Source organism: Coenobita brevimanus, chromosome 57 (assembly GCF_032717465.1).
Source record: "Coenobita brevimanus isolate Jiangsu-jjx chromosome 57, ASM3271746v2, whole genome shotgun sequence".
In the NCBI taxonomy this organism is placed as follows: Eukaryota; Metazoa; Arthropoda; class Malacostraca; order Decapoda; family Coenobitidae; genus Coenobita; species Coenobita brevimanus.
The window spans coordinates 17,279,775-17,417,274 of NC_137010.1; the positions used below are offsets into that span (position 1 = coordinate 17,279,775).

General features: G+C 41.7%; 1 protein-coding gene across 1 annotated transcript; it reads left to right on the top strand.

The window, feature by feature from the left end:
* The first annotated feature begins 21,189 nt into the window (after nt 1-21,189).
* LOC145402294 (spermatogenesis-associated protein 20) lies at nt 21,190-73,713 on the top strand. Its single transcript, XM_080274428.1, has 13 exons — nt 21,190-21,287; nt 21,967-22,186; nt 24,604-24,750; nt 28,238-28,359; nt 28,761-28,896; nt 35,138-35,220; nt 35,792-35,960; nt 42,725-42,934; nt 52,475-52,667; nt 57,905-58,064; nt 63,338-63,546; nt 72,496-72,695; nt 73,438-73,713. The coding sequence occupies exons 1-13, from the start codon at nt 21,193-21,195 to the stop codon at nt 73,711-73,713; spliced, it is 2,220 nt and encodes a 739-aa protein (XP_080130554.1). The 5' UTR covers nt 21,190-21,192.
* The last annotated feature ends 63,787 nt before the right edge of the window (nt 73,714-137,500 follow it).

Here is a 137,500-nt window from a genome sequence, read left to right on the forward strand (position 1 = left end):
TAAACCGGGCAGTCGACCCTCATGGTTGTACTGATGCCACCAGTATATGGCGCCCCTGTCTAGATAGTTTTTCTTTCATACCCCTTCAGTAATATAGAGTATTTTTAAGATGAGTAAAATCGCTCGATGGTAGCTTGAGTGAAGTGAAAACTACACGGTATTTAAAGGTTTTGAGAGAGTTACCTGGTAATGAAGGGACTGGAAATTACCTCCATTAATTCTTCACTACTAGAGAACTTCTAGAAACCTGCATAAATGGAGTGACAAGATTTAAATAAAACAGACAGATCTCATTCCTCTGGAAACATTTATTATTATCCCAGACATTGGATGAATGACGATGTTTGTTATGGCGTCAGCACTACAGTGGATACCATACTATATTTTGTTTAGCTTCTTTTTTCTTCCTTCCATCCATTCTTCCACTTTTCAGTTTGGTGCCATTCCTTTATTTCTTCACCAGATCACTTCAGACTTGGTGCAATTGTTCCTTAGGTAGATACCTGGGCATCTTCATCATTTTTTTTTTACCTGGGTATTTTAAGCATTTCATGGAGTCAAAGGTCAAACTATACAAATACACATAGTTAGTAAAATGTGGCAACACAAAGCAGTAAAGTTTATCACTTACGACGAGAATGAGTAAGAAAAATCACCTCTGGGTGCATTTTTTTTTTTTTTTTCAAGGACTATCATGCATTTCCTTGGAAATGCTGGCAGTCCATAATTTATTTTTGTATTGCTTATGGTTATGTGTATAGGAACTTCTACATGTTTAACTCTTTACCTCAGTTTCGATGACTCTCTCTTTAATGCCGTCTATCGAGTAATCGCTGTCTACCTGTCTACCGAACTATCTACCTAACTGTCATTACCTATCTGTCTGTTGATCCTTCTTTGGAATAATCTTGTAAGTTATGGATACAAAGTGGGTGATGTTAAACAGATACACATAACATACGAGAGAATGTAAGGGGTAACATGGCAAATAAATAGCTAAAGATTTTCTGCGAAGTATCCGATGACAACCACAACACAAACATATAAATAGTATGTACACCGGGACAATTTAACCCCTTGAATCAGATGAAATATTTATTGGTTTAATGGACAGTTACAGTATATTCGTGTTAGGGTAGTTTTTTATTTTTGACGAAAAGTCAGGGAAAGCTACATCTAACTCCCTAATTCGAAGAGTTTCTCCTAAGCTTACTAAAACCGTCTGGAGGTAGCAAGACCTAAGTTAAAAATGCGTCATTGCATTGAAAATGATAATTTTATTTCCAAATATTTTCGAACACTTGAAGGAAGCCTGAATGGAGGCTTGATTCATTTTCAATGGACACTCTGATAATTTCTCCTGCTTTTGTAAGATAATGGATTAGGATGAGAGCTCTGATTCTGCTTTTGTAAAACAATGGATTAGGATGATTACTGTCCTGTTAATGAATCCAACCATCCCCATTTACGACAATTGCAGTACGATTATGATGATGATGATGACAGCATTATCGTATTGTTTTAAACATATTATGCAGTCAAACAGACGTTTCGTATTCAGATGTCTATACACTCCCGTCAACAGTGAACAAGTAAGAAGATACGACGATATATCAAAAAGCTAAATCTTGCCCAGCTGAGGTACTGAAGTCTGCATGCAACGCCCTACCTTGGGAGGTGCAGCACTGGGAACTCTCATTTACTCTATATTAATGGATTCAGTTAACGGCAACCTTTCTTTTGTTTAAGAGATATTTCCAGGTACCTTTCCATAAACCATTTCCCAGTTCAGGAAGCACTCAGTTGGAACACGGAATTGTAAAATGGCTGTCCTAAGTCTGAGACTCGGGGCCCCGAGGGTTTCTGGCCAACAAGAGGCCCCCTTGGCCAAGAGACTTACTAATCAAGGCTGTGTGAAGTGTGGTTTAGCAGTCATCTCAGCAACCAGACTCAGAATATGCCATAGCTCTCAGCAAAGCAGTAGAAGCAATAGACAAACTAAAGGACCTTGCTTGTGCAGCATTTATGACCAGTAACGTCCCACTGACATGGAACTTCAACAGAATTAAGCACAGGTACATCTACCTATACAGTTTGTACTAGAAAACAGCATTGATATCATCTGTCTCCAGGAAACCAAACACGCAAAGAAGACACGCCACACCTGTATGGCTACCAGGAATTCACTGTCGATAGCTTCGAGAGATTATGTATCAGGCACACCTACACCAGACAAGAACATATCAACCAAGTTAAACACCATCTTCTTTCTCGGCGATGATGGTCAAACAACTGTGTATACATTGGTGTGTGTGTGTGTGTGTGTGTGTGTGTGTGTGTGTGTGTGTGTGTGTGTGTAGCTGGATATAGATCAGCTACACCTACAGACAGAAGACTCACTCACATTAATCGCCGGGGAAGTCAATGCAGTACATGCAAAGTTAGGCAGCAACACCTCCAGGCAAGCCAACCCTAATGGAGTCACCCTATAGTCGCACCTCACAAGCGCACATACCGCACTCAAACTACTCAGTCCACCACAACCAACTCACATACTTGGAAACTTGCTAGATTACATCTTTGCTATCCTTATCTCATGCTAGTAGTTCGGTCACTCTTTTAGGAGCTGCCCAGCATGGGCTAATTGGCCTACTGCAGTTATCCTTTCTTCATAATTATGTTCTTATGTACCATCAATGACCAAGGACTGAATTATAGCAGTGACGCTGTGGACACCTTCACCTCGGACCATTTAGGATTCCTTACAGAGATACACATACAACATTCAGGAGATTAATCGGACCAAGAAAATACATCACCATACCTGCCAAACAGAGAGGTAGGCTACCATAAGGAACAATCTGTAACGCCGGTATGAGAGCTACACACCTACATCAACCGACGAGTTCAACGAGGACCTAGTAAACCATCTGGAGTCAGTAATTGACACCAGTAAGAAAGGAGGACAGAAGTCAGCTGAACGCCATAAAGAGATAGTACAATAGTGACGAGGCATTCCAAAGGATCAAAAGACAGTATAAAAAAGGTAAAGAAGAAATTGGAAAATAATTCGAGTCCAAAAAACCTTACGATTTTTAAGAGAATGGAAAAACAGGCACAGCAAGTCACGCTTAAGGCAGAAGATATGTACTGGACCAACTTCCTTCAGACCACCAGCCATCAGACATCACAGCAAGAGACAGCGGGGAAGATCAGTATCATCCAAGGAAAGTAAAAGAAAAAGACATCACACAATAATCCTACAGCAAAGGCAGAGGAATTCACAGAGAACTGGTGGTCCATATCCAGTGGAAATAACCTACCGCTCAAAGTTAAAAATGCAGTTCAGACTAGAATACAAAGAAGCCCAGCAATGTAGGTGACGCACTACGCAAGGCACATGAAATGGATTTCAAGCTTATCGGCGAAGAGGAATTCAAGACGAGAGGGTTAACAGCATCCGGGATGGACGGAATCACCTATAAGCAGTAGCACCCGTCTAGTTGCAAACTCTCATCACTTGTCTGTCCAGCTGTCTAATGCAAGAGTTAACCGTTTTTCCCAGTCTTTCATATATGCAACAGGTTAACTCTGGAAATGTCTTCCTCTTTATTTCCCTCTGCCTGTTATCTCCAATCTTTAAACGCAGTGTGTCCAGGCATCTCAAAATTAACGGATCTTGAATTTGGCTCTCCGTTATTATGTTTTTATTTTATCTTGGAAGGAACAGTGTTGCGGGTTTCTGTCCTTTGGTTCCTTTTTCCTTACATAAAATAAAGCTAAGTTCCTTGGTACGGTCAGTGGAAATCTCACACTCCTTCCGTACATGATATGTCTCCCTCCCCAAAGCCTGCAAGAAGGCTATCCTAATGCCCATACCGACACCAGCAAAGCCAGCAGAGGACACACCAATATCTTAAACATCCTGGCCAGCATTCTAGTTGGTGAAGAAAGCTCCCTAACAATTTTTCCTATGCGAAGTATTTTTGGATATAGTTCTCTAATAACCTTTGGAACGTCATTTATAGTGCATGATGATACTGGAAGGATTTGTGTAACTGAGACTAGGAGAGCAAAGTGTCATAAGCGAAATAAATCGTTTAGGAAATGGTGTTAGGGAGCTTTCTTAACCGATGAAGATGTGGGTCCTGTCTCAAAGTTCTTTGAAAGGATCGTTCTCAACAGACTCCTGCATTTGTTTGTGTACGTGCACGTACTTGTAGTGTGTGTGTGTGTGTGTGTGTGTGTGTGTGTGTGTGTGTGCCAAAACATCCTCTCTCTATATATATCATCACCATCATCAGCTGTTTGAGTATCCACTGTAGGACCTGCCTGTCCCGACCTAAGTGGGGACGATACAGCCAATGTATCTCTATCAAGTGGCTTAGGCTGTCTGGTAGAGATTGTATGTAGGGGCTTTGGATGTGCGTGTAGTCTGTGAACCAAGTGTAGTCGGTCCGCACAAGCCGACCGGGTGCAAGCATACTTTATAGTAAGCGACACTGGTTCATCCACAACACCCCTTGTGTCCGCCAAAGTAGTACGTGGTCGGGTGAACACTCCAAAAGTTTATTACCCAGGTAGGGCGCGAACCCTGGTTCACTCGAGTGCGAAAACGCACACTATACCACCATACCACAGAGGCTCCTGTGTGTGTTCTTACCTTACCTAATTGTTCTTACCTAATTGTATCTTTACAGGAATGAGTCAAGCTCGTATTGTCCCGTGTCTTAGACCATATTTATCGTACATATCCTTAAATTTGTGAATTGTTTTGGCACACACTATTTCATTCGGTAGTGCATTCCATTGATCAATTGCTCTGTTTGGGAAACTGAATTTCCTTACGTCTTTATCACCTCTCTTCTTATGCAGTTTTTTGCAGTGTCCTCTTGCTGATGCTTCTCCATATGTTAAGTAATCGTTTATGTCTATTTTCTCCTTTCCTGATATGCACTTATATAGCATTATCATGTCACCTCTTTTCCTTCTCTCCTGTAGTGTTGGTAGATTCAGTTTATTTAGTCTTTCTTCATAGCTTAGGTCCCTTAAGCTTGGTATCCATCTTGTAGCGGCCCTTTGAACTTTTTCAATCTTGTCTATATGCTTTTTGAGATGAGGACTCCAGACTACTGATGCATATTCCAGGGTTGGTCTAATGAATGATGTTATTATCCTTTTTAGCATGTCTTCATTTATGTATGTGAATGCTATTCTCATATTTGCAAGCAGTGTATACATGTTCCGTACCTTCTCGCTGATGTGGTCAGCCGGAGATAGTCTGTTATTGATAATCACACCTAGGTCTTTCTCTCTTTCTGATGTGTATAGGGTTTTATTTCCTAACTTATAATCCCAATCAGGTCTTTTTCCACTTTTACCAAACTTGATTACATGACACTTGTCCACATTGAATTCCATTTGCCATGTACTACTCCATTCATGAAGTTTATTTAATTCTTCTTGTAGCTCCCTACAAGAGTCTGTGCTAGTAATTCTCCTTTGTATTTTTGCATCATCTGCAAACATATTCAGATAGCTCTCATTTCCAGTGTTACTGTTTATATCATTTATGTACACTAGAAACATGATTGGTGCCAGCACCGAACCCTGTGGTACTCCACTAGTCACTTCTTTCCATGATGAGTAGTTTCCTCTTAGTACTGTGTGTGTGTGTGTGTGTGTGTGTGTGTGTGTGTGTGTGTGTGTGTGTGTGTGTGTGTGTGTGAGGGGTTTGCATTAAGGGCTTTTGCCCTATGGAGCTGTTGTCCGACACGACAGAGAGAGAGAGAGAGAGAGAGAGAGAGAGAGAGAGAGATTGTGAGGCAAGTCTTTCGAGCCCCTCCAGGAAAAATTTTGAGTGCCACTATTGCGTGTGGTCTTCCGGGATATTTACTCTATAGCGTGCAGTTAGGATATGATAGGATAGGTTAGGTTAGGCTAGGTTCTGCCTTTCTCATCCTATCCTATCTTACCCTAACCTAACTAACTTATACTAACAACCTATCCCACCCTATCCTATCCTAACCTGACCTAACCTATCCTATAGGCCTACTAACGATCTATCTTATCCTAAACTAACCTAACCTAACCTAACCTATCCTATCCTGTAGGCCCACTAACTTAACCAATCTTAACCTAGCCTAATCGTAGGCTAGACCGCACGCTGTACATGTTCCTGTAGACAGACATTTTGAATTTCTCCTCTACCACCATCACCATCACCACTATTTGTGCCGGGTGCCCTCTTTACCTGTTCTAAGCACAGCTTTAGTAACATAAACTCTCTAAATAGTACAAAGAACATCATCTACTTAAATGCCGGAGCCCAGACACCATGAAAGAGATCAGTGGTCGCACTGTTGCTCTATAGCCCAGAGACACCCCCCGCAAATCCTCAATATTTTATATTGGAAAAAAATTACAGATAATTACTAAAACATCTGTAAATAGGTTGAAATGCCTGTCAATACACTTATCTGCACTTTAAAACAATATTTATGCAAAACTAAGTATGTCAAGGAGAGTTGGCGAAACACTTCCGCAAACTTTAGCTCATTTTCATTCATGAAATACCAGCCGTGGTGACCGAGGACACCTCGACACCCCCAGGAGGAGACTAAGGAGGGGTACATGGCACGCCCGCAACATCCGTACAATATGGACATAAAGTCCCACTGGGCCGTGCGACCCTATTCCTTGGAGTGCACCCGGCACAACCATCCAAGTCCGAGTGCACTCCTTTCGGCTGGGCCAGCCCTCGCCAGGATCGGGGTGGAGATGAAAACCTAGCTCCAAGCAGCACACCAGTGATGGCCTGTAACCATGCAAACCCAGAGACAGCCTGTAGCCGCTCTAATAAGGCGACAACCTATAGCCACGCCCTTGTGACGGCCTGTAGCTGCACCCAAAAGCGACGGCCTGTAGCCGCACCCAAAAGGAGACGACTTGTAGCCACTCCAAGTGCTGCTGAACCCCCCCTGCAGAACCCATGACGGCCTGCAGCCGCATGTGGGGAGAGAATGGTACGCCCCCTCTCCTTCTGCGGTTGCCTCGAAGGACACAACACTGGTGACGGTCTGTAGCTGCACCAGTAGAAAGGAGACGGCCTGTAGCCACTCCTCACCTACACATCGTCCTTCATACGGGACTCCAGCGACGGCCTGTAGCCACGCCTGTAGACAAGTGACGACCTGTAGCCGTGCTTCGTCTGAGGTCCTGTCAGGAAGTCGGGCCCCGGTGACAGCCGGTAGCCACACCGACAGGAAAGGGACACCCTGTAGCCGCCCTCTGCCTCTTGCCCAAGGGACCTCAGCAATGGCCTGTAGCCACACCAGGGAGGGATGCTACAAAAGTCCCTTGCCCCCTGTGACTTCACAACATGAGGGTGACCTGCACTCAGCCCTGCCCATCGGTGGTGATGTAGGTCGCACTTCCACCCACCAGGATCGAGGCAACCTCCAGGAGGAGAACTTCCAACTTGAGGACTGGTGGAGAGGCCCTGTGTTGTCCCCAGGGTTGTATTCCATACAGTCAGTGCCAGGGGAGGACCCACGCCTGACGGACTCCTGCCGGGAGCAACACTGCAGCCCTACCCTGATGGCAGAGCAGCAGGAAGGAGACCGCAGCCGATGGACCCTTGACGGCACCTCCAGGACACCGGGACGAGACCTCTCCCCTCCCCGACGAAGGCAACGCCCTTCCCCCATCGGGTGCCTGCAGGAGCGCTTACAGAGACTGTTTGGCCCCAGCCCTGAGGGCCAGACCCCAGTTCCTAGCCCCGATAGTAAGAAGCCCTTCACCACGCCCAATCATAGTCCACGACGAGAGGCAACGCCCCTGCGAGTTGTCCCGTGGCCACGAGACAAACAGACTCCTGAAGGAACTCCACCAATGCCAGGCTGACACCTGTGAGTCCCCAGGCTCCCCCTTCCCCCTTGTCCACCAACCAGTGATTGTGATACATAGTCCCCACAGAGCGGATGAGAGACGAGACTCAGAGACTGTGCGTATCCACTCCATGCGGGTGAGAGGTCAAGTCCAGTGCCAGAATAAGAACTCTTGTGTCAGTGCATAACCACTTCGTGTATAAGTAAGAGGAAAAGTTCAGTGCCAGAATATGGACTCTTCTGGCAGTGCATATCCACCTTGTGCAAAGCGAGAGGTAAAACTCGGTGTCAGACTAAGAATTCTTGTGACAGTGTACATCCATCCTATACTAGTGGGGGACCATGTCAGTGCCAGAATAAGGACTCTCGATCTACTCTGTGTCCATTAAAATCATACCCCACCATCTCACTGTGAAACAAGACGCAAATATAAGGACTGTGAAACTGTGTATCACCCATTTACCCAGATTGAGCATAGTGTCTATCCTGTATCCTGTGCGATACACACAACTCATTTCCCAGCCTGTGTATTGACTTTGTATAGAGTATCGTGTGAATTGTCTGCCCGTTCTGTAGCTAAGAATTTAATATACGTGTAAGGTTGTTGCCCTGTGTTTTTTGTGCCCTGTGCCTCTTATAGTATATCCTAGCTCCGGTCTAATAAAGAACCCGACTGCAATACAGGCGTTTCTAGGACGGGAAGCCGGCCTAAAAACACCTAGCATAACAGTTCTGATTGTTAAAAATTGATACTTAACACATTTTTTGATAGTCAGTTGTCTCTGTACTTAAATGCGCCGATTCGGTAACTCATCTCACAGAATATGCAGTACTGGGAATACAGGGACAAAAGTTTCATGCTGCTAAGGTCTCATGCAATGGTGTCTTGAAGCAAGTGAGCAACTGCCCCCCCTCACAAGGCGGGGAGAAGAGAGCAATTTGGCTGACATCAAAATAATAATGAAAGATGCCTTAATACGTTTTCGTATTGATATTACTCTGTCAATTATAATAGCAAAAACATTTTAAAGCGTGTTCCGCAAAAAAAGAAAAAAAAGCTACTAGTATTTTTTTCAGGATATGAAATCACATGTCCATACCACGTCTCAGAAAAGCACAGATTGTGGTCCCTCAAATGGTATCACGAAAATGTGGTTGTTGTATAAAATAATAATAATACTCGGTAATAATAATAATATACCTTTTAGAATGTGTCAGTATGGTATACAATGAAAGGTGTAATGTGGATTAAGCTGTATCGTTCTCCACATAAATCCCTTTCTTATGCAGCGTATTCTGAGTCCCGATTTCTCGGGCACAGGTACGGTGCAACCTTGGGTTCTTTGTTCTCGACCGGGTCAGTCACAGACAAGGAAGGAAAGTCCAAACACCACTGGTCCAAAGGCACACTTATAATTATTAACGATAGTTATATAATTACACTAACACAATGTATGAGCAAAACTGTGGAATATACAATAACCAAATAATCTCTGAAGGCTAGCTCTTGCAATAAATCCTTCCACCTAGTTCAGCAAGCTTGACTTTTACACAGTATTCTACCTTTCCTGATATAAAGTAATTTCCACACAGTGTCACAGGTATGGTTCACACGATACACCAGATGCACTAGGTCTCGAGTATATGACAAAGACAGTCAAGTATATCTCAATATACCCAAACGCGTGACATAGACGGTAGTGTATACTCAAATCCTTATATATGCGATCGCGTGACATAAACGGTTTCCTATATGCATCCGCGTGACATGGACGATACCCTAGCTATCCTTATGCTGCGTGCGCTTTAAAGAGGACGAGAGAATATAGCACTTCCGCGCGTGAGCGGCTCAAAGGGGGGTGAGAGGGGGGGGGCGGTAATATCGGATTTCCGACAGGACAGGTGACTAGCGGTATGGCACCTGGGGTTTGGGGCGGCAGGGCAACACAAGGGGGGTAAAGGGGCACTGATGTTATCGGTCCGGAAGTAACACTGAGAGGGAAGTCACATCACAAACCCGTGGCCTGGCGCCACGCACTCCGCACATAAGGTTATGGACACAAGAGTTCACAATTGCACACGGGGGGGGGGGGGAACACTGGGGAAACATAGGGGGGGTGCACTGAAGTGGGAAGGGGAAAAGGGCTGGTCCACTGGGGTGGGGCTCACAAACACTAAGGGGGAGGGAACGCAACCTTAGAGTCTCTTACTCACGGTACTGGTGGAGAGGAGGGCACCGGTCACGGAGGTACTACGCCGGGAGCTTTAGGTGGCGGCCGGGTGTCGGGGGTGGGCTGTCCGGAGTGTAGTACAGAGGTAAGTCATCTGTGGGATAGCCACGAGTCCTGGAGGAGTTGGTGGGTGGCGTGGTGGGCGGCTTCCTTGCCATAGAGACCCGGCAGGAGGTGGGGCTCTCTGGGCTAGGGCTGAAGTGAGGCCAAGAGGCGCACCACTTGGCGCTGGCCCTTAGTTGTTGTCGGCATCCTGGTGGCGGACCTGGGGTGGCCCGGGCCTAGGGCCGGCTGCAGGGAGGGCGGCGCCCTGGCTGCAACCACTGTCACATCTGCCAGGGGCGGCCATCAGGGAAGAATTGCTGCCACCTGCGCCAGGGAAGGTCCGGCAGCTGCAGCAGGTGTCGGGGGAGGTCCGGCGGCTGCAGCAGGTGTCAGGGGAGGCCCACTGGCTCCTGGGGCTGCGGTCTTGTCTGCAGGAGGAGGCCGTCAGGGCTGGACTGTGGCTTCTCGCCCCGGCGGAGTCTGGCAGCACCTGGGGAGGACGGGGCTGCAGGGATAAAACACCTGGCCTCAGGGACGTCTTGCCCTGTCTGGACTCTGGCGGGGCACCTGCAGGGGATCAGATCCCACCCTCTCGGAGAGAAAGGCGGGGAGAGGGGAGCCTCACTCTGCCACAGGAGAGTGGGCGGAGCAAGAGGCGCTATACCCTCTGTAGGAGCTTGGGGACTCTTGGAGGGAGGGCGGCTGAGGGCTGGCTCTTCTACTTGGCGGGCTCGAGAGGCCCTGCCGAAACTCCGGTCTGGGATGCGTGTGGGAGGTCCGGGGGACGCTCCCTCCGCAAGGCAGCCCCGTTGGGCACTGCCTGTGCTCCTACTGAGGACAGGGGTGGAGGAGTCTGAGGAGACTCCTTCTGGCACCACAGACCCTAGATGCTGAAAGAGGGCACCCGGCCGGCTCTCCCGGCAATAGCCACAGCACTGACGGAGACTGCACTCCTGCCGCAGGGTCTGGGACACCTGTCCTGGTGACGTCGAGAGGAAGAGGCCCGGTGGGCTTTCCCAGCCTAAGCCGCAGCTCTGGCAGAGTCTGTCCTCCTTCCGTCGGGGTTGGGGCAGCCCTGGGGGATGACCGGAGGTCAGTCCCAAGTGGTGCAGTACCTCCTGCGGAGTGTACCCTGGGGCCCGCCTCCCTCCTGGGGAGTACCAGCAAAGGTCGTCTGGTGGACGTGCTGACGTGCCGGATCCCAAAGGTGGATGGAAGAGGTTGGAGAATCGGTGGTCCATCCACCCACCGTATACCCAGTGGGTTCTACTATGCCGCTGCTCCCTTGGGGTATAACAAACCTCAAGGCTCCTCCTGAGTCCTCTGTTATATAGGAGGCCGATCCAGTGGACTCGGCGTCCGAGGGTTTGTTTGGAGTCTTGCCACTGCAAGTGCCAACCCTATTCTGGCGGGTATTCCCTCCGCTGAAGTGTAGCGTACTTTTCCTGTACACTGCCGGGTGGTCTTGCTGCGGGAAAGAGGGGCGTCGGGTCACGGGGGAGATATGTCACTCTTGCCTGGACGGCGTGTCAGGTAAAACAGCCTCCCTGTCATCTCGTGGGGTGGGTGTAACCCCCTCGTACTCTCCTCCTGGGGTTGTGGTGTCAAGTTCACCCCGCCGCACGAGTATTTCACCCTTATGCTAGTAATTATCGATAAATCAAAGATCCACTACCTTCTTTTGTTGTATGAGTACTGTGTACCCCTTTACGACAATAAATACTATCAAATTAATATTTGTATACACAGGCTGGCTGGAGCATAGAATTAATGTTCGTCGTTACGCATAATTCGTCATTCACTGTTGGTACTTACGCTGATATTCTCTCTCAGCTTCCGTTAAATATTATCTAGGTATTTGGGAAAAATAACTTGGTGTCTTTCAATTTGATATGGTAAAAGTTTATAATGAATATAAGTAAAAATGATGTAATAATGACGAAAGTATTATTATACGATTCATCTAAACCTTCAAAATTAGAAAGGGAAGTAAACAAGGTGCGGCTGAAATAATACCGTAATATTCGGTACCTTTAGCATATTCGTCATTCTCATTTTGTTTCCATAATGTTACGATTAGGCCGGTGCTGTATTATTTGTTGTGTAGGACAAATCTTGTATCTCTTAATACTTAATACAAAATACTAAATTGTTGCTATAACTTGACATCTGTGTAAGGTAGTATCGGATTGGCTCATATGTCGAACTGTTCATAGTCCAGGCTGGTATACTATGTAAGTAAAGGTCATGTAAGGTCATTTCACATATTTTTACTCACTTCTAGCCTCTGTCATGGCTTAGGCTTTGCACTGCATGTCTCCTTCATGCTGTATTATCCTCTGAAATTATTAGAACGAAGTCAATGCTCGGAAGAACAGCTGGCATGAAGTTGAAAGTGAATGCGACCTAATTACCCCTTTCATTATGCAGGCTTCATATATCTAACATTTCATAGTAGTTGAAGTACGACAAAGGGTCGACCATTGACGTTCCCATAATGGCTGACAGAATTAGCGAAACGGAACTTTAAAACGTCTTACATAATCATCGTGCATCGTACTGTCTTCAAGAGTAGCTAAACGTTACTGAAAAATGTAGAGTAGGGTAGCGGTGTCACTTTGTTTTGTTGTAAGATGATTGTAATATTTCATGTAGACTGCAGCCCAGTCTGCATGAAATACTTCTTCGACCCAAAGGTGGTGGTGGTAATCATCCATTCACTTAGTGCTGCCTGCTTTTTCCTTCATCTTTATCACTTTTTCCTGTATCTACACTCTCTTGCTATTTTTCTCATCTTTCCTGCCACTTTTGATTACTGGTACTTTTCTTTCCTTTTTAGGTGGCTTTACATTGAGTGACAAGTCAAAGGGTTTCCTGTAATTCAGGAAATCATTTACAGCACTAGGTGTTAACCATATAGCCTAGCCAACACATACATGTTCCCTATGTGTCAGCTAGTGGGTAGGTGGAGGGTTAGTGCTTCTCCTTGTAAAACAACTAGGACAACCAACCGTCCCTTATGGTGTCTGGCCATAGATAGATAGATAGACTGCAACCCAGTGATTGGCAGGGAAAGATTGTTAATATGTCAGTCCTTATGTATTAGTTAATATTTGGCAGAAACTACAATGTGATTTCAGCAATGAAGGTTTGCTTATCCAATGTTATTTGTCATTCGTTTGATTTTGATACGGTACCTTTTTCTGTCAGAACTCATTTGTTTTCCGGCTTTGACAGCCTTTATTCCAGGGGTGGTGGTGGTAGGAAAATAATTGATTTGCAGTATGAATCTATATAAAAATTGAATGAATAGCATTAAAAAAAATGTTAGAAAAGTACAGTTTCAGTGCTGAATTAATGAGTTTCTTGGCATGTATGGCAGGATGTTTAGTCATTCTTCTTCTTCTTCATCAGCTTTTACCCATCTTTATATGGGGTCGCTGTTCTTGATGAGCCTCTTCCACCTGCCTCTATTGCCTGCCATGTTGGTATCCAGACCCTTCTCTCTCATATCTGCCACTATGTAATCTTTCACCTTTTCTTGGGTTTTCCTCTCCTCCTCCTTCCCTGTACTTCCATATCAAGTGCTCTCCTCTCGTCACTTCGTCCATCGCTCCTCATGAGATGCCCGTACCATCTAGTCTTGCACCTTGTGTCTTCTTCAAATTCTCCACCACCTTCACTGTTCCTCTGATCCTTGCATTGCTGTTTCTGCCCTCCCTTGTCATGCCACACATCCATCGCAACATCCTCATTTCCGCTACTTCCATCCTCCTCTCGTTTACTTTCTTCACAGGTAGTGCCTCTGCCCCATACGTCATTGCTGGTCTTACCGTAGTTTTGTACACCTTCCCCATTAATTTCACTGGCATTCTCCTGTTGCACAATACTCCTGATACATCTCTCCAACTTCTCCATCCTACTTGGATTCTTCCGATTATTTCCTTATCTCCTTTACCGTCTGCTGATAGGGTGGATCCCAGGTATTTAAATGCATCCACCCTCTTCAGCTTCACACCATCCAGCCTAATACTTTCACGTCTATCATGCACTTGCTCTGTACACGTCATATATTCTGTCTTTGTTCTACTTATTTTCATTCCTCTACTCTCCAGTGCTAATCTCCACTCATCCAGTCTGCGCTATATCCCTTCTTTTGACTCACACACCAAAATCACATCATCGGCATACATATCCCACGGTGTCCCCATTCTTACATCCTTTGGCAACACGTCGAATACGATGTTGAAAAGGAAGGGTCTCAGCGCAGAGCCCTGATGCAGCCCAACCTCCACTCCAAAACTGTCCGTCATGCCAGCTCCACTCCTCACTCGCGTCTAAACATTCCTGTACATTTCCCTTACCAGTCTTACATATTTTTCCGGTACTTTTTTCTCTCTCAAACATCTCCACAACTCCTGTCGCGGTATTCTATCATAGGCCTTCTCTAGATCTATAAATACCATATGTAGGTCTTTCTGTTTTTCTTTATACTTTGCTACCCCTGGGGGTAGGGGGGCTTTCAAGAATACTCCCCCAGTATCCCTGCTTGTCGTAAAAGGCGACTAAAAGGGTTGGCGGAGGGTTAGTGCCCCTCCCCGGAAAACAACTAACTAAAAAAACAAACAAGAAGCCTCGGACAAGGACTGACCAAACGATGACGACCCAGGACCGGACAAAGGACTTGGTAATGGCAACTTGGAATGTAAGAGGAGCGAATGATGAGGTGAAAGAAAGAGAGATTGTCCAGGTGCTTGAGGGTGCGAAAGTGGATGTATGTGGAATAACTGAAACAAAATGGAGAGGAGAAAGTGTGAGAGAATGGGAGTATGGATGGGGTATATGTGCAGGAGTAGATGAGAATGAGAGGGCAAAGGAAGGAGTGTGTATAGTTGTGAGTAAAAGATGGAAGAGGAGCATAAGACAGTATGGATCAGTTGGGTCAAGGATTGTGTGGGTAAAGTTGAAAGTTGGAATACAAATGTGGGCGATTGTGTGTGTGTATGCGCCAACGCAAGATCGTGCTAGAAGAGTGAGAGAAGAGTTTTGGACAAATGTGGAAGTGTGCATGGAAAAGTTTGGAAGGAATGAGAGAGTGTTTTTGATTGGTGATATGAATGGTAAAGTTGGTAATGTGAAGGTGGATGGAATAGTTGGTGAGTGGGGTGTGCCTGCCGAGATAGATGAGAATGGGAGTGCGTTAGTGGACATTTGTGCTGGGAGGGGGTTGGTGATAGCCAATACCCTCTTCAGGCATAAAATGATCCACAGGTATACATGGCGAGTGATGAGAAGGGTGGGTGGTGAACTGAATGAAAGGAAGGCATTGATTGATTATGTGTGTGTGGATGAAAGGATGCGAAGATGTGTAAAGGATGCAAGAGTGTATAGAGGTTGGGGGAGTGGACTTTCTGACCACTACTTGGTGGTGGCCAGACTTAGGATGCAAGTGAGATGGAGGAATAGAAGAAGGGAAAGACGAGAGGAAGGAGTTGTTGCAAGGAGAGTGGAAAGGTTACAAGAGGATGAGAAAAAGGCAGAGTATAAGAGAGAAGTGGAGGAACGATTGGGCAAATATGAATTGGAGCAGATGGGAGACGTGGAAGGTGTGTGTAAGATATTTACAGAAGAAATATGTGCAGCATGTGATGTGGTGTGTGGAAGGAAGAGAAGGCGGAGGGGGGGCAAGGAACAGCGTGGTGGACTGAAGAGGTGAAACAGGCTGTGGCACAAAAGAAGAAAGCATACAATGAATGGGTGAGAAATAGGGGCGTGGAAGAAGTTGAGAGGCGGAAGAGGGAGTTATATGTGGAAAGGAAGAGAGAGGGTGAAAAGATTAGTAAGAGAGAGTAAGAAGAGAGTGGATGAGGAATTTGGAAGGAATTTGAGTGTAAAGTGGAGGGACTGTAAGAAAATGTTCTGGAGAGAAGTGAAAAGAGTAAGACAAGGTGGAAGTGAAGTTACCAGGGGAGTGAAAGATAAAAATGGTAGATTACTAGTGGAGAAGGGAGAAAAAGTGAACAGATGGAGAGAACACTTTAAGGAATTGTTGAACATAGAGGATGGAAGTAATGCGAGTATAAGTGGCTGGGGAATGGCTGGGAGAAGGAGGGAGGTGAGAAGACAGGAAGAAATCAGTTGGATAGAAGTTGTGGAAGCAATGAAGAAAGTTAAATCGGGGAAAGCCCCAGGAATTGATGGAGTGTGTGGTGAAATGCTGAAGCATGGGGGAGAGATAGTAGTAGAATGGATGTGGAAGATGTGCAGATTGGCCTGGGAGGAAGGTAGAGTCCCGGAGGATTGGAAGTCAGGTATAATTATTCCCTTGTACAAAGGAAAAGGGGAAAAAGAAGTGTGTGGTAATCATAGGGGCATTTGTCTTCTTAGTATAATAGGAAAAGTGTATGGTAGGATACTTATAGATAGAGTTAGAGAAAGAACAGAGAAATTAGTTGGAGAAGAACAGGGAGGCTTTAGGGAAGGGAAGAGGTTGTGTAGATCAGATATTCATTCTTAGATCTTTAGTGGAAAAGTTTCTAGAGAAGGGAAAGAAGTTGTATGCGGCTTTCATGGATTTGGAGAAAGCATATGACAGGGTGGATAGACAAGGATTGTGGAAAGTGTTAAGAATATATGGAGTAGATGGGAAGTTGTTGAATGCTGTGAAGAGTATGTATGATGGTGCTAAGACTGCAGTGCGTGTGGATGGTGAACTAAGTGAATTTTTCTCTTTGAAAGTTGGGTTGAAACAGGGATGTGTCATGTCTCCATGGTTGTTCAATCTGTACATGGATGGGGTAATAAAAGAGGTACAAGGTAGGGTAGTGGATGTTGGAGTGGCCCTGGTGAGAGAGGATAGTGTTTGGAAACTCCCTGTACTGTTGTTTGCAGATGATACTGTGTTGTTGAGTGAAGACGAAGGGGAGCTGCAAGGCTTGGTGGATGAGTTTGAGAGAGTGTGTAAGAAACGGAACCTAAAGGTGAATGTAGGGAAGAGTAAAGTGATGGTCTTTGAGAGAGGTGAAGTTAGTGAATGTACAGCGAGGTTAGATGGTGAGGAATTGGAAAATGTGAGTACGTTTAAGTATTTGGGTAGTGTGATGAGTAAGGATGGAGGTTTGAGGGTGAAGTGCTTGAAAGGGTACAGCAGGAAGAAAGGTTGCTGGTTCCTTGAAAGCAGTGATAAGAAACAGGGAAGTGAGCATGGAAGTGAAAAAGTTACTACATGACAGTATTGTGATACCAACTCTAACGTACGGAAGTGAAGCTTGGACATTGTTGGAAGGACACAAGTCAAGAGTGAGAGCAGTGGAAATGAGTTATTTAAGAGGAGCCTGTGGAGTCACGTGGAGAGACAGGCTGACGAATGAGGATATAAAGGAGCGTTGTGGTGTGGATGTGGATGTGATAGGAAGCGTTATGAGGAACACACTGAGGTGGTTTGGCCATGTGGAGAGGAGGGAGGGTGAAAGACTGACGAAGAGAGTGTATGTGAGTGAGGTGGAGGGGGGAAGAGGGAGGGGGAGGCCGAGGATGAGATGGAAGGATGGGGTGGAGAGGTATATGAGAGAGGGGGGTGTGAGTTGGGAGCAGGGCAGTGAAATGGCGGGGGACAGGGCGACTTGGAGGCGATTTGTTTGTGGCCACCCCAAACGGGATTGAGGCGTCTGGCAATAGATAGATAGAGACTTTGCTGCCATTTGTCTCAATATGAATATTGGGTTCGTTGTTCCTCTTCCCAGCATAAAACCAAACTGACCTCTGGCCACCTCCACCTCCAGCCTCAGTCTCTCATCCAGTATCCTTTCCCAAACCTTCATTGTGTGTGATAGCAGTTTAATTCCACGATAATTCCCACACTCTTGTACATCTCCTTTCTCCTTGAAGATGGGTACCAACACACTCTCCCTTCACTCATCTGGTATCTTTTCTTGCTCCTCTATCTTGCACATTAAATTCCACAACAAATCCTTTAACCTTCCTAAATATATACCACTCACCGTACCTTAACTTAGAATGGACAGTCGAACAAGAGACTATACACTGTGCAAGCCTAACTGGCAGGAGCTTTGCCCCTAACCTTAAGATCTCCCTAACATTTATATTTAGCCTCATACCTGAGAAATTGTAAATTATCCTCCATGTCCTTATAAAACTTCCTTGTTTTGATAGGGTTCCAGTAACATGTAACACAACAGCCATAACTGCACAGATTTTAAATCATCGTTGTATTCTACTGTGAGGGTTAGAGCTCTCTGACTCATAAATTCAAAAGCCAAGTGCTGACTGGTACCGTGGAGCTCTAAGGCAGGCTGTTAGAGGGACAGTATGTGGAGGTGAGGGACATTGGGAGGAGGTAAGCATATGTAAATTAGCACATTAAATAAGAACTGTATTATTCATTTGTGACAGTAATCTTATAGAAGAGAACTGTTTCCAGATGTTGTAATATGAATATGCAGCACTTCAAAATCCTTGAAATCCAATTGTGGCTTCTGCTAATTATTAACCCATTTATCATTCAGGCCTTTGAAGATATGAGCTCTATTATGTTATTAAAAAAAAAAAAAAAAAAAAGCATAACCAAGAACCAAGCACTAGTGAAATGTAATACAATATACCGGTAGTTTACTGCAGCAGAAGGTTACATTAGCTAACCAACTGAGTTCAAGCTTCCACTGAAAGAAAATATCTGTGTACAAATCTAAAAGGTTGTGTTAGAGGATGCAGAAATGTGAAATACAGTATGCATTAGCACATGTACTGTAGTGGTTGGTGGGGGCACCCATCATCCACTCACTCAATATAGTGATACACTATTTTAGGGTAACTCTACATTGAGAGACAAGCCAGATGCTTTCCTGTAAACCAGGTAATCATTTAATATGCTGGATGGTGACCTTATAACCATCCAACATGTGTTCCTTACATTTCACCTAGTGGGTTGGGAGAGGGTTAGTGCCCCTCTCCAGAAAACAACAAACTAAAAATACAAACAAAATGCCTCGGACCAGGACAGAGCAGGTAACGACCAAAGACCGGACGAAGGACGATACTGACTACAACATGAAATGTAAGGGGTGTGAATGATGATGAGGTGAAAGAGAGAGAGAGATTGTCCAGGTACTTGAGGGTGCATAAGTGGACATATTATGTGGATTGTCTGAGGCTAAATGGAGTGGTGAGAGAGTGGGAGTATGGATGGGGTGTATGCACAGGAGTAGGTGAGAATGAGAAGGCAAAAGAAGGGGGACAGGATGACGTGGAGGTGATTTGTTTGTGGCCACCCCGTATGGGATTCAGGCATCTGGCAATAGATAGATAAATAGAAACTGACTGGCCCTGGGATGACTTGAGTCTGAATAGACCTAATTGAGCCTGAATGACTCATAATTGACCTGAAATGATTTGGCTACATTGAAGAGAACCTGATTTGACCAGAAGTGGCATTTATGCACCTGAATAAATCCAATTAAATCTAAATGAATGTAGTTGACCTTGAATGGTCCTTGACTTTTGCAGTTTGACCTGATTGAGCCAGACTGAATATGAAGAGCACCAGTAGACCTCATTTGATCAGAATGGAGCTGAATTGATCTGAGGAAGCCATGTTGGATGTGAAGAGCCTGAATAAATGCACCAGTAATTGATTGTGCATGGCAGCAAACTGATCCTGGTTGATCGAAATTTGTCTAAGTAGACAGGAATTGACAGATGTGCCTGAATTACTGTGCTCTGAGTGGAATTAAACATGGCAGAAATTACCTAAAAGAAAGGATGTAACAGTATCTACAGTGGCCTGAATGGATCTGAATTGACATACAAGTGTGGATCATATTGGTTATTAAGTGCCTGAGGTGTTTTGTTCCTAATTAGTTAATGTATGAATATACTGTAATAGGCCATTTTGACTGTGCTCCTGATGGCAGTGGTGGCTGATGATTTTGTCAGCTATTGGTTATGCTGGCAAAATGTAATACAGTGTATGGTTCACAATGTGTGTTAAATCCAAGCTTTATTTTGATATTATTAATTTTGATACATAAATTCAGTGCATATTTTCAAAACTTATTTGTTATCTTTCCTTTTGTTACCAGCCGAGTGCCTGAAGCAGAATTTAGGGAACAGGAGAGTTATAGAATTTCAGATGTAAATTGATATTATGTAGTTATCGAGAATTCATATGAGCTGAACCTTTCCAGAGCACCTGATCAAGAAATTTCTCCAAGACTAAAAGGATATGTGAGCAAATAAGGAGGAGTTAGCAAATAGATACATTCAACTTAGGAAAAATGCATTGGTAAGACACTAGAATGGGAGCTGGTTGTTATACTGGCATTGTAATGAGATTCAGTATTTGCTTAATGGAGAGTTGCTGGTGTTGTGTCCTGAGACACAATACAGCACTGGATTACTGGGCTGCACATTAGAACAGATTGACCTGCTTGTGTGTAGTGACCTTTGTATTATTGTTATGGTATTTAATTAGTTCAGATCATCATATACAATATTAGAAATAATATTAGAAACCACTTTATAATAGGCCATGCAATACATCCTTATTTAGTGACAGCTTTGAGCATAGTATAGGCTAGGAAGCCCATTATTGAGGTTCAATAGCCAGTCTACATCACACCAACAGTCAGCTAGTTGCATATATAGTTCCTAACAGCCCTAAGTGTCACCACTTATTAAAGTAACATAAGCTGGGCACTTATACCCTCCCTCTCTGTTATGATATGTAAGGATAGCATGTCTGGGACAAGTGTGATTTTATTAGCAGGGTTGTTTTGATTATGCTGGTGATCCTTTTGAGAGAGATATGAAAACTTTGAATGCACCATACATGAATTTCTCAGACTGTTCTTTACAACAACTGGGATTTGAATCAATAATGCTAATCCCCAGCCCAGTTCAGTATCCAGTTACCTTCTTCCTCAACTGACTTCCTCAAACTTTTCCATAGGAACTTTTGCAGCCTGAGTCGATGGGTCAGTAGAGTCAGCCAGCAGCAGGTCCATCGTGCCATGGCCTCCGCACAGACCACAGAGACCCCAAGAAATAGGCTTGGAGCAGAGAAATCACCATATCTTCTACAACATGCATCTAATCCCGTCCATTGGTAGGTTGGGTGGAGGCAGGCTTAGTAAGGTTATTCACCAAAACTCTGTATCCAAATTGTTGTACTACTTTAGTCAGTCTGATTGAGCAGACCCACGGAGGTGTGTCACTGCTCCTGCAGGGCCATCCTGTGCAGTGAGCTAATGTTCCCATCTGGCTGACAGTGCCTCACCACAGCAAGATGCAGGAATTAGTGTGGAGGTTTGGTTCCTAGGCGGGCACCACATCCCACCCAGTTAACAGGGATACCCTAGTAAGCTCCACATCTCCCCATTATCTGGCTGTATGATAACCCCTGTGTTGTACAGTACATGGTGAATTACATGTTGTACATTGTGAATTACATGTTGTACCATGGGTGAATTATGTGGGTGATCATTTTTTTTTGCCCATAAGACTATCAGTAATCAGAGCTCCATAATGGTTGGGAATTAGATCTGTATTCACATATCACCTTTTGCTTAAAATTAACGCAGGAATCACGTCCTGAAATTTGTGCGTCAACTCTCGGGACACCCTGTAAATATATTGTCATTTTGAGCCTTAAATCATATTTTTGTATTATAAAGGCTCCAGAGTGCTTGCATGCTCCAGCCTTGATCCCATATAGCACGGCTTAAACTTGTAGAGCATGCACAAGCCAGCTGCTACAGTATATACTTGCTTCTTTTCCTCTGCAGGTATCCCTGGGGTGAAGAGGCATTTGAGGCAGCCCGACGTGAGAACAAGCTCATTTTCCTAAGTGTTGGGTACTCCACATGTCACTGGTGTCATGTGATGGAGCGTGAGAGCTTTGAGAACCTAGAGATTGCTAAAATCATGAACGCAAATTTTATTAACATAAAGGTGGATCGTGAAGAAAGGCCAGACGTTGATAAGGTCTACATGAGTTTTGTCACGGTGAGTTGTGAGATGTTCCATGGTGTTCAGTATATGGTATATATGGATGGGGTTATGAAAGGGGTCAGAACTTGAGTTATGGAGAGACGAATGAGGCTGGAAATAAATGGCAAACGGTAGAATATCTCAAAGAAGATGTAATCAGATGCTGCTGTGTTGGTTGCCAATAGTAAACAGGAGCTTGATAGATTGGTGCAGTTATTTGTTGATGACTGAGAATGTCAGACTTTGAAAGTAAATGTGGATAAGAGCAAGGTGATGGTTTTTGAGAATGAACATGATTCCCTTTGTAATGTGTTGATGAATGGAGAGAGACTTGAATTGGTGAGGAAGTTTAAGTACCTGGGTGCAGTGACAGAGAAGGCAGTAAGTGTGTAACAGGGGAAGTAATAAAGTACTGTAACAGGGAAAGAATGTAGCTGGGATTATGAAGGCCTTGATATGGAACAGAGGCATGCATAAAGGAGATTTAGTGTCTACATTAACATATGGGTATGAGTCCATGGTATGGCATGAAAATGAAGTCATAGGTAAGAGCAGTGGAAATGGCATTTTTAAGGAATGGTTGTGGAATACAAAGAGTGGATAGCATAAGGAATAGTGTGATTTGTGAGAGATGTGGAATAAGGAAGTATCTGGACACCAGGGTCGAAGAAAATGTGGTTAGATAGCCTAATGTGGGAATGTGAAGAGAATGGGAGTGAATAAGGTGGTGAAGAGTGTGAATCTGAGCAAGTTTGAAGGTGCAAGATGTGGTAGGCCAAGATGGTGGATAGATATGGTAAATGGTAAATGAGTGTGTGAGACAGAGAGATGTGGGGGAACTGACAGTGGATCGAGCTGCTTGGAAGAATTTTGTAAGGTGGAGTGTATGAGAAAGGTTTCGTACCCCTATTTTTCCAGGTGATGAGATACCATTAGGTTATGTGATGACTGTAAACATAGGTGTTTATGCATGTGAGGTGGAGTTGTATTTCTGGCCTGAATGGTGAGTGAAAGAGAATATGGTCCATTTAATTGGGCAGAATTTTTTTTTTTTTTTCTCTCTCTCTCTCTCTCGACCTTACCTCACTCCATCCTTAGGTGGGAAAAGTGGTTGGGAATACAATGATGATGATGGTGATGATTGTTCTTGTGATGATGATGATATTATTATTATTATTATTATTATTAAACCACCAATTTTTCCATGAGTTTGTGTTTGAAATTATTGTAGAATGTTTATAATAATCTTTTGCTTGGTAGATTCTCCTCCTCCTGATTTCTTCTATACATGCATTTGATCACCATCGCAATGTATGGTTAGTTTCAGAGTAGATGCAGTGAGCAGGTACGTTTACCTTGGGGAAGCATGTTTATTTTGGCTTATTTATTATACAAGCGCACCTTACTTGGCATATGAATATTTGCATATATGAAAACACAGAAAGTGAAACCTCTTGAGTTAGCACAATGCCCTTTGCTCACGTTTGAGGGGTTGGTTATAAACACTCATTTCTGATTTTAACCACGTAATAACAGTTGAATACTGGTACTCATGCTTATTTCCCAGGTGGTTACGGATGGAGTAAATGGACGCCTGAAACTTATGGTAACTGAAATATCCCCATACCAGACCTGCCCACAGTTAAAGTCCCTGTAGTCATGAGATAAATGGTATATTTATGAGCACCTGTAACTGAAAACAGGTGACAGTTTATCATGGCATAATAATGTTATTTATATTGATATATGAGCAGGACAGTTTATCATGGCATAATAATATTATTTATATTGATATATGAGCAGGTATAACTGAAAATAGATGGCAGTTTATCAGTGGCTTAATAAAACAGCCTTTTGTATTAAAAAAAAAAAAAAAAAAAAAGGATGTGTGGAATTCATTTATCCTGACCTGAGAAGCCTCTGTACCATATTTCTTAGACTAATGTGATATTTTGTCTGTACAGTGTTTTCAGCCATGCCTGAGTTTGTATGAAAACCTCAGCCTGAGCTTGTACTCACCCCAACCCCCAACCTTGCCCTCCCCTCCCCTGTAGGCATCCAGTGGCCGGGGAGGCTGGCCCATGAGTGTCTTCCTTACACCTGATTTGGTTCCTGTGGCAGGAGGGACATATTTCCCTCCAGAGGATCGCTTTGGCAGAATCGGCTTCCCTACCCTGCTTACCACACTAGCAGGAAAGGTAACCAGTTTACCTACTAACTTACAATACCCCACCCCACAGCACGGTCATTGTACCTGGATTCTAGATCAGGTGCTCACCCACTGGCAGGCTGTGTTTGGCAGTTTGGTTTGGCAGTAAAGTTTTCTATACTACTGTATTTGGCTAGAAGATCTGCTGGTTGGAGCATTCCTAACTACTCAGCAGCTCTGCCAGTCCGTGAGAACACCCGATCAGACATTTATCCGGTTACAGTCCATGAGTGGTAGTGGCGGGTGGCCCATGAGTGTCTGGTTGACCCCAGAGCTGAAGCCAGTGTATGGAGGGACCTACTTTCCACCCAACAACCGTTACTTCGGGCAGCCGGGCTTCCCTGACATACTTGTGGCGCTGGCATCTCAGGTTTGTTGGACCTGGTAGAAAGAGAGAGAGGCATTGTAATCTCTCATTGATTTTTTTCTTGTTAACTCCTTCAGTCAGATATCTCTCCAAGGCTAAATAACATTGTTGTGCATTGGCTGTAATTAAATATACATAGTTTCTGATTGAAGAGGTTAATGTTTTTGTAACTTTTTCATTGGCACATACTTAGTACAACTTGGTATACCAGTACGTAATCATTATAGATTTGTTCCATTTAAAAATTTGTCATAGAAAGTACACATTTCACAGGAAATATTGTAAAAGGTACACATTCCACAGTAGAGGTAAAGTACTGTACTGTACAGTATCGTACCTTTCAGTAGTGATTGGTGCTTGATGGTGGCTTGCTGGTGTTGGTGGCAAGGTCAGCCTGTGGTGGCCGCACATAATATTGTGCTTGGTGGAGTTATAGCTGGGTAGGGTTACAGCCTGAAGCCACTGTCGTATTGAGACAATTACTGTACAGGAGGAATTGCTAAGTAAAAAGAGAGAAATCTACCTTGTTTTTGTGGTCATTATATATTTGATAGGGAGTCCAGATAGGTGTTACAGTGAACAGTGAGAAAGTTGGGATAGGCAGAGTGACTGGTTAGTGTGGTACGGTAATGAAAATATACACTGGTTCAAAAACATGTATGTGAATGGCTGGTATAGATAGTGATGGGTAAAGTAAGGTGGGTTTGCATCCAGGGACCTTTCTTGGGTGCCTTGTTTATGATAGTGTTTGAGGTCTTGTTGTGGGATTTCGGGTTGGGTTGCTGTGAGAGGTGTGTGCAGATGATTTGGATTTGATTGTTGATAGCAAAAGTGCTACGGAGAAATACAGGAAGTAAAATGAAAGTATACAGTCAACCCTTAATTGTCCATCGTTGCAATATCCGGCCCAATGTAATATCCGGTGCTGGTGGCTCAGCACTATTAAAGCAATATCTGGTGAAATGATGCGATATCCTGTGTTGAAGCATACAACTGGTGGTTCTATGCATTATTAAATGTTGAGGTGTATCAACTGGCTTGTAAACAGTTGCCAACCAGCGCTGTATCACTGTACTGTATCACTTTTTTATTATATATTGTGCTTAATTTTCATCTTTTACTCACAGAAAAGATTTTAAGACAGAGGTTCGAGACGGATAGTAACACAGTATCCAGCCCGACGCCAGTGGGGCATACTATGCAATATCCAGTGCTTTGCTTTAACTGGCATAGGGGTTGGCTGACTTATGTTGGATAATTGAAAGTTTACTGTATAAAGAGGTTTGAGAGTGAATGTAGAGAAGATGAAAGTTATAGTTAGGTTGACAGAGGTTCATTGATGGTGAGTGGGCAGCGACTTTGCACCATATGCTGAAAGGGAGTTGGTAGTAACACCATCTTGTGTGATGTTTGTTAATGGCAGGCACATAAGAGATGTAGTGATGTGAAGAGAGATTGCAAGCTGTAGCCAATTAAGAGTATGCAGTACCCAAGGGGGATGCAATTCTTGTGTGTTGATGAGTTTTGCTTCTTAGTGGTTGGTGGGTAGTGATACAGAAGACTAGCTCATCTGCAATAGTCAGGAGTGGTTAGAAAAGTGTAGATAGCTGTTGCCTCTGTTGACAGTGAATATGCTCTTGCTGTGTATGAAGGGAATCTATTTGCTTAATTTATGCACATTGTTATACTGGATGGTTGGCAAACATGGGAAGTTATTGCTTAACCCTGTTCTGTCTTGCTGAACAGACCTCTTGACCACTGGTTAGCAACTGTTCTTACAAATACAGTACAGCACATATACCTTGTAGGGATCTAGTGCCCCCTTATGGTAGGCAGCACCTCACCAAGGTAGGGCCAAGGTCCTTCACCTCCCTGAGGTACAGGGAAATATGTGATTAAGCTGCAAGTTGGATGCTGCAGCTGAAGGAGTAGAAAGATGCAGCTAAGTGTAATGCTGCACCGAGGGACAGAACAGGTGTAAATTGAATTTTAAATGGCACTTTGGTACTGAGAGTGTTAGTAAGGTGATGCATGTAGGTAAGGTCGGGTAAGGTGGTTTAGACTTATGGTGAGAATGTGAGATTAACATTGTGAACTGTTGAACAGACCTGAACATGGCGGGGACAGTATTTTCAGGCTGATAAAAGAAAATATCAGGTTGGTAATGAGAAGGGACCCCAGATTTAAGGAACATGGGAGAGTGCAGCTATCAAGTAAAAAATGCCAGCCTTTTCAAGAATGGAACACTGGCTCTCAGAATGTATGTATAAAATGAATTGTTGTATTGGTTCAGTTCCTTTGTGTAAAGGGACTTCAAGTTAGATGTACGAATTAAATTATTGTAATGGTTCAGTACCTCCGTTTAAAGGGATGGCAACCAACTTGTGGTAGGAAACCTGTAAGAATGATCAGTTGATGCTTGAAGTTCATGAGGGCGCTAGACATACGTTTTACTTTAAGCAGTAAAAGCACCTTACCAAATCAGTTCTTTCTGATAGTCTGTTATATTTTTTAGATTACAGTATTTCTGGGTTGGTAAATACAGTAAACGTTTCTTATTAAATCTGGTGCCCTGTCATTTTTAGCTATTCTAGTGTGACAACTCTTGTTTATTTCGTTAACATAATGGCGGAAAGGACTGTTCTTCCCTAAGTGTTCAACTAAACCTGGCCTAACCGAGCTTATCTGTACCTAAATAATTTTAACCTAACCTAACCTCCAGTTGGGAAATTGGGAAACGATATCCACCTTTGAGCACATTGAGTTTCTTCCACTGCGCTGGAAACGATTTTAGGGGAAAGTGACGATAATAATGGGGAGGAAATTTTTCAGCAAGAAAAAGTAATTTGCCAAACTGAAAGTTGTCAGAAAATTACAGAAACAAGCTGGAGGATTATGAATTGAATTGGTAAGGTCATTCTGCTGCTTCAAGTGTAAAATGAAAGACACATGTATCCTCCCAAAGTCTGATGAATATAGCTTAGAAAAATTGAACCATTTGAAACATGCACTTGTAGAAACAGGGTTTTCATTGCATTTTGCCTGGTGTAAATTTTCTTCAGACTGAACTGGGAAGATAGTTGTGTCTTTCATTGTACATTTACCGGTAAATAAATCAATCTAACAGTACTTGCGTTTTGTTTCCACCAGATTAATCATGATTTCAGACTATTCAGGCACTTCTTCACATCATATAGTCTGGATAATTGGGCTGTCTCTGCATTTCCTCTCATATTAAGTATCGATTTTCGTATCATCGAGACATATTTTCGTACTGTGGAATTTGTCCTATATTAATCAATTTCGTACCATCGAAAATTCGTACTTCAGGTTTTCATATTTCGAGGACTCACTGTATATATATATATATATATATATATATATATATATATATATGTGTGTGTGTGTGTGTGTGTGTGTGTGTGTGTGTGTAAGTTATAGTTTGCTGATCACCCATAGTGTTCACAGGCTTCTTTCTTGATTCCCACAGTGGCAGGAAAATGAGAGTAAGTTCCGAGAGTCTGGAAGCAAGATTTTGGAAGTGTTGAACCGTACATCGAGACTCATCACACACGGGGACCCGGGTTTGCCCAGCGAGGAAGCTTTTGCCAGGTATGTCTTGTGTTGTGGTGATGCTGTAGTACGAGGTAGCTGCTGAATTTCCCAAATGTTATAGCCATCATCCAGATACCTGATGCAGTCTGTTTTTTATTTTAAAAGAAATGAGGAAAGTTCTAGAAATCATATTTTTTTTTCCAGTAAGTTGTTTTTCAGAAAATTAACTGTAGATGTGAATGGTTCTGCATTGAGTGACAAGTCAAATGGTTTCTTGTAATTCAGGAAACTCTTTTATATGCTGAATGAATGTGTAAACAGACAGGCATATAAATAAAATTACAGATACAGTAATAAGGGCAAACATAAATTGACACATAGATAAATAAACATAAACAGATAAATAGACAGACAGATCGATAAATAAGACTATTTTAGCAGTTTATATTTTTGTGCAGGTGTCTGGCACAGTTGTCGCAGTCATATGAGCCAGAATATGGAGGGTTCAGTGAGAGTCCCAAGTTCCCTCAGCCAGCTAACTTCTCCTTCCTCTTCACCTACCATGCCCTCTTCCCTGATTTGGATGATGCTAAGGTAGGTTTGTGTGTATTTACCTAGTTGTATTTACCTAGTTGTGATATACAGGAAATGAGCTATGCTCATGGGGTCGCATCTGTGTTTCTCAGTAAGTCAGATTTTGCTTTGAACTCGTTTAAGTTTTTAGATTGGACGATCTCTTTGTCCAGGCTATTCCGCAGGTCTGTGCGTCTATATGGAAAATTATATTTCTTGATATCCTTCAAGCACTTTGGCTTTTTCAGTTTCATTCCATGTCCTTTTGTTACTCTCCCATCCGTTACAAGCAGATACTTTCTGTCAATTGTATCTACCTCCATCATGGCGCTGAACACTGCAATCATGTTGCCCCACTCTCTCCTCTCTTCTAAGGAAGGCAGATCCAACATTTCCAGCATTTCTCTGCACGACTGATCGGCAAGGCTAGAGACCATCTTGGTTGTTGTTCTTTGTATTCTCTCGATCTTGTTTGTATCTTTCATTTTTTGTGGTAACCACACTACTGCCGCATATTCCAACCTGGGGCAGATCATGGCCACTATCAGTTTTTTCATTGTCTCCTCATCCATGTAATGAAATGCAACTCTTATGTTAGTCAAGAGATTAGACGTCTCTCTAACTCTCTTGTTAATGTGTTTTTCAGGTGACAGACTATCCTGGACCAGCACTCCCAAATCTTTCTCTTCTCTCACTTTTGTAATTGGTTCATTACCCATCAAATGATTCAATGATGGCCTCTTGGTACTCTTATCCATTTCCAATGTTTTAAATTTTTTTTGCATTGGCTTTCATTTTCCACATCTGGCTTCAATCACGAATCCTATCCAGGTCCTCCTGCAGCATTTTACAGTCTTCCTCAGCTTCTACTCTCCTCAAGATCTTTGCATTATCAGCAAACAGACTTGTTTAACTGTTCATTCCATCTACCTTATCATTTACGTAAATCAGGAATCTTACTGGCATTAACACCGAGCCCTGTGAGACTCCACTTGTTACTTCCCTTCATCTAGACATCTGTGCTTTATTACTGTCCTCATCTGTCTGTCTCTCAAGAAGTCTCTCATCCACTCCAGGAAGTTTCCCTTCAGTCCTCCTATGTACTCCAATTTCCACATTAGTAGCTTGTGGGATATCTTGTTAAAGGCTTTCTTCAGATCTAAATACAGTACACACAATCCACCCAACTGTCTCTCCTGTAGCATGTCAGTCACTCTTGAGTAAAAGCTCAACAAGTTGGAAGCACATGACCTTCCACTTTTGAATCCAAGCTGACCTTGAGCCAAAATGTTCATCTCCTCCAGATATTTTATCCATCTGTCTTTCAGGCTTTGCTTGCACAGTTTTGCAACCACGCTGGTCAGGGACACTGGTCTATAATTCAGGGGTTCTTCCTTGTTTCCACCTTTATAAATTGGTACCACATTGTCCCTCCACCTTTCCTGAGGCACTTTCCCCTCTTCCGGAGAACACACAATTAAACCGTGAATCTTAACCCCTCAAGACCGATGCCACACGATCATGCTTTTGTGTAATTTGACACGCCAGCCTATCCCACACGATCGATAAAGACACAAAAAACTGGGGGAGGGTAACTCTGCCCCTTTGGTGACGTATATAGGATCAGACCAATGAGAGCTAGAGTGTCTAGGGTGGTATGGCGTGATTGGTCCCCTAAGGTGGGGGAGAAAGAACCCACTCTCACCACTGTCACTTTACCTCCCTCAGCCCCATCCAATGAACCATACCCCAACATACCCCCTACGGCGGTGTGTGTGCATAGCAACCCTTCTCCCCTCTCCTTCCTCCCCCTCCCTCCTCCCCTATTCCTCCATCCTCCTCCCCCCTCCAGCCATACACGCTCCATCTCCACTTTTCGCCTGGCATGCAATGGGTGTATGCCACACAGACATTTCATGCCTAGGGAACACTTCACATTGACATTAGTTATGTATATATGATTATTTATAGTAAATAATGCATTTTCTGTACATTTTCTATTTACGCCCATGGGGGATTGGTAACTTTTTTGCGTCTTTGATGGGTAATTGTGCGATAACTATTTGGTCAGTCTGGCTGAAATATACATTTTCAGGTGTGTAAATTCAGTCTCTTGAAAGGTGGAAGAAAATTTTTTACCTTGGTGAAAGTTGAAAAATTGACCCTGTTTTGTGGCTGACGGGACAGACCTGCTAAGCGAATTGTACACTTTAGGGGTTAATCCACCAGTTGTTCTTTTCATTCCCTCAGTACCCAATTAGAGATTCCGTCCGGTCCTGGGGCTCTCCTTACATCATGAGTTTCCAGTATTTTATACACTTCTTGCACTTCCACTTTTATATCTTTTATCACTACATTTCTAGTCACTCCCTCCCCCTCCACAAAATCCCTATTTTTAGTGAGAACCATTTGGAAACATTTGTTCATTATTTCAGCTTGCATTGCTGCATCTTTATAGACCTCTCCTTCTACTTTCAGTTTTGTGATTCCTTCCTTTTGTTTCAATTTGCCATTAACATCTATAACCCAATTTGGGTTCTTCCCTACATTTGTCAGTTATACCTTTTTCAAAGTTCCTTTCTTCCTCTCTGCATATTCTTATATATTCATTTCTAGTTCTTCTATATTCTTCCTTTGTTCTATTATTACCTCTCTTTCTCCAGTTGTTCCATGCCATGTCTTGGAACATATTTTTCCACTCCCGAATTATACTGGTCTAGAAAGATATCCTACTTCCTCTGCATCTCTCTTGTTTCTCTGAATATTCTTCATTCTGCATTTTCTAAAAATTTCCCCAATCTTGTAAAGGTTGCTTTCCCAAAGTTGTACCTTCCCTGCTTATAAAGTTCATCTCTTGGCACCATGTTCCCTTTTATCATCTGGAACTCAGTGACCACATGCTCACATTTTCCTGTAGGACACAGATGTTCAAAGATTCCTTTACGTCAGGTTCTTTGGTTAGCAGTAAATCTAGTCTTGCCTATGTGTCATCACCTCTGAATCTCATCGCTTCCTTGACCCACTGGGTCATTACATTATTCATTGCTATATTTAATAATATAGTGCCCTACGAATCTTCACTGCCTTCTGAGTCCTCTTCCTCCCAGTTCACCTTTTTATAATTAAAATTACCCATCAGAATTATGTTATTGCTTTTCTCAGTCACTTTCTGTAGATAGCTAACCATGTCTGACAACATCTCCTGGTATTTATCATTGTTCCATGCCCTTATCTTATGGGGGAACATATACCACTGCCATGTCTCTCTTGCCATTCTCTCCAGTTTCTGATTTTCTATTTATCACTTCAGCCCTACCCTCTCCCAGTTCCACATTATCCACATTTATGTTGTTCTTCACTGCAATCATCACTCCTCCTCCCATTTTTCATTTTCAGTCTCTTCTCCACAGTGTGTATTTACCATCTCCCATATGGATATCAATATTCTCTCTTAACTTGGTCTCTGGAAAGCACATAATATCTGGTTCATATACCCTCAAGTAATCGTTGATTTCTAACCTTGCTGATATTAAACCATCAACATTAGTATATGCCACTTTCCAACCTTTTTTGTTGTTCTTTATACTTTCTTCTCTCCCTTTCTTTGTTGGTACCACTTCCTCAGTTTCTGATGTATAACTCTCCAATAGAACACTGACTTCTCTTCCTCCGTTTTCTGTTCGTTTTTTACTGTTGCTTCCTTTACCAGCTCCTTTATTTTAGCTCTTTCTTCCTCATTTGCATCTGTCCTTATCCAAACATTATTGAACCCCTCTTTGTCTGTTAAATTTCCATGTTCTGTTGATGATTTCATTTAGCATTGCCTGAGATTTAAATTTTAAGTGACCTCGCTCCTCCTTCCTCATACTTTCCCAGCCTAAACACTTCTCCACTCTCTTCTTGAGCTTTGTTGTTACCCTCCATAACTACTGATACTATCTCTTTAGCCTTACTCAGTTCTTCTCTCTTCCTTTCTGATCTTATTGTCATGTGTTTTTCTTTTACTCCTGAAATTATCACACATTTTTTCTTGTCTGCTACATCCCTGACTAAAGATTCTCTGCTTCTTAGTATCCTAACCACTTCCTTCACCTTTTCCTTGCATTGTTGTTCTATACTGTAATCTCTTTCAGATTTATATTTCCTTCCTCTTGAATTTTCTTCCACCTCTAGTATTGCTCCTTGATTTCCTTAATGTGTTTATTCTGCATCCCTGATTTTGATTCATGCTTATCTAGTTTACTTTTCATCCTGTCCCTTTCTTCTTCCAACCTCTTATTTTCTCTTGTGAGCTGTTTTATTTCATTTGAGGCAGACTTGTTATCACTTTTAATTCTGTAACTTGTCTTTCTTGTTCAGTACTGCATGTGCAGACTCTTTCCAACTTGCTCTGCATTACCTTAATCTCATTCTCCTGTTCTAAGGTCCGTTCCTGCAACTCTCTAATTATTGACCATACCTTTTTTAACTCTCGGACATTCCTCTCTCCCGTTTTCTCCACTCCTGCTACTCTTGCTTGGTTCAGTTAGGATTTCCTTTGCCCTTATCTTCATCAGAGAAACCCGCAAATTCACCGCCACCAGATGTAAACAATGAATTATCCCTTTCCACCATGATGCAACCCACGAAAACTTTATACTTCCACTGTGTCTTGTACTCTTTTATGACCGATCCTTCTGTTTTTTCACTGATATCAGACAGGACCATCACTCACCTATTCATTCACATTATCACAATATGCTCGTCTCCTTTTCACTGCTGATTTAGCAATTATTTCCCCATGATCCACAAAGAGCTCCATCTCTGCTGGTCACCTGTGTGTGTGTGTGTGTGTGTGTGTGTGTGTGTGTGTGCGTGCGTGCATGCGCACGTGGGCGCATGCAGGAGTGTGCTGTTAATGTGCGTGTATACCCCCTTGTTTTCATCATCTTGTTGTCATTTTCTTACTTTAGGCCTCATCCTTCCTTACACAGTACACCCCTTCACACAGCATTACCATCCATCCATCCATTGTCCAAGCCTATGTTGCCCCATAAGGAGCATAGGAACCTGGGGCTAGGCAAGTTGGTCCTGACATTTAAGATGAGATTGACCAGCCTTACTCATCCCTGAGTGGCATTACCTGAGGAATAAATCCCAACCACCCCTTGGATATAAACCTACACAGGCTCAATCTAATTGGAGCACCTTAATTACCCACTAAATCATCAGGTGTCATAATTTGGTTATGTGGTTACCACATCATTACTGTGCTAATGAAACTCCAGCAGTTGCTTCCTCCTTGCTAAGGGATCTTTGTATGCGGCATGTGTTAGTAGTGTAATGCTGTATGGTTGTGAGACCTGAGCAGTAAAGGAGGAGGATATTTGCAGGCTCAGACATAGAGAATAGACAGTGATTAGGTGGATGTGCAGTGCATCCCTGAGTGTGAGGCCTGGGGAGGCTAGGTTTATGATGGAAGAGTTTAGAGGTAGGATAGGACTAGAGTGCATTGGTGTTGTGATGAGGAGAGGTAGATTGAGATGGTTTGGGCATGTGGAGAGGATGGGGGATGATAATTGGGTGCAGAAAATGAGAACTGTTAATGTTAGGGTAGTGTAGCTAGAGGTAGACCGAAAAAGACCTAGAACAAGGCCATTAAGTGTAACGTCAGGGATAAGGGACTGAATAGGGAAGCTGCCAGAGATCGAGCAACATGGAGAGCCACCATTTGGTGGCCGAGGCCTTCGCAAGGAAGCATGTTGGAGCCTTCAAAGACAAAACAAAACAAAACACACAGGCATCCGCCTCTCTGCCCCTCCTGTGGAGAGTTGATCTGAGGTTTTCCACACATGAAACTACACAGTTCTAGGCTATCTTACCACCTGCTGCATGGTCAAGTTTTGCCAGAAAATCATATCATTTTGTACAGGATGGTTTGAACTATCTTTTCCCAGAGGATCTGGATTTCTGCCATTTTGAGGGTTATGCCCCAATGGTTCTAGAAGCCTCATTTTACAAGGCCATGACTTAATAATTAGTCTCTTTATGTTTGCTACTGTCATAGTGTATAGTTTTCCACCTACAGCATTGTTAGTCTCCCTTCCCCCATTCTCCCCACTTGTTCTTCGACTTACGTCATTCTCAGTTTTCCTTACCCCACTCACTCTTTTTATTCTTCCACTTACGTCAATCTCAGTCTTTGTCTTCCCATTTTTCATCTTGTGGTGAGTTTCCCAACCCTGGCATACCTTCTGACCATCTGTATTTCTCTTGCCAACAGAAAGGGTTGGACATGGCACTCCACACACTGGATCAGATGGACCGAGGTGGCATACACGATCATGTGGCTCAGGGCTTTGCAAGGTTTGTGTTTTCTTCTGATTTTGTGTGAGGTGAGGAAAGGATAGGGAGAGAGAATAATAAGGTGAAAAAGGAAAGAAAGCTTTGATTTTTTTCATGGTGTGATGGAATAATAGTGAGAGAAGGAGAGTAAGAGAGAAATGAGAGAACCAAAGGTAGATGAGTCAGTATGTATAAAGAACATACAGAAGAGAATTAATGTGAAGTAAGCAATGATCAACTAGTTGGGAAGACCCTCTTATTCTCCATGCACACTCTCTTCAACCCTGTTGTCAGCAAATTTTCTTTCTCTGCATCTGTCACCAATCACATTATATCATGTCTTTTCCACTTTATATACTCCACACACTTCCCATCCCACACCAAAGTCTCACCCTCATACTGTAATGTGGGCGCTACTCACCATCATTAAATATCTCTTGCGCCTCCCCACTCAGTCATCTGTTTAGTATCAAGGCCTTCATAGCACCATCCACCTTCCTTGCCTGTGCCACTCTGGTTTCGACTTCCTTTTTGTATCAGTTATCTTTTTTTCAATATACAGTTTTCCTCACAGTTTCATCTTTGTTTGCAGATATTCTACAGACAAGCAGTGGCACGTGCCTCACTTTGAGAAGATGTTGTATGACCAGGCTCAACTGACCCACTCCTACCTGGATGCCTTTGTGGCCACGGGACAAGCCAGGTATGCAGAGGTGGTCAGGGATATTCTCACCTACGTCACCAGGGATCTAAGCCACCCGGTCAGTGTTGCTGCCAGGCAGGTTGTTTGTGTAGTAGATGCTCAGTTTACCTTCCTCCTCCTCCTCCTTGTTTGTTTCAGTGAAGAGGGTTTGGTCCAGACATAGGAACTGGAACAGACAAAAGTATGAGAGGTTATCTACAAAGTTGCCAGTAATGTCAGCCACGTATCCATTAGCATACAAACTCTCCACTAGTTACACCATCATTTCCAAAACTGTTTCATTTCAGTAACCCTTTGTGAAAAACAGTGGTTTTTGTACCTCTCTCATCATTTTACAAGTGGATTTTACTGTATGAGTCTCTTTTGTTAGAAAATTGCTTCCACAGGTTATACCAGCAATTCCCAAGCTTATTCAGTCCAGTACCCCTTTGCAAAAAATAATGTTTTTTGTATCTTTCTCGTCATTTTTCAGATGGATTTTACTGTATGAGTCTCTCTTCTTGGAAAAGTGCATCAATTATATATTTACAGATCATTTTAACATTGTCTACAGCCAGTTTACTCATGGAGGAGGTGGCCACAAACATATTTTTTCCATGTTACTTTGATTTTTGCCATCAGGCTGCCCTTGTTTCAAGTCATGTCACCCACATTCATTTGCAGTACCTCTCCACCTCATCCTTTTACGGTGTCCTCAGTCATCCCCCCCTCCCCTTTGCTCTTTTTACCCCACTTATATACATTTTCCTAGTCAAGCTTTCATTTTGTGTTTCAGTCTCGTGACATTACCAAACTATGTCAAGGTACTTCTCTTAACACATTCCAGCACATCCACATCAGCATCTTCATGCTCATTCACTCACTCATTTGTCTGTCTGTCTTGCCATGTAAATTCATGTGCTCCACTTAAATAACTCACTTCCAGACTTTATGCATGAGCCATTACTGTCATGGTTTTACATAATTTTGATACAGAAATAGAATAATTGTTTTCTTTTTTAATAACACATACTGCATCAGCACCACGTCATGACCTGAGATATATTACTATTAAAAAAAAAAAAAAAAGTGTTATATTAACCTGACCAAATAATCATCCCTGTTGCAATTATTAGAGTAGAGAGGAGAATATTCTTGGATGGAACAGTCACACAGGGAGAATGAATATGAATGAATTGATGAAAAGGATGTGACGTGAATCAGTTTGAATGTGGAAGAAGGTTTTGTAGGCCAAGAAGATGGCTGGATATCATGGATGCATGTGTGAAAAGCCGAACGTGGAAGTTAAGAAAACAAAGAAAATGACATAGGATTGAAATATGTAGATGAAATACGGTATGTATGAAACAGCATGTGACAAGGGGGTTTGTATTTGGTGGAATGACTCTCCCATGGGTATTTGTGAAGTGCATCTACCTGGGTTGGAGACAAGATTTTGAGATCATAAATGACAAGTGAATAAATGTGAATTCTATTTCATTGAGCTGTTTGTTGATAGTTCTTGTACCTTTGTGCTTATATATATATATATATATATATATATATATATATATATATATATATATATATATATATAGATAGATAGATATAGGTATAGATAGCCTTTATAGGTAGATAGAGATAGATAGATAGATTTTGCCTTTTCCTGCCACCCACCCACCCTAATTTTTATTGAAAATTAGGACGATAGTGATGATGTTGCTGCTGATTTTGAAAGTTTAAGTAGTGAGTGAGTAGTTTTATGGTCCACTTTATTGGGTACTCTGTTAATAGCTCTCAGCACCTATTTGTGTTCTCCTCTTCACCTTTGAAACACTGGGAAAATAGAATTCAGTCAGTCGATACAGTAGTACAGTACCTTAAAATTCGTGAGGATTAGGATTCCAAAGGCCCTTTGAAGTCCTAAAACCACAGATACCCCTCATCAGTTATGAATTTATTCATCAGTTTGCTTATAATCTTATTAAAGCCACCAGTCAGTATATTGTATCTAACATTGTATAATGCTTAGCAGGTGAAAAGACACTGAAATAACCAAGACAGTGTTGTAGTTTTATTGTGTGATTTACATATAAGGAAAGAATTACAATAATCCCTCCACTATCCGACGAAATAGAGTCAAAGGCATGTCCAGAAAGTGGTCCCATCTGGATAGTGGGCCCCAGCTTCCTGGACTGGTACTTAAGGACCCTAACCCAGCCTAACTCTGAAAGCCACGTAAATAACTCCCTACCGGACATGCATAGCATCTATTTAAACCTATTTAAGACCCTGTTCACACCAATAATGGACATAAAGCATGAAATAAATGAAAAGGATCCAAAGAATAAGGAATTAGAAGTGATTATGGAAAACAGCAGTGTACAGGGTACTTACAGCACGTCTGTGGCTGCCTTCTCTAAGGCTTTGGCAGTGGTAAAAATACTTTTGAAGCACATACAGTAATCCAGTGTTGTGCTGCACGTACAGTAATTCTTTGCACTGTGAGTTATAATTGTTTAACACTGCACATTCTGCCCTTAATTGCACCATGCCAGTTTCAACCGCCAATTTCAACTGCCAGTTTGCACTCCACAGTTAATCCTTTTCACTCTAAATTCTAATTTCTTAACACTGCACAACACTGTAAATTCCTGTATGGTCTAGTGGCGAGGTATTGCAGTTTATTCACTGTTTATTCACAAAAACGAGCACGTGCGGCATCCATTGCGATAAGCATCCACTCGTGATGACAGTTAGGCAGTAACTGATGGTGAGGGAGGAGCAGGGTTGCCAGATCGAAACTTGGCCACATTACCAAACTCCTCAATTTTCATGACCAAACTTAACTTTTCATTACCAGATTCATAAAGCAAGCATTTGTTCTTCACTAATTACATATACAAGTGGAATATTAATCACTCTCCTCATAATTAACAGCATGTTGATTATTTTCACGCTATGTAGGCTAGCAGATTAATCAGAGGGAGCAGACAATCCACCATCTCCATCCTGTGTATCCTCATACATGTGAAAAATCCGTTTGATAATGCATTATTCTGATTCATTACCAAACGAATTTTTCATTACCAAATTGGTCCACATTTGGTAACGAAAAATACCAAATGGCAACCCTGACAGGGGAGGGGGGGAGGGGGGAGGAAGAAAAGGGTGAATGGGCCATGGTGTAAACAGCTTTTTGGTGCCGTGCAGCAATTTCAAATTATGGGTGGGAAAAAAAATTCAGATTTGGGGGGGATTTTTTTTCTTTTTTTGGCCATTTTTGGGTTCTGAAGGTCCAGGCCCACAATATCCAGTAAGTGGGGTGTCCAGAAAGTGGGTGTCCGGATAGTACAGGGATTACTGTATTCAATATAACATACACGTTATAGTAGCAGCGCGCATCTCTGAGGTTGTTATTATCGTGCCCTGGCACGCTACCCCTCAACAGTGCATCCGATTTTGTGTATAATATGAGATTCATGTGATTCGTGTATACAGTAATAGGTTCGCTTATAATAATATTAGTGTATGATATATTCGTGCATAATAATATGATTCGTGTATTACGTGATACGAAATCGGACGCACTTTTGAATGGTAAGTTGCCAGGGTATAATAATGACAACCTCAGAGTCGTGCGCCGTGACTATAGTGGTAGTAGTTGTTCCCTAGGCAGTCTGGCCGAACTGCCTCGACATGTTAGTGGTAGGTGGGGACACTTACAATCCACTCACTCGCTGTAGTGCTGTTCTCGGATGGCTGCCCATTCCTCCATTCCATCCTTCTTTCCTTCCATCCTCTTATGTCCTTCATTCCTCCTTTCTTTCCGCTTCCTTCTGTCTACAGGTGACTACACTGAGTGACAAGCCAAATGGTTTCTTGTACGCCAGAAAACCATTTACTACGCTGGGTGGTAACCATATAACCAAACTAAGGCACCTGGTGGTTTAGTGGATAATTAGGCACTCCAACCGGACTGAACCTCTGCCGGTTTCTGTTCAAGGGGTGATTGGGGTTTATTGCTCACGCAGTGCCACTCAGGGATGAGTGAGGCTAGTCACTGTCATCTGAAATGTCAGGACCAACTTGCCTAGTCTGGGGCTCCTACACTCCTCATGGGGCAACGCAGGCTTAGTTGATGGATGGGTGAATGGGTGAAGCACCTGTACCTATAGAAGGGTGGAGAAGTGATAATGTGGTGATGTATTGGACATTTATCATGGAAGCAAGCAGGGCCCTACTTCATGTAAACCAGGACAGCAGAACTATTTGCCTTACATTAATAAAAATGCATGTGGTAGGTTGGGGCACTCACCATCCACTCACGCGATGTAGTGCTGGTCTTGGGTGTCTGCCCTTTCCTCTCCTCCAGCCCTCTTTCCTTCCATCCTTTTCTGTCTTTCTATCCTTCATTCTTTCCTCGTCCTTTTGCCTACGGGTGACTTTACTCTCCCTTTTCTGTCTTTCTTTCCTTCATTCTTTCCTCTTCCTTCTGCCTGTGGGTGACTTTAACCTGAGTGACAAGCCAAATGGTGTCCTGTACACCAGGAAACCATTTACTATGCTGGGTGGTAACCATATAACCAAATTTTGGCGCCTGGTGGTTTAGTCATGTACAGCGCTCCAATCGGATTGAGCCGGTGGAGGTTTATATCCAAGGGTGGTTGGGGATTATTGCTCACGTAATGCCACTCAGGGATGAGTGAGGCTGGTCACTCTCATCTTAAATGTCAGGATTGACTTGCCTAGCCCCGGGTTTCTACACTCCTCATGGAGCAACGTAGGATTGGATAATGGATGGATGGATAATAAAAATCCATGTACAGGTAAATTATCATTCTGCATACAAAAGAAATAAATTAGAAGACAATAGGTACCCCTACATGCATAATGAAGAGTTAAAGGCTTTATTTTTGTTTGTCAGCTGATCGGATATGCGGTTAGTTACCACTGACAGTCCATCCTGGTAAGCTATTCATGAAGCATTAACACTTGAAGCAGGTTGGAGTGTTGATAGTTGCATTTATATTTATTTATGCATCTACAGTTTTCTATGTGAATATCTACATTGAACTTTATTTTCATTTCATTCATTCATCATCTAATCCTGTATTGCCCCTCTAATCCTGTATTGCCCCATGAGGAGTGTAGGAGCCCAGAGCTGGGCAAATTGGTCCTGACATTTTAAGTTGAGAATGACCAGCCTCTCTCATCCCTGAGTGGCATTATGTGAGCAATAAACCCCAACCATCCCTTGGATATAAACCTGTACCGGCTCAATCTGATTGGAGTGCCTTAATTGCCCACTAAACTACTACACACCATAATTTGGATATATGGTTACCACCTAGCTTAAATGGTTTCCTAGTGTACAGGAAACCATTTGGCTTGTCACTCAGTGTTGAGTCACCCATAGGCAGTAGGAAAAGGCAAGAATGAAGGACAGAAGAGGAAGGATGGAAAGAAGGAAGGAAGAGAGGAAAGGGCAGGCACCCGAGAGCAGCACTACATCGAGTGAGTGGATGGTGAGCACCCCCACCAATCACTGTTTATGTAGTTTAATGGAACTTCTACGAGGCATCTGCCATGATATAATGGAACAAGTGATACCCCGAGACATTGTAAATCATTTAACCTCTAGACACCGGAATTATTTTGCCGCGGCCACCCTCTCCCTACGGTCATGTATCCCAAAATAGCCTTTTTTCAAACCTTCATATACGGAAAATCATAATAGTTAAGGAAATAGATTAAAGACCATATTACTCAGTAACTCTTCTTCTTGCAAATAAAAGCATCCCCAGGTCTGCAGATGCTTGCGTCGATGAGTATAGACTTCAAGAAGATGAGTAGCTTTTGGCGCTTGAAGCAGGATGTCCCCATGCTTGTGTGTGCGGCCCCAACTTTAGCATTGCTCTCAGCGTCATGACTTTTTCACTGCTAGATAAACTAGACACAGTGTTGTCCAAGGCACACCCTATAGCACAATGACCGAGCCATTTGTAGTATCCTTGGGCAGAGGCTTGGCAGGGGTGGATGAGGCAGTAGGTCCACATGAGGTGGGAATGGAATCGGATGAGGAGGTTTCAGAAAACATCATTCAGCACCTGGCTAAGTCACAGAGAAGAGTGAGGTATGCTTGCATCAGGTGGCAGACATCTCTCCATACCCTTTGGCAATAAGATCAAATGGCAGGCCATTCAAACTGTGGTGAGATTGCATTTGTGGTTCCCACCAGCACCCAATGGTCTCCGTCCACCCCTTTAGCATCAGTCCATACTGACACTCGGCGCATAGGGGTTAAGTGACATTATATTCAAGCCCTAACTCTGTTACTGTATCTCTCTTTACATAACCATGTTTTTGTGATGCGAAGTTAGGAAAAAAAGAGGTAACTGATATTCTGTGATGGGAGTTGCTAGTGGAAAGTGTGTGCAGTTGAAGTAAACTGTAAGGATGTTGCCGTGATAATAAATGGACGCCTCAAATTGGCCAGGCTGAGTGATGCATATTTTGTCAACTAACCCCTGCTATTCACATAAAGTTACTTAGTATTCATGGTAGTACCCAAGATGGATATTTCTATAAATGTGCACTCGTCATTCCAATGCTGTTGCCCCATTTCCTTCCTCTTCCCCTTCACCTGATTTGAATTCAAGTCATTGTTGAAACCTGTGAATATTCAAATCCACAGACAAAAAGCTGCAGAGTTGAAGGTATTACTGTAGATTTATAGATGACCCATAAAATTCATTATTATAATAAGTGCAACTGTGTTCATATTATATTACATCATACTCCTCATCACCCTGACACCAAAACACAGATATGTATTTCCAGAGTGGAGGGTTCTACAGTGCAGAGGATGCGGACTCTCTCCCCACTGCGGACTCTGATCACAAGCGTGAAGGAGCATTTTGTGTGTGGACCCATGAGGAGGTGATGCGGTTACTCAGTGACCCCATCAGCCCCGGCCACAAAGTCACACTAGCCCAGGTGTTTTGTCATCATTACTCTGTGGTGGAAGGGGGCAACGTTAACCCATACCAGGTGGGTCTGCCCATAGCACATGAGAAGGAAGGTTGTTTTGCTTTTTTCATTTCCACTTAACCCTTCTGCTGCAATGTTATATTTTGCATTTTGTTTCTGTTATCCCTAAATGAGTTTATTAACCCTTGCAGAGCTGCAGACCTTATATCGCTAATTTGGTGGTCACTGCTCCTCTAAACTGTCTGTTTGCATCCCTCCACCAGTACGGCGGGCATGTAGCCCCTGTCTAGCAACAAATTCTCATCCCTTTTCTGTCCAGTTTTTTAATGCAAGAGCAATAGTTAACCTTTACTCCTAGGCCATCATATTATAATACAGCAGGTCATCTCTGGAACTGCATTCCTCTGCCTGTATTTCCTTCTGCCTATTACCTCCAGTCTCTCAGACACAGTGTGTCCAGGCATTTCAAAATGAACAGATCTTGAATTTGGCTCTATGTTATCTTGTTTTTGTTTTTTCTTGAAGGGAACAATCATGTGTGCTTCTGGCATTTGGTTCCTTCTTCCTTGCATTAAAAAAAAGAAAGGCAGAATGAAGGTTTGCACAGACCAAGCCGCAAACCTCATATGCCTCAAGGAGGTTTCGAAAACCATCCCAGCAGGGGTAAGTTAGGCATCTAGACCCTCAGTTTGAAATGACTTTCTTAAGCTGAGTGAAGTTTTCCAGGGACAGCTCAAATATACTGGCAAGAAAATGGAAGACTGTCATTGCTGGTGTTGTTTTGACCCCAGGCTCATCCAGACCTGAACCCAGTGGATTGCAGACTGAGGTGGCCCTTCAGCAGTCCACCTTCGTACTTTGAGGAGATAGGAAGGGAGTTGAGGGGAGTTTGTAGAGCTGTGAAGTCCACCACGTGAAGACCTCCCTTTCCAGCACCATTCCGGACGGTGAAAGAGTTCATTTCTCACACACACACACACACACACACACACACACACAAAGAAAGATAAAAACAAGACTGAGAAAATACAAAGAACAGCAATCAGGATGGTCCCCAGTCTGGCAGATCTGTCACACAGAGAGAGGCCGGAAAAGCTGGATTTGCCTTCCTTAGAAGAAAAGAGAAAGAGGGGAGACATGATTGCAGAGTTTAAGACCATGATAGGAGTAGATAAAATTGACCGAGAAGATCTGTTTTTATGGGATAAGAGAGCAACAAGAGGACACGGAATGAAATGGAAAAAGTCAAGCTGCTTGAAGGATATCAGGAAATATAGCTTTCCTTACAGAAGTATAGACTTATGGAATAGCCTGGACAAAGAGATCGTCCAGTCTAAAAACTTAAACAAGTTTAAAGCTAAATTTGACTTACTGAGAAACAGCGACGGGAACCCACGAGCATAGCACATTTCGTGTATATCACAATTAGGTATATTAGGTAAATACATATATATTTGGAATGACTTAGACGAAAAGGTGGTATAGGAGAAAAACATTCATGTGTGTAAAAGTAGACTAGATAAATATGGATATGGAGACAGGACAACACGAGCATTGCTCAATTCCTGTATACTACAAATAGGTAAATATAGATAGGTAAATACACACACACACACACACACACACACACAAGTTTTGTTAGAAACGACTTATCCATCCATCATCCAATCCTACATTGCCCCATGAGGAGCGTAGGAGCCCAGGGCTAGGCAGTTGGTCCCGACATTTAAGATGAGAGTGACCAGCCTCACTCATCCCTGAGTGGCATTACATGAGCAATCAACCCCAACCATCCCTTGGATATAAACCTTCACCAGCTCAATCCGACTGGAGTGCAATAATTACCCACTACACCACCAGGTGCCAAAATTTGGTTATACGGTTACCACCCAGCTTAGTAAATGGTTTCCTGGTGTTCAGGAAACCATTTGGCTTGTCACTCAGTGTAGAGTCACCCACAGGCAGAAGGAAGAGGAAAGAATGAAGGAAAGACAGAAGAGGGAGTGTAAAGTCACCCATAGGCAGAAGGACAAGGAAAGAATGAAGGAAAGAAAGACAGAAGAGGATGGAAGGAAAGAAGGATGGAGGAGAGGAAAGGGCAGACACCCAACAGTAGCACTACATCGAGTGATTGGATGGTGAGCGCCCCCACCCACCGCAAGAAACTACTTATTAGTCTTAAAAATTTCATTTGTCACTTTGCAGTGTTTATTTTATTTTTTTCTCACTGGATCATTGTTTTTACTGGCCTGTTGTCAAAATGTGACAGACTACAAGAATTATTTACAGTATCCATTTTTTGCTTCCAAGATTCCCATTTTCTGACACCTCGCACATTCAGTTTCTGACACATCCAGCACATCCATATTGTGATATTTTTTTTTTTTTTTTTTTTTTTTAATAGGTAGGTAGGTGGAGTGCTCACCATCCACTCACTTGATGTAGGTCCATCTGTAAATGACTCGGTACTGAGTAACAAGGCAGTTGGTTTTCTGTAACCCAGGAAACCATTTAACCCGTGGATTAGGTAATTACCTTTTTTTATCCCACCCCATGGTGTGCAAAAGATTATTATTATTTTTTTTTTTGTTTATTGTAAATTTGAAGATACACATCCAGGGCATCATTTGGTGGGGAAAAAAAAAAAATCTCTCTTGCTTTCTCTCCGTCTTTGGGTAGCAGGGTGTGGTGGAAAAAAAAAAAAAAAAAAAATCCTTGAAGATAAACATCCAGGGCATCATCTGGTGAAAAAGAAAAATTTTTTCTCTCTCTCCGTCTTTGTGTCCATGTGTAAGTTTGGATAGGGGTGGAGTAGTTAACGGTGATGCATGGCCATCGGAAAGTTTGCATAGCTTGAGCTGTGGCTCACAACGCAGTGCTACTCAGCCTGAGCTGTGGCTTGCAATCCATGGGTTTAATATATTGGCTGGTAATCATGTAACCATTAAATGAATGCCAGGTAGTCTACTGGGTATAGGAGCTGTAACATGATGTACCAGTGAGGGTTTAAATCCAGGGAATGGTTGGAATTTAATACTCATTTAATCTCATTCATGGGAGAGTGATTGCTCACTTTTGGCTTAAATATCAGGGCAGAACAGCTTGGCCTCAGGCCTTGTGCTCCTAATAGGGCAGTAAAGGATTTTTTTCCTGCCCTTGCAGTTTTTGGCTCTCCAGTTTTTTACGCATTCAACATTTCCTTTATTTTACACTTCCAGTTATTCCTAAGAGTTGGGAGCCCTGGGTCCTTACACGCCTGCTGGGGCAAAAAAAGATTTGGATGATGGATGGATAGATACACTTCCAGTACTTCCAACTCCAACAGCAGTCAGCACTTCTAGTTTTTGACACTAGTGTTTGACACTTTTCATGTTTTAACTTTCATCATGCTAAGTTCCAGATATCCCCACACCGTGTTTTCAGCTACAGTATTATGTGTGTTTTGCGGCATTTACTGATGTTGTAAGACCCTCACAGATAATAAATGCAAACCATGCAATTTCAGTTTTTTTTTTTTTTTTTTTTTTTTTTTTTTTGCGAGGAAGAAGGAACCAAAGGCCATGAGCCCGCAGTAACAGTTCCCTCCAAGAGAAAAACAAAATACAATAGAGAGCCAAATTCAAGATCCGATCATTTTGAGATGCCTGGACACACTGCGTTTGAAAGACTGGAGATCATAGGCAGGAGGAAATACAGACAGAGGGAGACAGTTCCAGAGCTGACCTGTTGCATGAATGAAAGACTGGGAGTAACGGTTAACTCTTGCATTAGAGAGTTGGACAGAAAAGGGATGAGAGTTTGCTGCCAGACGGGTGCTACGCGCCCGTCGTAAAGGTGGAGGAATGCAAGCAGACAGTTCAGAGGAGCAGTGACCATTAAAGTAGCGATAGAAAAGAGATAAAGATGCAACAGTGCGGCGAAGAGACAGAGGTTGAAGGGAGTCAGTAAGAGGAGGAGAGTTAATGAGACGAAAAGCCTTTGACTCCACCCTATTGAGAAGAACTGTATGTGGGAGCCTCCCCACACATGAGAGTTGTACTCCACACAGGGGCGGATAAAACCCCTGTATAGAGTCAACAATTGTGCAGGGGTAAAGAAAGAGCGGAGTCGGCTTAGCACACCCAATCTCTTGGAAGCAGATTTTACAAGAGATGTAATATGATCTTTCCAAGATAAGTCCCGAGTAAATGAAACCCCAAGCATGTTCAAGGATGATGCAGGATTAATCTGAATATTATTAAACATTAGTGGGTATACCTGTGGAAGATTTTGTCGGGTTGATAGGTGTAAGAACTGAGTCTTAGAAGCATTAAAGACAACCATATTATTTTTACCCCAGTCAGAGATATGAGCCAAGTCAGACATTAGGTGTGCCATAGCCTCATCCCTTGTTTCTTGAAGTAACTGTTGAGATGGGCGTTGCGGGAACCGAATGGAAAGGTGAAGGGTGGAGTCATCAGCGTATGAGTGGATAGGGTTAGATGTACAGCTTAGAAGATCATTGATGAATAAAAGGAAGAGAGTTGGTGATAAGACAGAGCCCTGAGGAACACCACTGTTGATAGATCTAGGAGAAGAACGATGGCCGTCTACGACAGCAGCTATAGAACGACCAGAAAGGAAGCTAGCGATGAAGGTACAGATAGAAGGATAGAAACCGTAGGAGGGCAGTTTGGAAATTAAAGATTTATGCCAGACTCGATCGAAAGCCTTTGAGATGTCAAGTGCAATGGCAAAGCTTTCGCCAAAGTCCCGAAAGGAGGATGACCAGGAGTCTGAAAGGTAGGTGAGAAGATCGCCAGTGGAGCGTCCCTGACGGAACCCATACTGACGATCGGAAAGAAGGTTGTGATAGGAAAGATGCCTTAAAATTTTTTTATTAAGAATTGACTCGAAAACTTTTGAAATACAGGACGTTAAAGCAATTGGACGATAGTTGGAGGGTTGGGAGTGGTCACCCTTCTTTGGGACTGGCTGAATGAGAGCAAACTTCCAGCAAGAAGGAAAGGTACAAGTTGACAGACAAAGGCGAAATAGTTTGCCTAGGCAGGGTGTAAGCACAGAAGCACAGTTTTTGAGAACAACAGGAGGGACCCCATCAGGCCCATATGCCTTGTTAGTACTGAGGCCAGTAATGGCAGAAAATACATCAACTGAAGAAATTTTAATGTCAGCCATGAGGAAGTCAGAGGGGGGAAGTGATGGAGGAACAGCACCGGAATCGTCTAAGGTGGAATTGGAGGAGAAAGTCTGTGCGAAGAGATCTGCTTTATCAGTAGAAGAAATAGCTACAGAACCATCAGAGTAGAAAAGAGGAGGGAAGGATGATGAGTTAAAGTTGTTAGAAAGATTTTTGGCAAGGTGCCAGAAGGAGCGGGAAGAATTCGAGTTGTTGTTATTGCTTGACCCTGGTCTTTCTGACTGAGCAGACCTGTTGACCACAGGCAATGAACTGCTTTTGGGGGGGCCTTCCTTCAGATTTAGTACACTGCATACACCTTGTAGGGATCTGGCACCCCTATGTGGTAGACAGCGCCTCACCAGGGTTGGACAAGGGTCCATCCCCATGGCAAGATGCTGGGAAATGTTACAAGGTTTGGCTTTCAGCTGGAAGCCACAGCCGCTTTACTCCTTCCAGGGTGTTTAACGTCACCACATGTAGGCGCATCTGCTAGTTATCATTAATATTGTTGTCAATAGCATTATTATCATCTTGTTTCCCACTAGTCAGTGGGTAAGATGGCATTGAACAAACTTACAAGGACAATACATCTGCATTCACTGATTTTACAAGCCTCAGAATTTTAAGTTTTTTATCATGACGATACAGGTCATTTGTAAAATATTGTTCTTTGTGCCACCAGACAGTTCACTCAGCATAGGAAAGACCCTTGACTGTGAACGTTTTAAAATCTGTATCCATTTACTGCAGCATTAAAATGGTAGTTTGTTATGCAGTAGACCCTTTTTATCCGCGGATTTAAGTTTCTGCGGATCAGACTTATTTTAATACTGTACTATACACTGTAACTTAATTTGAAAATGCTCAGTGTGCACTTCTTTTGTTGATACTGTACAGTTAGCTTACCCGCACCCATGGGCATTCCCGCCACTCCGCCAGTCTTATTGTAAACACCAGTCAGTTAGAAACTTATGTCATCGTTGCCCTTCTTGTGTTTACAACTCTACTGTACTTTCATTGTGTAAGTGAAAAATGGCTCCCAAGAAACAAGTAAAGGATAAAAGCAATCCTTCTAAGCCAAAGAGAGAACGGTGTTATCTGGCGTTCTGTCAGAAGGGTCTGACTAGACTCACAGCTTACCTACAGTGCTGCCACACATCTCGTTGCCTCACCACATTGGCACTGTAGGAACTGCACTACAATCATCGTCGTCATCATACAGCAGTCATTGTCATCTATACAGCAATCATTGTCATACAGCAATCATCATCATTGTATGAAGGTTATGAAGAGAAAACACAGTCTTCTGGTGAGTGTTAATATGTATTTGTAATATTGTAAAGTATGTTTTTATTTTTTCAGGGATGTACTTAGCTTACGTGGAAATAATATGCCATTTTGTGATGATGACTTGAGTATCCACGGAATCTGCCTTCCGCGGGGACCTCTGGAATGTAACCTCTGTGTAGGGTCTACTGTATTACATTGTTGCAAGTAGGGGCATCCACCATCAGCTGATTTGATGTAGGGCTACCTTCAGATGACTGTATATTGACTGACAAGCCAAATAGTTTCTTATAACTGAGAAAACCAGTTACTGTTGCAATGTTGGGTGGCAACTTTATAACCAAATGGGCATCTGGTGATGTAGTGTCTTAAGTTGCTCCAGCCTGATGTTGCCCAGATGGGTTTACAGCCATAGGATGTTTGGGATTTACTGAGTTCATATTACCACTCAGAGGAGAGTATTGGTCACAGTCACCTTAAATATTTGGACTAAGCTGCTTAGCCCCAGGCCCCTATGCACCTTATGGGACACTAGAGGAGTGGATAGTATAGTAGATATGTGTAGAATAACTATTGCCAGACTTTTTTTCTGCTTTTGAGAAACCCTTTTTAGTAAAATAAAAGTAAAAAAAAAAAAAAAAAAACCAGCATTCATTGATTATTCCCATATAGTACTGCATACTTATGTTGCCAACTGATATTTTCTTCAGCTTAGGAGGGACCCCTTGTAGTGTAGAGTCAGGACCTATATTACTTGACTCTTTCAGTACCTTGACATTATCTGTATTATATTCTTGTTACCACCAGACTATTTTCACCACTTTTGGAGAGATCATAGTACAGATGTCCTTAATATATGTATAGTACATGGTATACTGTATTTCATCACCATCATCATCCGGACCTTCTTACCTACCCTAGGGCAGGGTAAGGAGTAGCAATGTCCAAACAGCCTAAGTTTGCCCAATTCAATGGGTCACGCTTCCATTCACCCATCATTCAAGCCCACAGAATCTTAGCTCCATCAGATAGGCCCAAAAAATTTTTACCACTTTTTGTAGTTTCACATAGATAGCGCCAATCCTAATGCTGTCACGTTAAAAGGAGGTGCCAAATCCCTGGTTATGTGCTTCTCTGCAGAAAAATTCATCCAGCCAGCTTGGTCTCTTGTCAGTCCCTTGGCCTCACCAAATTCCATGCCTCTCTTCCTCACACACTCATCCACCATATCCCTCCACCTTCTTTTTGGCCCACTTCGCCTCCTCCCTAATTCAGATTCGCTCAGATGTACCTTTTTCACCGCTCTGTTGTCATTCATTCTCTCCACATGACTGAACCATCTCAGTACACTGTTTTCGATTCTGGTGTCCACAGACTTCCTCACTCCGCATCTTTCACAAATCACATTATTCTATATCCTATCCACTCTCTGTACCCCACACACATTCCTCAGCAGTCCTGTCTCCACTGCTCATACTCTTGGACTTCTCATTTTCATGCCATACCATAGTCTCGCATCCATATGTTAAAGTTGGGACTAATACTCCTTCATGTAAGCCTTGTGCAGCTGCAGCACTCAAGCCTCTGTTTTTTATCAAGGTCTTCATAGCATCAGCTACTTTCATTCCATTTCACTCTACTTTCCACTCCTTTTGCACATTTCCTTCTCTTTTCTATCACTGTACCCAGGTAGTTGAACTCTTACAAACTCCAGTCTCTCTCCATCCACGGTAACATCACACTGGTATTCGCCTTCTCTCTCAGTAATCATCACTTTACACTTTTCTACATTTACTCTCAAGGCACAATGCTCACAGACATCTGCAAAACTCTCCACTAATCTACCAAGCTCTTGTCCAGTATTTGCAAGTAGCACTGCATTATCAGCCTACAACAAATTTGAGATATTCCATCCGTCACCATTCATTACCAACTCCATCCCTCTCTCTATTGCTCGTGTTTTTACTTCTCTCATCACCCAATCCATGTATATATTGAACAACCATGGGGACATCACACAGCCTTGTTGCGTGCCCACATTGATCATGAACCAGTCACTTTGATGCCCATTTACCCTTACACATGCCTCACTACCATCATAAAAACTCCTGACGGCACCTAGCAGTTTACCATCTACACCATACATGTACAAAACATTCCACAGTCTTTCTCTCTCCACTTTGTTGTATGCTTTTTCCAGATCCATGAATTCCATAAGCACCTTATGGTCCTTCTCACAAGCCTTCTCCACTATCTGTCGCACTACAAATATCTGATCCACACATCCTCTGCCACTCCTAAAGCCACCCTGTTCATCACTCACTAGGACTTGTGATATCTCGCGTACTTTCTTTGTAATAATTCTTCCTTATACCATCCCTGCTACAGTCAGTAGGCTTATGCCAAAATAATTCTTGCACTCACTTCTCTCACCTTTATTTTTGAACATGGGTACAGTCACTGCCTTTTTCCACTCAACTGGCACAGTTTCACCCATCCATACCTTCTTATATTTCGCCAACAAGCTCTTCATTTCGCTTTGTCCATTACACTTAATCAACTCTGTATTTATTGTTATAATATATTCCTTCCTCTTCTGTCTTTCTTTCCTTCATTCTTTCTTCCTCCTCCTGTCTACGGGTGACTTTACACTCCCTCTTCTGTCCTTCTTTCTTTCATTCTTTCCTCTTCCTTTGCCTATGGGTGACTCAACACTGAGTGACAAGCCAAATGGTTTCCTCTACACCAGGAAACCATTTACTGCTCTGGGTGGTAACCATATTACCAAATTATGGTACCTGGTGGTTTAGTGAGTAATTAAGGCGCTCCAGTCGGATTGAGCCGGTGCGGGTTTATATCCAAAGGGTGGTTGGTGTTTATTTGCTCATCTAGTGCTACTCAGGGATGAGTGAGGCTGGTCACTCGACTTAAATGTCAAGACCAAATTGCTCAGCTCCGAGTTCCTATGCACCTCATGGGGCAACATAGGATTGGATGATAGATGGATCGATAGATTATAATTATTATTATTATTATTATATTTATTATTATCATTATTATTATTATTATTATTATTATTATTAATGTATTATTATTATTATTGTATCTGCAGTGTTGTTCTTGTGTTGCAGGACCCACATGATGAGCTCAAGAACCAGAATGTGCTGATTGAACATGGGAGTGTGAGTGAGACAGGGCGAGAGTTTGATCTGAACCTGGGGCAGTGTGAGGAGGCCCTTGGGCAAGCTAGGGAGATACTCTTCAGTGCTCGCAGGCAACGCCCCAGACCTCACCTAGACGACAAGATGGTCACTGCCTGGAATGGTAAGGCACAGATTATTTAAGAAGGATAGTGGAACTGAAGTACAGTAATACCTCATTTTTCCGGACATAATAGAGCCAAAGACATGTCCAGGTAGTGGCAACATCCAGTTAATGAACACTGTTCCCCTATTATACCCAGACCCTACCTATACCCTACCTCCACCCTATACCTAACCTATTTTTACAGTACCTATGCATTATTTGGCAGTGTTTTCAGGTCATTCAGGCATATTTTGAAATAAAAACACACATAGGAATATCCAAAGTAATGCTAAACATCAAGAAAACCATGCAGAAAAAACACTGAAAACCAAAAAACACCCTACCTATACACTACTGTGTGTACATTACCCCTTATTATTTTGGGCAGCGTTTTCCGATCATTCTGCCATATTATGACGTCAAAACATATATAGGATTATCCAAAATAATTTTCAACACCAAGAAAATCATGCAAAAAAAACACACAAAACCAAAACACACCCTACCCACACACTACTGCATGTACAGTACCCCTCCTATTTTTGGCACTGTTTTCAGGTCATTCTTCCATATTCTGACATTAAAACACGCATGGGAACATCCTAAATAAATTTTTACGCCAAGGAAACAATGAAAGAAACCTAAAGTTATTGGCCAAAAAACATTCATTTGGGGTGCTTACCATCAAGTAAGTGCACCACAGACATGCTTCTTAACCTGCACCTCTCCAGCAGATGTAGAGTTGTCCCTTGTGGTCTAGTGGCAAACATTCATGCCTAGCAAATGTCGAATAACTCTTCTTCCTCCTCCTCCTGAACCTACTGGAGCTGGAAGATGACTGGTGACTTGTGGTGCGGTGGCAGTGGCCTATCCACCTCAGGGGACTCCGAAGACAGCCACAAGCTTACGTCCAACGGAGACTCAACAGTTGTCGATGTGCCGAGGTATGGGTCTGATGGTGAAAGTGGGAAATGATCTGGTGGTGGTGAGAATTGGCTGGCACTCGTGGGGGTCATAGGTTTGAAGAAGGAGTCGATCCTTTTCTGACAATAGGACCGATGACTCTGCCGGAGGATGACAGCGTCCCGGACTGCCTGCAGCTCCATCACCAGGTTGAGCGGCACCAACTCCCTGTCACAGTGCGGGTGGTCGGCATACTCCAGCATCCCCTCCAGGTAACCACGAGGGACACTGAGACAAGGGAGTGAAGGAGTTGCAGAAGGCTGCGAGTCGGTGTCCTCCTTCTCGTTCTTGTCGGTCTCTCTGTCCTCTTCCGTGCCCACGGAGGCAGCAGAGGTGATCTCATCAGGCCTGGTCTGATAACCAGGATCGCCGCCATCGTCGTCCAACCAATCCCTTACATCGTCGACATCCATCTGCCCTCCTGCTGTTCTAAGGTGACTATGGAAGTCATCCAACTCAAATCCCTCAAAGTCTTGCTTGGCTTCGATTCCCCGCAGGAGGTGAGACCAACTGCTTGTGAGGGTTTTCGCAGAGACTTCCTTCCACGTGTTCGCCCAGTTGAACCCTGCAGACTTCGAGTCGTAACACCGAAGATTCTGCAAGGTCTGCTCCCCACGTGTGTCCTCAGCCGCGTCCTCATCCTCCAGCACCACCATCACCTCGTTCAGGAACCTCCAGCAATACAGTCTGTTTGCAGCCATGATAACACCCTGGTCCATTGGTTGAATCAGAGCAGTCGTATTAGGTGGCAGAAACACGAACCTAATCCGCCCGTCATAAGCAACCAAATCCTTCTCAGACGGATGTGTGGAGGCATTGTTCAGGAGCAGGAGTGCCGTCACCTGGTCACGAGTGATACCAAGGACCTCCATTTGATAACGGATAACCTCTTTGAAGAAGTGTTGGTGGAACCAATCTCTGAAGATCTCAGTGGTTAACCAGGCCTTCACAGAATGGTACCACACAACAGGCAGGTTATCCATCAACCCACGGAGACAACATAGTTGTTTTGCACGCCCAACAACAATGGGTTTGAGGTGGTGCGTCCTGTTAGCATTGGCACAGTACGAAACAGAGACACAATGTTTGGACAAATTCTGACCAGGCACAGTCTTCTCCCTTTCCTCAGCCAGGGTTTTGGTGGGCAAGGAGTAGTAGAAGAGACCAGTTTTGTCAGCGTTATAGACTTGACCAAGGGCAAGGCCCTCGTCCTTGATCAGGTGCTGCACTTTCTGGCAAAATGGGTCTACTTCCTCTGCTGCTGCATCCAAGGCCTCACTGTGTGCCTTACGGCCAGTAAGTTCATAGGGAAGCTTGAAGTGAAAGAGCCATCCCTCGGACCCCTTGAAGTCATGCACGTTGTGCAGGCCTGCATACTTCTCGGCAGCAGTCATCACCTCGGTCCTATACACTAGCACACTGGCACCACGCTGCTGGTGAAACCACAACAATGTCGACTGGTCGATAATGGCATGTCGGGCCTGAGCCATTACCATCCTGTAGCCCCTGCATGTGCTTTTGCCGAAGTCCTGTCTGTACTGCGTAAGCTTATCGCGTGACCTCTTGATATCAAACAATGGTGAATGGGCTAGATCATTTTTGCGAAGGATGCATCCTGTGGTCCAGCCTGCATCAACCTTGCCCAATATCTCACATTTCTTCTCCAGAGTCAGAACCTTCCTTTTCCGCTTCTCCTGAAGAACATAGGAGACCACCACAAAAGCAGTCGCATTCACATCATTCTTGCAAGTATGCCACTCAGGCAAAACAAAGGCAGAAACTGAGGTGCGGGCCTGTTGGCCAGCGAGCATGACAGCACAGCCATATTGTACCCCGCGGTTGCGTCTGAGCTCAGACGAAACAAAATGCTGCAAACTGACATCTGCATATAAGGTTCACTTCTGTTTGCCCGGCCAAGAGTTAGCGTGTGATGGCAACAGTGGATGACCAGCACATCACTGCCTCAGGCAGTGTATGATTAATGCGGCCTGCCAGGCGACTCTGACCATTTGGTAGGGAAGCAGACAGGCACACAAGGTAGGGGATTTCGCATTAATCCTAGAGACCTGGAGACTCCTGCCATTCGGTGTAGAGGCAGATGGGCACTTTTACTGGATATTTACTGTGGCTTGTGGTGTGTTATACAGCACCGGGAATCCTCAGCCAGGAATGATGCTCGCCCCGTCGTTTCAAAACTAACTACAGGATTTTCGTGAATATAGGCTCAGTGTGTTTCCCAGGCAAAATTATGTATGTTATCATATCCTAACCTAACCTAACCAACCTAACCCATCCCATTAGGGCTGCTTGGCTGGGGTGGCTGGCTGTGGTATTGAAATGAATACCCATACTGAGCAGAAGTGTACTGTACAGTACATACAGTACACATATACTGTACTATCATATGCATTTATACACAGATTACCATACTGATATTGTAATCATATTGTGGGAAGGAATCTGTGTGTGTGTGTGTGTGTGTGTGTGTGTGTGTGTGTGTGTGTGTGTGTGTGTGTGTGTGTGTGCAGTAAATTCACCATTCCAGGAAGGCTAATTTTGCAAACACAGTGAATAATCAATTTCCTACTGTTTTTTTTTTTTGAGTTTCATCAATAAATGTCTTGGTGAGAATGATTAATCCAGGTCTATCTGTCCATGTATAGCCAGACATCATAATCCTGTAGGAGGTGGCATTGTGACTTTGAGTTAGCTTTTTTACGGGGAGGAACACTAACCCACAGCCAACCCACTTGTTGACACGTAGGTAACGCATATGGGTTGGTTATGTGGTTACCACCCAGCATTGTAAATGATTTCCGGGCCTAAGGGAAACCATTAGGCTTGCCACTCAATGTAAAACTACCTGAAAAGAAACAAAGAGTAATAAAAGTGACAGGAAGGATGGGAGAAACAGGAAGTGAGGAGGGCAGACACAGAAAAAGAATGATAAAGGTGAAGGAAGAAGTAATCATGACTACATAAAGTGAGTGGATGATGGTTGCCACTACCAACCACCAATTAATCCATATATCCAGAGAAATTATCTTTGTTAATTAATTTCAGTATTGTTCATTCCAGATAACCAGAGAAATTATCTGTGTTTATTAATTTCAATATTGTTCATTAACTAAATTGCAGCTTCTTGATTTGAGTTTTTGGTGATGCCTCAATTAATATAGTGAGTAAAAGATTGCTATAAATTTGTGACATTGTTAGTCCATCATCTGTACATCTCAATTTTCAGTTAGTTTTGTGTTTCCTTTTATCAATATCCAGTTAGTTTTGTGTTTTCTCTATCATTATTTCTTTTTAAAAAGTGCTGATAATGTATTCAGTGCATTTCAGATTTTGCACACCTTTAGTATTTCTTTTAGTGAATTAAAATGTATATCTCATTTTTTTTCATACATACCCTGTTTGTGGGAAATGTAGGCAGCATCATCACGATGGTGATGATGATGATGATGGTGATGGTGATGATTATGTAGTTGGCAAGTACCTGTATAGTATAGGGTATGGCAGTAACAACAAACTACTCATTTTGCATAATGCTGTACAAGGGAAATATATGAAAGTAGACATAAAATAAGTTAGCCCATTCAGTATGGTGTCTAAATTTCTGATAGCCTTCTGTCAGCACTCTCAAAATCAGGAGATAGGGCCTTTGTAGTGAAGGGGTTAATGAAATTGTAAGCTATTGAAACCAGGGATGATAAATGTACCATACTTTGATTGTTTACTGTAGCTTGTTTCTTTCATCATCATGTTACTGACTAAGAACATAGACAAGACAGCCCATTTCATGAGGCCCAGCTGTCCTTCTGCTGGCTACACTCTTTTGGATGTCATTGCTTCATCACTAATACCAACCATCCGTAATGAATGTGTGCTTGAGCTGTCTCATTAGGACTGGTGGGGTGTTTTCATGTCACGTTGGTGGGTCTGACAGCAAATCATTAAAGTTGGTTTGTTTTAATCTGTCACTAAAGTGACATTATTATTATTATTATTTTTTTTTGTGCTGCCACCTGTTAATTTTATGTAGGGTAGCTTAGAAATGATTTTTCAAAGGAGAAAGGTTTGATGTAACCTTCATTAACCCATAAGGATACCTTCCTAAACCAAACAGAATTATTTGGTTGTAACAAGAATGAATACAAATGGCATACTTAGGCTGAAGGAGTTAATAGGCACCGTCCCCATACTGTTCCCAGTTGGAACCTAGGATTGATCCCACATCCATTTAGGCAACAGTTCATTACTGCACCACTTTTTATATGTCCCCCCCACAGGCATGATGCTTGGAGCGATGGCAAGAGCAGGGGCAGTCCTAGGAGATGCGGAGTATGTAAACAGAGCACTGGCAGGGGGCAAGTTCATTAAGACACACATACTTGTGGATGGGAAGTTGTTGAGGGCCGTGTATGCTGGGCCAAACAACGAAGTGTCAAAGTTGGTATCTTTCTTGTAATTTTGTGGTAGTGTTTTTGTTACTATAAATGCAATAAGTGCAGCATTCTAGCCTTAGGCCTCTACACCTCAAAGGGGGAAATATGGGATTGGCTCTATCACCAGCATAACTGTCTGTTAGCAAAACTGTCAGAAAGACCGCAGTCAGAATTACCTATTACTGCATTATCCTATGTTAACTAACAAGGGAACAGATCAGTCATGTGGTTTGTATAGGCCACTTCAGGTCTGGTTGTTTTAGTTAATTTCTGACATTTTCTAGAGCCAGACAGAACAACTGAAGCTCATGTCTGTCATTTCAAGAACAGTCAGGTCAGTTTTGGTTCATTAAGGGCCATTTAGGCCCAGGGATGTCCACTCAGGTCCTCTTAGGTTATGCAAGGACTATACTTTGTGTCTGCAGAGCCATCACATCCATTCTGGCCCAGTCAGGTCAGTTCAGGTCTGTCAAGGGCCATTCAAGACTAGTTGGGCCCCATTTATCATATGGATCCATATTGGTGCTTTGCACCCATTTTAGCTCAATTTTAGCTCAGTCAGACCAGTTGAGAATAGTTCAGGGGCCTTTCCATTCCAGTTTGATCCTTTCAGGTCCAGATAGGTCCACATAAGGCATTCATCTCCAGTGAGGCCTATTCAGATCATTTTTGGTCCATTCACATTCATTTAAGTCAGCATAGATCCATTCTTGTCATTATAAAGTAATTCATGTCAGTCATGTTCAGACCTAAGTGTATCAGTACAGACAAAAATGGATGGGTTGGGTAGAGAGGGGTGCCCAGAATGTCTCTGAAGGCAGTTCACCTTGTTGGTGTGCATATGTACATGCATACATGCATGTGTGTGTGTGTGTGTGTGTGTGTGTGTGTGTGTGTGTGTGTGTGTGTGTGTGTGTACACCCAGTTCAGGTTACTTAGTTGCAGTATGCAGGATTTGAGCTAGACTCATGTTGTCCTGCCTCCCTATCCACATTTATCAAGTCTACCTTTACACACATGAATGTTTTTCTCATGCACCACCTCTTTGTCTAAGTCGTTCCAAATATTTAAGAATATACCTAATTGTGATATACACGGAATGTACTATGCTCGTGGGTTTCCGTCGCTGTTTCTCAATAAGTCGAATTTAACTTTAAACTCTTTTAAGTTTTTAGACTGGACGATCTCTTTGTCCAGGCTATTCCATAAGTCTATACTTCTGTAAGGAAAGCTATATTTCTTGATATCCTTCAAGCAGCTTGACTTTTTCAATTTCATTCCATGTCCTCTTGTTGCTCTCTTATCCCATACAAACAGATCTTCTTTGTCAATTTTATCTACTCCCACCATGGTCCTGAACACCGCAATCATGTCGCCCTCTCTTTCTCCTTTCCTCTTAATCGAAGGCAAATCCAGTTTTTCCAGCCTCTCTCTGTATGACAGGTCTGTCAGACTGGGGACCATCTTGGTTGCTGTTCTTTGTATTCTCTCAATCTTGTTTATATCTTTCTTTTTGTGTGGGGACCACACCACCGCTGCATATATTCTAACCTGGGAAGTTGGATCATGGCCACTATCAATTTTTTCATCATTTCCTCATCCATATAATGAAATGCTACTCTTATGTTAGTCAAGAGCTTATAAGTCTCTCCAACTATCTTGTTAATGTGCTTTTCTGGTGACAAACTATCTTGGACCAGCACTCCCAAATCTTTCTCTTCTCCTTTTTGTGATTAATTCATTACCCAAAAAATAATTCAGTGATGGTCTCCTGGTACTTTTACCCATTTCCAATATTTTACATTTCTTTACATTAAATTTCATTTCCCACGTCCGGCTCCAATTGTGTATCCTATCCAAATCCTCCTGTAGTATTTTACAATCCTCCTCAACCTCTATCTTCCTCAAGATCTTTACATCATCAGCAAACAGACTCGCATAACTGTTCACTCCATCTACCATATCATTTACGTAAATCAGGAACATTACTGGCGCCAACACTGAGCCTTGAGGGACTCCACTTGTTACTTCCCTCCATCCAGACATCTTTTCCTTTATTACTGTCCTCATTTGTCTGTCTCTCAAAAAGTCTCTCATCCATTCCAGAAGTTTCCCCTTTAGTCCTCCTATATATTCTAGTTTCCACATTAGTCTCTTATGAGGTACCTTGTCAAAGGCCTTCTCTAAGTCAAAGTACACACAATCCACCCAACCATCTCTCTCCTGTACCACATCAATTGCTCTTGAGTAAAAGCTCAACAAGTTTGAAACACATGACCTTCCACTTCTGAATCCAAACTGACATTCAGCCAAAATATTCATCTCTTCCAGATATTTTATCCATCTGTCTTTCAGGATTCTCTCACACAATTTTGCGACCATGCTGGTTAGAGACACTGGTCTATAATTCAGGGGTTCTTCCCTGTTTCCTCCCTTGTAAATTGGTACCACATTTGCCCTCTTCCATTTTTTTGGCACTTTCCCTCTTCCAGTGAGCATACAATTAAGCTGTGAATTTTATCCGCCAGTTGTTCTCTGCATTCCTTCAGTACCCAATTAGAAATTCCATCAGGTCCTGGGGCTTTCCTTACATCTTGAGTTTCCAGTAATTTATACACTTCCTGCACCTCCACTTTTATATCTTTCATCACCGGAACATTTCTAATTACTCCCTCCCCTTCCACAAGCTCCTTTTCTTTAGTGAAAACTGACTGGAAACGTTTGTTCATTATTTCTGCTTGCATTGCCGCATCCTTAAAGACCTCTCCATCTACTTTCAGCTTGGTGATTCCTTCCTTTTGTTTCAGTTTGCCATTAACAAATCTATAAAACAGTTTGGGTTCATCCTTGCATTTGTCAATTATACCTTTTTCAAAATTCTTTTCTTCTTCCCTACGTATTCTTGTGTATTCGTTTCTTGTTCTTTTATATTCTTCCTTTGTTCTGTCGTTACCTCTCTTTCTCCAATTGTTCCACGCCTTATCTCTCTTGTTTTTGGCTATCATACACCTTCTATTAAACCACTCCTTTTTCCTGTTTTCTTTCCCTCTTACTCTTGGTACAAATTTTTCCACTCCCAAATTATAGAGGTCTAGAAAGATATCCCACTTCCTCTGTATCTCTCTTGTTTCTCTGAATTTTCTCCAATCCGCATTTTCAAAAAAGTTTCTCAATCCTATAAAATTTGCTTTGCCAAAGTTGTATCTTCCCTGTCTATGAAGCTCGTCTCTTGGCTCGACGTTTCCTATTAACATCTGGAACTCAATGACCATTTGATCACTTTTTCCCAAAGGACAGAGATTTTCCAATGATTCTATTACATCGGGTTCTTTGGTGAACAGTAAATCTAACCTTGCTGGTGTGGCCTCACCTCGAAACCGTGTCTCTTCTTTGACCCACTGCGTCATCACATTATTCATTATTATATTTAATAACATAGTACCCCACGAATCCTGGCCGCCTCCCGAGTACCATTCCTCCCAGTTCACCTCTTTACAATTAAAGTCACCCACCAAAATTATATTATTGCTTTTCTCAATTATTTTTTGCAAGTAGCTAGCCATATCTGACAACATCTCATGGTATTCGTCATCCTTCCATGCTCTCGTCTTTGGGGGAACATAAACTACCGCCATATCTCTCTTAACATTCTCTCCAGTTTCTAATTTCATATATATCACTTCAGCCCTGCCTTCTCCCATTTCCACAGTATCTACATTTATGTTATTCTTCACTGCTATCATCACTCCTCCTCCCTTTTTTTCTTTTCTATCTTTTCTCCACAGTTTGTATTTACCATCTCCCAAATGAACATCAATATCTTCTCTTAATTTGGTCTCTACAAAGCACATGACATCAGGTTCATGTTCTCTCAAGAAATCATTAATTTCGATCCTTGTCGATATGAAACCATCAACATTAGTATATATCACCTTCAAATTATTTTTGACATTATTAATACCCTCTTCTCTCCTACTCTCTGTCCGTACCACTTCCTCAACTTCTGATCTTTCACAACCATCCCCCCTAGTTTCCTTCACTTCTATTTCCTTAAATACCATTTCCTTACTTTCATATCCAATACTCTCCAAAAAAAAAGTATTACGTTCTTCCTCTGTCCTCTTATCATTTTTTTCCTTTACTTCTTCCTTTAATGATTTTAAAACTTCTCTTTCTTCTTCATTCAGATCTTTTCTTATTATAATATTTTCCATCCCCGCCTCTTTGCTTAATTTCCAGGTCACTTTGAGTATCTCATTTATTACACTTTCTGATGTAAACTTGACTCTCAATGGTCTTGTTTCCCCTTTCTTATAAGGCCCTATCCTCCTTACTTCCTCAATTTCTTTTACCCACTTGTCTCCTTCGGGGCCAATCTTGCCTAATATTCCTCTCACCATGTTCGTGTCTCTCTCGAGTCTTGCGAACCTAACCTTTTCTTCCTCTTCCCTGTTTCCAAATACTACCACACATCTGTTCCTTTCTACAGTTTCTCTCATTATTTTCTCTTTTTTCTTCAGTATTTTCACTACATTTTCTTCCATTTCTTTCTTGTTCATTTCCCTTTCTTCCTGGATGATCTCTCTTAAGCTGACCACTTCTTTCTGTTCTTCTTCTACGTGTGCCCACTTTGCCTTGTGTTCTTCTAGTACATTACTCACCTTCTCCGTTTTATTAGTACTCTCTTCAAGTTTCCTCCTCAGTTCAACATTTTCCCTCTTCAAATTCTTAATCTCTTCATTGGCTGTTTCGTTGGACTGGATTAGACTCTGTATGGTGGTTTCCGTATTTCCTGACACATCCTTTATCACTAGATTCTCTACTTTTTTTTCGAGTTCACTAATCCTCATAATTAATGTTTTCACCAGGTCCATGACATTAGTATTAGCATCAAATCCTTGAAATTCCATTCCCTCATTGTTTACATTTTCGGCCATCTTTAACGTACCGGTAAAGTACCTAAACAGCTGTTACCGAATAAGCCACAAACATTCATGTATACTATTGCCAACAAATCTTTACATTTTTGGTAGTCTACCAACTTTCATTATTTTAAATTTAAAGAAAGACCCTAGGAGACAGGACAGACAAAATTCCTGAAACTACTCAAGGTTAGGAGCGATGCCTGGGACGACCTCTCTCTGCTTGTTTGTTTGTATGTTTTCACAGCATCTTTAAGTACATAACTGATATGAAGGTTAAGTACCATTGTGTATGTGAGTAAGTATCAAGGTTTGTTTGGCTTCCACATCTCATAACTTATGGACCATGTTTCAGAGGGTCATCAATCGCTGGATTTGTTGATGACTACGCATGGACTGTGCGAGGGTTCCTCAGTTTGTATGAAGCCACACTAGACTCTGATTGGCTGGTATGGGCAGAAAAGTTACAGGACAAGCAGAATGAACTGTTTTGGGATAATGAAGGGGGTGGGTACTTCATGACCCAGCCTGGTGACGACTCCATTCTCCTGCGGATTAAGGAAGGTCAGTGTGGGATTGTAACAAAACCCTTTAAATCTGGTGTTGTAACTTTTTTTAATGTACTCTTGTCGCTATTAAACAATTGTATTTGTTGATGGCAGGGCTTGCTGAAGTGGAGAGTTGGATATAGCCTTCTTTCCCTTTATCAGGAAGGAAGGAATTAACACTCTCATACTCCCATGATGCGCTCTCAGATGAATAAAATTATCTAGTAGTAGCTAGGATTGGATACAAGAGATGTTTGGATCATGAGAGGGTTAATGACAGACATGGTGTACAAAATGTATATACTGTATCTGTGAAGTGGAGCCAAGAATATCAAAGGTATGGCTGTTGATACATGTGCTACTCGTATTTTTTTGCATTCCATTACCTGTTTCTGGATCATGCACATCTAGTTAGTAGTGGGAGATAAGGTTGGGTTGGTGATGATGGGTGTGGGAGAGAGTTCCAAAGACTTAACCCCTTCAATCCAGTGATGTACAGTGCAGTTTTTTCTGCTTTATCCCTACTATCAGTGAGTATATTTAGCTTGGGAAATATTTTTTGAGCTGGAAGGGTTAGGTGTAAAAATAATTAATACTGACATTAGAAGACATTTGTTCTAGGATGATTAAAATTATTCAGAGGTAGCAAGAATAACATGAAGAATGCATTACTGGAGTAAATGAGTTAATTGGGAAGTAAATGGAAATGTGTTCATTTTCTTTTGGTGTTCTGTTGACAAGTTTGTGTACTCTTGTGTTTTTGCCTTTTGGTGCCATTTAGAGGGCACCGACCTCTTGTACACAGTTTTTCTTTTATAGCACTCAGGTTCCCATGACTCACTCAGCTGAATAAAATTGTCTGGCATTAGCTGTAATAAAATACTAAGAGTTGTCATGACCAAGAGAGTTTTATAGGTACCAGTATTAAAACTCAACTCATATGGCTCACAGGTGGTAACCATATAGTCAGATAATGGGATGATGTGGGACCTACTATGATGCCTCTGTTAACTGGCTGGAAAGAGGCAAATGCAGTGTCTATCTGAGAACCAAACCTCCACACTTTTCCTTGTGCTGTGATATGGCAAGGGGCTCTCTACTGCAAGGAAACATTGGTTCACTGCACAGGACGGCCTTGCAGAGGTGGTTGATGGTTAGGTTTGGTTTGGCCAGACAGGCTGGGGTTACTTAACAGCAACAGCAACCTGAATAAAAGCATGTGGCATAAGCTGGAATAAAATACAAGAAGATTAGACCATGAGAGTGTTAGTTATAATGCAGAGAAATACACCAGAGACTACAGTACAATATAGGGTAGAGTCATCGTGACCTGAGATGATGTAAAGTGCAAATCCACTAAGATCATTATATATGCAGTGAGCCAGTAGTGTTGGCAGAGCCATGCAAATGACGATCACCTTACCAGGCAGTGTGTGTCTACCTCCCCCACATGCCAGTGGGGCTTAGTTTTTTGTTTCCCCTCCTCCAGTTGTAATTTTCGTGATCAGATTTATATTTCTCATCTTTAAATTTCTATAGACCACAATGATATGGGTAAGGTTGGTGAATATCAGTGATAAACGCAACAGAAAGCAAGTACAGGTGGCCCTCCACATTCGCGGGGGTTAAGGGACACAGGCCTCCATGAATGTGGAATTTCCGCGAAAGTTTGGTGCGCCCTCCAGTAAATGCCTCTGCAGCCGCAAATCACCCCCTGTGAGCAAGTGTGCACATACTGTACCTAATAAACCATATCTGGGATCTGAAAGCAGCATAAAATATCACAAATAGTAACTGACCAACTGTATAAAAAAGTTTAATAGCAAGTAAGTTTTGATTGGGTATGGCTGTACTAAGTTAGGGTAAATATGTACCTGGTGCATTCCACAGACTCCCGCGACTGAGTGGATCTGGCGCACATCCACGTGAGTGGGGGCAAGTCATCAGCTACATATCTACTCCAACTTCTTACAACCATACGCATTAAATTCAGAGTTAACTCACCACCGTCCCCGAAGTTTTGGCAGACAAACTCTGACGGCTTGTGATGTGATGATGATGAACGTAACACACGTGGGACAAAGTTATCACAAGTAAATTGCACAATTGGATGCTAATTCACTCACCTAATAGCACAGCAATGTACTTGTTACCTTTGAACACATGAGAGCATAATTACTGGGCACAATAACGAAATTACAGGAGGTTAGATGTTGCAGCGTAGAGGCAGCAAAGTGACTGCGACAGTGGCAGGACACAGACTGAGGGAGAGACAGAGGAGCACGGGAGTGTGGTGGTTTGGTGCGGGCATGTTTTGGCGCGAAATGACCTGCAAGCGTCCGCACTGCTACACTTTGTGGCCGCAAACAGAATCTTGGCTCCACAGAGGGGGCAATCCGCTTATCTGCAAGACCGCGAAAGTTGAATCCGCAAATGTGGAGGACTGCCTGTACTGCACAGGATAAAAATTGTGGTATTGGTTATATTATAGTGATGTGATTTGCTGAAAGGAAAAATATGGCATTTAAGGTGGCAGTTCAGATGAAGAGGGAAAACAGGGATATCATAGGTGAGCAGTGTGTGAAGAATGATGTAGTAGTGGTGGACGGTGAGGGTATTAAAACCACGTGGAGAGAGCATTATAACCTGTTGCTGAATGAGGAGTTTGACAGGAACAAGGAAGGTTTGGAGTCAGCAGATCCAGTGTTTGGCCCTTGGCCTTTGATTGATGCTGCTACTGTGAGCAAGGCATTAGGCAGGATGCAGTTGGGGAAGGTGGCAGATGTGTCTGGGTTCACTGCAGAAATGCTGAAGGTCTCAGGAGATATAGGAGTGAATTTAGTTATTTAATAAATATGATTGTATATGTGGTAGGTGGGGGTGCTCACCATCCACTCACTCAATGTAGTGCTGCTCTCGGGTGTCTGCCTTTTCCTCTCCTCCCTCCTTTCCTTCCTTCCCCTTCTGTCTTTACTTCATTCTTTCCTCATCCTTCTGCCTAAGGGTGACTTTATACTCCCTCTGTTGTCTTTCTTTCCTTCATTCTTTCCTCATCCTTCTGCCTGTGGGTGACTCTAAACTGAATGACAAGCCGAATGGTTTCCTGTGCACCAGGAAGCCATTTACTATGTTGGGTGGTAACCATATAACCAAACTATGGCACCTGGAGGTTTAGTGGGTAATGAAGGCACTCAAATCGGATTGAGCTGGTGAAGGTTTATATCCAAGGGGTGGTTAGGGTTTATTGCTCATGTAATGCCACTTAGGGATGAGTGAGGCAGGTCACTCTTACCCTAAATGTCAGGACCAACTTGCCTAGTCCCAGGCTCCTGCATTCCTCATGAAGCAACATAGGATTAGATGATGATGATGATGGATATATGAATGTTGTCCTAAATGACTGGCTTAAGAGTGTGATTGTAAGTGTGTACAAGGGAAAGAGTGATGCCCTGGAAAGAGAAACTTATAGAGGAATAAAACTTTTAAATTAGATAATGAAAGTAATGGAGAGAGTCCTAGAAGGTATGATTAGGGAAAGAGTGAACATTGATGAAATGCAGTTTGCAGTTATGCCAGCCAGAGGGACCAGTAATGCCATACGCATTGCCCAACAACTTCTGGAAAAATATAGAGGAAAGAAAAAAGGATTGTATTTTGCTTTTGTTGATTTGGAGAAGGCCCTTGACAGAGTTGGTAGGGAGGTGGTGAAGTGGGCTATGGGAAAGCTTGGGACTGAGGAGTGGGTGGTTAGAGTGGTTATGGCTATGTACAGTTGCTGAAGCAGAAAGTGCATCCATATAATCCGATGTATGTAGATATCTGGCATCTGCTAGTAGTACATACAAGTAGATTTATGAATGATCACACAGCCCCTTCAATCTGAGTGAGGAGGACTGTGATTGGTTGGTGCTGACCAAGGAGAAGAAATGAAGACATTTCTTTTTTAAATATGTTACAAGGTGTTATTTATTGACCAAATATTATTAGATAGGAAAATGCTTATGCTACAGTAAGTTATGGCTATCATTAAAGTATGTAATGATATAAGTAATAGTAATGTTCAAAAGAGAATCTATACCCAGTTGTGATATCATGGCAACTTCACCAGCGGGTATTTCGTATATCCTTGAATTCAAAGCAGTGACTCGAGTTCAGACCAAAGCGAGCATTCTAGCTCATTGAAGTAACGTGTGCATCCAGTGAGGAGTAAGGAGTCCCATAAGAAACCATTAAAAGGTTATGGCTGTTGCTCTTCATTACATGGTGTGTATGACAAAAAAAATAAGCGTGGGGGGGGTTTATTTATATATACTGTAATACAAAGAAAATCCGGAATGCATTTTTTTTTTATATATTTGCGTATGAGTAAGAGCAAACACTCCCAGTACAAAATCTTGTTATTCAACGTCTTATGAATTTGTTCAATGTGAAAATAGAAATTATCCACAATTCCTATTAATATATTCATCCATCCATCCATCATCCAATCCTACAATGCCCCTTGAGGAGCATAGGAGCCCGGGGCTAGGCAGTTGGTCCCGACATTTAAGATGAGAGTGACAAGCCCCACTCATCTTGGAGTGGCATTACATGAGCAATCAACCCCAACCATCCCTTGGATATAATCCTTCACCGGCTCAATCCGATTGGAGCACAATAATTACCCACTACACCACCAGGCGCCAAAATTTGGTTATATGGTTACCACCCAGCATAGTAAATGGTTTCCTGGTGCACAGGAAACCATTTGGTTTGTCACTCAGTGTAGAGTCACCCACAGGCTGAAGGAAGTGGAAAGAATGAAGGAAAGAAAGACAGAAGAGGGAGTGTAAAGTCACCCGTAGGCAGAAGGACAAGGAAAAAATGAAGGAAAGAAAGACAGAAGAGAATAGAAGGAAGGAAGGATGGAGAGGAAAGGGCAGACGCTCGAGAGCAGCACTACATCGAGTGATCTAAATGAAAAATATCCCCATAATAAGTTTTCATCACTTACAATTGTATGTAGCAGAGCTAGTGACTTAGAATTCTGTTAACTGAAAAATCCATGAAGTTTAAGGAAATACTTTTTACAGTGTTCATTGTATGCCAGTAACATTGATTTGCTGGAGGACAGCGATTTCGTAATTGGTCGGTTGTCTGAAACCCTTGACCAACATGTTGATTATATTCTCCATTATCCTAGGCATGTGTCTCCTTCTTGTTTTTACTGTTCATACACTTTCTTAAAGCTCTCTCACATGACTTCAGAAATGGACTCCCAGGGGAGACGCTGTATGCAGATATCTTGATGATGATTGCAGAGAAATGTAAGGGAGATGGAGGAAAGATTTTGGAAGTGGAGAGATGGAATGGGGCACAAGGGTTTGAGAGTAAATGTAGATATAACAAAAGTGATGATATCTAGGGCTGGTGACAGTCCTGTCGAAGTGGAGTTAGAGTGGCCGTGTGCAGTTTGCCACAAGGGTGTGGGAAGTAACTCCATCTTGTGTAGTATTTGTGATAAGTGGGTGAATAAGATGTGTAGTGGTACCAGAGGTAGGCCAATAGGTAATATTGATTTCATGTGTGCAATGTGTTGGAGAGAGCATGTAGAGATTCTCTGGTGCAAAGGGGTTGATCCTGTTGATGAGTTTCTTGTGTGGAAGAGTTTTGTTATTTGAGGGACATGTTATGTGCTGAAGATGGGGTAAAGTAAGGAGTGGCTGGAAGAAATTCAGGGAACTGTTACCTCCCCCTCCATGCTAAGGGATCTTTGTGTGTGGCATGTGTTATGAGTGTAATGTCAAATGATAGTGAGACCTGGTCAGCAAAGAAAGAGGATATTCATTGGCTCAAATATACAGAAACGAAAAGGATTAGGTAAATGTGTAGTGTGTCCTTGAATGCAAGGCCCAGGGGTCTAGGTTTACATTTGAAGAGTTGAAAGGAAGGATGTAACTGGAGTGTATTGGTGTTGTGATGAGGAAGGGTTGATTGAGATGGTTTGGGTATGTGTTGAGGATGGAGGATGACAATTGGGTGCGGAAAATGAGAAGTTTGAACATCGGCATTTGGGTTGCGAGAGGCAGACCAAAAAGGCCCGGGATGAGGTCATAGAGTAGGCTTTATGAGTAAGGGACTGACTAGGGAGGCTACCATAGATTGGGCAGCATGGAGAGCCGCCATTAAATGACCAAGGCCAACGCTTGCCAACATGTTGCAGCCTTGATAAACAATATCCTGCATACAAGATGTAGCCCATACATGGCTATTTATGAGTGTTTGGTAGATTGCACCCATTGTTGTATCATCATTGTCGTATCATTTATAAAGGTTCCAACATGCTTCCATGCATTGGCCTTGGTCACCTAATGGTGGCTTTCCACACAGCTTAATCTCTAGCAGCCTTCCTATTCGGTGATTTGTCCTTGAGGTGGCACACTCTGACCTCGTCCCAGGTCTTCTTTGGTCAGCCTTTCACAAGCCTACCTTTGATGTTCACACCCCTTACCTTCCCAACCCAATTGTCACCTTCCTTCTTCTTAACATATCCAAACCATCTCAATGTAGCCCTTCTCATCACAGCACCAATATATTCACATTCCATCCTTCCTCTCAACTTTTTGGTCAGAATCACATCTCCCCTCCCCAGCCTTACATTTAAGGAGTGCACTACATACATTCATCTAATCATTTTCATTTCAGTACATTTGAGCCTATGAATATCCTCTTCCTCTACTGCCCAACATTGTACACCTAACACAATCTGCATACAAGGATCTCTCTGCATGGAAGGAGAGACCACTCAGTATTAGGGGAGGTAACAGCTCCCTGAACTTCTAACAACCACTCCTTACTCTAGCCACAGAGTTGCTCCAGCCCCATTTCCAGCACATAACATGTTCCCCAAATAACAAAACTCCACACTCAAGAGACTCTCCAGCAAGGTCAGTTCATTTATGCCTCTCAGTCTCTAAATGTTTTCCTCACATCGCACACATTAAATCAGCATTATTTCGCAGCCTACCCCGAACATCATTACATCTTTTACTAACCCATACTAACTTTTTTTTTTCTTTGTTTAGCAGTAGAAAGGTCCGTGATTACCTATTTATTAAATCATGATTCACAAACATGGGGAATGTAGAGCACCAAAACACCTGAATAAAATCTACAGGGGGAAGGGAAGAAAGTGAGTTAAATCGTCTGCCTTGACAGATGTGAATGTGTCATCAGTGAACTGAGAGAGAGAAAAAAATGAAAAAGATAGAAAAGTAACAGTGAGGCAGGCAAAAGAAAAGTCAGAGCCAAGTTATCCAGTGAAGAGGAAGACTGTTGTAAATGAAGACAAGTTCAGTAGTAAGTCAAGGGGAAAGGACACCTGTGTGTTCTCATCTGTTGCAGAGTAGGGAGTAATTACTGACAGTAAAGTGAGAGAAGCTCTCCTGACACCTGCCAGATGAACCGCCAAAAGACTTGCTAGTTTAATGAAATATCCCATCACTTTTTCTCCATTCGGTATGATTTAAGAACATGATTTTCCATTCTAGTTATTTCTTGCTGTATTCTAACAGGATTATTTGTTTTATGTGTCTGTGAGCATGTTTAATATTATTTTGATGGTGCCTCTGGATCTGTTTGGACCATCACGTCCAAGTGATGGTACAAAGAAAACTTTTTTCTTTTTTTTTTTGTTCAGTGCATTGCAAATATTGCATTTACCTGCATTATAGTTCTAGAGAGTGGTAACTAAAACAAGTTTTGTTAATTGGTGTTGTTTTTTATTTCCAGCATTATTCTGATTTTGTGCAAATATTTTCCCACTTGCAGTACAACCTGAGGCTACTCACTCTCTCCTTCATTTCACCCATAAATTTTTTTGCCACTTCCAGACCACGAGAGGGTAAGCTGTTGCTATACACTGTAATGCAGAATAAGACACCCTACTGTATTTAAATCATTCCATTCATAAATCTTTCTACTGCCTTCAGTACATAGTGGGTTAGTTAATTATCATCATCATCATCATTGCTGGTAGGTGGGAACGCTCACCATCCACTTACTCGATGTAGTGCTGCTTTGAGTGTCTGCCCTTTCCTCTCATCCTTTCTTCCTCTTCTGTCTTTCTTTCCTTCATTCTTTCCACTTCCATCTGCCTACGGGTGACTTTACACTCCCTCTTCTGTCTTTCTTTCCTTCATTCTTTCCCCTTCCTTCAGCCTGTGGGTGACTACACTGAGTGACAAGCCAGATGGTTTCCTGTACACCAGGACACCATTTACCATACTGGGTGGCAACCATATAACGAAATTATGGCACCTGGTGGTTTAGTGGGTAATTAAGGTGCTCCAGTCAGATTGAGCCTGTGTAGGTTTATGTCCAAGGGATGGTTGGGTTTTATTGCTCATTTAATGCCACTCAGTGATAAGTGAGGCTGGTCAGTCTCATCTCAAATGTCAGGACCAACTTACCTAACCCTGGGCTCCTCTGCTCCTTATGGGGCAACATAGGATTGGATGATGGATGGATGGATAGATCTTCAACATTATTCAGACCTCCACTTTCCCTCCAAGATGGGGTAATGTGGGGTCCAGAGAGCCAGGAAAAAAAGAAAAGAAAAAGATGAAATGAGATACTGACCAAAGTTTGCCCAATTGAGTGAGACATTCTCATTCACTCACCTTTCAAACCCCTGGAATCCAGGATCCACCTAATAGGTCAAAAAACATTCCACATATAGCTTCACACTCACCTATCTGACAAAGTCAGTTCAATGACTGTTGAGTCCAAAAGGGGTCCCAAACCCTCATCACACAGCCCCACGAAAAATAGATTCAGCCAGCTCAGTTGGTTGTCAGTTCCCAAGTTTTGTTAGCTCCTACACCTCTCATGCTCACACTCTCAATTGTTGTATCTGTAATGCAGAATAATGCACCAAAGACTATATTTCTTTCATTCTCTTCATAAATCTTCCTGCCATCCCCAGATCAGGATGGTGCTGAACCCTCAGCCAATAGTGTCTCGGCTGGCAACTTGGTTCGGCTGTCAGCTTTGCTGGCTCGAGCAGACTGGACGGAGAAGGCTGAGTCAATCTTCCGCCTCTTCTCTGAGCGTTTGACTAAGATCCCCATTGCACTGCCTGAAATGGCAGCCTCCCTTCTCTTGTACCATAAGCCCCCAACACAGGTGAGCAGGGCAGGTCTAAGACATTTTCTACCCTACCACACACCTGACAACTACATCACTTCCACAACTTGTTTATTACAATGTCATGGAAATTATTGTGTTTCATGGAATTTGATGAGCCTTCATTATGAGGTAGGAATGAGTCTTCTGCTACCATTTTCACATATGAGAAGTACGAAGAATTTTAATTGTTCACTTTATGTATTGCTGCCTACATCTTCCTTCACCATTACCCCAGTTTTTCAGCTTTCCCTCCTCTCATCCTCTTTATCCCATCCATCTTTGTTATTTCCCTTTCCACTTCAGGTGGCTCTACAATGAGTGACAAGCCTAATGGTTGCATGTAATCCAGGAAGACATTTACAACACAGGGTGGTAACTTTGTAGTCAAACAATGAAGTGATGTAGAGCCTGCTATTATGCTTCTGTTTGCAGGGTGGAGAAACACAAATGAGGCATCTGTCCGGGAACCAAACATTTATACTCTTCTGAGGGCACATGCGTTCACTGCACGGGGCAGCCCTGCAAGGGCAGTTGCTTGCCTGTGGTTGATGGGTTACTTAGCAACAACAACAACTAAGGATTTGAATGCTTGAATGATGAGTGAATGAAGGTGTGGGCCATTTTTGCTGGATGGTAGTTATGGTTGTTTGTTTATTTTTTTTTTAATTTTTCTTGTTTTTGGATCCTGATGACATAATTTACAAAATGGGATTAAGGTGAATGATTTACTACATTCCAGATCATCCTGGCTGGAAAGCAAGAATCAGAATCCTTGGGCAGCATGTTACAAGTCATCCACCGTGAAAACCTGCCTTGCCGTGTCCTCCTTCTTGCTGGGGAGTCCACAACCTCGAAGTTCTTGGAGGCGAGACACCCTTCCCTCACCAAGTATCAGCCTAAGAGTGAAGATGAGACGCTTGCATATGTGTGTCATGACTTCCGATGCCTCCTGCCAGTCAGCAACCCAGACTTGTTGAAGGAGACACTGAAACGACCCGCTATAGTGTCCCAGTGAGGTAAGTGTGGAAGTTATGGGGTATGTTACCTTGACAGGAGTGCATAATCTTCTTCTTTCTGTGTATCTCTTTGTTTTTATATGATTATTTGTCCATTTATATTTACTGATGAGGTGTCCCAGCAAATTAGGAACAGGGGTTTTGGAGCAGAATGTACTGAAATGAGTTGTTATCCTTCCCCTTATATCTATGTAACTTTCTGTCAACCCATTTGTGTATCTGTCAGTTTCTTTATGTTTAATTGTATTTTGAACAAATTGAATGAGACATTGAAATAAGCTGTTGTGGTATCCAAGTGAGGTAGGTACAAAGGTTGTGGGGTTGCATATGTCAGCAGTAGTTAATATTCTTCTTCCTTTCTCACTATATTTATCATTCTGTTTATTAAAGTTTGTGTATATGTTCATTGAGGTATATAGTAGTATCTGTTTATTCACAATAAATCTGGGAGGGATGGGGGTTGGAGGTTTGTGCATAGTGACATACAGTATTGTGGCCTTCTCGTTGTTTCTCTCCTTACGCCTGTCTGCTTATAAAGCTGTTTATCTGTCTGTCTACCTGTTTTAATCAATATTTATCTGTGAAGTGGATATGTTGCTGACACACTGAAACAGTCCATGTAGTGTCATAGTGAGGTATGTGGAGGGGTTGAGAGTTTGTTGTGTGTAAGGATGGTATATTGTTTACACCTGTCTGTCTTTGTGTATCACAATAACAGGCCAGCCTTGCATAACTTTTCTACCCAATTCCAAGGCCGTGGATGAGTTTCCAGCGAAATGAAGCTGGCTTTTGGGGATTCCCCACGTTTACCACTCACAAGCTGCACGAAATATGTATACACCGTTTTGCATTGATGTAATATAAGCACCCTTTTTTCATTATATATACTGTATATGTATGGAGCCTCTGTGGTACAGTGGTAAAGTGTGCGTGTTTGTACACTGAAGAACGAGGGTTCGCGCCCTGCCAGGGTAATAAACTTTGGGAGCGTTCTTCAGGCCACGTACTGCATTGGCGGACACAAGAGGTGCTGTGGTTGAACCAGTGTCATGTACTATAAAGTATGCTTGCACCCAGTCGGCTTGCGCAGGCTGATTACACTTGGTTCACAGACAACACACACACATCCAAAGCCACGCCAACTACAATTACACTTACAAGCACTTCTCACCCTACATACAATCTCTACCAGACAGCCTAAGCCACTTGGTAGAGATACATTGGCTGTATCGTCCCGATTTCGGTCAGGATAGGCCAGTCCTGCAGTGGACACTCAAATGGCTAATGAGATGAGATGTATATGCATATGTAAACAGTATATATATATATATATATATATATACATACATATGCCTTATACACACACGCAAAGTGTCCTGACAAGTCATGTAGCCCAGGTCAGGAGGAAGTTGTTCTAGCTATGTTCCACATATTTGTATGTGTTTAGGCAAGGAGTGGCATGGGTTCCAGGTGGCTGTATTGCATAATTTTACCACTGGAGCCAGGATTTTGAGAGTGTAAATGATACGTTAATGATTATGTAGCCCATTTCACTTTGCTTGCTATTGATAGTTGTGTTACCAGAATTCTCTTTTCTGGATCCTACCGTGCTCTGTTAAAGAGGAAATATATACAGCTCCAGGTTTGTATGAGGCTGCTTATACCTTAAGTGTTTGCAGTGGGGTGCCACATTGTAAGCCAAAACAGAGAGGAAGAATTTTTAGCTTCCTGCTCTTTCCATTTTTAGTCACATCTTATATCTTCCAGGAAATACAGCATAGTACAGGCACTGGCAAGGAGCCTACACATGGTGGTGTTGTTATATCATGGGTGGAGCTAAGCAGCTGTGGTGTCCACCCAGTAGCCAAACCTCCTTATACAGTATTTTGATGTATTGTGCCATGGAGAAGGACTGGTCCAACCCTAGTGAGATGCTTCCTACCATACATGGGTGTTGGTTCCTTGCACTGTGAATGGTACATATTTTACCATACCAGTAGGTTGGCCCCACAAAAGCAGTTGCGTACCTATTGTCAGCAGGTCTGCCTGGCCTGGCAGACTTAGGTAAAGCAACAACAGCAACAGTAATAAAATACAGGATATATGGATATGATGTAGGTATGTTAAAAGCATGCATGTTGATTGAGTGCCCAAGGAACTTATTAGAAAGTGAAATTAGGAATGCTGTTGGAAATGGGAAAGAGTGTGGATTGCAAGAAAAGAGTGGGATAGTATGTTGGAGTGAAAGGAGGAGGAAAGAAGTGTTTGGTAACAAAAAGCGAAAAAAGCAAGTAGCTAGGAGGTGAGTTTTTCACTGCCATCCACTGTTGGAAGGGTGTCTTGGTGCGTGGCGAGATGATGATGATGATGATGATGGTGGACTTTCTCTTAATACCAGGAACAAAAACAACCACTGGAGCTGGAGCTGAGCCCAGACTGTCAGCAGCAGTAGCAGCATACAGGATGGCTCAGTGGCATCACAGCCATCCCACTTCACATCATCTTCACCCTCACTGTCACCCTCACATACAGGTTTACCTTGTAGATCAGTATATACCATAAAAGTACTGGACATGTTACCAGTGTTGGGTCATCAATGTTTGTGGTAACTTTAGTGTTTTAAAGTGATAAACCTTCTTAATTGAATATTTGTGTAGAAATTTTGCTATTCCACTGTATTATGAAGAGCCCTGTGTATATGTCATTTTTTAATTTAAATATCTTTTGTTTGTTTGTTGTAAATTTAATTTACTACAGTATGTAATAATAATAATAATAATGATGATAATAATAATAATCACATTATAACTGAAGACTTAAAGCACTGTAATTACAGTATAATGTGTGTGTTAGTCTGTGTTATAGTGATCTAAAGAAAATGTAAGTTCTCCCTTTCTGTACTTACACCCATCATAGTAGCCTTTTACAGTACACTGGGAATATGTGGGTAGTAGTCTCAGTTCCTGACACCAGGAGACATTTAACTTTTTGGTGTAATGACATTTAAATTTCCACATATTAGCTGCAGATGATATTATATATTGAACTTAAAAGAAAACTTTCATAATAAAGGGGTTGAATTTAAATTTTTAATATGATTGCTTCTTTTAAGCTGAATAAAATTTTCTGGGGAGGGGAAGTCTGAAAGAGAAAATAAAGAGGTCACTGTATTTAAGTGATTAATGGTCAGGTAGAGTTATCATCATCATCATCCTAACCTTGTTTCCATAATTATGAATGGGGTGGATAGGGCCCAGGCAGAGGGAAGGGCATAATAACAGGATTACCACCAGTGGTCAACAAAAATGGGCCATACCTCTAGTCTTTCACTGCAGAAGAACGAAAATGGTTCTGTATGATTACTCAGAATCCATCCAGTCCAAAATATCAGGGACTGTTCTGTGTGGATGATTGAGGGTTTGATGTATAACATTAACCCTTTTGTTTTGAGAACTTTTATTTTTCCCCAACTCTAAATGATTTTATTCAGCTGAGGGGAGATTTTTTGCAAGAAAGGGGTTATATCCCTTGTCTACTGAAACTCTTCTTTATTTGATTCATATTGTCTGGTTATTACCTGATTAAAATATAAAATATATTATGGGAGTGAAGCAGTTAATACCAGGCACAGTACTAGACAGCAGGAAGGTGATAGTTGACAAATTACACACTATAGTATCATGGTACTTAACCTTTTCTCTATGAGAGGTCCCTTTTAACCATCTGAATATGGATGACATCCATTTTAGTTTAATTTTGCTGGTTCCAGAGCATTCTATCCACCTTAATAAAGGCCACTCATATTGAACGGGTTTATTAAGCCTGTACCTACCTCCTCCAGTTTGCAAGTCTGTCGTCGGTTGAATAAAATGCTGTAGTTGGATGATGGGAAGAGAACAAAAAAAACATTCCCTGACTAATTAGGTTTAGCTGGATAGACTGGTTCAGTCTTAGTGTGGATAAAATAAAACAAGATGCCATCATACTGATAGGTTGCTGGAGATTGTTTCTAACCTCTTTGCAATAGGTCTTACCAAACCTGAATAACGTCATCTGGCTGTAGCAGGACTAAAATAAAAATAATTTTAGTGAAGGAGTTGAAGATTATATGAAGTGTATAAGAGATAAGAGAATAATAGTGTCTACTTTAACTGAGAGGAGATACAGTGGGCTTACCGTTTATGTGTTTAATTGCGGGGGTAGACAAGCTGCATGAACAATGATATAAAAAATGGCACCATAAGACCAATTATGGCTAATGGAGGGGGGAAGATATAGTATTTTATTTTCACAGAATCCCTATTCTGGCCCTATTGAAAGCTGTACCACCACCAGACACATTCGTATATATTCACTGATCATCATTAAGTATGTTAAATGCTGATTGTACAAGAATAATGGTACTGTAATGACAGTGGAATTTAAACTCATCTTAAGAGTGTATCAGATAATGAGTTGCATTAGGAGGAGGGGGATCTGAGTTATCATTACTCCTTTGGGATGATTCATATTTATGATTATAAAAGTTAGGAACTTGTTCAAATTACACTCATATGGTGTTCCTGGTTATGTAAGAATTTCACCATTCAGAATTAATTCAGTAAAGAAAAGGTAAAAATATAATGTGAATTGCGCCATTAATGGCATGTATCGTCAGGTGTTCATGTAGTTAAGGAAGCAGCCACAAGGATGGAGGTAGTAACGTTCAGTCCTGCCTAGCCCCACCAAAGCAACACATGTAGAACAGTGTTGCAAATCACAGATTATATACAGTAACATTAAAAATGAGTGGAATAAGGAGAGGTATGAAGAGACGAGTGAATACAGTAATAGTGCGGATACCATATTTGTGCATTCTGTTTATCCTTTCTTTTATGACCCAGTCCTGATCTTGCCCATGTCAAAACAACATGTGGAGAGCAGTGTCACATATTGCATATTATTTACAGGCAACAAGACATTAAAATGAGTGAATGGTTGTGTAGGTACCAGCCGTGTGCATCATGGGTATCCTTTCTGTTAGAAATTACAACTTGGTCTTGATCTAGCCCATGCCAAACACAACACATGAAAAAGCAGCATTATATATCACACATTGCATTATTTACAGTTATTATAACTTTGAAAATGAATGTAATAAAGGCATTCGGTGAACAGTTGTATAGGTCCCAGCTATATGCATTCTGTTTGTTCATTCTTTTACAGCAAAATGTGTATGTGTCATCGGACACAAACCAGGACAAATGATCCTCACCGTAACATAGTGGATGATGACTTTTTAAGAGGGTATGAGCCCAGCTTATAATGAAAATAATTCTACTTGGTGACCAGAGACAAAACAAAGGAAGATAATGCATGATAACTAAAATGTACGAGAGGCAGAGATACAACCACACACGTTGGTGATCAGAAAGTGGCAGCAGGGAGGTGTCAGTATATTCCATCATTAATTCATTCCATGTTTAGTATTACTGGTATATAACTATACTGTACTTTTAAACATTGCCACAGCAGGATCACTTATATGTTGTTATTAAAAATCTGTCATCATCATCTGGACTTCCTTTCCAACCCTAAGGGAAGGGTAAGGATCAGCCGTGTCCAGACAGCCTAAGTTTGCCTAATTGAATGGGTCACCCTTCCATTACTCATCATTCAAGCCCACGGAATTCTGGCTCCAGTGGTGTGTAACTGGGAAGGGAAGGGTGGGGAATGGGGAAGGACGCCAGTAACAGTGTGTACTGTACATGTGCCCAGGTCATGACGTGAGCATTCCATGACTGCTGTGCTACTGCCTGGGTACAGTATTTTGAATGTTGATCATGGCCTGTTTAGCCTTGTAAACTGCAAAAATTTTCTTTGTATACACTAAATGTGCATCACCTGGGGTTACTGCATGTAAGGTGAATAGTGCAAATGACAAACATGTAGCAGCAAGCCCACTGTACATAACTCACAGATTACAAGAAAGATAGATTTAAATCAGGAGAGAAATTTTATTAAAAGTCATTGTTTGTTCATTTTTGAAGGCTCCAACATGCTTGCATGCATCGGCCTTGGTCACCTAATCGTGGCTCTCTGTGCTGCTTGATCTCTGGCAGCTTCCCTATTCAGTCCTTTATCCCTGAGGCCACACTCTTTGACCTCGTCCCAGGTCTTTTTTGGTCTGTCGTTTGCAACCCTAAACCTACCCTTAACATTAACTCTTCTCATTTCTGCACCCAATTATCATCCCCCATCCTCTCCACATGCCCAAACCATCTCAGTCTACCTCTTCTCATCACATCACCAATGCACTCCAGTTCCAACCTACCCCTCAACTCTTTCATTGTAAACCTAGCCCCCCCAGGCCTCACACTCAGGGATGCACTACACATCCACTTGTAGTGCTAGAATTATACAAACACTTCCTGAATTACACAGTTGTCAACTTCTTGAAATTCATTCTTTCCGAAAGATGTGGTAGTGTATTGATTACTGTGTTTATTTTTATCATTGCAGCAGCTGTCGATTATCTTTTATTAGTGCATTGTGTACAGCACATATATTATCACAGCTAGGAGTATACCTTACCCCATCGATAGGTGTCAGGTGGGGTGGGGGAAAGATCATGATAATGATGATGTGTATAGTATGTTTGTTTATTATGCATACATATTGAACTAAGTGCAGTTTATGAAAACTTCAACTTGCAAGGCCTTCTAGAACAGAACCGTTACATAACCAAGGGATTGTTTGTAATGAGACAGTAAGGAAAGAATTGTAGTTAATATTGGCAGGGGAAAAGCGAAACTGTAGTGTAGGTAACTGGAGAAGTAATTTTAGTTATTTGAATAACAGGAGATTAGCAATGGGAAATTTAATAATGGGAGAGGAAAGTTACAAATACAGTATCTGAACACTTGCATGACTAATGTATCTTTGAATTTTACTGTGCAAATTGAACCTTGCATGTTGTATTGCTGAAACCCATGTTATATGCCTAATTGGTATAGTGAAATCCAAAAAATTTTCACAAAGTTCCCCTTTTGGCCGTCTTGAAAATTTTTGACTCTCCTACCCCCCTAATCATACCCAACATTCAGTGTGGTAAACATACAGCTGCAGGTATATCACTGGGCATAAAACAGAGTTAATTAAAGTGTACAATGTGTTAAATAAGTGGTAATCACTTTCCATGATGGGATAGAGTGACATGGGAACTTGTTGAGGCCTCTTACTACAGTACTTCCATTTATATCGGGTGTAGAACATGCCGAAGCCATTGTGCATCAGTTAATAGTGCAAATTAACACCACAGTAAACATCTAAACTGCTCTACTGTTTTTGTTTGTAGCATAATGCAAATTTCTTACTGCATTAAATCCTCCAAAGTAGCAATTAATACCGGTAAATAATTTTGACTAGACTAGTGAGTGAAATTGTATGCAAAGAAATGGGCAGCCAGTGGGGTAGGTCATTGGGTACATATCAAATACCATGGTACAGTAATGGCATGCCTTGCAGCAACCTGCATCCATATGCAAGCAGCCCCAGACGTAATAATGCTTCATATATTCCACACTCAGATATAAAGTGCCTCAGTAGATACCAGTGATGGATGTAAGTTTTTGACTAGGGTAGTAATTAAGATTAAATTGAAGTGTTGATAAAGTTAATGGTAAACGACTAAAATAATGAGACATGTTATGGGAAGTGTCATATTCACAAGGACAGAAATTGAAGATTAGGAATGGTTAATTGTGAGAATTTTTAATTTTCAGACAAAAATACATTGTTAAAAATGCTGGCTCTCTAGTTATAATAAATATGAGAGAAAAAGGCCATCTTGTTTACAACTGAGAGTAGCAGAATTGGTGTACACATCACCAGCCATGTTGACATACATCATCGCCTGGGATTTTGAATGTCAGCAACTGGCAGCCCATGTTTTGGAGGCTGATTTTTTAAAGTTTCAGTGCCACACATATTGATTATGGGTAGGTTTTATTTATCCACACTAATGGGGACTAGAGTATATGAAACCTGTGCAGATGGAGGGTTATTATACTGTACTGTACTTTAATATATATATATATATATATATGTATATATATATATATATATATATATATATATACAGTATATGTATATATACAGTATATATATATATATACTGTATATATATATATATATATGTATATATATATATATATATATATATATATATACAGTATATGTATATATACAGTATATGTATATATACAGTATATGTATATATACTGTATATATACAGCTACTACAAATTGACTTAGGACCTCCCCGCAAAAGGTATTAAAAAACACAGAAATCATAATATATCAAAATGTTTGTTCATGAAATGCCAGTCATTAATATGAAATCATGTTTCCCTTGTTTTTCAGAACCAGTTGAGTTGAGTGCGTTTTGGCTAGGTATCACTTAGATCTCTAAAGTAATCTAAGGAAATTTCTTTGCACCAAACATTTGTCAGTTCAGTCTTGAGGTTGTCCAGATTGGGTGTCTGCTTCTCTGCCATGGTTTTCTTCATCTTGGCCCAGCAGTTTTCTATCGGATTTAGATCCGGACTGTTGCCAGGCCAGTTGAGGACCTCAATCCGATTATCCTGAAGCCATTTTGTCACATTTCTTGACTTGTGACATGGAGCTGAATCATGCATGAAAAAGTCGCACCCATGAATAGCAAAAAAGTTTAACAAATGATCTTTCAGAACTTGAATATACCGGCCACCATTCATCATCAAGTTCTTAGGAAGAAAGTAGAGGCCTCCCCTCCCCATTTCATTTGAGAAACATCCCCATACCATTTCTGATTGTGGGTGCTTAACAGTCGGCATTATGTAAGCAGGATCATATTGACTACACGAGGCAGGGCAACGAACATTGGCAGAATGCACCTGGAACACTTGAAATATGCTTTCATCGGAAAACATAACTTTTCTCCACTCATTCAACGTCCAGTGTGCATACTTCTTGGCAAACTGAATGCACTGCTTCTTCATGCGGTCAGTGAGAAGCGGTTTCTTGGCTGCAGTGCGGCTTGGCAAACCCAGCTCCTTCTGCAAGTGGTGTTGGATAGTTCAAATTGAGACGTCTTGTAACATCTGGGGATGCATTATCTTCAATTCTTCTGCTATCAGTCAAGGATTCTTGATTACTTCCCTCATCAGAAGCATATGTGTACCTCTGGAAGTCGTCCTCTTCTTTTCATCGCCATGCTTGTGCTCTGGTACGACATCAGGTGGCAGGCCGCGTGCTGCAGCAAGAATCTTCATGACAGTCGATTTGTGCGTCCAGCACGTTCACAAATCGTGTTTATAGGGACATTATCCTGCCTCCATGCAATGATATGGACCCTCTCATCCCTTGAGCAATACTTTCCAGGCATGACAACTCAATTCTAGGAAAATAACAGGGCAAACAGTAATGCATACGAAAAAAGAGGGAGGTGCAAGCTCGGAGCGACGCGAACATATACTCCCACTCTCGCTTCTGGGCAAGCACTGACGTGCTGAGTGTTTCACCACCTCCCGCCAACACCAGAGGAGTTGCCAGTTACTTCTTGCCCAAAAAATTCACGTGGTAGAGGTGGAAACACAAAACAAGGACAGACAACTCTCCCATAGCAATTTTGTGTGTAGGTCCTCAGTCAGTTTGCAGTGGGTGTATAGATATGTATATATACAGTAAACCCTCTCTAATTCAAACTCAAATAAATCGGAAATTAGTTAATTCGGATCTTTTTTGACCACCAGACAAATAATTTTAATTCAGACAGAAATTCGCATTAAACGAGACAAGTCTGAAAAGGGTTCCAGTGATAAGTGGACATGAATAGTTTTTGTAGTGATAAGTGTAGTAATAAATATAATTTTTTAGAACTGTACAGTACCTTCGGTACAGTTAAGTGTACTGTACTCCACTACGGTGTTGCAAGACTTCATTATCAAGGTTTGACACTGTTTTATTTATTGTATTGTGCACTCTTTGAGTATAAAGTAATAATATACTGTACTGTTCAATGTTTTTGTGAAAAAGCCATGTTTTAGTGAGTGTGGGTGTGACTTGGGTATAGGGACAAGCATGAGCTCCGTAATTCTGATTTTTGGATAATTCGACATAGGGTTCCTCCCAATTAATCTGAATTATAGAAGGTTTACTGTATATATATATATACTGTATATGTATGTATACTGTAGATATATTACTGAATTGAGGGGGTTAGCAGGGAACTGAAATCTACATTCATCCTTTGATCTGGCTACTCCATTAAGAGCCACAAGTTCTGTACACATGAATATGCCATAAACCCATATTCTTATTGGTTAAGGAGACTCCCTAGCCTTTCATCCTTACTGGATTATGTCCGTAGGTGGTACCTCAATATGTCTCGATGTTAAATATATACACTATTAATAATATACTTGAGAATAAGAAGGTGCAGTATACATTGTGAATTGATGAGGAAGAAGTGCATGGGAGTCTCTTTACTTGATGAAAAGATGAGTAACAGTGTCTGCATACAGGATGGTGCAGCAGTACTTCAAGTTAATTAATTGATTATAGCACAGGGATATATGTACAGTGTATTGAAATATTTATGTAACTTTGATGATGATCGTATTTAGGGAACATCGTGCATGATAAATCAGGATAAAAATTTATTGATGGTGAATTTCTTCATAAATTTCATCTAAGCTGACATCTTTGATTTAGGCATGATACTTCTTGGATAGATTTGCCAGGTACCTCTCATGGAATCCTATTACTGTTTTTCTGTTGTTATGTGCTGTATGTCTAAGGTGTAAGTTAACTGGTTCTAAGTAAAACAGAGTCTTTATTCTATATTTTGCCATAGTAACAGATACAAGAGAATTCATAGTTTTCATCAACCCTTTAAGATTTTTTTTATTTTTTTTTATTAATGCCAGATAATTATATTCAGCCAGAGGATTGGGACTACAACTTAGTGTGTCAGTTTGTCACACCAAGGTGAAAAAAAAAACCAGCTCGATGTTGGTAGACAATTGATATTAAACTTTTTAAGCCATGATGTTCTTGGTTGCATGGTCAGTATGCACACAGTACGATCAGGGATTATGTAATGTTGGCAAGTCATTGATTAAGGAATGAGTTTGAGGTGTTATTTTATATTATGGATAATGTAAGTATAGTGCAGTAATGTACTCTCAGATTAATTTTGATATTGATGAACTTGAATATTATTTAACATACAGTATAAGCTAAATAGTTTTGTAAGAGCACAGCTGTATTTTTAATGGTGTAAATTTCTTGAGATGATATTGTTGAATATGGTGCAAGTCTGATTATCCGGAATATAAACATCCATACAGTTTTTCCAGCTGTGTTAATCTGTATTGTCACTCTTATTCCAAATTTTTATGTTCATCATTAACATTTTGATACAGTCAGTTGTGTAGAGCATTGGGTTGAGATTTTCAGAATACAAGTACAGTAATACAATATTTTAACCAATATTTAAGACTTGGTTTTGTAGAGAAATCTTTCTTGCAAAAGCAGGACATAAATCAGAATAAATGAAAGTTCCCAGTGTCCTCTTCCTCCTGCACATTACTGTGAGAGTACAGGGGGAAGAGAGAGGAAGTTTTATCTCAGCATTGCAACTCCTTTAATAATAGAAAGGAATATGTGGATAGTGTTCTCAGTTCCCTGTCCTTGATGTCTATTTTCATGTTTTAATTTATTTTTCCTCTCTGATCAGCTGGATGGGTTGTGAAAAATAGGTTTGATATAGGATGAAAAATATCAAATTGAAATTAGCCATGTCTAACTGTTTAGAATTCAAAAGTGGCCATGTCTGACTTTAATATTCAAAACTGGCCATGTCGAACTGTTTGTAATTCAAAAGTGGTCATGTTTTACTGTCTAGAATTTAGGCAGTCCCTAAGACCTCAGCGGCAGATCTATGCAGTGTGAATAATCAGACTTACAGTAATAATTTTTTGCAGGTTAAAAGAGTGTGATTATTTTTGTGATATTGGATGTCGTTGTTCAGTTTAACCCCTTGAAATTGGGTGACATCCATTTTAATATATTTTTGCTAGTACTAGATGATTTTATTTAACTTGGGACAGGTCACTCATTTAGCTCCTCCAGTTTGAAGAGTCTGTCCTAAGTTGAATAAATTTGTTAGATGGAAAGAATAAAATGAAAATGACATCTTCATCCTCAGAAGATTAAGAATACTGTATTGCAGATGCTTTTTAAATGTATATTTTGGTATCATAGTGTTACATTTGACTACCTAACTAAACTTGAAGATGATTTTGAAGTGTATATTTTGGTACTATAAAGTGTAATATATGACTACCTAATTAAGCTAGTTGGTAATATACATGATTATTATAGATTTACAGTTTAGTCTATGCAAATTTTTGTATTTTTTGAAGCACATAGTGTTACTATTCCCCATGTGAAGTAAATGTGTTTAGGGGACCAGGTTGACCCCTTCAGTATCATGACTTTTTTTTTTTTTCTTTCCCTTTTTTCTACCATCAGACACTTTAACCCTCTCAGGAATGATCACCCAAATTGTGTCATATTAGGGTTGAGCTGAAGAGTAACCAGTGACTTAGTTTGCGTTATTAGTTTTGGGCTGAAAGAATACCAGTTAGACCATTTTTGACAAAAATGTTCACCAAAAATTAAGTAGTAGCATAAAGTGCGCCAAACTGTGGTGAATCATAGGGGATGGTGTCTAATTCAAGGCCAACACTCTCAGTCAGTGTCCTCTTGGCTTTTGGTGGTGTGTGTGGGGGGGGGGGTGCACACGTGATTTTTGGCAATTACTTGAAAACTACACTCAATCCTCGTAAATCACGTGTTTATAAATCAAGGATTTGTAAATCACGGCTAAGTGGCTGTCAGACTGCCGGCACCCTTAAATCATTGTTAAGTCACGAAAATCGCTGACCTAGGCACTGAAGTGGGCCTTTTCCGAGGAGAATCGTAAACTGCAGCATTCAATTTGAAAATCGCGACCCAACAACCAATCACCACCCGTCCCTGGTGACAAGCGTGCCTACTAATGCCGCCACGTTGTTGTTGTTCTTCCCGCCAGTCCGCATACTACAGACCATCGCCGTGGAGTACGAGAGCTACCTGCCTTTTTTTTGTGCATCTTTCCCCCCGCCTCCTACCTTCCATGGCCCCTCCCGAACCCCCGATGAAGCGCTTTAAGCAGTATGGCATCAAGAAGCAGCCGCCGTTGTCGTACAGTCAACGTTTTGAGCTCATTTGTCGTGTTGAGAAGGGAGAGAAGTTTTCAAAGCTGGCGAAAGAGTTTGGGAAGAACAAGTGCTGAGAAGTTCTAAGTTCTTCCAAACACCACCCCATTCCATTCACTTGAGCAATATCGTCATAGGATTAAGGTGAGATCCCTTAACATTGCTTTTTTCTGTTAAATACATGCACTGAATATTCTTAACTTTGTATGTTTGTGTTTGATGGTGCCTAGATAGGTGTAGGTAGGGTGCTGTTGGGGGTGGTTGGCCAAAGTCCAGACCCAAATTCATTTTTCACATGAGTTATTATTCATTAACCACGGAATTTGTAAATCTTGGCAGTGGTCCAGACCCAAATTGCCGCGATTTACGAGGATTGAGTGTATATCAAAGTTCTGAAAACACCACAAGAAAAATTGCAAAATATCCACATCGAGATGTATGCATTGCTCTTGCACAGTGTGGGCAGAACTTTGCACTAGGAAGTTAAGAAGATACTGTTTTTTCACTCTGGAACTAGTTCATTCTCATCAGTTTTGCGTGCCTTTATTAGCTTATCTTATGGTATAAACATCAGTGAAGATGTTGGTATACAATTTATACCAATGTAACCAATTTCCATGACAAATAAAATCCATGGGAATGATTTCCTTTGTGCACGGTCAGAGGCTGCGTTCACTCCAGTCTCTCTGAATATGTCACAGAAACTTATGGAAGACTTACAGTTCCCGAAAGGTTTAACCCGTTAACTGCGCGTGGCGGTTTTTTGAAGGTGTCCATGGTGCGCAGACATAGGGGTGAAAATGAAATTTCCCAAAGGCCAAATTTTGTCTTAGGAATTGAGGGAACACATGCCAAAGTATATAGTAATGAAATATTAGCTCAATATTTACCTTGGGAAAGCCATGGTTGAGAAGATTAGGAGAAATACACTGAGGTGGTTTGGACATGTGAAGAGAATGGAGAATGAAAGACTGACTAAGAGGGTGTATGTAGGTGAGGTGGAGGGAGGGAGAGGGAGAGGTAGACCTAGGATGAGGTGGAGGGATGGAGTTGAGAGGTATATGAGGGAGGTGGGGGTGAGTTGGGGGGAGGGTAGTCAAATGGTGGGTGACAGAGCGACTTGGAGGCGTTTTGTCTGCGGCCACCCTTTGCGGGATTAGGGCGTCGGGCTATAGATAGATAGATAGAGAAAGCCATGGATGGACATCGAAGTGTCTCATTCCCTGTTGGAATGTATGGTTTTCGTTTTCTTTTTCTTTTTCAGTTTCGATTTCGGTTTTGAAGGCTTAACCATGCTTGCATGGGTCGGCCTTGGTCACCATGGCATTATATTCGAAATTCACCTGCGCAGCCAGGGCTGTATTGAGCAGTCGCACTTGGAACAGCCTAGGCTGTATAGAGCAGTTAACGGGTTAATAAGCAGTTTCAATTTAGCTGTAGTATGAACGGAGCGATTATAAATACCTAACCAGTATGAAAAGTTTCTCCTAAGCTGAGTAAAATAATCTAAGTAGCAAGAATAATGTGAAAAATATGTCATTAGACTGAAGATGTTAATGGAGATAGAACAACTTCTGCTGCTGTGTTGTGTCAGTCACCTGCCAAGCCACAATAAGCAATGTTATAAATATGGGTTATATGACTGGCTAATCCCAAGAGTTACTAGGACATCCATGTGATCCCAAGCAGCACTAGGACATTAAGGAATTTCAAGCTTTGTTAGGACATCCATGTGATCCTAGGCATTGTAAGGACACCAGTGTGCTTTAAACCAGCAATGGAAATCAGACATCAGGATATCTGCATGATCCCAAGCATTTATAGTGCTAGGTTATTCATATGATCGTATTTCTTACGAATTTCGATGACATCTGTGTGCTTTAAACCAGCCATCCAGATCACATAAATTATTGATATTAATGACATGGCATGTGACAGACCTAACACATTGATGAAACTGTCTCATCTCTCTTTATCATGAGGTCTGTAAGGTTTAGGTGTAAGTGTTAGTTGTAGGAAGTCTGGGAGGCTAATTTGCAATGGTCATGTGCTCAGTAATGCTGTCACAGATTGCATTATCTTTGCTCTTATTGTTACAGCTTTTGATGCAGTGTGTGTGTGTGTGTGTGTGTGTGTGTGTGTGTGTGTGTGTGTGTGTGTGTGTGTTTTAATAACATTTTCCTTAATGTTCCAAACCAACAAGTAAACACCTAGTGGCCTAGTGAGTCAAATTGCTTCCAGTGGATGTGGACCATGAAGTTTTAAGTATGACTTGTGGTTAGAGCTTATTGTTTGCTTAATGTTGCCCACACCACATGAAGGTTACTGGCCACCCTCCTCTTAGATGTCTTAGTGAATGGCCTAGCCCCAGGCGCAGATACTCCTAATGAGGCATTGGATGATGGCTGGAGAAATATTTTTATTATTTAGAACTAGTGTAGTAACAAGCTACTTAAAAAAAAAAAAAATGGTAACATGCAGAATGGACCTTTACCAGTATGTTTTAGTCACTGGAAATCTGAAGATGCATAGAAGCCAATAAACAGTGATAATTGAAGATTAGCAATCCTTAACTTTCATGACAGTGCTGCGTGACGGGTTCACTTGGAGTTGCGAACTGTAAATGGAAAGACGGGAAATACAGTCTTTAATTTTTAATATTACTAAATATAGCTATAACTTGCAGACATAAGAAACCAGTGTTGATGGATAGGTCAAGAAAAACTGAAACCACTTGGCACATGAATCAGTTGATCTGAGTTACACATTCGACCATATCCGCCTTGGTAAAGGTGGCTCCCTAGTACCTTTTCCTAATCAGTTTATTATGTGTATAAATAGTACAGGTATACCCCAGTTTAACAGTGAAATTGGTTTGGTAGAAACCCATTGTTAGGTGAGGTATCATATACTGGGGTAGATTTACATTTTCAAGTAATGGGATGCGTTTTTCAGCCTTGGGTTTCCCTCCCAGCCAAATCCAAAACCCACCTAAATGAGCCCAAAAAGAAGTTTAAGCCCAATCTAAATGGTCTAACAGCTGTAAAAGAAGCTAACCTAAGTCTAACACCTGTAAATAACTCACTATAACCAACAAATAAAATCTGAGAATAATCAAATATAAGTCTGGAAAAAATCAAGCTTAGTAAACTGTATCCCAAAATGATGATGTTCACCCGATCTGTGGCTAGAACACATTAATCTAAGTCTAAAAACAGTTTATAAATGAACGTAAACACACAGTTTTAGTCTAAAATATAATAAACATCAGTAAGAAAAAATCAAAACCCATCGTTAAACCAGGGTTGGGCCATTGTTAGGTGGGATATGGTGGTATATCTACCCCCATCGTTAAGTTGGGGTATCGCATCTAAGGGTATTGTATATGGAGGTATACCTGTACTTTGATAATTCTGTGAGTATTAGAGTAATCCCTCCACTATCCGATGTAATAAAGCCAAAGGCATGTCCAGAAAGTGGTCCTGTCCGCAGAGTGGGCCCCTGCCTGGTGAACTGGTACTTAAGGACCCTAACCCAGCCTAACTTTGAAAGTCACCTAAATAACCCCATGCATAGCACCTATTTAAACATATTTAAGACCCTATTCACACCAGTAATGGACATAAAGCATGAAATAAATGAAAAGGAACCAGAGAATGAGGAATTAGATGTGGTTATGGAAAATATTTAGCAGTGTACAGGGTATTTACAGCACATCTGTAGCTGCCTTCTCTAAGGCTTTGGCAGTGGTGAAAATGCTCTTGAAGCACATACAGTAATCCAGTGTTGTGTTGCACTAAATTCTTTGCACTGTGAGTTATAATTGTTTAATTGCGCATTGTGTTCTTAATTGCACCATGCCAGTTTCAACCACCAGTTTGCACTCCAAATTAATCCTTTGCACTCTAAATTCGAATTTCTTAACACTGCACAACACTGTAAATTCCTATGTGGTCTAGTGGCGAGGTATTGCAGTTTATTCACAAAAACAAGCACATGCTGCGTCCATTGTGATGAGCATCTACTTGTAATGGCAGTTAGGTGGGGTGAGGGGGGAGGAAGGAAGGGGCGAAAGGGCCGTGTGTAAACACAGCTGGCCTGTTCGGTGCCTCACGGCAATTTCAAATTACAGGTTGGAGAAAATTAGGATTTTTTGGGACTTTTTTCTTTTTTTGGCCATTTTTGGGTTCTGAAGGTCCAGGCCCACAATGTCCAGTAAGTGGGGAGTCCAGAAAGTGGGCGTCCGGATAGTACAGGGATTACTTACACAGTCTGTCTTGTTATTAACAAAGCATAAATAACATAAAACAGAATAGGAAATTGTAGATATCATTTCAATTTTATTCTTGCTGCCTCCAAATAATTTAATTCAGTGTAGGAGAGATCCATAATAGCAAAGATATTGAAGCAGTCTCCATTCACTTTGTCACAAGAGGTCTCCCCCTAAGCTATTGAAAATCTCCTGCGAGTAGCAAAAATAAAATGAAAAATATGTCATCATACTGAAGGAGTTAAATTATGGCTCAGGATTGCACTCAGGTTTGAGATATGCTGATAACTCCCTCCAGTTTATAGAGATTCCCCCCCTTTTCCCTGCTCAAAAGAAAGCTCTTTAGATCCCAGTACAGAGGTTCAATTGGGTATTATTGGTATTATTATTTAAGTCAATAATCATATATATTTACTGTACTTTTTATGTTTTACTTAAATCTTAAAAATCACAGTTGAGTTGAGGGCTGGTGTATTGTAATTTGTAATTATAATATGGAGTCCTGACACTGGAAGTGGATAAATATGATGGCCGCAACTGAGGAAGCATTGGTAAGTGCTGTCTGTACATTGCTAAACATTTGCTTGTGTAACATTATCAGTATGAGATCCCTCTCCTAAGTTGGATAAAGTCATCTGAGGGTAGCAAGAATGAACCAAGAAGCACATCATCAAAATGAATGGATTTTTTGGACACTATGATTCTTTCAGTTTGAGTGGTGTTTCCAGTTTGAATAAAATTATGGTGCCTGGAGACAGCAAGAATAAAATATTGTGTCATTGTACTGAAAGAATTAACTATTGAGATAATAAAAAGAGATTTGCATCATAGGGGCATTTGTCTTCTTAGTGTAATAGGAAAAGTGTATGGTAGAATACTTATTGACAGAGTTAGGGAAATAACAAGAATTAGTTGGTGAAGAACAGGAAGGTTTTAGGAAGGAAAGAGTTTGCTTATATCAGACATTCATTCTTAGGTCTTCAGTGGAAAAGTTTACAGAGAAGGGAAGGAAGTTGTATGCAGCCTTCATGGATTTGGAGAAGCATATGACAGAGTGGATAGACAAGGAATGTGTAAAATATTAAAAATAAACGGAGTAAATGGGAAGTTGTTGAATGTCTTGAAGAGTATGTATGAGGGGGCTAAGGCTTCAGTGCGTGTGGATAGTGAATGGAGTGAATTTTTCAGTTTGAATGCTGGATTGAAACAGGAATGGGTCATGTGCCCATGGTTTTCAGTCTGTATATAGATGGGGTTATAAAAGAGATACAAGATAGGGCAGTATATGTTGGAGCATCCCTAATGAGTGAGGGCAGCATTCAGAAACTCCCTGTACTGTTGTTTGCAGATAATACTGTATTATTAGGTGAAGACGAAGGGGAACTGCAAAGCTTGGTGAATGAGTTTGGAAGTGTATGTAAGAAATGGAATCTAAAGGTGAATGTAGGGAGGAGTAAAGTTATGATCTTTGAGAGGAATGAAGTCGCTGGATGTACAGTGAAGCTGGATGATGAGGAATTGGAAAATGTGAGTGCATTTAAGTACTTGGGTAGTGTGATGAGCAAGGATGGAAGTTTGGAGGGTGAAGTGCTTGAAAGGGTACAGCAAGGAAGAACGGTTGCTGGTTCTTTGAAAACAGTGATAAGAAACAGGGAAGTGAACATGGAAGTAAAAAAGTTGCTGCATGACATTATTGTGATACCAACTCTAACGTATGGAAGTGAAGCTTGGACCTTGTTGGAAGGACACAAGTCAAGAGTCAGAGCAATGGAAATGAGTTATTTAAGAGGAGCATGTGGAGTTACATGGAGAGACAGACTGACAAATAAGAAAGTGAAGGAGCATTGTGGTGTGGATGTGGATGTTATAGAAAGCATGAGGAGAAATACATTAAGATTGTTTGGCCATGTGGAGAGGATGGAGAGCAAGAGGCTAACAAGGAGAGTGTATGTGAGTGAGGTGGAGGGGGGGAGAAGGAGGAGGAAGCCAAGGATGAGATGGAGTGATGGAGTGGAGAGGTTTATGAGAGAGGGAGGATCCAAGCTGGGAGCAGGGCAGTGAAATGGCAGGGGACCAAGTGACACGGAGGCAATTTATTGTGGCCCCCCCTTACAGGATTAAGGCGTGTGGCAATAGATGGATAGATGCAAACTTCCATTCAATTCCATCGAGCCGCTGGGGAACTAGAGAGGCATTTTTGACAACTGGTACTGGTTGCTAGGGAGGCTGAGGCCAATCTTCGCGGGGTTGCCTCTTGAAACCAGAGAGGAAAATGGGTGGCATTCATTTGACATGGAATGACCTCAAGATTATGCCTAAAGAAATCAGAGCTTTCTACGCCCATTAGTAATGCTATTCTACAGCTCAAAACGTGAAAGTACGAAAAAAGCGGTTTTCGGCCGTCGTTGGACAACGAGTATTTGCTTAGCAACCAAACCTTGGGGACACAACTGGGTCATAGGCTGGTCATTGTGTCCAAGTTTGGTCGGAATCGGTTAATTCTGAAGAGAAGAAATGCCTGCCACGATTAAACAAGAAACTAAGCAAGAAAACGGGACTACAATAACGGCACATGAGCTGGCCAATAAAGTTACTTTGTTCAACTGATGACATTATTCATTCATTTATCAGTGTTTATTTCGATCCACTCGTGTTTTTCTCAAGCGTATATGGCAGGCTTTCTGAAACCTACTCAAATCAACCGAAATTTATTATAACAGCTGTAAAGTCTAACCCTACATATTCATAACCTAGCCTAATCTATACTAAACTGATCAAAGTTGTCCCAGCCTAAAAAGGCAATATATTCCAACCTTGCCGAGAGTAACCTAACGTAAAAACCTAAACCATTCTAACCTAACAGTACTTAACCTAAGCTTACGTAGCCTAACTTAACCATCGGAAAATTAACCATGCAACGCCAAAGTGAAAAACTGATTGAATTTCGGTGTACTGGCGTAGCTTTTAGTGAGTGCACGCAATTACTCTCGAGTAACAACACGTATCGGGAAAACAAACATGGATAAAAACAAAAAGGGAAACAAAATCACCACTACACAGGTGTTTACCACCGGTGATAAAAATAAATCAGAAAAAATATAGAAAGCAAACTGTAACAAGAAGTGAAGTGGTAATGTCTTTCTGCTGCTTAACTAAACCGTACATTTACCATATGTGTTTATAACGCCTTCATATTTGTTGAAGTAATCATACTGAAAAATAAATTGTTCCTTTAAAATTTACGATTACGTTATGTACAGTAGGTACGCTCTGCATACTTCCATTTTTCATTAGTAATTGGTCATATGCAATATTGTGTAATCACTATCACCGGAAAAATATATAAGTGGTAATGGAAACCTCATTCCTGATTTTTATCGGGGAGGTCAGAAGGTGCCCACTGCCCAGTGCGACCAAACCACAGTGGACGTGGGAAAACATGGCTTGAAGAGTTGCTATGCGTTTTGTGATTCTGCGCGCTTTGTGATTCTACTGTCGATGAGAGTGGTCATCAGTGGCGTTGCTGAAGATACGGATGATGTTGGAACATAAAGGCATCAGGTGTAAGTAACAATTGCTATTTTTCGCAACTTGATTGCTGATCTAATAAACAAAGCGACAGTCAAGGAGAGCTCACATTCGTGTTATACGTGTTATACGTTGTATTTTTTGTTTTTCCATTGAAAAACATAACATGACCATCAAAGTAACAGGTTTGAAAAGGGGGGGAATTTTTTAATGTGAAGATTGATAGAGCCTATCAAATTATACAACCAGGCCAAACGGCCCGTTGACAGGTGTGGGCACGTTCGTGTCTGAACCACTATGCTCAACGCTCTCTTGTTTGCCGTTTCGAAGTATTATGAAGAGGCATGGTATCAACATTGGGTCAGAAGCAGGGTGTTGCTTCAGTATATCACGGTTCTGCTTTACAGTCAGTTTTTCCAACGTATTTTTAATGATCATTCTTAACATCACATATGACCAGTGATCATGTGGGGTGGGTCCAGAATTTCAAAAATCAAAAAGCCATAACCGCAGCCGCAGGACCTCAACAATGCGCATGCACAAAAAGCTTATCTTATAAAATGGGCCACAGCTTGACGAAGATCATCAGCAGATCGGAAAAAAATGTGAAGAACAGTGACGTGATGGGAGGACAGTTGTCTTCACCTTACCTGTCACACATCGCGACTCAAGGGCCGACCGCGGCGCGACTCAAGGTCGTAACGCATTCATCGATCGTCCCTTGATTCGCCGACAAAGCCTGGAGTCTTTAGGGCGCTCGTGAGCCGCTGAGACGACTCGTAGCGCCTCACGATTTTTTAATGCACGTGTTGAAAAACCTTGGTTGCCATACGACTTGCTAAAAGTCGTGTCAGTTGCATCGCAGTTGGGAGTGTCGTAGGTTAGTCGTGAAGCAATCTTAGCTCAATTAGATGCGTCGTGATGCGGTCGTAGCGTGTCATGATGCAGTCACTGACAAAAAAAAAAAGACTGCGTCATGGCTACGTGACGAGTCGCCGACCATGACCAGACCTTGCCAGGACCCTGAGACGACCATGCCACGCATTTTGACAGTCCATTCGGCGAATCGGTATCATGGCTTACGACCATGTGATAACTGCAACAAGACCACATGACGACTGGGCTACACCCGAGTCAAGACCCTGCAGAGAGTGTGCACCGAGTCTTGGCAGGAAACCTGGTGTGGATGGCAAGGTGGCATCACTGGTCACACATGGCAACTGAGAGTCCTCGAGTTGCAGCGTATAAAGTATGACAGGGCCGCACCTACCATCAGTCCATGCTTGGCCACCTGCCTCCACATGGCACTCCAGCTGTCTGCCATGCCTTCCATGCCTCCAGGGGGGGTTGGGGTGCATTCCCCAAACTCATCACACAGTCGTGTTGCGGTCGTGTCACGGTCGTGGCTGACACAAATCCGTTGAATTTCAAATTTAAAGACAGCTCCATTGCCTCATGGTTGCCTTGCGATCTTGTTGCATTCTTGAGGATGTCACGACTGGTCGCGAGACAGTCGTGATGCGGTCGTGAGGCAGTCGTGAGCCAAGCAGATTCGGGGCCAGTCGGGAGGCATGGGAGCCAACTAGGACACGACCTTGAATCGCACCGCAGTTGGCCCTTGAGTTGCATATTTGTGACAAGGGCTTTACTGAGCAGTTGGAGAAATTCCGACATTGCTGATTGTACCTTCTGTGCAGTCAGATTCACAATGAAATTGATTATAAGTAGTTTTGCAGTCATGTGACTATGTTTCCTTTATATCCAACATCATTTCAGCAATTGAGGGCATTACCGAATTGGCAGGAGGTAATAACGGTACCACTGTAAAGACAGGCAACCATTTCGTCCTGTTCCATGCACTAACTAGAGGGGCACCACTGAGCTCTCTCCACCGCAAGAGTGTGATTTTGGCCACCACATTGAAACACACTCATCGCTTATAATACAGAAACATGTATAGATTGTGATTTTTTTTTTTTTTCGGCCTAGTTCAACGAATTATGTAGGGTACATTTAGCCACTGAGTATAAAACAGTTGCTGCAGTGCAGAATTTACCCTCTGTGGCAGTAAGGCAGAGAAAGGTAATGGCAGAAAGAGAAAAGATAGTGGTATTAACGTTGAAATGATAGTGATGTTCAAGCTGTTTTATATTGAAGTAGCTAATGATGTTAAAATGGTGTGGGAAGTCCTTAGACTATCCATGTCATGAAACCGAATGTCCTGATTGATGAAGGCGGGAAGAAACATGGAAATATCTACAAGAGAGTGTGAATAGAAGGCAAGAGGACATGGAAAGACTGTAGATGAATTGGCCCTTTTAAGTGGCCTCATTCATGCAGGGATACTGAGGAAGAATTTTCCCGCCCCACCCTAGGGGCAGACATATTACAGAAATTTGCAACAAGATATATTTCTTACTTGAGAAATGTAACGTCATCTTTCTTCAATTAATATGTGCCCATTTTTTGTATCCGTAAGCTGCACAGTTTGGAAGGAATGAGAGAGTGTTTTTGATTGGTGATATGAATGGTAAAGTAGGGAATGTGAAGGTGGATGGAATAGTTGGTGAGTGGGGTGTGCCTGCTGAGATAGATGAGAATGGCTGTGCGTTAGTGGACATTTGTGTCGGGAGGGGGTTGGTGATAGCCAATACCCTCCTCAGGCACAAAATGATCCACAGGTATACATGGCAAGTGATGAGAAGGGTGGGTGGTGAATTGAATAAAAGGAATGCAGTGATTGATTATATGTGTGTGGATGAAAGGATGCGAAGATGTGTAATGGATGCAAGAGCAGGTTGGGGGAGTGGACTTTCTGACCACTACTTGGTGGTGGCCAGAATCAAGATCCAAGTAAGATGGAGAAATAGAAGAAGGGAAGGACAGGAGGAAGGAGTAGTTGCAAGGAGAGTGGAAAGGTTACAATAGGATGAGAAAAAGGCAGAATATAAGAGAGAAGTGGAGGAACGATTGGGTAAATATGAATTGGAGCAGATGGGGGACGTGGAAGGTGTGTGCAAAATATTCACAGAAGAAATATGTGCAGCATGTGATGTGGTGTGTTGGGTGAAGAGAAGATGGAAGGGGATGCAAGGAACAGTATGGTGGAATGATGAGGTGAGACAGGCTGTGGCACAAAAGAAGAAAGCATACAATGAATGGATGAGAAATAGGGGCGTGGAAGAAGTTGAGAGGCGGAAGAGAGAGTTATATGTAGAAAGGAAGAGAGAGGTGAAAAGATTAGGATATAAGAGAGAGTAAGAAGAGAGTGGATGAGGAATTTGGAAGGAATTTGAGTGTAAAGTGGAGGGACTGTAAGAAAATGTTCTGAAAAGAGGTGAAGAGAGTAAGACAGGGTGGCAGTGAAGACAGGGTAGTGAAAGATAAAAATGATAGATTACTAGTGGAGAAAGAAGAAAACGTGAGCAGATGGAGAGAAGACTTTAAGGAATTGTTGGACATAGAGAATGGAAGTAATCCGAGTATAAGTGGCTGGGGAATGGCTGGGCGAAGGAGGGAGGTGAGAAGACAGGAAGAAATCAGTAGGATAGAAGTTGTGCAAGCAATGAAGAAAGTCAAACTGGGGAAAGCCCCAGGAATTGATGGAGTGTGTGGTGAAATGCCGAAGCATGGGGGAGAGATAGTAGTAGAATGGATGTTGAAGATGTGCAGATTGGCCTGGGAGGAAGGTAGAGTCCCGGAGGATTGGAAGTCAGGTGTAATTATTCCCTTGTACAAAGGAAAAGGGGAAAAGAAGTGTGTGGTGATCATAGGGGCATTTGTCTTCTTAATGTAATAGGAAAAGTGTATGGTAGGATATTTATTGACAGAGTTAGGGAAATAACAGAGGAATTAGTTGGAAAAGAACAGGGAGGCTTTAGGAAGGGAAGAGGTTGTGTAGATCAGATATTCATTCTTAGATCTTTAGTGGAAAAGTTGCTAGAGAAGGGAAAGAAGTTGTATGCGGCCTTCATGGACTTGCAGAAAGCATATTACAGGGTGGATAGACAAGGATTGCGGCAAGTATTAAGAATATATGGAGTAGATGGGAAGTTGTTGAATGTTGTGAAGGTATGTATGATGGTGCTAAGGCTGCAGTGCGTGTAGATGGTGAACTGAGTGAATTTTTCTCTTTGAAGGTTGGGTTGAAACAGGGATGTGTCTCCATGGTTGTTCAATCTGTACATGGATGGGGTAATAAAAGAGATACAAGGTAGGGCAGTGGATGTTGGAGTGGCCCTAGTGAGAGAGGGTAGTGTTTGGAAACTCCCTGTACTGTTTTTTGCAGATGATGCTGTGTTGTTAAGTGAAGACGAAGGGGAGCTGCAAGGCTTGGTGGATGAGTTTGGGATAGTATGTAAGAAACGGAATCTAAAGGTGAATGTGGGGAAGAGTAAAGTGATGGTCTTTGAGAGAGGTGAAGTCAGTGAACGTACAGTGAGGTTGGATGGTGAGGAAATGGAAAATGTGAGTACGTTTAAGTACTTGGGGAGTATGATGAGTAAGGATGGAAGTTTGGAGGGTGAAGTGCTTGAAAGGGTACAACAAGGAAGAAAGGTTGCTGGTTCCTTGAAAGCAGTGATAAGAAACAGGGAAGTGAACATGGACATGAAAAAGTTACTACATGACAGTATTGTGATACCAACTCAAACGTATGGAAGTGAAACTTGGACGTTGTTGGAAGGACACAAGTCAAGAGTGAATGCAGTGGAAATGAGTTATTTAAGAGGAGCCTGTGGAGTCACATGGAGAGAGAGGCTGACAAATGAGGATATATATAAGCGTTGTGGTGTGGATGTGGATGTGATAGGAAGCGTTAGGTGGAACACACTGAGGTGGTTTGGCCATGTGGAGAGGATGGGGCGTGGGAGACTGACGAGGAGAGTGTATGTGAGTGAGGTGGAGGGGGGGAGAGGGAGGGGGAGGCCGAGGATGAGATGGAGGGATGGAGTGGAGAGGTGTATGAGAGAGGGGTTTGTGAGTTGGGAGCAGGGCAGTGAAATGGCAGGGGACAGGGCGACGTGGAGGCGATTTGTTTGTGGCCACCCCGTACGGGATTAAGGCGTCTGGCAATAGATAGATAGAAGCTGCACAGTGAACCATGGGACTATATTATCCGGAATCATCAGCTGCTTTCAAAAACCCACAGAGCAGCTCAGTACCAACAGGTGGGCATCAGGCGTGGTGTAACACGCCACCGCTACACCAGCACCGCCCTGGCGGCGGCTACATAAATTACACGGTGCTGCCCATGAGAAAGCCTGTCCATACTATAGATCTCAGTGAAGGGCACTTAGTGGAGCGCATCTCTCCGACAAGGGCAGCGTAATTTCCAAACCATTCTTCATAATGGGTTAGGTTTTCTCATCATTGATTAGGGTGTTGCAAAAAAGTGTTTTCCGAATCCAGAATCTGTAATACGATCCGGATCGGTGCCAAAAGTTAATCGGTTGTTTCCTGGGACATGGGCTATATATTCACCAAATTTGGTCCAATTTCTCTTTTAGTTGTTGAGTAATCGTGCTAACAGACAAACAAATAAACTACCAGAGGTGAAAACATTCCTCCTTGTCGAAGAGAATAAAAACTACTAACTTGAGAGAGAGAGGAACATCCACGAGTGCTTGTAAGGGGGTTAGGGAGGATTAAACTAAATGGATATGTGGCAAGGAATCATGAAGTAAGGAAATTGTGACAGAAGGTGAGAATGTCCTTCACAAGATGGGGATATCTCTGATGAGTTACGCAGCTTGTAAATAGCAAGTTAGGTGGTTTAAAGGAGGTACAAATGTTCTGTTGCCTTGGTTAGCATATCGTGAAAATCAACATTTTCTATATGTAAATTAACCTAAGAACGCGGTATTTTGACATAACTTCTGTGACTTCACACCACAGGTATATCAGCCAATAAGGGCTAGCTCGGAAAATTAATTGTGGGATTCACAGTAGCCCTGCATCGAAACAGTTTGAATGTCTGACCCTGTCTCTTCCAGCCAAGCGTTCACGGTGGAAGGTGGAATGGTGGATTATAATTGGGGGGGGGGGGCAGTGTCGCCATATTAGAAACAGTTATCGTAGAGACCACAACATTATGGAATTTACACCAAAATTATGGCACACACACATACATAAAATATAATATATATACATATATATATGCATATATATATTATGAGAGAGAGAGAGAGAGAGACTTTATCAACAAAATTTAGACTTTAGCATTGATAATCTTGAGGAAAGCTGGTTTGTTTGGTAAGGAAAATGGTAAAAATGTGTCTAGTTTCATTTCATGATGAATCATTCTTGTTTAATCTTCCCTTTATCCACCTAAGAATGTTTGTTGAAATGTTAATATTGATACTGGTATCTGCTATAGGTTTGACAAAGTCTGACTGAAGGTCATATTCTAGGTGGATTAGATGGCTTCGTAGCACATTTTCAGCGATTTTTTTTTTTTCCACTTTTCTTCTTGTTATTGGCTTGTATGCTAAACAGTCTTTCTAGTGTCGACGTAGTTTATATAATTAATATACAGTATATCCATCATCCATCATCCAATCCCACGTTGCCCCATGAGGAGCGTAGGAGCCCGGGGCTAGGCAGTTGGTCCTGACATTTAAGATGAGTGACCAACCTCACTCATCCCTGAGTGGCATTACGTGAGCAATAAACCCCAACCAATCCCTTGGATATAAACCTTCACCGGCTCAATCCGATTGGAGCACGATAATAACCCACTAAACCACCAGGCGCCAAAATTTGGTTATATGGTTACCATCCAGCGTAGTAAATGATTTCCTGGTGCAGAGGAGACCATTTGGCTTGTCACTCAGTGTAGAGTCACCCACAGGCAGAAGGAAGAGGAAAGAATGAAGGAATGAAAGACAGAAGAGGAAGTGTAAAATCATCCGTAGGCAGAAGGACGAGAAAAGAATGAAGGAAAGATACAACGCTATCCAAAAATCTGGAAAATAATTTGATGAATTTGCCTTTGAATTTTTACTTTATTGCACATATCATTAAGATGAAACAGTGATGAACCCTCCAGTGCAGAGTAGAACACTTTTATGATATTATGCCTTATATTTTATCACGAGTATGAACGATGACTTACTTGTCTGAAACCCCTTTTCCTTCGTTTCTCTATAGCCTGGTACTGTACGCAGCCAGTGAATATCAGAGAAGAACTCTCTCTCTCTCTCTCTCTCTTAGAGAATCGTAAAATTATCGTACAATATTTACAATAATGAGGAATGCTACGTACTCCATACGATAATTATCGTACATATGGCAACACAGGGGGAGGCTGTGAAGTAGAAGCCTCCAGTTAGCTTCCTCTCCCGCGTCGTGTTATGGCAAGCTCTTGCGGCTGTAATTGTTCACGAAAACACGTTAATACATTACACACTAAAACTTAACGATTGTATATAAGTTTTCAGCATCAGTGAATGGGAGTTGTAGATTGCCCCGAGAGTCAATGAAATTTTAAGACAATTTATAGTAACGTGCGAATTTTACTCTCCGTGTATTCTTTATTATAGCAGGTTATTGGTTTAGTATCCAGTTTAACCATTTACTTGATTCAAAAGCGAAAAAATATACTTCTGGTTTAATTTGGTGTCCCTTTAAATTTGACTTTCAGACTCTTTAGAAATTAGGCTGTCATTTTTCGTGACACGAGCAAGTGAGAGTTCCCCACGAAGTGGCGATTTTCCTGAAGAAAAGCATAGATTCAGAAAGACATAACACTGAACCTTAAAATATATTTTGTTGGCCTAACCTGTCGTCACCCAACTGCCAGTGGTAGGTACCGGTAAGCCAAAATTGGGTTACGTTTAATAAGGTTCAGTTTGCTTCCCTCAAAATTTCCTTACATAAAAAATATGGTAGAATATAGTGAGCTTTCCTCAAATCGCTTAATTTCCTTAAGAAAATCGGCGTTTCATGGGAGGCGTTATCTTATTAATAAAATGAAAGTACATCGGGGTTATCGCGGCAAGCTCGGGGTAATAGCGGAACTGTCTGAAAGTGCCCATTAGCCTATAGGCCCTGTGAGTGTTGCCAAAATATGTAGTACTTATTTGGAATTATTCCAGCACTAAGTGTTCTACATAATCCCAAAATTTCATTAAGTTACATGATGACTGTGTGTTCTTTATAGGAAAATGTTTATCTTTTCAAAATTATATGCTGGAAACATTAATGTTTAGTGCTAAACGAATAAAGTTGCCTGCATAGCCTACTTCAAAATGCTGTCAGTAATTGTGGACAGTATAAGGTATGCTGTAGCAATCATGTGAACTTATAGCTTTGAACAGAATTATAACATCAGGTCCCATAGATGCACCAGCGGGGCAGTTGCCACCAAGATAGCTAATGTATTTTGTTCATTTAGCCTACAGGTGAATTCAGGCTGTAACTGATAAGATGGTGAGGACTTACAAGCCTAGACTGCGAGATGGAAAACGGTGATTTCTGGGTATGTTCTAGTGCGCTATCCAGGTAGCGGCTCTGGCAGAGACTGTAATTATATAGGTGTGTCATACAGCGTGACTGCGCATGGAATGTTCTTTTTTTTGGGGGGGGGAGGGTAAAATGGAATAACAAGTGAATCCTGGGTTTCTGACTTTGAATTTCACGGAGCCTGAGGTCTCAGACATTGTCACATTTGAGATTGTTTTGAAATAGGAGAAACCTGAGTTTGCGAAGGGAAGACCCATTAAGATATTTTTGATGCCAAGGGTCCCATTGTACGGTAAATTATATATTCTTTGATGCTGTCAATACATTTTCATTGAAGTTAACATTGATTCTGCTCATGCCACGTGTTTTTCACAAATTTCGCAGCGTTCTGTTATCGGCACTGTGCGGTTTTCTAATATTTACAATGTTCTGTTCTCAGCAGTGTTTAATGTTTGAAATTTTAAATGAAATGGTTTCTTATAAGCCAGGAAACCATTTACAACGCTGGGTGGTAACCATATAACCAAGCCATACATGTTCCCTACCTGTCAACAAGTGAGTTGGCGGAAAGTTAGTGACCCTCCCCGTAAAAACAACTAACAAAACGGCCACCCCTTACGGGATTGTGGCGTCTGGCTATAGACAGATAGGTAGATAAACTGTGTTTATGCACGAAAATAATTTTATACAGTCCAGGTCCCAAAGCATGGGGCAAATGTACCATCATTTTTCCCCATGTGTTGGTGAAGTTTTTATTTTGTGCAGCAACTCAAGTTTTTTCTTTAATTTCTTCATACATATGCCTATAACTTGAGGTAATATGCTGAAGCAAATCACACATAGTTTGGTGACATTAACATATAATGAGGGGAAAAAAAATGGCGCGAACATCCCACTGTACGGTAAATAACAAAAATCCAAGGACACTGGGTTATATTGAGAAAACACCTTTATAAAAAAAATGAAGTAGTAAACCCAGTAATTACTGTGTATAGTAAAATCCGTAGCTAATTCCGGTATCTGACACTTTGTACGGTACGACGTTTTGATGGTAAAACTAGAGACTATATTGTCATAATTATCAGCCTCCCATTTTATTGTTAGTTTTCTAAATGTTAAGAATTAGAGAAAATCAGTGCATTGTATGGGTAACTAGTGGCTCAGTATATTGAAACGGGCACACTCAACAAAAATTAACATTATTTTTAAGTTTTCTTTACATTAGTGATTCCTCCCCCCCCCTCTTTCTTGCAGATTTTCGTGTATATTTCCAATTATAAAGTATATTGTGTACCAGCATCGTATTGTGATAGTGAATAGATGATCACTTAACTCGTACTGAGAGTTATTCTCATTTCATGCAAACAGTTATTGTCGAAAGGGATTCACAGACTTACGGTCAGTTTCCTGTTGTAACTCATTTTGGGGGTGGAGGACGACAGGGAATTTGCCTTGTCTCTTCCAAAAAGCTAAGTTATGAGAAAAGTTGCTAATTATTATTATTATTATTATTATTGTTATTATTATTATTATTATTAGGGACGAGAAAGATATCGTGCCTAACCTACCCATGCCTCCTTTCTTCTCTGAACAGAAGGTTGTCCTAGGGTTGTATCCATAATGGATCTTGGCCAAGTTTTACAGTAAATAAATCGCCTTGTCATTTGATTATTATCAGGATCTGTTTGCCATATTTCCACTATAATATTCATTGTAATTTGATTAGCTAAAAAGTGTTTGGTAAGTGTGAGTGAAGATGGAAATACAACAAGCATTCCTATAGACATAGGAAGTTCATCAGAACTTCTGAATACGTTCCGTGATATCGCAGTACCATGAATTGTTCAAACAGAAGAGTTATACTCACCTTCAGCAAAACAACTGTTCGAAATGTGGCTGTACTGCAGTTCTGATGGTTCTGATTTCTTAATAAATGAGCGGATGATAACAGGAAGTTACCGGGATATTCCACAATAATTACTGGTAAAACCGTTTGTCGTTTAAGTAAAACACTGAACACATACATGGTTATATAAAAAACCGTATACTGTATGTGTATTCTTCCCTACATAGAAAAACATGCCTACACACACACAAACACACACACACACACACACACACACACACACACACACACATATATATATATATATATATACCCCCTGTGGCGGGGGGGGACACAATCTAGCCGCACCATGGGGTGGTACTACTACTTTGCGGCCAGGTTGTGTTAGGAAGAATACTGCCACCGTATTCCCTGCGTGTCGTAAAAGGCGACTAATAGGGGCGGGGTGAGGGGACTAGGGACCCCCTCCTCTATTTTTTAGTTCCTAAAAAGAGACAGGCCAGAGAAAGGGACGGGGGATGGAGTTATCCCCGTACCCTGAAGATTGGGTCTATGAATGTGCGTGGATGTAGTTCGATTGAGGCTAAAAGGGAGGAGATTGGGAGAATGTTGGTGAGAAGAAAGTTGGATGTGTTAGCTTTCAGTGAAACGAAGATGAAAGGGAAGGGTGAGTCTATGTTTGGAAGTGTGAATGGAAGATTGTCAGGTGTTGATAGAGGAAGGGCAAGAGAAGGTGTGGCCTTGTTAGTGAGGCCGGAAGTACAGCAGTGTGTGATTGAATGGAAGGAGGTGTCATCGAGACTGATGTGGGTGAAAGCAAAATTTGAACGTGAGTTGTGGGTGTTTGTGTGTGCACATGGGCCTGGTAGTGATAGGGATGAAGAAGAGAGGGTGTCTTTCTGGAATGATGTTGATGAGTGTCTACAGAGTTTTGGAACGAATGTGAATGTGGTAATGATGGGAGATCTGAATGCTAGAGTGGGAAATGTAGCAGTTGACGGTGTAGTGGGTATGCATGGTGTGCCTGGAAGAAATGAAAATGGGGAACGAATGATAGGGATGTGTGTTGAGCGAGAGATGGTGATTGGAAATACGCTGTTTGAGAAGAAGGATATTTATAAGTATACATGGGTGAGACAAGAGGTTGGAATGGTTGTGGATAAAGCATTGATGGACTATGTGGTTGTGTCTAGGAATGTAATAGGAAAATCGTTGGATGTGAGAGTTCTGAGAGGGGAGGTGGAGGTATGTCCGACCACTACCTGGTGAAGGGAAAGTTAAGAGTAGGTAAGAGATGGGTGAGAGCTAGGAGGGTTAGGTGTGGCAGGGAGGTTTTGAAAGTGAGTGAGTTGGATAAAAGAGAGAAAATGATAGAGTATCAGGAGACATTGAAAGATGAGTGGAACGCAGTGAAAGATCAGGAAAATGGCAGTGTGGAGGAGGAATGGCAGTTGTTTAAGAGTGCTGTGGTGGGGCATGCAGAAGAGGTGTGTGTTGTGAGACGTGTTGGTGGTGGTGTAAGAAAAGGAAGTGAATGGTGGTGCGAGGAAGTAAATATGGCTGTGGCTGAGAAGAGACGTTCATATGAAGTGTGGCTGCAGAGGAAAGATGAGGTATCATACGAGAGGTATATGGAAAAGAGGAATAGGGCGAGAGGGGCTGTGCATGATGCTAAAGTGGCAGCAGATGAGAGGTGGGGTAGGCGGCTGACTGAGAATTGTCAACAGAATAAGAAAATGTTCTGGAAGGAGGTTAAAAGGGTGCGAAAGGGAGAGTCTGGGAAGGAAGAGCGAGTAAAAGCAGAGGATGGAAGGATGTTAATTGAGATGGATGCAGTAAGGAAGAGATGGGCAGAGTATTTTGAAAGATTATTAAATGTAGAGGAGGAAAGGGTGGCTGAGATTGTGGCAGATGGAAGGGTGCAATGAATAAATGTGTTGGGAGAGTTGAATGATTCTTTGATCACGAAGGAGGAAGTGGAGAAGGCAGTAAAGGAGATGAAAACAGGGAAAGCTGCAGGTATGGATGGGTGTGGTGTGGAATGCCTGAAGGGTGGTGGAGTGACTATTGTTGACTGGTTAGTAAGATTGTTGAATGTGTGCTTTGTGAAAGGTATGTTGGCAATTGACTGGGCAAGTGCTTGTGTGGTCCAGTTGTATAAAGGCAAGGGTGATAAATATGAATGTACTAACTTTAGGGGTATAAGTCTGTTGACTGTTGTAGGTGAGGTGTATGGTAGAGTGTTACTTATGAGAGTTAGAGAGGGTACAGAGGCAGTGATTGGTGATGAGCAGTGTGGCTTAAGGAGAGGGAGGGGATGCGTTGATCAGATGTTCACTGTGAGACAAGTGTATGAAAAGTATTTAGCAAAAGCCTAGGATGTGTTTTGGGCATTCATGAATTTAGAGAAAGCGTATGATAGAATTGATAGGGAGGCTTTGTGGACTGTTTTAAGATTGTATGGACTTGATGGTAGGTTACTAAAAGGGGTGAAAAGTTTTTATGTAAATAGTAGAGCGTGTGTAAGAGTGGGAAATGCTGTGAGTGATTGGTTTCCCGTGAGAGTGGGGCTGCGACAGGGATGTGTGATGTCGCCTTGGTTGTTTAATATTTATATGGATGGTGTTGTAAGGGAGGTGAATGCGAGTGTTTTAGGTGGAGGTCTGAGTCTGGTGAATGTTGATGGTGAGAGTGGAATCTGAAGCAGCTGTTGTTTGCATATGATACTGCACTGGTGGCTGATTCAGAGGAGAGATTGAGACAGTTGGTAGAGGAGTTTGGAAGGGTGTGTGAAAGAAGGAAATTGAAAGTAAATGAGAATAAGAGTAAAGTAATGAAGTGTACGAGGTTGGTAGATGGTAGGGGGATGAATATAGTTTTGAATGGTGACTTGCTTGAGGAGGTAGAGTGTTTTAAATATTTAGGGTCACATGTTGCTGTGGATAGAAGAATAGATGTAGAAGTGAAGTTTAGATTAAATGAAGTAGGTAAGGTGCAGGGAGGAATGAAAAAAGTGTTTAGATGCCGTTCGTTTAGAATGGATGTAAAGAGAAGGCTGTATGAGGGTGTTGTGGTACCGACTGCGTTATATGGAGCTGAAACATGGAATATGGGTGTAGCAGAGAGGAAAAGTTTGAATGTAATGGAGATGAGGTGTCTGAGGAGTATGTGTGGAGTGACGCGTATGGATCGAGTGCGAAATGACGAAGTGCGAAGGAGAACTGGAGTTGTTCGGGAGATGGCTGGTAGAGTTGAGCAGAGGGTGTTGCGATGGTTTGGACATATGGAGTGAATGGATAATGAACGATTGGTGAAAAAGATAACTAGATCTGATGTGAGAGGTGTAACTCTGAGAGGAAGACCACGAATAGGATGGATGGACAGTGTGAAGAGAGCGCTGGATGCGAGAGGGATGTCTATTGAGCAAGGAAGAGTGGCTGTGCGTGACAGAAATAAATGGAGAGAAATTGTGAATAAATAACTGATGACGCAGCCCTGAGGGGATATTCTCCCGCATTTGGTCTGATCAGCTAGTCAGGTCAGGTGCGGGTAAGGGGATGGGTCTGTTATGATGTGGCAGGGTTAAACCAGCTCTGCTGTCGGGCCCTGCTGCGGATGTCACTGATTGCACTGCGCAGTTGACCCTTGTGCGGTGAAGATCTGTCCCTTCTCCCTTTTGGGGCTAAGATGCGAATGAATGTGTTTGAATGGATGAGTAAATGGGGAGTGTGTCGTCCTGTCTCGGCTACCTCCCTTTCCTTGGGGGAAGCAGCCTAGTTATATATATATATATATATATATATATATATATATATATATATATATATATATATATATATATACGTGTATTGTGTAACTCGCAGGAAAATGAAAGGCAGAGGACCACCAAGCAATCGTCTATATTTCAAGACATCTTGAAATACAGACGAAAGCTTGATGGTCCTGTGCCTTTTATTTTTCTACAAGTTACACAACATAGACGTCATCACGTGCTTATGTGATACTGCTTTCATATATATATATATATATATATATATATATATATATATATATATATATATATATATATATATATATATATATATATATATATATATATATATATATATTGTTACGGAACAGAGAAAGATAATGTACACTTTAAGTGAGAATACTAAAAATCACTACAGTCCCGTAAAGTTCCAGGTTCAAAACAAAAGAGTTAGGTAAAATTACAAGTTAAAGTTTAATGCTTAAATTAACAACAAAACATTCAGGACTCATAAAGATAATGTAATGGCAAATAAACAGGTTAAATATATGGTTAACTGCAATAGCCTCTATTAACACGAAATTAGCAAGAGTAAATTTATCTAAGTCAGCCCTGATAAAATGAGATACCAGATAATACTCAGTGAATGCCAGATAAATTATTACAGATACAAACTATTATCAAAAATGACTGACAAAGAACCCCACACGAACCACAAAAACCTCACCAGGCCCACAAATCAAACTTATGCTATACAGTACAAGAAAAAATGCAACAATAGTTATACTCAAATTACACACAGCTGCTAGATGGTTGGAGACTTCTTGAGCACTCACAATAATAATATCTGTACAGGGGAGGACAGAGATGTGAACAAAATGAGGAGCAGATCTAAGTGGCAATGATGCAGAGACTGAGCTCATTATATAGGGGCCAGGAGAGCTTGATACAACTTGTAATGAGGACGCGCAAATGAAGCCATGGGGACAAAGAGATCACAATCCCGCTCTGGACAACAGAGAGAACGACTTACTCTACTATAACGGTAGAAGGGGGGAACTGAGGCAGAACACGCTCGTGATCAAACATGCAGCAACTGTGCGTTAAAAATCACACAAAGGATGATGAAATCATAGGCTATGTAACACCTCCCCACAAAGAAAAAAGAAATTTACAAAGGAAATTTCTTATTACTCTAAAACAATCTGTACATGGCATTACAGAACATGCAAAAGTCCCTCCTAATTTCACAAAACATGAGATCTCCCTAGCACGTTCAGTCATAGGTACTTGCCAGTATCCCTTTAACAAATCAAACCCACTCATGCACCTAGCCCCTCTGATCTTGTCCATGCAATCTTCCACACGAGGGAGAGGGTAAGTGTCAGTTTTGGTTATCTGATTAACACGTCTGTAGTCGATGCAAAGCCTTTGTGACCCACCTGGCTTAGGGACTAGAGTGACAGGAGAACTCCACTCGCTCTGACAGGGCTCAATCATCTTGTGGTCCAACAGGTAGCCAAGCTCCTTCTGGATGAGAGGAACTTTCACTGGGTTCACACGGTAAGGAGGCAATTTAATTGGCTTTGCGTCTCCAACATCGACATCATGCATCAACACAGTGGTTCTTCCTGGAGTGGCACGGAACACTTGCGGGTACTCCTGCAGTAATGCCGAAAACTCCTGCCTTTCCTTGGGTGGTAGATGAGAAAGCTTAGTCTGGAGATCATTCATGATATCAGGATTCTTCCCCAAACTATCACTCAGGCTCATACTGCATGGGAGAGCTTCACTTGCAGACTCGGGTGGAACAGCTACAGTGCAGACTGGATTATTTTCATCCCGCTTGTGATATAACTTTAGCAAGTTGATGTGACATAGTTGCTTGCTCTTTCTACGATCTGGTGTGGCGATGACATAGTTGACATCACTGAGTTTCTTCTCCACGAAATAAGGGCCACTAAACTTGGCTTGAAGAGGTTGCCCATGAACTGGTAGCAGAATCAAAACCTGATCTCCTGGCTGAAAGTGGCGTAACCTGGACTTCTTGTCATACCAAGTCTTCATCTTCTCCTGAGCAGCTCCTAAATTCTCTCTCGCCAGCTGTAAAGCAGTGGACAGCCGTTCTTTGAAATTCATCACATACGGTACTCCAGCAGGTTGACGTCATCTTCCTCCGACAGCCAGCATTCCTTGAGTAACTTAAGGGGTCCTCTTACTTCATGGCCAAACAGTAGTTCAAAAGGTGAGAAGCCCAGTGATTCATTTGGAGATTCTCTTGCAGCAAACACAACGAATGGAAGACCTTTATCCCAGTCTTTCTGATGTTCCAAACAGTATTTCTTGAGCATCGATTTGAGTGTTTGATGATATCTCTCCAACGCTCCTTGGGTCTGGGGATGGTAAGCTGAAGACGTGATCTGGGTGATGCCCAACTCTTTCAGAGACTGCTTGAAAACATTCGACATGAAATTACTTCCTCGGTCTGACTGTACCTCCTTGGGCAGACCAAACTTTGTGAAGAACCCTAGCATTTCCTTAACCACGTTCTTTGCTGAGATGTTTCTAAGTGGAATGGCTTCAGGATAACGAGTAGCCATATCAATCATGGTCAACACATAAGAAAATCCTGAAGAAGTCTTAGGAAGAGGGCCCACAATATCCACCAACACACGGGTGAAAGGCGCCTCAAAAGGAGGAATGGGAACTAGAGGTGCAACCTTTTCGATCTGATTACACTTCCCCACAACTTGACAGGTGTGACAAGACTTACAATACCAGGAAACATCCCTGAAGATACCTGGCCAGTAGAAGTGTTTCAAAATGCGTGCCACAGTCTTCCTCACTCCAAGGTGTCCTGCCAAACTGGAATCATGAGCCACTCTAATGATATCCTGCCTACAAACACGAGGGATGACAACTTGATGTACAACCTCCCATTCACAGTCGGCTGATGCTGTTGGGGGTCTCCACTTCCTCATAAGTACTCCTGACTTTACATAATAACAAAGTAGAAGCACCGGCTGACTCTTCTTCACTGTAAGCAGAGTTAGCTACACCTTTCAACTCAGGGTCAGCAACCTGCAACTCAACCAACTCTTGACGAGACAAATTATCAACACTACGGGGTACTGCCTCATCTGGTGAGTGGTCCAAATTAGCAAGAAAAGTGTCAGCTAGGATAACATCATCATCATCATTATCCTCTAAATCACCAGTAACTTTAGACTTAGCCCTAGTGACAGCACATGCAGGGAACACATCAGGGACATCACAATCCTGGGTCGCAGCCACTGGCTCACTAGACAACTGAGGAGCTGGACACACTTGACTTCCACCAATATCATTTCCAAGTAAGAAAGTTACACCTGACATTGGGAGTGTCTCAACCAACCCAACCATAACGGAACCATTAACAAAACCAGACTCTAAATTCACTCTGCACAGAGGGACAGAGAAGTACTTATTCCCTACACCTTGTAAGATTACAGTTTCATCAGAGGAATTAACATTAGAGCCTAGAACACTGGTCAGCATAAGGGATTGGCAAGCACCTGTATCACGATATATTTGAACTGATTTCCTGTCATTACTGTCCAGAGGACTGACAAAACCATCAGACAGGAAATTAGCACATGAACTCTTGAGAGCGTCACCCACGTTACTGCTCAAAAGAGGAGCTCCATCATGAGAATTTAAGTTACCCCTCAAAGCAGGTTCAGTTAACTCAGTTAAAGAATTCTGGGAACTCTCAAGAGTGGACACTAGACCAATTGACTGAATATTTAAAGACTCCTTTTTTGTTCACATCACGCTGTCTCCTGAAACATCTCTCCGTAGTATGACCAAGCTTACTACAATAAGTACATTTACTTTTCTGAAATCTAGAGGTGAAGCTGGTATTTACTTCCTGAGAAACATCATCCTTATTCTCTTTCCTGTTACCTGTACTCTGAGTAGAGGCAACGTACTTACTCTCAGCTTTCCCTTTTTCTCTAGAATATCTCTTGTGAGTGAGAACATACTCATCAGCTAAAACTGCAGCATCAGACAAATTATCTATTCTTTTTTCATCAAGATATAGGCTTACATCTTTACTAATACACCTTTTGAAATCCTCCAGCAAAATCATCTGCTTAAATTTACCAAAATCCAGAATCCACATTCTTAGAATTTAACCACTGCTCCAACAAATCTTCTTTGATTTTTGCATACTCAACATGGGATTGCTTATCTTGCTTGAAAGTTGTCCTAAATTTTACTCTATAGGCTTCAGGAACAAGCTCATAGGCCTTAAGAATCAAGCTCTTAACTACATCATAATTATCACATTGATCCTGAGGCAAAGATGCATAAGTTACTTGAGCTTTACCGGTGAGAACAGTTTGAAGGAGTACTGGCCAATACTCCTTAGGCCAATTAAAACCTGTAGCTACCCTCTCAAACAACTGAAAATACTTTGTTAAGTCAGATTCATTAAAAGGAGGGACAAGTTTAACATTTTTAGCCACATCAAAATCATCAGAGCTAGATGATCCAGTTCCACCTTGTTTCATGCGATACTCATGGTCTGCCTGAATCCTAGCAAGTTCAACTTGTGCGTGAAACTCAGCCTCCTTAACATCAGCCTCCTTAGCACGTGCTTGAAATTCAGCTTCCTTCACACGAGCCTCCTGCAGGGCTAGCTGTAACTTAGCTAATTCAATCTGCGTTTGCTCATTTGGAGGAGTTACATTAAACAAGCTTTTATTAATCATGCCAACAATTTGATCTTTAGAATGATGAGAGTGAACTGCAATTCCCAATTGTTGAGCAACAAGCTTAAGTTCATTCTTTGTTCTGTTTTCTATATCACACACTGTTTGCACATTTGACAAAAAATCTTTGGCTTCATCAAGTGTAGAAATAGTAGCCATCATGAATATATCACAGTCACAAAATATCAAACAATATCCTTATGATAATATCCTGAATATCCTGATATGAGGTCGCCAAATTTATGTTACGGAACAGAGAAAGATAATGTACACTTTAAGTGAGAATACTAAAAATCACTACAGTCCCGTAAAGTTCCAGGTTCAAAACAAAAGAGTTAGGTAAAATTACAAGTTAAAGTTTAATGCTTAAATTAACAACAAAACATTCAGGACTCATAAAGATAATGTAATGGCAAATAAACAGGTTAAATATATGGTTAACTGCAATAGCCTCTATTAACACGAAATTAGCAAGAGTAAATTTATCTAAGTCAGCCCTGATAAAATGAGATACCAGATAATACTCAGTGAATGCCAGATAAATTATTACAGATACAAACTATTATCAAAAATGACTGACAAAGAACCCCACACGAACCACAAAAACTTCACCAGGCCCACAAATCAAACTTATGCTATACAGTACAAGAAAAAAATGCAACAATAGTTATACTCAAATTACACACAGCTGCTAGATGGTTGGAGACTTCTTGAGCACTCACAATAATAATATCTGTACAGGGGAGGACAGAGATGTGAACAAAATGAGGAGCAGATCTAAGTGGCAATGATGCAGAGACTGAGCTCATTATATAGGGGCCAGGAGAGCTTGATACAACTTGTAATGAGGACGCGCAAATGAAGCCATGGGGACAAAGAGATCACAATCCCGCTCTGGACAACAGAGAGAACGACTTACTCTACTATAACGGTAGAAGGGGGGAACTGAGGCAGAACACGCTCGTGATCAAACATGCAGCAACTGTGCGTTAAAAATCACACAAAGGATGATGAAATCATAGGCTATGTAACAATATATATATATATATATATATATATATATATATATATATATATATATATATATATATACACCTTAGGATAATTTGCATCACTATCTTTATTACCACCACCATCGTATTCCCATAAAAATATAGTCACACTATTTTTTTTATAGTGTAACTAATACAGGGGCTCAATCTCCTCTTCCTTCTGTGTTGTGACGGTGGTGTGGCAGCTCCACCGCCAGGCACTTGTGGTCTAGGGGGGAGGGGGGATTTGTGCCTAGGAGTTATTTCATCATAACTATTTTCTACCTCTAGATGATTTTATTAAGCTGTGGAAAGACATTAAGTAGTAAGGGGTTTAATGAAGGTGTATCTAATCCCTCCAAGTTCGGAAATCTCGTTTAAGCTGGATAAAATCGCCCGTAGGTAGCACAAGTAATTTAACAAGGCGTCATTGAAGTGAAGGGGTTAATGATATCCCAAAATGGATTAATCTATTCAGTTTCAGGACGTCTTTTATTTATGTAATTAATCTACTTAGTCTGTAATCAGCCTGCTGTAGGTACGGCGACTGGTAGTGACTTCCGGCCGTATTCTTTTGTTGGCCCAGCGAATTTGGTAATGTCTCTTCCGCAGCGATTTATTATGCATATCACATCTCTATATCCTATGATGTTACAGAGGCAAACCGTGTAGTTATATTTAGCATTTAAGGCAGGATTAGCCACTTCATTGTGATAATGTATTTTAGCACATGTTGCCCTATGTCCTAGTAATGAACAGGGTGGGAAGTATCCAGAAACAAGTTAAGAAGAAAGTATGAAGTAGTACTGTCATCAATATGAAGTAGAACTGTCATAAGCCTTCGAAATTCTCGGTTTCACCCAACCAGAGAGAGAGAGAGAGGACCATATGTATGATAAATCGCTCTGGCAGCGCCTTTGGGGTAGTCATTCCATCTACTACCAAATTCAATTTTAAAATCGTGTGATGTATTTGTAAGCAGTTATATTATTGCAAACTGCAGACCATTTTTTAAAGGTAGGGGAAATATTTTTAACTGGAGGGGTAAACAGCGTCGATCATTGTCATTGCAGGAGCTGAATATAATCTTTAAATAAATCGTCTGGTGTGTGCGAGGGTAGTATGGAAATGGTGGGCTGTGACCGAAGGGATTATAAAGGGGAAGAACCTTTATCATGTGCATCTCCATACATATTTCATCCATCCATTTGTGTCCTTCGCTTGCTTTTTTACTTTTACATTCACTCAACTCCAACTTCATGCAATAGATAAACAAACACATGACTTAACAGGGTAGATAAATAAACGGGTGAAAGCTGTGGGTGGAGTGAGTGGTGAATTGGTATTGCCTTGTGGAAACCCTACCTCCTGGGACAATATTTGCTGACTGGCATGGGCTCTGGGGAGGCAGGGGGAACGGAGAGAGAGAGAGAGAGAGAGAGAGAGAGAGAGAGAGAGAGAGAGAGGGAGGGAGGAGAGGTGAAACAACAGCAACATAAAGAGAAGAGAAAGTGAAAGAAATAAAGAAGGAGAAAGGGAAAGGATTCAGTGAAAGTAGAAAAAGAAAGAGGTAGGGAAGGAGGGAGGGAGGGAAGGAAAAACGAATGAAGGAAAAATGAAGGGAAGGAGAGAGGAGACGGGGAATTCAAGGTAGTATTTGGGGAGACTGGAAAAGGTTCATATTAAAGCAGACAATAACACCACTATTGTACTTTAACTTGGCCTAAAGTTGCCATCTCCATCTTCAATGCTGACTTGTTGCAATAGACTTAAAGAAGGCCATAGCGCTAGTCACGAAGCAGTGCTATGGATAAGCTGTAGAGCCTCAACATTGTATTTTTTTGCCAATGAGTTCAGTGAAATAAGCCGCCAAAGGGAGAATATCTGGCCTAAGTTAAGGTGAACAGACTATAGTTGTGTCGAGGATAAAACTAGCATTCTCTCTCTCTCTCTCTCTCTCTCTCTCTCTCTCTCTCTCTCTCTCTCTCTCTCCCCTTTACCATACAGTTGATTTGTGAGCTTGGTAACCTGATATTCCCTTATAGCGCCTTGTATCTGCTGTATATATATGAAAGTGCCGCGTTTTTGTTTGTTTGTCCGTCAATCACGCCCAAAGCAAGGGACAGAGACCCCCAGACCCATATATATTCTGAATCAGGGTGACCCAAGGATGGTTTTAGGGGGGTCAAATTTCAGATCTAAGTCGTTTGAGGTCACCGGTAGTGTTCCCCTTTTTGACCCGGGCAACACCGGATACCCCTGCAGCCCAATTTTTGACATGGAGCCTCAAATGACCTCCAATTCGGACATAGTCTATATGAGGTTGACCTCCGAAGTTATTTGAGGTCGCTTGTCGGAGGTCATTTGAGGTCACCGGTAATACACGCTCGTACGACTGGACCCAGCAGCCCAATTTTTGGCACAGACTCACATGACCTCCAGTTCGGACATACGTTATGTGAGGTTGACCTGCGAGGTCATTTGAGGTCACCGGTTGGAGGTCATTTGAGGTCATTGGTAACAGTAAACAAGCGCGCACAAATACGAGTACTGTGCGTTAGTCTGCGAAAGCTGTAATAGAAGTTCCTGGACCTCTTACAATCCCTCTTCAAAAGCATAAGAGGTACATGGTTTTTCTGGAGTAGAAAGAAAGATTGAACTAGAACAAACAGGATTTGAGTGTTCGCCTTTTTGGCCAGGCAACGCCGGGCACCCCTGCTAGTACAGTATGAAAAAGTGTAATGTGCATAATAACGCTAATATTCTATTGCATGTTACTTCTGCTAATTGTGTTATTATTTTATAGATCTAAATAATAACAAAAATGAATATTAAGTTGTTTGTGATAGGCATAATGCATTGCAAAGAAGTGCCATGGACACTTACAGAGAGAGGGAGAGAGAGAGAGAGAGAGAGAGAGAGAGAGAGAGAGAGAAAGAAAGAGAGAGAGAGGTGCTCCGGTAACCGCCTTTGCTGTGACGTATTTTTCATTTTAATCATGTTACGAACAGATGTTTTATTAACTTTAGGAAACACCACCGTTAGTGAAGGGGGTTCATGAAGACTACGATAATTAGGTAACGCTTCAGGTTCGAAAATGTCTTCCAGAACCGAGTAAAGCTGTCAGGAGTGGCAAGAATAAGTAAAAATTGCGTCATCATAGTGAATGGCTCAATGTATTCTCTGAGATTTTGGAGATTTCGTAACACCACTTTCATAGCGAATGTTTTTTCCTACACATTACACATCGGTATCGTCTTGTATATTACTGATGCAAATATGTTGATATTAAAAGGATATACTGTAATATACAAGAAAATGTTAAGATGTGCTAGGCAAAATAAATCGCTTAGAAAGAGGTGCTACCAAGCCTCTTACGCCGCCTGCAGTACAGTCCTACTCACCAATGAAGGCAGTTGGAAGTCACAACTTGGTTGTGTAGGAAGGATCGATATTGTGCCATGTGTTGTTGCTTTTGTTGATGATGTTGTTGTTGTTGTTGAGGCGAGGGTCACTCCAATACATCCTCAGGTACCACTCAAGTGTCACCTCCTGTCGGCAGAGTAGTTCATTACTGCCCAGACCATCCTTTCTTATGTATATCTGTTCATCAGCTGCAGACCTTCATTCTAAGTTTGCCTCTCATCCAACCTTACAGTTTTTTAAATTCAAAATTTGCTTCACCCTCTGCCCTACAGCATTTATTCTTTTAATACTAAATTTGCCTCACACCTTTCCGTACAGCATTCATTCGTCTGTTTATTTTAATTCCATCGCAAACAGCCCTCCTGTGTGTACACCATAATTTTCTACTGGCTTACCCTATTCACGAGTAGATTTCAGTTGCACTCCAGGCATCACCTACGGACTTCATATCTATTTCCATGACGCCTTACTTTACATCATATATTTCAATTTCTTTTTTCCTTCCTTCCTTTCTTTCTTTATTAATCTCATCCAGGTGTCCCTTCTTCTTGTACTTCTCCAGCATACCCTGCCTCACTCGTAAATAAGGAAAGTACTGCATGGAAGACCGATCATCTTTTCACAGATAATATTGTCATTTTTTACGACCAAGTGAAAGCATACCATTGTTCAGCAAGTATTTGATATTATTATGTCAAAGCAATGGTCACACGTAATTTATCTATTTTAAATGCGACTTGTGACAGTCGTAGGAAAAGTATCAGTCTTGGTGTTTTCAACTTCCTTGGAGCCCAGAACTCCCAAGTAGCCAGTTGGCCTCTCCACCCACGAGTATAACATTGGTCGATTCCACTACTTCATCTGTGCATGAAATATATATATATATATATATATATATATATATATATATATATATATATATATATATATATATATATATATATATATATGGAGGCTCTGTGGTAAAGTGTGCGTTTTCGTACACTGAAGAACGAGGGTTCGTGCCCCGCCATAGTAATAAACTTTGGAAGCGTTCTTCTGGCCACGTATTGTTTTGGCGGACATCAGGGGTGCTATGGTTGAACCAGTGTCGCATACTATAAAGTATGCTTGCACCCAGTCGGCTTGCGCAGGCCGATTACACTTGGTTCATAGACTACACACACATCCAAAGCCACTCCAACACAGCAATTACACTTACAAGCATTTCTCACCCTATATACAATCTCTACCAGGCAGCCTAAGCCACTTGGTACTGATACATTGGCTGTATCGTCCCCACTTCGGTAGGATACTCAAACGGCTGATGATTATATATATATATATATATATATATATATATATATATATATATATATATATATATATATATATATATATATATATATATATATATATACACAGTATGTATACGGTATTTAAGCGCGTGTATCCATGGAGAGCTTCTTCATTTAAACATTTGATTTTTATTTGTACGGACCCACTGATGTTCATTTAAAAAGGCAGAAGAGTCGGGCAAAAAAAGAAGTATTTACAGTAGTTATAGTGTGCACACAACATATCCTTTCGGGTGCTGACCCCATTTGGTCAGAGTATTTTTTTCCCCTTGCTACCACCGGCGATTTTAAACCTGTGACACACATCCGTCAGTGAAGCTGTTGACGAAGGCTGTATGTAATCACTGCTGTTCGAAAGCCTCCCCTTTGCTGAATGTTATTGTCCTGTGATTGCGGTAATAATAATAATAATAATAATAATAAAAATAATGGTAAGTCGTCCATGGTGTGAAAGGGCTAATTAAGGTCGCTCTGTTAGTCAGCAGGTTGATGGAACTAAGAGATATGGGACCCTCAGCAAACTCTGCACCATCCCTAAGCATTTTAACGATGGTAATGTGGTTCTGTTAAGGTTTTCATAATAAATATGCATAAAAACTCTGCACAGTATATAAGAATTTTAATGATTCTACTGTGCCTGTACTAACATTGACTATGAATGTACTCGTAAAAAATGGACTGCACACAAGAACGTCGCTGTTAAAGTTGACAATAGATATACATAAAAACGTAGCACAGTACGTAAAAAATTAAGTAATGGTTATGTGGCTGTATTAATGTTGACTAAATGTACATTTAAAAAAGTGGCGGTAATTTAGAAGTTAACAATGGTAGTGACTCTCTTAAGGTTGACTATAAATGTACATACACAAAAATGTTTCTCGCGATATATGCAGTTGTGTGAGCCAGCAGAGAGCCGCCAGTGTGTGTGGTTCAGCCGCGGCAGGGGGGACAGTGGCAGTTCCCATGGCAAACCCACGCACCGCCCCCATGGGTGTCACGCCAAACACGGCTAAAAAAACACTGCTTTACATTTTCCGCCCCACGACCTAATTCTCTCTCTCTCTCTCTCTCTTTCTTTTTCGTTACCCCCATCTCACCAAGTTATTGCACTCATCGGCGGTCATGTCCACGCTAAGGCACTTGAGCTGGAGTGATTGCAGCATTTTTGAGCAGTTCCATGGCGTTGAGTGCTGATCTATCGAGCTTTCTGTCTCTCTGTCTGTTTGTCTGTATCGACCAGCCTATCTACCTATCTGTATGTACCAGTATTCATGTACGTATGTATGTGTTTATTTGTGTATGAATGTATGTATATATGTAGGCTATGTAAATATGTAATGTCTGTCTGTCTGTATGTACTGTTACATTATAAGTTTTATCTTTCACTGCAATGACCTTTTTTTAATTATAGCCTACTTTTTCTTCTTCCGGACGATTTTGTTCAGCTCAGGAGAAACTTCGAGTCAGGTCAGTTATACCCGCCATCAATTCTTAGCACTCTATAGGTCTTTCCTCAGGTGAAGAAAATCGTCTGGATGTGGCAGGTATGAAATAAAGAGTATACATCCTCGGACTGAAGAGGTTGAGGCATAGAAGACCTACCATATGAAAGATACTACGAATTTGAAGATGCAGATTGTAAACAAAGAAAAAAAAATATGGTGATATTGTAATTGTCAAAATCTTACATTGAAATGCTTCACTCTCAGTATTACTTTTCGATTTAGTCTGTGTCGGTACAAAAGCCGGATCGCCAGTAGTAAGGGGCCTGAGGTCTGTGAGGTCTCTGTCGCTCTCTCTTTCTCTCTCCATGTCCAATCTTTTAGCTTACCCCCCCCCCCCGACACACGCTAACAAGCAAACACATAAAGACAGACCCGAAGCACCAGCACGCACACCTTATCACGAAATGGTTACACACACACAAAGAACAGTGTACAATTACATAATGTTTGCACAGGAATGATACACACATATTCGCATATACATGCACGTTTGGATACACATGTACATAGTTATATACGTACCTACTTACCTTCTTGTATACCTACCTACGTACATACATCCATACACATACATACATACATACATACATACGTATATGCATACATACATAATCACACACACACACACACACACATACACACACACACACACACACACACACACACACACACACACACACACACACACACACACACACACTCTCTCTCTCTCTCTCTCTCTCTCCTTGAAGCCAGCCAGCGACACAAGACAAGTTTGCTTTCCGATACATTGATTGGGGTCCGGGCGATTGGTCCAAGCTCGGGGCTACGATAGATAAATAGATAGATACACACCCAGATTCAGAAGTGGACAGATAGATCGGCACTGAAGTAGACAGATGGATAAGACTGACTGTGGTAGATATTAATAAATCTACTTAGCATTCCGTAAAGGTGAATGTTTTATCAGTACACACACACACACACACACACACACACACACACACACACACACACACACACACACACACACACACACACACACACACACACACACACACACACACACACACACACACACACACACACACACGGATACATAGATTTAGGTAGTTAGGTAGGTAGAGAAGTACTGTAAGTGGGTAGATAACTCATGCCCAGAAAGACGGACTGATAGATCGGTAGAGAGACGGATGGGTAGGTCGATGAATTGGCAGAGAGGATAGATGGTGTTTAAAATTCAGATAGATTGATAGATACATGGATTGGTAAGCAGAGAGAGAGAGAGAGAGAGAGAGAGAGAGAGAGAGAGAGAGGTGGGGTGAGGGGGGTCGTGATATAGTGAGAAAGTCGTGTTGGAACTCCGTGGTCAAACCTTAATCAATAGCAAATCAATGTTACCATCACTACTGCATCTCTCTCTCTCTCTCTCTCTCTCTCTCTCTCTCTCTCTCTCTCTCTCTCTCCGGACACTTGTGCTCTCTTACATTCATTATAACTGTCTCTGTCTGTCTGTCTCTCTATCAAAGTCCCGTTGCTGGTTTTGAGTAGCTGAGAGAGAGAGAGAGAGAGAGAGAGAGAGAGAGAGAGAGAGAGAGAGAGAGAGAGAGAGAGAGAGAATGTTATCGTACATTCGTATATTTATATAGATAAATTTATAGAGGATACATGCGAGTATGTAACTGTGGTTTACTGTGCTTACTGGCTGGTGTTGCCGTAATGTTAAGGTTTATACGATAATGTCATTCATATTCAGCTTAGAGGAAGGATGCAAAGCAGCCTGCCATCATTACAGTGTTAGTATTTTGTACTTGCGTCTTCCAGATAATTTAACTTATTGGATGCTTGTGGTGATATTAGAGATAGGGTACCAGTGGCGGAAAAATCTGACCCTCAAGACCCTCAGACCATTAGGCAGAGTATACTCGTACATATATATATATATATATATATATATATATATATATATATATATATATATATATATATATATATATATATATGTTTACATATATATATATATTCCACAGTTACCACGTTTGCTGAACTAAGCTAAGTAATGAAAGCTTTATCGGAACAATAGGAAGTTGTACGAAAAGTGTCCTTACATTTGGTATATGAAAATATACTACATGTTATTACTACTGTATTTAGACTTTCCTGATTTTTCCACATGCTTCGTAAGAGAAATCACATTATACACTCGTTGCTAAAGAGTAGGGTTAGAAAATTTCATTCATTTTAATAAGAATAATAACAGTGATATAATAATAGTAATAATAATAATAATAATAATAATAATAATAACAACAACATCAGTAATATTAATAATAATAATAATAATAGTAATAATAATAATAATAATTATTATTATTATTATTATTAATATTATTATTATTGTCGGTCTTCGTTTGTCTAAAGCGCCAGTTACTCTAAAAACTTTACTATTGTTCATGGTCTTGAAATACTAAAATGACAGTAATATCATAAACAGCTCTGTATCGGATTAGTGGTACCAATTTACTTAAATATTTCGTTCGGAGGTCACGTATGAATGTACAGCGTAATTAGCTAATGGAGAATTTGAGTGTTTTCTCCTATACTATCATTATCGTGTAGTAACAGCACTACCCGTGTAAAGTGATAGCGAGTAGCTGTGTTACTCCTGCTGCTGCCAGGTGTTGGTTTGGTCTAGTCTATTCTTGGACACAACTTGGGGGGATGCTTTAATCAACAGTGTGGTGCAGGGGACAAAATCGCATCCATGCTGTTCGCACACTGCCTAGGCTATGCTGATACCTGACTATACTCTTTCCATTTAACTTAGCCAGAAATACCATTTTCAACCTCAATACTGAGTTGCAGCACGACCCTCGCTCTCATACTCCACCGCCTTCCCTCACATAGTTACGTACCCTATCTTTCCAGAGTCTTTTCGGTTTCCCTCTCCTTTCAAACATCCTGCTCTCATAAACTCTCTTAATGAGTCTCATTTCCCTTTCCTCCTACATAGTTAAATAGCCTTAGTGTTTCTGTCATTTTTTACAATAACTGCCACTGCACCATATTTTTCACGAATAAAAAAATCCATATATCCCTCCTTATCATTACACACTCACTTCTGATACAGCCTCTTTCAACAGCACTCACTCTTGATTTCTGTCCCTCAAGCATGGTCTACGCTTCGCTCCTGCACGTTGGTGTAGGACCTAATACAGTTGTGCAATGTGTTCTTCAGTCCCACACTTGCATTCTTGCCACCCTTTTCCCTTGCTGTATTCTTATTATCAATTTATTCTTCATATTACCAAATTCTTTCACAGCAGTTGTAGTGTACGTGAACACCAGAATACTGACACGTCTGCATTAGTAATTTGCAACCCACAGTTCTCATGTGTACCTCAGTTTGCGTGTGTGCTGCTTTCAGACACCGTTACTTTGCTCTTACGTACGTACCTTAACTTTCATTACGGTACGCCTCTCTCTCTCTCTCTCTCTCTCTCTCGTTTTCTCCACTCTGCAGAAACTGTTTCCAAAATCGTGGCATCCTTCTTTATTGTCTATCCCCAAATTGAACAATGTATTCCGTCTGCGGTCTTAAAGGCTCCAACACAGGGAGATGATTAATGTCTTCACTTTTACATGGGAAGTTTCTGTTTCTGAATTCAGACTGCCGTTCCAGTATTATTTTTTGAGAGACATTCACAGCTGTGCTTTTGACTTTGTGTGTGTGTGTGTGTGTGTGTGTGTGTGTGTGTGTGTGTGTGAGAGAGAGAGAGAGAGAGGAGGGGGGAGGAAGGAGAGAGTGCGGAAGAGAAAATATGATTTGAGTTATTGAAGGACTTTCGTGGCTGGAATGAGAGAGAGAGAGAGAGAGAGAGAGAGAGAGAGAGAGAGAGAGAGAGCATGAATTAGTGGTGGCAATTGAACAGCCAACTATGCAACTAACCATCCATCCATCAGCCAGCCTATTAAACCACTCACCCGTTTGGCAGGTCACTCATCATGTGTGCTAGACTATTCTTATATCTATCTGTATATCTATCTCTGCCTGTCATCTGTCTGTCTGTGTCTCTGTCTGTCCATCCGTCCATCCATCTATCCATCCATCCACACGATCGACACCACGCCTGGGGATTGATAGATGATTAGATAGATAGATATACTATACATACATGCATTCATACAGACATACATAGAGACAGACAGGCAGATAAACAGACACCTAGATGTAGATAATTCGGTAGGTAAGCAGGTAAGTAGATGAGTGACTGGATGTTTGGAACGTGGAGTCGTAGGTATATGGATAGATTAGATAGGTAGGTAGGCAGAGAGGAGGATAGATAGTTTGGTAGGTGCTGAGGTAGATTATTAAGTACAGTAAGTGTGTGGTTGGATGAATGTTGATAGATACCCACACACATAGGTAGATAGATAGATAGATGGACAGTTGTATAGGGGGGTAAATGGATACTCATGTTTGATGGGTGGCTGAATGAATGGATGGGTAGTCTGAATGGCAGGCATTTAAATATAATTGTAATGGTGGAAGGACAGTGTTTCCATGAAGGGTTCTCAAATTTTTCCGCACTACGTATCCCCAGGGTATTCAGTTCATCGACCCCATCCCTACCACTGAGGCAGGGAATAGAGGACGGTACTGCATTAACGCTAATTCACCGTGCAGCGGTAACGCAACTGTTGAAAAGTTACGGAAATGATATACATTTTGCAAGCAGATAAGCGTTAACACATTCATACAACACTTTGTCAGAGTTAACAAAGTATTTTAATCAGTCGATACGGTATTTCACCGTGAACAATACCAATGCTTTGTGGAAAATAGTTTTGTATTTGTCTGTTTCTCCTGTGAAATATGCTTGTAAAATCAGTATATTGAACATTGTTTTTTTTTCTTCTTTTTCCCCTGCAGACCCTCGTATGTGCTCTTAGAGGCTGGCAGATCTATTTGAAAACCCCTGATATAGAAAGATTGCTTGGCAAATATAGCAGTGGTGATCATAGGTTGGCTTGATAAAGGGAGATGAATGGGCTTACAAGTTTGAGAGAGAGAGAGAGAGAGAGAGAGAGGAGGTGCTGTGGTATTTTTTTTACTGTGTTTTATTAGTCAAATGTATTTCGAGCTCAATTATTATAGCGAAATACAGTAAATTAGCAGTTACAGTATGTATATATGTATGTATTTCCATCTATGCGACATATATATATATATATATATATATATATATATATATATATATATATATATATATATATATATATATATGTGAATGAGAACATGAGAAAGCAATAAATTAAAGGAAAACAAAGCCATATGTGTATTTATTTACAGTTTATCTATACCTGTTGATTTAAGTGTTTTAATAACCTTTCGTGGATTCCAGTCTTTCTAGTAATTTTCCGCAGGGTTTCAGTGCGTGGGTGTTCTCTCGTGCTGCCGTTTTGTAATGGCCATAGGAGGCTGCATGGCACATCCTTCATATTTTGTATTTGCACAGTTAACCCCATCAGAACGATGACATTTGGGTTCCTGCTACAGCAGACGATAAAAATGACCTCTCGCTGTGGGGGAGGGGGCATTAAAAAGTGTCCATAAAACACATTCACTACAATACGGTTCTGCTAAAGTGAATGAAAGAGGTCTAATGGTAGGGAGTTACGTAACCGACATCGTAGTAGTGAAGAGGTTATTTGTGCTAATTCTATCCACATTGTTAAGTATCGAATAATGGACCCTGGATTAATTGAATTTGTAAAATTTGAGTAATTTAATCTCGCCAACACTAGTGGATGATTCTGTCTAGAGGTCATTACACCACTTCGGTGCCACGTGCGGGTGTAATGACGTCCTCAGACTGAAGGGGTTAACGTTATTTCATGGCAGGTGGGCTAATCGCTGTGGAAGATAAGCCAGAACTCCCATATACCCACCAGGCTGCAAGTCCGTAGCATCCAACCTGGTGAAGGTGGTCTCCCTTGTCCGAGCACATGTTGTTTGCCTGCCAGTAACTCGACACATCCACTTGCTTCATGTTCGTTCGCCGTAAGTGATCCCTCACATTTATCCGACACTGGTTGGAGGCGCCTAGCGATATTGTGGTTACATCGTCCTGTTCGAGTGAAGTGGTCTGTTCCCTTTGGCTCTGTTCTCATGAGGTGACTGGTGTGTGTGTGTGTGTGTGTGTGTGTGTGATCACGAGGGTTTATCTACACGGCAGCCTAGCGTTGAGTCCCTGAACATCGTAGGGGGAAAAACTGCTATTGGCTGTTACCGTTTTTATTCGGTTCCCAGTTTTTACTCTTTCATTTAACGTTTGTATCAGAGCTGCCCATCAGGCGTGAGCAAGTCGGACGATACATACATACATACATACGCACATACATACATACATATCGATACATACGTACATAATACATTACATACCGTACACTCATTGGTCTTCACTGTGGCTGACCTGAGGCTGAAGGGGACGGGATGAACTTGTCGTAATCGGGCGGTAGGAGTGCTTGGTCGGTTTCGGGCGTGAAGTCGGGCGTAGCGTTGGGCGTGGAGTTAGGCGTAGTGGAGTTCGGGCGTATTTGGCGCTTGGAACGAGGAGACTTTGGCGGGAAGTTGGGCGTGTTTGTGGTATCTCCAGGCTTGTGTGTTGGGCGTGGGGGAGAGGGGGAGGCTGCAGGGGAGGTAGGGAGCGGAGAGGTACGGGAGGAAAGGAAAGTTGAGGAAGGGGAGGGAGAAGAGAGGGAAGGTGGATAGGAGAGGGAGAACAGGAAGGAGAGGAGGGAGAAGAAAGAGAGGAAGGGGAGGAATGAGGAGAGGAGGGAGAAGAAAGGGAGGGGTGGAAGGTAAAGGGAGGGGTTGGAGAAGAAAGGGAAGGAGGGGAGGAAGGGACGGGAGAGGAAGGGGAGGGAAGAGGGGTTGGAATGTTAGGGGGGGGATTGGTCACCCCTTCGCTGGAAGAAAATAAAAAGTGTAGGTAATATTTAAATCTCACTGTACCTAATGCAAACCACACCAGCAAGAGGAAATAGCCTCTCTCTCTCTTTCTCTCTCTCTCTCTCTCTTCGCCATGAAACTGGAAGCATTTCAGGGAAGCGCAGAGAAATTAAAATAATCTCTTTGAACTAGAACTCATGAAGAAAGCCTACTGAAATTTAATATGCTTCGCTTAGAAAAGGGGGGGGAGGGGGGCTTTGGAGGTAAAGTAAACAAGTGTCTTTAAAATGCTGAGAGGATCTGATGTTCTATTCATACCCGATTAACTCGAAGGCGGAGGCGGTGGTCATAAACATATTGTACCCATGTCACCCTGTCCTTCGTCACCAGACTGCCTTGCCTCCAGCTGACACATCCTCGTTCATATACCTCGACCTCATCATCGGCCTCACCCTCTCCGTCTCCTCCTCACTCACATACTTCTCTCAGTGAATCTCTCATTCTCTATTCCCTCCACGTGAGCAAACCACTTTACGGTAATTCTAGCACTTCGGTACATCTACATCATCAGTGATCCTTGCCTGCTTAACATTTTTGTCCGTCTGTCTCTCATTGCAACTCCACATCATCGTTTGAAGTAGCTGCCTTCCATTCATTTCACTCTTCACTTGTGACCATCCAATACAGTTAACCTTCACATCCACTGTAATGCTCTAGTGTTTTGCAGCAGCGCATGAGGTGCCTGTACGATGGGTCCTGGACTGAATTTAATGACAGACTCTGCCTAAATACCGTATGTTTTTTATTGTTTTTATTTTCTATAGCTCCAAGGTCATCAGGTACTGAAACCTAGAAATTTCAGCTGGGCATTCTCAGATATATGCCGTTGAGGTTTTGTCATAGGTCTGAGTTGGGTGAGTAAGGTGTTCTAGGTGAGTAATATAGAGTGCATTGTAGTGTGAGTCGACACTGCAGTGGTAAGGTGGACCAGTGGCTCTTAAGCGGGGTTCGTGTGCAGATGGGCGTTGAATGTTGTAGCTGGAATTCAGGTTCGTCGACCGTTGTGTATTTTCATTTACCTAAACAGAATAAAACAAATAGAGAAGTTGATGAGTTGGATGTTTGCTGATATTTTGATGGGTATCTGTATCTTTTGGTATGGCATATATAATACTGGCGATACATTAATATGTTAAAAACTAGGTAGGACAAAAGAACTAATTCATTAAAAGTTTCCTCATTATTTGTATAATGCTTTGTTAATAAGTAATGAGTCGTCTGTTAATATTCGAGTAGGTTGTCTGCCGATATGGTTTGGTCTTACCAATTAATAATCTTAAGAATGTAGCTGCTGACGGTATAATGACGGCAGTAAAAACTTTAAGAATGAATTGTTACTGTGTGTTTGTTATTACATTTACATGAACTGCGGGCTATGTTTGTAACCCTGATTGAAGAGAAACAAATGTGTGGTTGTTTGCTGATTTATTATTATAATTCATTGCATATGTGCATAAGTCCGGTTGGAAGTAAAAAAAAAAAAGAAAAGCTGAACATGAACACTATTTTTGCCATAAAATACAGTTTTAAAAAATCGGAACAATTTTGAGTGTGCAGAGGTGAACGTAGCCAGAAGCTTTCATTGAAGTGCAGTATAAATGGAATAGCAATGCAGGGGCTGTATCAGCAGAATGTATGTACAGGACCTGTGGCACCAGGGAATACTATCAGTGTTGTTATCTCGATTTATTTTGTCGGAGGAATAGTACTGGCCTCCACGGGCGAGAACGTGATTGGAAGGGGACAACCACTGCGGCAGACGAATGTATCTGGCTCCCGGATAGTGGGCCGTATTTCGTATTGGTTTTGCTTCGTACACATATAGTAACACCTCTCCATTACCAGTTTATTCTGCACAGTACAACCACCATATCCTGTTGTATGTTAGCGGTGTAAACACTGTCGATGTGAAAAAGATATAAATAACGCCAAATACAGTAGAGTAATACAAAAGAAATGTCGTAGGAAAAGGTGCTACGAAGCCTTCTATGCCACCTAGAATATCGTTCAGTAAGTTCAGCAGTTGAAACAGATGCAGTACAGAAATGAACAACATATGCAGTACAAAAATGAAACATGCAGTACAAGAATGAGCCATGGACAGGGAGAGGAGTCATACCATTGTCCTTTTCTGCCACTGAGCCACATGCAACGAGGTACAAAAGACGAAAACCTGGGCCAGGTTACAGTCAATGAACTATAGGACATTCTTGTGCCTGAACTCTCTGACTGTGGAAAGTTTATCAGAGCTGAATACAATCGTCCGTCATAAGATGTAGTAAAATGCAACGTTCTGTATCCGCAGCCAGAACGTTAACCTGGTGCTTTTAACTTTTTTCTCTCTAGTTTCCGGCATAGGAAAAAAAATTGTGACTTTAGCAGGAATAAAAAAGCAGGTAAAGCGTTAACTCGTTCCATCCCATGACATTTTTACATTTTACTCTTGCTTGTACCAGACGATTTTATGCAAGTTATAGAGTACCCAAGCGGTGGAGAGGTTATATGAATATATATATATATATATATATATATATATATATATATATATATATATATATATATAACCTCTCAAGTTCGAAAGTCTCTCTTCAGGTGAATACATCGTCTGTTCGTGGTACAGTACTTATAAATTAAAGCATTGTCGTCCCAATGGACGTGTTAAATCAGCAGGCGGGTCTGTTTGTTTTGTTTTCTTTGGATGCCACTTGTTTTGCTTCTGCAGCCACGACTCCCACAACAGCAGCAGCAGTAATGCCTGTAGTGCATTTTTGGCCGTTGCTGACTCAGCTGACTCAGGGGCCTTTTTCCGCAGTGCCGCCTGCGTCACGCAGCGGTACTGGGCTTGAGTCAGAGTGAGTTTCAGATGATGAGAGATATAAACATCACTGTAGTCGCCTTAAATAACATAAAGAAAAACTGCAACGCGCGATCCCATATTGCCCCCTTCAGACTGTAGGGGCCGAGGCTAGGTTACCTTAATTCAGTACATATGAGGGGAGACGGCAGGCATTTGTCAGTGATCGAAACGCCCCGAGTCACCTTTGGGAATCAGATCTATGCAAGGGCGTCACTGCGACTAGGGCGTTGCAGGTACCCGAGCCCCAGACGCCCCATAACATGACTGTAAAAATGGAAATCTATGCACAGATGGTTTTGCTTGTGAGATGGCGCCAGAATATCGGAGGCCTGAATGACGCCTGAGTGATAGTGTGACTCCATTCCACCAGCCATGATGTTACCTTGCCTTTGGCCCCTTCAGTCAGATGACGTATTTCCTTTTTCTCCCACCTCCAGACAGTTTTATTCAACTTTGGATGTGTTGCGGCGACGGGGTTAATGAAGACTATATCTGACCTTTAGTTCTAAAAGTCTCCTCAAAGCTGAATCAATTACCTGGAGGCAGTGAAGGTAGCATATACAATGCCATACATCATGCCAAAGCTAAAATTTTCCATTTGTTCGATTCTGGACTCTGTTTCACCTAGTCTGTCAGGTGGGCATTAGGGTTGGTATGATGATGATGATGATGATGATGATAAATATCGATAAAATTTACGATTATCGATGTATAAGTTGTATTAGTGACGAAGAGGTGGTTGTGAACCTCCCATGCTCACGAGAATATGGCATGTTCTCCTAGTTATTTTATGACTGTATTGATATAATAATAATAATAATAATAACAATAATAATAATAATAATAATAATAATAATATCATTATTATTATTATTATTATTATTATTATTAGTAGTAGTAGTATTAGTAGTAGTAGTAATATCATCATCATCATCATCATCATCATCATCATCATCCTGCCAGCCGAAAGTTGCTGTCATATGCGTGAGCGCACGCACATGTGTGTGCGTGTGTGTGTGTGTGTGTGTGTGTGTGTGTGTGTGTGTGTGTGTGTGTGTGTGTGTGTGTGTGTGTGTGTGTGTGTGCGCGTGCGTGTGTGTGTGTGTGTGTGTGTGTGTGTGTGTGTGTGTGTGTGTGTGTGTGTGTGTGTGTGTGTGTGAATTTCCTTTACGCCTGCTATCTTCACCAACACTGATCACACACACACACACACACACACACACACACACACACACACACACACACACACACACACACACACACACACACACACGGAAGTAAATGAAATTATGGATTTGAGCAACTTACATGTATAAAAACGTAAATAACATTCCACTCTACCTTCCTTCCCACTCTCTCTCTCTCTCTCTCTCTCTCTCTCTCTCTATACCTCTGCAATATTGATCAGCGTTAAACGTCCCGGAAAATCTGCCTCACTCCGCTTATCTGTCTGCCTCTGTCCATCTGTCTCTCTGTCAGTCTATGCTCGTTTGCCTGCTGATCTGTCCACCTGTCTTTGAATATACCTAACTGTCTATCTATCTGTCCATATCTCTCTGTTTATTGGTATATCTTTGTTTTATATCTATCACAGTCAGTCAATGTGTCGTTCTCTTTCTGTTCATGTGTCGGTCTTATTCACAATTACACAATACATCCCTCAGTACATACCCATCTATCCGTCCGTCTGATCAGTTCCTTCAGTTTGGTGTCTTATTCATTTTGTCCCGGCAGTCTCAAAACAGCATGATTTGTTGTAAGTTTTCCAGAGTAAGAACATCGTAGTAGTGAAGGGAACAAAATGATAACTCTGACTAACTCGGTCCGTTCAAAAAATCTCCTGAACTGAATAAAATTTTCTGTAGGAAATAGCAAAAAAGAGCACAGAGAGAGCAACACCCCCGCCTAGCGATCGGTCTATGACAGAACTTTTGACATACTGTAGTTCTGTGACCTTCACCCCTGACCGATTGGTTCGGCGGATTATTTGTTAAGTGTTAAGGGCACGTCGGTGCCATCATGACATAGAGTGTATACTGACACTCTGATATACATTTCTGTAGCCTGTTGCTCCCACATAAAAAAGCTAAAATTGAATGATGGGATTTTGGTATGAGGTGCCTAATACTGTGCAGTGTTATCTCTTGCTATGGCTATAATGAATCCGCATTAAGATTTTTGCTCCTAAATGTTGTGAAGTTGCAGTATTTATGGTATATTTTAATTTTGCTGTTAAAAAGATTAGATCAAAGCATTTATTTATGCATGGGTTTACTAGCTATTACGTCATCGCCTTCCTTGAAACAAAATGGTACATACACTGAAGAAGAGTGTAAGTGAGAAGCATGGAATCCTATACAGAAACAAATGCTACCTTTGACACTGTTACGATGAAATTACTTGCCATATGATGCCTGATGTATAAAAAAGCTGATGCTCTTGCTATATATGGGTGATGGAGCCATGGCGCCAGTGTCACAGGAAATTTTAAGGCAATAATCTACATCCGTCTGTGTACTGGGAGAACCATGAAAACTGGTGTATAGAGCAATAAGTTCAGTGATATTTGCGTCTTCAGCCAAATAATTTTCGATTTAATAGCAATAGCTGATTTGGTAATTGAATTTGAAAAACTGATTTGGTGCTCGTAAAAACTAATGGAAAAATTACCTGTTCATTAAGAAATCATGAAAATATTACCTGGACGAAGGGATGTATTGGCCTTCCTGGGAGAACAGATGAAGACGCTGCCATATCCCTCAACCCGGCCATCTCTCTCTCTCTCTCTCTCTCTCTCTCTCTCTCCATCTATCTATCTATCTATCTATCTCACTATTAGCGGGCTCTCTATGCTTGTAGAAAATCTTCTGGAGATAGCAGGAATAAAAGATAAAGAGCATCATCGAACTGAGGAGGTTAAAGGTGACACAACTGATACCAAAAAAATGAAAGAAAAAAAAAAGGGGGCCTTGGATGACTCTTATTATTTATCTGTTTATCTATCTATCAACCTGCCTCATCAGTCTATCAAAGCACACCCCCGCTTCCTTCGTCGTTGATGTAGTCGCATATGTAGAGTCGAATTAAGAGACAGATTGGCTGGTAGATAGCTGAATAGATAGATATAGTTAGATTAATAGGCTGAGATATGAACTGCTGGGTGGATGGGGGTTAGATGAATAGGAAAGTAGACAAAGATAGATATTGGTAGACGTATTAAGACTGAAAGAGATACATAGACACTGGTAGGTATATTAGTGACGCTTGTAGGTGGATTAACAGATGGACGGACGGCCTTGCAGAGTGACAGAGAAATAGATCAATAGCGAGACACTAATACATATAGAGGGACTGACGACCACACAAACTGACAAAACAAAGATTAATAGAAAGAGATGGATATATATTGACGCGTAAAATAGATAGCTAGAGTATATAAATATGCAGACGTAAAGTGATAGAATTGGTGTGAATGAACGTAGATAAAATATAGAAAGGTTGAATATAAGTAACCATAAATGGATAGATAGATAGATAAATAGATAGATAGATAGACAGGTGGAGGAAGTGAGTCAGATTTTCCAGGTAGTTTAACACTGATCAATATTGCAGAGGTAAACAGAGAGAGAGAGAGAGAGAGAGAGAGAGAGAGAGAGAGAGAGAGAGAGAGAGAGAGAGAGAGAGAGAGAGAGAGAGAGAGAGAGAGAGAGAGAGAGAGAGAGAGAGAGAGAGAGAGAGAGAGAGAGAGAGAGAGAGAGAGAGAGAGAGAGAGAGAGAGAATTCGCTGTACAGTACATATGTGCAGTACATAAAATGTAGATATTTCTGGATAGTTATATCTGTCCAGCTGTACGTACGTAATACCGTACAGACATGACTGTATGCATAAAACCTACATACATACAAACGAACATTACTAATAAACCGAATATTATTATTAATACTTCCGCCAAAGAGAAAATGTTTTACCCCGCGTTGGTTTGTTGGTTTGTTTGTCTGTCTGTCTGTCAGCAGTATTACTCATAAAGTTATGAACGGATTTTGATGAAATTTTGTGGAGGGTGGGCCATGGGCCAAGGAAGAAATGATTAAATTTCGGGCCGGATCTGGATCTGGATCCGGAGTATCCCGCACAGTATCTCCAAAAGTTCTTCGTGAGTTTCAGTGATTGTGTGGCAAGGTGGGCCAGGGAACAAGTAAGAACTGATTAAATTGTGTGGCGGACAGGGTTCCGGATCCGAGATTACTTAAAAAGTTACGAACGGATTTTGATGAAATTTTGTGGAAGGGTGGGTCATGGGGCATGGAAGAATTGGTTAAGTTTTGGGGCGGATCCGGATCCGGATCCCTTTTAATGACAATGGCATTGGTGGAGGTATGCGCTCTCTGAACGCTTTCTAGTTATTATTATTATTATTATTATTATTATTATTATTATTATCATTATTATTACATACATACATACCGGCATTTACATACATACATGGATACTGTGTTGTACATACATATATGCATATACATCTGTATATACATGCCTTATAAACATACATAATTATAGCTGTAAATTATAAACACCCACCCACACACACACACATGAATGTGTACATTTCTACTGGCTCACGGGAATGTGTGAATGTATGCTCAAGGAAGGTAATGAATCGCTCTCTCTCTCTCTCTCTCTCTCTCTCTCTCTATTTTGGGCTGATGTAAGAGAGAGAGAGAGAGAGAGAGAGGAACGATATCGTATGTAAAGAGTGACGACAAATAATGACGCAGGAAAAGAAGTCAGTATATAACAAACAAGGCATGAAAGACTAAGACTATGTGGCAAGGAAAGACTGTGAAGCACTTGTCCCCTGAGGCACAAGTGACGTGGATCTATCGACTCCTGCCAGGTAGATTAATAGAGAGCTGGTTGGCTTGGTTGGTACGTAGATAAATAGGTAGACAGATAGATTGGTGATAGAAATTGATAGATATAAAAATGGTTGTTTTATATATATATATATATATATATATATAGATAGATAGATAGATAGATAGATAGATAGATAGATATACAGCGTGATTCATTTCTCTGAGGTCCCAGACTGATTTTAGTGTCTTTGTTGTTAGTAAAGTGACTTAGTCAAATTAGGTCCTTTTTTTTTTTTCACGTCGGTACATTTTGTCCAAAGTTATACCAAATATATAAGGTTGTTTCCTTCAGCGTTTAATGATAATTTAACCCGGTGTTCCAAACCAGCTAAATATCGTTTCAATTTATCCCCTGAAGTGGCTCCACTGTTTCTAATAATGTACGAGGCTTGTTTTTAAGTCCTTTTCTCTTAAGGTAACCCCACTACCTGGGAAAATAATACCCCAAGTTAAATAAGAGAATTAAAAATACGATGTTAGTTATCGAATACGCCATGATCACTGGATCAGTACAGTTGATCAACTGATGTTCACTCAGCGCCTTGCCGGTAAGAGAGTCACAGTTTATTTGTAATAAATAATGTATGTACCTCTTTAATTTGAAATGTCAGGGAATTTCTGAAATGCAGCATATGATTGACATAGACTGAGGTTTGTATGAAATGAGTTTCATCTAAAATCGTTCATTTATAACGGAGATATTGGCGTTATTCCGTGGCCCCTGAGTTGTGAGTCGCATGCTTACATATATATGTATATGCATATAATGATAGACATACATAAAAAAATGATAGAGAAATCGCGGAACAGATAGATAAGTGGATGGATGAATCAGTGAAGAGATAGGTAGGGTTAAACAGGTAAACAGTTACCGTACATATTCGGTACATAGAAGAGCAGTGCAAAAGACATGGACAGACAGCTAAGTAAATCGAGAAAGGAGTGGTGAAGGGAGGAGGGAGGGAGGGAGGGAGGAAGAAAGAAATGAGATGGGGACGGAGTGATGTGGGAAGAGGGAAGGAGGGAAAGAATGAGGGAGAAAGTGAAATGAAAGGGAAGGGAACAGCTGAGAGGGAAGAAGAGAGGGAAGAGAGGAGGGGAGTGGAGATGGAGGGAGGGGATATGTGGGTGATGGGGGGATGGGGATAGTGTGGGGAAGCGGAGGTAAGGAGGGAGAAAGTGAGTGAAAAGGAAGGAAAGACTGGAGGGAAAGGCGGAGAAAGAGGAGAAAGACAAGAAAGAGAGAGTGAGAGTGAATGTGAGTGAGACTGGAGGGGAGGGAGAGAGTGAGGCAGAGGGGTGGAAGGATTAGATAGGAGAGAGAGAAATGGCGAGGCAAAAATGAAATGAGTGAGAGAGAGAGTGTGAGCGAAAGGGAGGAGAGGAGGGAAGAGAGTGAGTGAGAGAGGAGAGGGAGGGTGAGGGAAATGGAGAGGTAAAAATGGAATGAGTAAGAGAGGGTGTGGGGGAGAGTGGAGGGCAGGGAGGGATGAAGGTGGTGGCGAGAGAGAAGGGGAGGAAAGAGGAAGACATGGTGGAGGGTGGGGGAGAGTGGGGTGGAGGGCAGGGGTGGTGGGGTGGGAGAGAGTGGGGTGTAGGGCAGGGGTGGTGGGTGGGAGAGAGTGGGGTGTAGGGCAGGGGTGGTGGGTGGAAGAGAGTGGGGTGTAGGGCAGGGGTGGTGGGGTGGGAGAGAGTGGGGTGTAGGGCAGGGGTGGTGGGATGGGAGAGAGTGGGGTGTTGGGCAGGGGTGGTGGGGTGGGAGGGGGTCGGGTGTAGGGCAGGGGTGGTGGTGGGGTGGGAGAGAGTGGGGTGTAGG

Excerpts from the sequence above, each read along its gene's own strand:
- LOC145402294 (XM_080274428.1), top strand. The coding sequence starts at position 21,193 with ATGGCCTCCGCACAGACCACAGAGACCCCAAGAAATAGGCTTGGAGCA. Across the intron at positions 35,961-42,724 it reads CCAGGGATCTAAGCCACCCG|AGTGGAGGGTTCTACAGTGC; the intron begins GTCAGTGTTGCT and ends ATGTATTTCCAG. Across the intron at positions 58,065-63,337 it reads CCAAACAACGAAGTGTCAAA|AGGGTCATCAATCGCTGGAT; the intron begins GTTGGTATCTTT and ends ACCATGTTTCAG.